The 144179-nt window shown below is 35.7% G+C and overlaps 4 protein-coding genes across 7 annotated transcripts in view; 2 read left to right on the top strand and 2 right to left on the bottom strand.

Moving 5' to 3' along the window:
• Positions 1 to 16866, top strand: part of LOC121415737 (snurportin-1-like) — a 21064-nt gene extending 4198 nt beyond the window's left edge. The window contains exons 2-7 of the mRNA XM_041609065.1: positions 1264 to 1441; positions 5055 to 5159; positions 6073 to 6169; positions 11625 to 11800; positions 12717 to 12797; positions 14287 to 16866. Of these exons, the coding sequence (XP_041464999.1) occupies positions 1264 to 1441; positions 5055 to 5159; positions 6073 to 6169; positions 11625 to 11800; positions 12717 to 12797; positions 14287 to 14562 (913 nt within the window). The 3' untranslated portion in view covers positions 14563 to 16866. The remainder of the gene's footprint in view (positions 1 to 1263; positions 1442 to 5054; positions 5160 to 6072; positions 6170 to 11624; positions 11801 to 12716; positions 12798 to 14286) is intronic.
• A 10168-nt stretch (positions 16867 to 27034) lies between these two features.
• LOC121414948 (regulator of G-protein signaling 7-binding protein-like) lies at positions 27035 to 72441 on the bottom strand. The gene is made up of 6 exons (XM_041607994.1): positions 72394 to 72441; positions 51586 to 51752; positions 50390 to 50514; positions 35524 to 35713; positions 34768 to 34841; positions 27035 to 27855 (listed from the first exon to the last, which is right to left on the bottom strand). The coding sequence occupies exons 1-6, from the start codon at positions 72439 to 72441 to the stop codon at positions 27761 to 27763; spliced, it is 699 nt and encodes a 232-aa protein (XP_041463928.1). The 3' UTR covers positions 27035 to 27760.
• Positions 72442 to 94956: 22515 nt separating this feature from the next.
• Positions 94957 to 127124, top strand: LOC121415736 (putative uncharacterized protein DDB_G0271606). Of its 4 annotated transcripts, XR_005970041.1 has the most exons (14): positions 94957 to 95226; positions 101014 to 101202; positions 104988 to 105042; positions 105560 to 105789; positions 107116 to 107268; positions 108177 to 108361; positions 110716 to 110747; positions 111239 to 111447; positions 112295 to 112406; positions 117107 to 117292; positions 120571 to 121233; positions 125537 to 125574; positions 126485 to 126509; positions 127093 to 127124. XR_005970041.1 is itself a non-coding variant. In XM_041609063.1 (13 exons), the coding sequence occupies exons 1-11, from the start codon at positions 95044 to 95046 to the stop codon at positions 121224 to 121226; spliced, it is 2160 nt and encodes a 719-aa protein (XP_041464997.1). In that variant the 5' UTR covers positions 94957 to 95043; the 3' UTR covers positions 121227 to 121233; positions 125537 to 125574; positions 126485 to 126510. The 4 variants fall into 4 exon arrangements, 3 of the variants coding, with proteins under 3 accessions (XP_041464997.1, XP_041464995.1, XP_041464998.1); XM_041609063.1 differs by lacking the exon at positions 127093 to 127124 and having other exon boundaries at positions 105560 to 105759; positions 126485 to 126510; XM_041609061.1 differs by lacking the exon at positions 127093 to 127124 and having other exon boundaries at positions 126485 to 126510.
• A 5399-nt stretch (positions 127125 to 132523) lies between these two features.
• Positions 132524 to 144179, bottom strand: part of LOC121414947 (28S ribosomal protein S29, mitochondrial-like) — a 16438-nt gene continuing 4782 nt past the window's right edge. Inside the window, exons 2-12 of the mRNA XM_041607992.1 lie at positions 143674 to 143729; positions 142765 to 142908; positions 141636 to 141737; positions 140495 to 140714; positions 138989 to 139122; positions 138252 to 138332; positions 137578 to 137739; positions 136465 to 136524; positions 135559 to 135651; positions 134279 to 134393; positions 132524 to 133688 (exon numbers count right to left, since the gene is read on the bottom strand). Of these exons, the coding sequence (XP_041463926.1) occupies positions 133603 to 133688; positions 134279 to 134393; positions 135559 to 135651; positions 136465 to 136524; positions 137578 to 137739; positions 138252 to 138332; positions 138989 to 139122; positions 140495 to 140714; positions 141636 to 141737; positions 142765 to 142908; positions 143674 to 143715 (1239 nt within the window). The 5' untranslated portion in view covers positions 143716 to 143729 and the 3' untranslated portion in view covers positions 132524 to 133602. The remainder of the gene's footprint in view (positions 133689 to 134278; positions 134394 to 135558; positions 135652 to 136464; positions 136525 to 137577; positions 137740 to 138251; positions 138333 to 138988; positions 139123 to 140494; positions 140715 to 141635; positions 141738 to 142764; positions 142909 to 143673; positions 143730 to 144179) is intronic.

Raw genomic sequence — 144179 nt, 5'->3', positions numbered from 1 at the left:
TTGATTCAGCAGTGAATTATTAATACATGTAGGGAACTTGATTCAAATCACCAATTTTGAGACTTTTACAGCTACAAGAAAGGGCATGGAGTGAGTCTGTGTCCGATAGAAAGTTAAGTTACTGTAGAGTATGCTTAATGTCTTTTTTACATGTGTTGCCTTCCTGACCAAAAAGTGACACAGTTTGTCACTGGTGTTTGGGAGCGAGTATTTGTCCCCCGAGGGTTCGGGTAGGTGCAGCGGAGGGTAGCGGTAGTGAAGTGTAGTGGAACCTACAGGTATCATCGCCTGAGGTTCATGTAGACAGAGTAACTGTTCCAGTACCATGAGTGTGCAGATGCTTAATTTTGTTTTTTGTAAATATCTTGCATAGACCATTTTGGAAAGACTTGTGGTGGTCACAAACACAATACACTTCTGTACTAAACAAGCTACTGACAGTAGTCTTATAATTAGGGACAATTATCCTCCGCGATCGCGGAAAACGGACGGAATTCACGGAAATGGCCTTTTGAAACAGAAAATGGCATTTCAAACGGTAAATCATGGAAAACATTTTTCCCCAAAATACACAGAACAGCAACATAAATTACTCCAAAATCTCAACAAAATATGAATATTAAATGGCCACAAAACCTCACAAAACATGATCTCACTTCACCACAATCACAACAAAATCAACACATCGTGACTGCTCTTCACTCCTTCACACCCGATCGTACCCCTCGCCCCGGTCCTTCCCGGCCGCTCTGGCAGGGTACGGTCGATCGGCCGTATCGGAATCATTCACATGCAGGTCGTGTTTTGCTGCCCTATACATTTGAAAATGTACAGCACGATCTTGAAATACAAAATGGCGGATAGAATGAAATCGTTGACTACTCGAAACGATGTCCAAAACCCCCCAAAATTATCTGTGAAAGATCATTCAACAGTGAAATAATGCTAGAAATGTGAAAGGTGAGGATGTATTCACATTAGATATATGTGTCAAAATATTTTTTGTGCCCGCATAGAACCGATTAGAGCGGATTCTACTGCGTTGTTGGTACAGTGGAAAATCACTGTCCCTATATAATTTGAGAACTTGCTTGTTAGTACAGAAATGTATTATCCTTCTAAGGCCCATACTGTAGTGTATGGTTTATTTATTATTTCTCATAGTCGTACTACTCATACTTGGCCTACGTTAAATTTCATAGAGAGTGGTGCCAAATTTGCTTAACACCGTCAAAAAATGTCGGTTTCTTTCTTTTTTTACAGGAAACGTAGAGACTACGCTGATGTAGCCAGGAAGCTTGCTGAAGAAGATTATGCAAACATTACATTCAGTGATGACGAGGAAGAGGAAACCATGGATCACACCTCACCAACTTCGGGGAAAAATAAGAGTAACAAGGGAAAGAGAAAAGGAAAGAAGGAGCGATATTACAGCAATCAGGTACAATATTTGCATTTTGCTGTAAATTTTCTCTTTCTAATATTATGCAATTTTAATTTATTATTAAAGAACCAGACAAGACTAAAAGTGAAATTGAGAAATCATATCAAAATCTAAAGCTTATGACTTTGTAAACACAAAATTGCAAGCTTTCTGTACTTTAAGTGCTACCAGCTAAGGATTTTGATTAAGAATAGCTCCCATTATGGGGCTTGGAAAAAAGGCTTTCCTGTACTTCTCACCAGGCTTGAGACTGTGACTTTCTGTTGACTTGGAAGCGTTGTGATGACATAGGTTTGTACACAGAAAAACTGGGTAAGTTTTCTTCTTTTCAAATTATGCATTTTATTTTCTTCATTTCTATCACATAGTGATATCACGGAATAATTTTCCTGGTATCGTATTGCAACTTGCTCCACAGACTGCTATGTATAAAGTCTTTTGTATAGCAAATTTTCACATAGGACTACTTTGAGAATTCTTATGACCAAAAATGCTATTCAAATTTATATCAAATCAAAATTATTCCCTGTATCATGTACATATAATTTCCTACAAGCTTGAATTTAAACAATCTACAGCTTTGGACTCGTTTGCCACATATAATTTCACCCTTATTTGGTGCAGCTTTCCAATTATATCTGCATTCAGATTATGTGTAACAACCTTTCCTGACAGCAATTTACATGTAGGCCTAATAAGAGCCAAGGAAATAAATTTTCAAAAAATCCTACTGAAGGGTTGTGGATTTCCTTCCATTTGAGCACTGAATATTGTAATAATCACTTTCCCATACAAAATGGGGAAAAATCTAATTGATAATCTGGAAATCCTTCTTTTCTACATACAAACCTATGGAATCACAACCTTCATGACACAATGTGATTACACCTATTCAGACCATTGAGAAGCTTGATAAAGCCTATTGTTTAAACCCATTAATTTTAGTTGTTTTTTAAGCAAACTACTCAGCTTTGGTTAATATGCATAAAACTTACATTTTTTTGTATTATGTAGCTTTTTCCCTTATCAATGTAATTTTTAGCTCTGATCTGGGTCTTTAACAGCTCATCTGATCAATTTCCATACAGTTGATGTCATCTGAATGATTTGGTGGCATACATTGTAGCAGTTGATGTCATCTGAATGATTTGGTGGCATAGCAGTTGATGTTATCTGAATGGATTGTTGCCGTTCCATATCTGATCTATTTTCTTACAGTTGATTTTATATATGAATAGTGTGATGACATTCCATATCTGAACTATTTTCTTATAGTTGATTTTATATCTGAATAGTGTGACGATATTCCATATCTAGACTATGTCCATACAGTTGTTATTTGAATAGTTTGATGACATTCTATTTCCAATCTATTTCCGTACAGTTGATCTTATCTGAATAGTGTGATGATATTCCATATCTGAACTATTTCCATACAGTTGTTATCTGAATAGTGTGATGACATTCTATTTCTAATCTATTTCCATACAGTTGATGTTATCTAAATAGTGTGATGATATTCCATATCTGAACTATTTCAATACAGTTACATGTATCTGAATAGTTTGATGACATTCAATTTCCAATCTATTTCCATACAGTTGATGTTATCTAAATAGTGTGATGATATTCCATATCTGAACTATTTCAATACAGTTATCTGAATAGTTTGATGACATTCAATTTCTAATCTATTTCCATACAGTTGATGTTATCTAAATAGTGTGATGATATTCCATATCTGAACTATTTCAATACAGTTACATGTATCTGAATAGTTTGATGACATTCTATTTCTAATCTATTTCCATACAGTTGATGTTATCTAAATAGTGTGATGATATTCCATATCTGAACTATTTCAATACAGTTATCTGAATAGTTTGATGACATTCAATTTCCAATCTATTTCCATACAGTTGATCTTATCTGAATAGTGTGATGATATTCCATATCTGAACTATTTCCATACAGTTGTTATCTGAATAGTTTGATGACATTCTATTTCTAATCTATTTCCATACAGTTGATCTTATCTGAATAGTGTGATGATATTCCATATCTGAACTATTTCCATACAGTTGTTATCTGAATAGTTTGATGACATTCTATTTCTAATCTATTTCCATACAGTTGATCTTATCTAAATAGTGTGATGATATTCCATATCTGAACTATTTCCATACAGTTGTTATCTGAATAGTTTGATGACATTCTATTTCTAATCTATTTCCATACAGTTGATGTTATCTAAATAGTGTGATGATATTCCATATCTGAACTATTTCAATACAGTTATCTGAATAGTTTGATGACATTCTATTTCTAATCTATTTCCATACAGTTGATGTTATCTAAATAGTGTGATGATATTCCATATCTGAACTATTTCAATACAGTTATCTGAATAGTTTGATGACATTCTATTTCTAATCTATTTCCATACAGTTGATGTTATCTAAATAGTGTGATGATATTCCATATCTGAACTATTTCAATACAGTTATCTGAATAGTTTGATGACATTCTATTTCTAATCTATTTCCATACAGTTGATGTTATCTAAATAGTGTGATGATATTCCATATCTGAACTATTTCAATACAGTTATCTGAATAGTTTGATGACATTCAATTTCCAATCTATTTTCTTACAGTTGATTTTATATCTAAATAGTGTGATGATATTCCATATCTGAACTATTTCAATACAGTTATCTGAATAGTTTGATGACATTCAATTTCCAATCTATTTTCTTACAGTTGATTTTATATCTAAATAGTGTGATGATATTCCATATCTGAACTATTTCAATACAGTTATCTGAATAGTTTGATGACATTCTATTTCTAATCTATTTCCATACAGTTGATGTTATCTAAATAGTGTGATGATATTCCATATCTGAACTATTTCAATACAGTTATCTGAATAGTTTGATGACATTCAATTTCCAATCTATTTTCTTACAGTTGATTTTATATCTAAATAGTGTGATGATATTCCATATCTGAACTATTTCAATACAGTTATCTGAATAGTTTGATGACATTCAATTTCCAATCTATTTTCTTACAGTTGATTTTATATCTAAATAGTGTGATGATATTCCATATCTGAACTATTTCAATACAGTTATCTGAATAGTTTGATGACATTCTATTTCTAATCTATTTCCATACAGTTGATGTTATCTAAATAGTGTGATGATATTCCATATCTGAACTATTTCAATACAGTTATCTGAATAGTTTGATGACATTCAATTTCCAATCTATTTTCTTACAGTTGATTTTATATCTAAATAGTGTGATGATATTCCATATCTGAACTATTTCAATACAGTTATCTGAATAGTTTGATGACATTCAATTTCCAATCTATTTCCATACAGTTGATGTTATCTAAATAGTGTGATGATATTCCATATCTGAACTATTTCCATACAGATGATGTTATCTGAATAGTGTGATATTCAATTTCCAATCTATTTTCTTACAGTTGATTTTATATCTGAATAGTGTGATGATATTCCATATCTAGACTATGTCCATACAGTTGTTATTTGAATAGTTTGATGACATTCTATTTCTAATCTATTTCCATACAGTTGATGTTATCTGAATGGTTAGATGATGTTCCATCAGACTTGGCAGAGAATTGGTTGATGGTTCCATGTCCTAAGGGAAGAAGAACATTCATCATAACAAGCAAGGTCAGTCCAAAATCCAAATCAATTTAAATCATTATTTTCACTATAAAAGATTGCATCTTACTGCATTTTTCAATTTTTATGGCTACATTGTATATCCACCCCTAAAGCAAGTTGATTTGAATGATCATGGACAAATTAATTGAGCATGTACTTATTGTCATCAAAATCAGGCTAAGATTGAAATTTATCGCCTTCTTTTTTTCAAATTCTGGAAAATATATTTCTAAGTTTTACAATTAGATCATCGCAGCTTCCCAATGTCAGCTATTGTTATACTGACTGTAGGCTCAAACATGATAGATGGCGCCATCTGTACTGAGGCCTAGCATTAGCTACGGTTAGCTAGCGAGACATGCATTGTTTTTCCCAGGAAACAAAAAGAGAACGTGGAGAAATATTTGTGCTGCGCCCTGATTTACTCAGAAAATTATCTTGCCTACGTTCTTTCAGTGATTTGGGTGAAAATTTTTCATGAAAAATGCTGTTGTAGGTACATGCAGACTATATTGGAAGATATATGTAATCAAAGAGAGTTTGCAAATAGGATTGATTTTAGATTGAAATCTCATCTTCTCATGTGATAGATTGAATCAAAAAAATAAAAAATAAATAAAAATTTCGGCAAGTGTGCGTCCGGATAATAGAGAGATCCGGATAAGGGGAGGCCGGATAAGAGAGTTTGGACTGTATAACTGTGTGTGTGATTGAGTTTTTTTTTGTAGGGACAGAACCATAACCTTTTTAAAAAGAGGTGACCAAGACTCAAACCTCTGCATCAATTCATGACTCACTGTGTAGCTTGGATGACTGTTGCACACCGCAATTACCAAGATGTCAGTATAGCAGGTACATTTGTAGGGTAATGTAACTCTGGTATTTAACAGTGCTTTGTCCAAATCAATTTGTATTCTAGGGCAGGACCTGCCACTACACAAAGAGTGGTCATTGTATGAACATGTTCCAGAGTTCTCTACCAGGTGGATCAAGTGGACAGAGTAAGAGTAGATCAAGTAAGTAGAACTCTGCTTCACGCTGCATATGAAAAATTGTTTTCATGGCATTTACTACGGCGACAATTAGCCAGTTCGTAGTTCCGTTTTGCGCATGATCAAAAGATTCTATGCATGATCAGAGGAAGGTCATTTGTACTAAAGTGACATGGTGGTTTAAAATCTAATGAGATAAGCACCAACTTTATGTATTGATTATTCATATATTCTTTTGAATTGTGGTTTTCATTTACATCCACAAAACAGTCCACGAACGTCTGGTATTTCACAGTTTGCCAAGTACATTGTGCAACATGCTATGATATGCATTCAAAGTAGCAACAAATACCTTGATAAAGTGTTCATTGGTGTGCTATTCTAGTCACCTGGTCTATTAAATTTTTTCATCATGCTATGTAAGGCAAGCTTGCGTGATATCTTGCTTTGAAATCTGCCTATCTCAATCAAAGAAATGAAAGGTCATTTGACCAAAAATTGTCCATGAGTTCTATGAACTGGTCTATTGCTCTGCTGTAAAATCCATGCACTAATGGAAAATTACCAACTTTAACCCTTGCTTGAACACTATAACCCTATCCTTAACCTAACCTTGAAATAAAACCCTATTGCATCCCTAACCCTACATTTTAGATGAAATAAAGCCTGGAGCAGTTGTCACTTGAGCAAATGTCACGTCATGCTACATGTAAATGTAGGTACATGTAATGCGCTAAAAAATATGTTTTTCTGTACATGTGTGTATGGTATACCTCAATCCCAATGCCGTGCGATCTGTTACAATTTGCCTTTAGTTCCTGATCGCGAAAAAACTTTTGTGCCATCCAAATGTTCTACTACTCAAGATCTGATAAGATTTCGTGTAATAACGTAAGAAAAAGGAAAGTGGGGATGTGACATCATCAGCCACCTAATGAATATTCATGATGATGTGCATGTACCTATTTTCACAAAATAATGCTAAACTTTAAAATTCATTAACTTCACTATTATCAGATTTTGATGAAATTTTCAGCATTTTGCTCTGTGAATTTTATTCCATTTATTCAGATATAAATATTTTCAGCCAGGAGTGCCCCTTTCACATCCCAAAATGTCAGTTGGATCCTAAAACTGCTAAAAATTTACATTATGATGATATAGGAATTCCTTACTGTATTGTTCTAAATCTTGGTGCAAATTTTATAGTTTATGGTTATCTACATGTAGTTTATAGTCAAAATGTTTTTGTGTCTGTTTTTTTTTTATTACAGAGATCAAATTTTACATGTAGAACTATGTTGATCATAATCAGACACATTTTGTAGAACTATAAAATGTAATTTGTTATATATCAATATATTTATGCTACTACTTTAAAAGTAACTGAATTGAATTTAATGTTAAATTAACTGAATCAAATTGAATGTGCTTGCTTGATTGGTCAGAACTTTGGTACTCAACGTTGAGTATCAAAGTTCTGACCAATCAAGCACATTCAATTCAATTCAGTTAATTTTTAGGGCAATTCCATGGTAACAGAATTACAAATCAGAGAAATTTGGCCGTTATTTTTGCTCACAGCATCCAAATATCTCAATATTTTCCAATTTTCTGAACCTAATATGTGAATATGTAAGATGTGAATGATGGATATGTGCTATGGTAACGGAATTACCAGAGAAATGAGTCATTTTGCAAACCAAAGTTTAGGAAAAGTTTCTCTGAAATCTACAACACACCAGCTCTAAGTTAATGTCTGATTTAATTCATGATAATGTCAACTTTAATTTGAAAGTAATTTATTCACAAATATCATCAACAAATTTTCATGATTGGTCTTTCTTTAGGGGAAGTACATGGTAACGGAATTACACATAATGGTAACGGAATTACGCCTCTGACATTTGGGAAGGAAAATGATATTTTTAGGCATTTAGGACTGGTGAAATGCCTCAATAAAGCTTGTTTATATATTCTTCTCTAATACTTAACACAAACTAAGTACTTCACGTCTCTAATATTAAATAAAATATAAGTATATAGTACGTAATAGGTGTCTCTACCATGAATAAACATAATTTTACAAAATATTAGGGATCAGTGGTAATTAAATTTTAGTTCATTTTCAATTTTAGGGGTATTAGGACTTACAAGCCACTTTTTGCCCCCTGTACTGATGGGAAGAATTATGTAAAGGCCAAAAATCATCACTAATACTCATGGTAACGGAATTACATGGACTATAGCCAATACTTATACACACCAGGAATTTTACAAAAACTGAGGATGGCATGTAATTAGATCTGCACATTTAGTCAAAAATCGGTGTAGATGATAGTTCAAGATATTCTAAAGTCTTTGAATACTAAAAAGAACATAGAGTAGCATTTTAAAACAAAAAAAAAACTTTCTATTTGGTTGTTCAATGAATGTTCTGAAAACAAGAAACAATGCTGAAACCTCATGAAAATAGTGTTGACATTTACATTTTGAAAGAATGTTGTGGACAACTAAGCAATAAATTGGTTCTTAATTAGTGCACCAAGTAATCTAATTCTCTTTAAAGGTATATATTCATTTTCTGTCTATATGTAGCTCACTGAGGACTGCAATTATAGCAGATCTGAGTATAAAGTCAATATCGGACATCTTCCTGACAGATGTACATGTATTTCCCAAATGTGACCCTAAGAAACTGCAGTGATTTGATGATCATATGTCATATTCATGAAATTAGTTGGTTTTCTTGGGCCATGATTTTTTTATTTTATTTCTTTAAAAAATCTTTATCTTTCATATAAAATATGAAAATTTATCCAAGATGAATTTTTAACTTCTGTATCTAAAGATATGTGACAAAGCAGTGCCTAGGATATTGACAAGTTTATCGCGTATCTAACCATTGCATCACAGATGATGTGCCTGCACCAATATTCCTTTGAAGGAAAAAAATGAACTTCAAATTAGGTGGGGGCTATTTTCTATACATTTTCAATTTCAGCAATATTTCTAGGTCAATTCACTCAAGACTTTTAAATAAGAATAAAGGAAAAATGATAATCATTTAGTCATTAGAGTACTACTCTTACATTATTCTTGTAGATTAAAGAAATATTTCAAATAATTTTATTGACTAATGTTGGTTATGAAATAAAATGAGGTAGGAAGTGATTTGATATTGACTTTATATTTTTGTTCATTTTTCTTTCAATTAAATCCCTTTAGGCACATAATTTGATTTGATGCAATCTCACTCATTTGCCAAAACTCATGGCAGAAAGGCTTTTAATTGGTTAAATGAGATGAGTGCTATAAAAAACAGCCTTTCTCATTGCAAATTGCTTCAAAAATAGGTTCGTGTCACAGAGATAAAACAGACAAAATGGTTATTGGAATACCATTTCGGAACGAATTTTAGGTGATTAGAGATAAAATATTTTATTTTATATCAGAATGTATCTCAGAATACGACATGTACCACTGTCTCTCTTTGTATTTCTCTCACAGCAGAATGCTGTATATTTCTATCCATTTCCAACTGAGTTATATGGCTGTTTGCAGATGTTTGGTTATTGATGACTTTGTCGGTCTCAATATTATCACCATCCTCTCCTTAGAGAAGTGTTCATTCTGTGTATCATCCTTACTGGAAGGGTCATCGTTGTTACTCACTTTATCCATGAAGTAGTGATTATTGGATGATGCTGACTTTGCATGTTTCTGAGCATCCGTTGCATATGTGTAGGGGTGTTGAACATTATTGGTTTGGTGCTAATTAAGACATCGTGAATATCTTTGTCAAATTCACCATACTTTTGGAAATGTCAATTGTCATTTGTAAAAGACTTATGATTTTTTGGCGTGTGATTCTTGTAACATCTGTAAATTTTGGATCTTACTTCAATCTTTTCCACTCATTACTTTTTACTGCTCGCTACAATGTTCGCAAATCAATGCTAGAGTCTGGTCCCTCACCATGGCTTATTGCAAAGAATATACAATCTTCCGTTGCAAGGGGAGTTACACAAAAGATATCGCTTAAATTATTAGGCAGTACCTTCTGAAAAATATAACCACTTCTTTGAAGCATAGAACTACTCCTAGCCATCCCAGAATTTCTTTTACTGAAAAGTTCACTGCAGTCTGTTGAGAGTGAGTTGATCAGAGGCAATTACAAAAAAAGGAATGCCATTCTTTTCCAAGGCACACACAGTGAACATGGTCACTTCGTGATTGTGTGTCTAGTATTTTGTATCTCATTAGAATTGGTACTTGGCAATGACATTTTTCGCAAAATCAATCTGAATGAAAATTTTGTTAAGATCATCCATTCATCCTGCATACTAATTTTTTTACTCCTCAAGAATTGATTGCCCATTAATCTTTTGTAAGGCATTCGCCTACATTGTATGCTCCATCAATATACTTTAATAATGCTACATAATGTACATTATCTTGCCCTTTTTCTGAATGTTATACTCAAGCCATATTGAATGGGAGTTGCTGTCAAGTAATTGTATAATTTCATCCTGATTTAGAGTAATTACTAATCAGAAGGCTTTTAATGTTTATAACTGTCATCTACAGCTAAGATATCAACATGCCAATGGAACAAAATGGGCTAACGCACACCCCTTTAAGGATATGATAATGGTAATTCCGTTACCATGTAATTCCGTTACCACAGTTACAGCAGAATTAGAAATGATATTTCAAAAAAAATTTAAGCAAGTATTTAGTTCATAGGAAAAAAATTTCAGTTTCATGGTTACAGAATTACATCCGTTTTTGTAGTAGATTGCAAAATTTTCTCGAAGAAATTTGAAAATACCCATGATAAAGACATTTGCTACTGGTAATTATTACACCTTCGCACACAACATTAGATGATTTTGAACCAAAATTGTAAAATATTTTTTTAGTTATCAAATTTATCCAAAATAATGTAAAATACATGTTCTCTAATTGAAAATGGTCATCAAATTCAAAAGATTGCTCAGCAAAAACCGTAACAGATATTTGAAAAAGGTTTTCAGTTCCTTAAAATATAAGGTTTTGTGTAAAAAGGACATTCACATTCAGATGCATATCATTAATTTTGAATTTTACTGTTTTTACCCTCTCCCATGTGGAATTGCCCTGTAGCATAAATATATTGTATTTTTGATAAATTGCCTACAATATAAATACATAAATGTATACAGAACATTCAGAATTGATAAAAAATGTGTATATGAAAAGTATATAAAAAAGAATGCAAATACAACCAACAATTGTAGGAGTACTGAAGTAGTAAAAATAATAATTTATCAAGAAACTACACAAACACAAACATGTATTCACAATTGAATTCAATAATTTAGCTAACCATTGTTAATCCGCAGATTGAGGAAATAGATTATTTTAAACCAGATTTTAGAATATGTGCTCATGTGCTGAAATTTTCAATTTCATTCATATTTTTTAATGATTTCAGATTACACTATCCTTGACTGTATCTACAGTGAGATCCACAGAACCTATTGGGTGTTAGATTGTATGTGCTGGCATGGCCATCCTGTGTACGACAGTGAGACTGAGTTCAGGTTCTACTGGCTTCATTCTAAGCTAGCAGAGGAACCGCATCTGGCTACTGGATTCAAGAAACATCCCGTAAGCTATTGATCTTGTGGTTGTTTTAAATCTTTGAATTTTTTTCATTTGACTTTATATCCTTTGAAGCTAATACGCACATTCTTAAATACCATGTTTTAATAGATTGCCAAATGTAGCATATCATGTAAATTCTATACCCCCCCCCCCCCCCTACCTTCTATTATGACAGAAGGTAGGGGGCCACATCTAAACTTTACATTTTCATCATTTCAGATTGTGATGTTTTACTAAGCATGTTTTATGCATTGATATATATATATATATAATTTACCAGTTTGTAAGATGGAAATGGGCACATCTACACTTGCACTGTGAAAAGGGTTATACGAACTTAAATAACTTCTGGGTTCATGTGTTGAATAGGCATGCCCATTAAATGCATTGTAAAAACTGCTTTTATGAATAAGAATAATAATAATTGGCATTTATATAGCACTTTATAAATCTACAACTGTTCAAAGCACTTCACAATTATTATTACTCAGTCACTGGATTTATAGCATTCCAAGCAGCCTGTTAGGCGCAAACTTGCTAAACCAACCACAATGACGGTTTTTTCCTACGGGTACCCACTTAGCACCTGGGTGAGAGTGTCAAAGTGTGGATTGACGCCTTGCCAAGGGCACTGTAGGCTATGGTAGGATTCGAACACACGACCCTCTGATTACAAGGCGAGAGTCAGAATGCGCTACACCACGGCGCTTCCAAACATTTTTTTATTAAAGACAACAGTTAATGGAAAAACAGAATCGTAAGTGATCATTAATTGATCACAATTTCTTTCTAATCAACGATAACCTTCTAGAATTTTTAATTATGATAAAACTGTTCCACTTTGTTTTAATCATTCTTTTCATAAGTTTAATTTTTGTGTTGTTTTTTCATTCTATGTTCTCATATTTTAATATTTCAGATGAAATTTTTTGGCCTTCCCTCCTTCAAGTGTGATAGACAGACATTACAAGATGCTATGGCCCAGCCTATGCCATTCAAGGTAGGGGTTTTGGGTCATGTTTGAATGAGGAGGGGTGGCAAATGGTCTTAGAATCTGCTTAATCTGATGGTTGTAAGAAATATCATAGACATGAATTGAGAAACTTGTGGAATGATCAACAACCGCTGTGCTTTGCATCTTTATATACAGTTTATTTCATGAACATACTATTTCCTGATTTTACGGCAAGTTCAATAAAGAAATTCACCAGAATTTGCCTTTGATATTTTATTGCATTTTGGACTTATACATGTATGTATATAGCAATTGGAAAATTTTGCAGTTGTGGAGATTATAATGTCACAAAAAACACAAATGTGTAAATATTGTTGTTGTCCAATTTTTTAGAGGAAAAGAATATAAAGTTTTGTTGAGATCAAAGTTGCTTGAATGTCCCCTTTGATAGCAATTTTGTTCCGTCTTTCATTCTGCTTATGTGTAAATTTATTTGTTGTTAAAGAGATGCGATTGGGATGCCAATGTCTTTACTTAAAAAGACATTGTAGGATTTTGAATTTTAGCAAGCATGTGTCCTAATTTTGGATTTTAGAAATTTCTATCATAATGCAGGATATTCAGGAATGCTCCTTTTCCATATTGTTTTACTGATTTGTCCATGTTTTTAATGTTTAGGTTCAGGGTATCGTTATATGAATGGACATATCAGATATATTGGGTGATTTCAAATAAGGTGTTCGACACCAGCCACAACACCGTACTTGAAATCAGGCTGGTGTTGGGATTGACCTCTGAAAATATGACGTATTTCCTGCAGTTTGTGTTAAAGGATGGTGTAGAATGTCATCTGCTGAACCCAGCACTGAGTCTGGTGTTGACGATCTACGTGCCATTTCCCCATTCTCCAACGCCCAGGGATTGGGAAAATAATGATTACAAGTACGGTGTTGGTGATGGTTTTGATGAAGTGTAGCTCACGGACAGGCAGCAAACGTGATGAAACATCCCCTTAAAATTATCTTTTACAGCTAAGATGAGCGCAAATGACTAAGAGTTTTATACATTTTAATGTAAAATGATATTCACGCTTTTTATTCTTGCAGTGATTTTAATCTTTGCATTCAGTACAATAAGATTTTCTTGCCATTTATCCCTGATTTCACATTCGTCAAGAATTTCTCGCATAAAGTGAGATGATCAGCAGCGCAGAGGTGGGACGTCATAGGCTATCAATAACACAACCGGTATCGTTCCTCTAAACCCAGCTCGGTGTTGGAGCTTGGTTCAGATGCTTTCTCACGCTCTCAACACCAACACTGAACACCATACTTGAAATCACCCAGTGTGTTTTATCTAACAGTAAGTAACAGTCAGACACTTGTGCTTCTCAGCCAATCAAAGAAACTTGCCCTATCTGGCAACTTGTCCGATGACAAGAGTTTATGAGATGCTCTCATGGAACACAAAATCTGTTTCATATCACAATTCATCTAACCCAAGCCCCATCTGAATTCATTATCATCTTGCTTAGGATGAGTTGGATGGGCTACTCTTCTACCACAAGGCGCTTCACTACACCCCCGGTGTTACCCCACTGGTCGGTTGGCTAAAACCCTGGATGCTACCGGAGATCCTGGGCGTGCCCATACCAGACGCCCTGATGGCTAAGAGACCGCCTGGGGCGCAACTGAGACCCCCTTCAACCACTCCGTCACCTGCTAAACCTGAACAGACAGTGGAGAGTCCAAAGGATGGGAAAGGAGATGCAAAGATAGAGGCAATGGATGAGTCTCCAGCAAAGAGCTGAGGTATGCGAGATGTTGTTCCTCGATGCCAGAGAAGTAGCAGGATACTCTCTGGACATTAATTTGCCATGTTGATGGCTGTCGTTAAAGAAGACCCTGTCTTTTATTTTCTGATTCACTTGTATCCAGGTAGACATCAAGGGTGACACTGAGGCACCCTCTTTCAGGCAATTCTGCAATATTTAGTGGTGCCAACTATTGTGATATTTACCAAGAATGATACAGGTGTCGGATATAGGAAACACTCCCCCTCCCCCCTATCATATTTCAACACATGTATCTACTGCTGGAAAGGGAAAATGACTGACTCCCAACATTATTTTTGCCACCAGGGAAATAGTTTCTGTAAGGAGCTGTTTTCCTGCTTCTGTTTTTTCTGAATTTCAATTTTTATTGAATGCAATGGTAGTTTGCACTGACTATTTTTTACAACATTTTTAGGGCTAAATTAAACCCTCACAATATTGAAATAGTACATAAAAGTTTGGCATCCCTGAAAATTGGACGAAATAGGCAAGATGTAGGAAGATTAGAAATAAGGTATTGAAGACAGGGCCCGTTTCCATAAAACTTTGTTCTGATTGGCTGATAGTACATTTGTTATTATAACAAGTCTTTGATGAAACAGGACCTGGGACTTGGATTCAGTTCATGAAGCACAGAATACACGGTGCCAAAAGGAAACCTTCTTGATGATAGGTGACTTGTTTTGTTTTTATTTTTAATGGCATTTTGTCTTTTAATCGATATTATTATACTGCCGAGAGAACAAGCATTCTTTGGGGGTATTTTTTAGTATTTCTGCAGCTGAAGATTTGAAATAGTTCCACTTCAGTTGCTTTCGCAAAATCCAAGATAGTTCTTGTGAAAGAGTACAAGTGCTTTGTGATTTTTCAAGAGTATCATTTAAAGACTATTTACACCCCTCCCCTTATTTTTGTCAATCTTTCATCTGAAACGTCTGTTGATTCAGAGGAAAGATCGATACGAAAAAAAATTTCCTTACAGTTTCAACTATTTTTGCTTCATGTGAATCATAATTCATTTGCCATACTGGAAATCGTTAAAGCTGCATACAATATGTGTTTTCAAAATTTTAGTCTTTACAGAGACGACTCAAATAAAAAAATCCATCCAGAATTAACCTTATTTCAAAACTCACAGGTGCAATAAGCCTGTTCACGGTTGCAAACTGCACATGAGCAGTAATAGGTTGGGATAAACCAGAAAGGTGGTTTTCAAATTCACTGACCTAGGCATTTTTGTTGTGATGGTTATTCATGTATTCCTTTTAAAATATTCTTTTCATCACATCAAAACTGAAGATTAACAAAGTCTCCATAATCCCTCATTTGACACTAGCCCAAACAATATAGTCAAATGTGCCTAAAGCAGACAATAAAACAAACAGATTTCCAAGCTTTTCTCCTGATGTATTATTCTAGTCACCTGGGGTGGTATTGTGGAACACTGACATAAATTTTGTCATTTCTCTCAGAGATGTGACACCGCTATGATTGTCACAAATCGATATTCTGAACATTGTCGTTTAGCCAGTCATATCTCTCTAAGATCCCGCCCATCTTTTCGGGGTCAAACCTTAAAAATCACTTGTAAGTCTCAGTGGGAACCATTCTAACCAATGGGAATGCATGATGGCATGTGGGGCGTATCCTCAATACAGTAGCTGGCATCCCGCAACTGTGTGTACACTGATGGGCTTAATTACAAAGAGAGACAAGGAGCTGTGAATGAGTTTTAGAAGAGAGATAGAAAAAAGGGAAAACAGTGGAAGAAGAGCGGAATTAATATGTAGGGTCTAACTAATTTTAGCATGAAAAAAGTCATGAATGAGGAGTGAAACTAGTACCACAATCTAAATAATATCATTGTATTCTTGACATATAGTCGGCAGGGTGTTGCGATATAAGGTGCTAAAAGATATGACAACATTTATGACTGCTAGACCCTGTCATAAGTTTTGTCATATCGTGCTTGTATATTGGGATTAAGTGCATTTAAAGCTGCATATTTTTGGTGCGTGCTAAGGAGAAGAGACAAAATTTAAGACAATTTTTGTGACAAAATTTATGACATCTAACAGAATACAGATTTCGTCATACATGTATCTCTGAAAAAAAGATAAAAAAGTTTTTTAAAGTTGATCGTGAACTGGCTTTTCGTGAAGTCACCATGGTATCTTGATCAGTTGCTGATTGTAAACAGGAAATTTTGTGTACTTCTTGCAGTGATTACATTCATTAACCCTATCTAGGCCGGGGGGGGGCCTCAGAGGCCCCCCCCCTCAACGAGTCGCACAATATTTTCGCCACGCAAATTTTTTTGACCGCGCCGCTTGTTGGCTTTTTACTTTCAAGTCTTGCGCAACTTTTGAGACCAATTTTGCATCACCCAGGTACGTGGTTCCGAAGTTACGCAACGTTATGTAAGTGCATGTCAGACCAAAAATTGCTCCAAAATGTGATTTTGTGTACAAAGTCAATGTAAATTGTGTTTTCAACCAAAATCATAAATGTTTGATAATTTTTAGTTCTGCTGGCCTATATGTATGTATTTTATGCTGTTTATGATCTTAGAAGAGTCCCCAACGAATTTCATTTTTAAAAAAGTGAAAAACAAAAGGTCCAAAAAACAAAGAAATACATAAGAATTTGCGAAAACAATGTAATACATAAGAAATTGATCTGATATCACAATTTTTTCATGTAACCTTGCTAAGAATATCACAAAGTGTTTCTATGCCAAAAATTAGAACATTTGGAGCTTTATTTATGGAGTTAGAGGAAAAAGTATGATTTCGCATACTAATTTACGTAATAACGATTCACATGAAATAAATTACTATACCATTTTGTAGATTATATCCCAGACAACCTGTGTGCCAATTTTCGGCGTGATCGCGCGGTCAACGGCCGAGATCTCAAGGGGGAGGCCCCCCCCCCCCCCCCCCCGGCCATATGAACTCCCAAAATACCCCGGCCTAGATAGGGTAAACATCTTTTGGTAAATTGTTGTAATAACTATATTTGCTCATATAGCATTTAATACTTACTGTATCAGAATTCTCTAAAAAGTGCACTACAGCATATTTACCCTGGCTGAATCAGAGCAGCTGGTATGCACACTGTTTCAAGGAATAAATTCCTACCAGGTACCCATTCTCCTCACTGAGGTTGAGTGCAGCACAATGTGGGTAAATTTCTTGATGAAGGTAAACACGCCGGTGCTAGGAATGGAACCCACGTCCCTCAGATTGAAAGACAAGAGTCATAACCACTAGACCCCCCCCCCCCCCTCACAACCATTATAATATCACTTAGGAAGAGATATATAAAAATATAAAGCCATTATCAATAGTACTATTACAATCTAAAATTTGATCTGTCTTTGAATTACATACCCTGAAAGCATATAATTAAAAGGACCAATTTTATATTGATTGTGTTTTAAACCCTAAATTAAATGGAGACAGTGATAATACATTTGATTTTCGATTGCATCTATGTAGACTATTGAAATCCCCATGAACAAATGCTAGACATGGCTTAATATTCATGTGGATTTTTTTAAAGATGAACAGCAGCTCAAAGAAATAGACCTGATGGATGTTTCATAAAGCTGTTAAAGTTTAAAGTGACTTTAAGAACAGCTGATAATCCTTTCTTGTGGTAAATGATATTCACCATTAAATGTTCATTGGCGATTATTTAGTGTGTAAAAAAGGATCACCAGTCGTTCTTAACATTCACTCTCACCTTACGAACAGCTTTATGAAATTGCCCCAAGGGGTCTGTTGCACATCATTTATTGAAAGTAGGGAACTATTTCATAGTGTTCTATTTGTGGGACTATTGTAGTATTTTGCCTACATTTATATAGTCTTGTAATCTTGCAACAACATGTATTGCCATTTTAACAGAAAAACAATTTCTGATGCTGGTGAGGCTCAAGAACTGTCAAATGCAATAGACAAATTGCTTACCATTGTAAAGTTTTGAATAACTTTCTCCTGCTCAGAATTTATGATTCCTCATTCATGTTTCTTTAAAGCAAACCCTAAATTCCAACAGTTTTATTTTTATTTTCTAATATGAAGACATTTTGCAGGCTTGCTGTCGGACTTACTCAACACTCTGTTTGGTCGGAGATCAGCTGTGCATAAAGTTTAGCAATAGCTAAATAATAATAAAAATAGCTGGATTTATAAAGTGCTTTTTGCCTGGGGATACAAAGCGCTGCTATTATTACCCCGGCTTTAGCTCGAGCTACCATCACCGGCGCTCAGTGCATGCAAGGAATTACTCCTGTCGGGTACCCATTCACCCCACCTGGGTCGAGTGCAGCACAATGTGGACAAATTTCTTGCTGAAGGAAAACACGCAATGGCTAGAATTCGAACCCACGACCCTCTGTAAAGGTGACAGTCAGAACCACTAGACCACGATGCACCCACTGATAAATAAACTGCAAGGAATCTGAAAACACAGAAGTTTTAGAAGTACATGAATGGTTGCTAAGAAATATTTTTTTACCATTATCTTTTATTGGTGTATATATTGAACTTTTTTTTAGACATTTTATTTTTGAAATGCAGATACTGTCAGCCAACTGACTTTCTGGTTTCCTGTTTTTAATTTTTTTTTGCTCAATCATGCATGAATGTATAATCACTTGTGTATCAGATAAAAGAGGAGACTCTGAACTTAACAATGCTGGGTCATTTGCATTTTGTGATAAAGTTATGAAAAATCAACAATAATTCTTGGTTTTGTTTATTCTGGGACAGACATACTACCATTGTTGCAACTGATTTTGAGCTTAATAAATTAAACAAAGCACAAAGTGATTGTTTTTCTTGTTTGTAGTGTAGTTGTGTGAAACTGATGACAAGGAAGAAGACTAGAGGTTTTGATGCAGATGTTGGGTTGGAAGAGAGAGTGGATCAGATGGCAATGGATAATGTGGTAATGTTGGTATGGCCATGTGTTGAGGAGCGAAATTGATTGTGTTTTTAGAAGGGCGCTTTCGTTCCAGGTGGCTGGTCAGAGAGGAAGGGAGCTACCAAATAATACATGGAAGAAGCAAGTGGTGGAGGAGAGGAGGGTTGAGTTGAGGGAGGATGAAGCCCCGAATAAAGTAAAGTGGAGAGAGAGAGGAGGGGGTGTCTCTGTGAGTGCATGGTGAATCTGGCCATCCCCAGAGTCGGGGACTAAACCGATTTAAAACTTGGATGACAGACTGACTAGTGTTCCTATTCTTTTATGAAAATGCTTTGAACATTTGTTGCACCTATTTTGGTGTCTTGATGAGTATATCATGTTTTTTATCATATAATTGATAACCATTTGTATACAATTTTTTCTCACATGAATGATTATGTCTCACTCATATCAAATACCCGAGTCCTGTTGCTTCAGAGTTGCAGTCATAACTTTACCATACAATGGTATTCATGGTAACAATGTTCAACAACCATTTAAAATCCAAGGATTATTATTGAATGACAAAGTTACCAATTTAATAACTTTGATGCAACAGGGCCCTTAAATAACACTACCTTAGTGTATTAAAATGTGGAAAAGAACAGTCAGTAATAATACAGCTTTAATATACAGGTTTTGTTTCATTCCCATTTATTTTATTACTTTAATCATTCTGTGCATCATACCTATGAATGATAACAATTCTACATTCTTCATGTAACAGAAGAAAACTGGTTCTGTTATCTAAACCATGTCATTTTTGATGTTTGCAATATATTGATATACAAAATGAAGAAAAATACCATATATTATTTCTTGCATCATCCATACACTTTCTGACTTTCATCATTATTGAACTGGGTTAAAGATTATGTCCGGACTGAACATTTTCAACCTTCGCAGTATGAAGCTTAATATCACTTCTTTGGATTTTATGGCATCACAATAACTGGCCAAAGTCAGTGACTGTATTCAGCCTTTAATTATTCATACAATGCATGTAGGATCACTCAGTCTCAAAATTATACCATGTACAATCATTCTCTCTTAGTATAGTATAAATCATTTGATTGGTCTATTGGCAATGAATTTAATGTCTCAGCTGGTCCTTGGTTTATTTTGGTACTCATAAAAAAGAGCTTGCCATAGCAGTAGATTTACAAGACGCCATTATTATCCCCGTCACCAAGTTGATTAGGAAAAGTGATATTTTACTGAATAAGTTTCTCTTGGCCAATCAGATTCAAGGATTTCAGTAGATTATCACAGTTGTAATTAAGAGAGAATAACTGACATATTGTATTTTTTTAACTTAAAGGTATTGTTTAACTTTGTGACGAGCCGATTTAAAAAATTCTCAAACCAAGATGAAACATGTGTACAAGTGCATGTACCTGTATTAGAACTAATAAACCCTGAAAACAACCATTATTGAGAATGAAAAGCTTAAACTACAAGGCAAACCCCGATTTTGACGCCTAAATAGTACACATAAGTGTATGGGATGAAATTAAGATGGTGTTTCCGGTCACTTTATATTTCAATTTTTGAAGCACTAAATAATCATTTTTGAACGCAATTTTTTCCGGGCTTCACTTTTGTAACATATCACAGACACAGGTGACAAGTGTGACCTTCTAGCTCAGATTTTTTAAAAGTCAAACCAATGTTAACCAATCACTTTAACTCAGATCTGTATCCATCCGACACTCGATTGTGTTCGAATAACCTTAGTGACCACCAGGGCCCCATCTGACAAAGAGTCACGATTGATCCGATCAACCACAACTATGGAAAGCCAGCAACGTCATCATCTAAAACATGGTTGTTCAAAATATTTCATATATATGATGTATATTCATACGTTCATAGTTTTCTTAAAAATTTAGTGTTTCTTTCTGTTTACAATGGACATTGTGCAAATTTCCTGAGGAAAAAATTATGACGTTGATGGATTTCTATATACTTGAGGTTGACTTGATCGATCACAACTCTTTGTAAGACGGGGCCCATTTCCCTGTCTTACAAAGAGTTGCAATCGATTCTAACGGAGCAGAGAAAAAGCCTTAGTCAAAGAAATCAAAATCTTCTGTAGAAGCGCATTTTCTTTTATGATAAACAAGAAAGGCAGGGCCCGAAAATCATTTGCAGGTCCTCGAGTGATCTCTCAGAATACACATTTTTCAGTACAAACAACACTTACTACCTTTTATAATTTACTCCTTCATTAATGGCCATTTATGCTACCAATTTTAACGAGTAAACAGAAGGGATGCAGGGCCCTCACTGGAAATGATTTTTTTTACATGGAGTGCTGTTTGAAATTTGACAAGCAAAAAAAAGGTTTTCACTACAAAATGAACGTCATTTTAGAGAAAATTGACAAGCAAAAAACAGGAGGGGGGGGCGATACAAATCGAAGGTGATGCTATTTAGCATACGTGCCATAAATTATAATCACAAATGAACAATTAATGCGAATATCATTTACCACAAGAGAGTATCACCAGTCGTTCCTGAAGTCACTCTTAACTTAGGAACAGCTTTATGAAATGGGCCCCCGGATTTCCAGGGGTGCCGTCCATGGTGAATATTACACGCAGTACCCCCACTTCCCAGGGCCATAAAGGGATACATTGATTGCTGATTGGTCAAGACCCGCTTGATTTACATTCTGTTTGGTCTTATCCCACATCATGTAATAGTATTCCATATACAACCAGGGTGTCAGTAACAACTGGGTCTTATTGTCATTTAGCCCGGCATTTAGCCCATTTACATTTTCGTCTGATTCACGGTTCGCTTTACTCATTTCAACTAATATACAGTTTTGCAAAGACCACTTGGTCTAGTTGACCTTATTTCTACTTCATCTACAATATGCTATAGATCTATAGCATAAGTAGAAATAAGGCCTGAAATAAGGTCAACTGGCCTGGGCTCCGTAACAAAAAGCTTTGCGATGAGTTGCAAATATGAAATAATCGCACTGATTGGTCCCTGGTCAGTATTTTAAACCAAATGCGTGTGTAACATTGATATTGATTGGTCAGTTCATTTAGCGATTGATTGCTAATCTTTGTGTTACGGAGCCCAGGGCATTATCCTTGATTAGAATTACGCTAAATGGACATTAGAATAGATGTTGTGTAGACCAAATGGCAATGAGGCAAATTTGATAGTAGACCAAACTGGTTTAGCCCATGTGGTATCACACTGAAAAGTAGACCAACTGCTTTCTAGACCTAAAGAATAAAAGATCATGGTTTTTGTCTAAAAATATATCACCAATCTTGATCATTCCCACAATCCTGCACTTATATCTGAGAAACACTTAAAGGTAAAGTCCACCCCCAGAAAAATATTGATTCCAATAAATAGAGAAAAATCAAACTAGCATAAGGCTGAAAATTTCATCAAAATTGGATGTAAAAGAAGAAAGTTATGACATTTTAAAGTTTCGCTTATTTTTCACAAAACAGTGATATGAACTAGTCAATGACATGCAAATTAGACGACGATGTCACTCGCTCAATATTTCTTTTTTTTATTGTTTGAATTATACAAGATTTCATTTTTTTACAGGTTTGACATTAAGGACCTACTTGACTGAACCATATATTAAACAATGCTAATTCGACATGTTCAGCCGGGAGGATTTAATTGTTTTACTTGACAATTAGGAGATAATTAGAATAATTCATATTTCATATAATAAAATACAAAGAAATAGTGAGTTGATGATGATGTCATCAGTCTCCTCATTTGCATACCGACCAGGATGTGAATATAACTGTTTAGTGAAATCAAGCGAAACTTTAAAATGTCACAACTTTCTTATTTCACATCCGATTTTGATGAAATTTTCAGTGTTATGCTTGTTGGATTTTTCTCTTTTTATTCAAATCAATTTTTTGTTGGGGTGGACTAATTGTCATTTAAAAGGTCTCAGCTGTCCATTCTATCATGTAAAAAGAGTCGTTTCACTCGTGCTAATTCAGTAAACTTTTGTAACAGTCTTCATCTAATTTGTATAAAAGGCACACGTCCAAACCGCTATTTTTAGGAAACTCTACTTTAAAATATGTTACAATGTTAGCTTCCCATTTTTGGTAGTAGTAGTAGTAGTAGTTGTTGTTGTTGCTGTTGTTGTTGTTTCTTACAACAAGCGGAATGCCTCTGGCGGTCTCACCTGCATCACGCGATTCAATATAGCAGCAGTGCTGATTTTGAAACCTACTATAACTCGCACAAGATGTTCAGTGATACTTGGTTACTCTTATTTAAACGTTTTATGAACTAGACCAATACACTTACAGAGATATGATGGTAATTCAACAAATACCCCCAACGTGGCCGAAGTTCATTGACCTTACATGACCTTTGACCTTGATCATGTGACCTGAAACTCGCACAGGATGTTCAGTGATACTTGATTACTCTTATGTCCAAGTTTCACGAGTCAGATCTATAAACTATTAAAGTTATGATGGTAATTCAACAGATACCCCCATTATAGCCAACTTTCATTGACCTTTGACCTTGGTCATGTGACCTAAAATGTTCACAGGATGTTCAGTGATACTTGATTACTCTTATGTCCAAGTTTCATGAATCAGATCCATAAAATTTCAAAGTTATGATGGTAATTCAACAGATACCCCCAATCCGGCCAAAGTTCATTGACCCTAAATGACCTTTGACCTTGGTCATGTGACGTGAAACTCATGCAGGATGTTCAGTGATACTTGATTAACCTTATGTATAAGTTTCATGAACTAGGTCCTTATATTTTCTAAGTTATGATGACATTTCAAAAACTTAACCTTAGGTTAAGATTTGGTGTTGACGCCGCCGCCGCCGTCGGAAAAGCGGCGCCTATAGTCTCACTCTGCTATGTAGGTGAGACAAAAACATAAAGCTATAAGCAGAGGGTCTCATGAAGCATCCCGACTGATTTGTTCGCCATCGGCCAATGAGATGCAGAGATTTCAGTAGCTTATAACAGCTTTCAATGAAAATCAGTAACAAAATGCTCCGTGAAACACCATGAATTATTTTTTAATTTAACCTGGATCAGCGTGTGACTTATAGGGGCTACCCTTTATTTTGATTGTTGTTTGCATTAACTTGAGAATATTATTTTAAAAAAAAACGTGACAAAATGAATCTCGCCAAATTTTGAATGTTGTCATTGTAGTAACATTCAATATACACAAAACAATATTTATTCTCTGACAATATCATGAAAATACCTATGCTCTATTATTTGACTTTTACAATTTGGTCCTCAACTTTATCTGACCGTGATAAATTATATTCACATTTATTATTGAAAATATTATATACAATGATGTGAAGTTTGATAAAAAGGAACCTGCTATTTGAATACTGTGCAGCGATTAATATGTCCCTCTGTAAATATAATAGTGTCTATCAGACCAGCTGAACCATGAATATTTTCAGTGAACTATGTACATTGTGTGCATGTATATAGATATCTATATATCCCATTTGCATCGATATGCCACACACAAGAGTTTTCGCCCAAATTAATATCAGACCCGCAGAAACACTGGTTATTTTTATTAGATGTACATGAACATATTCTACATTGATTCACTTTATCAATGGTGAGTTTAAATCAAATAATTAAAGAAAGCGTATTAACCTCCCAGAAACAGACCAACTGAGAGAAGTTGTTGAACCTTGTTAATTTACTATTTGTATTCGATAAATTTTAATTGGTTATTTATTGCAGGGGACTTACATAAACCAGCAATGCTTTCCAGTGAGTTCCTCTTTTTTTATTCTGTTATACATATCTTGCTTTGCACTTACTTTGTCAATCTACATGAAATGAAGAAGAAGAATAAATTCAATCAAGTTAAGTGTAACTTGATATATTCTTTGGAATATCCACTTAGTTGAAAATAAACAGAAGAAGAACAGGTCAATTATCTAATGAGTATGTAAAATGAATAGGATTATGTGTTTGGTGCTATATTGTCATCATTCTCCAAAGATTTTTATTCTGTAATTTGTTTATGTTTTTTGTAAAATACTGTATTGATTATTCTATGATGATGCAAAAGAGAAAAAGGCGTAATGTCATTCCCGTTGAGTAACTTTCATTTACTTTGACCGATATATGGCTTTAGGCAGTAATGAGAAATGAAAATACTACCAAAAAAATCACAAAAATATCTAAATCATTATACTAATATTACTAGCTACATCATATGAAGAAGACATACATAAAGTGGAGTGACGCACAGAGCGTAAAAAACGCGTTATTGCTGAAATATTTACATCTTGCCATGATATTTATATACAATTCATAACAAAATCAATCGCTTCAATTGACTGTAAAAGAAATAAAACCATGAAACAAACATCATCCTTCACTAGTCTTATGCAATTACGGAGTTACCTAATGTTGCATCATAATAAATCATCTTTTTTTCATAATCAAATAGAGAAGGTACAATAAACCCAAGCGGGTGTTTCCTAAAGCTGTTCGTAAGTTAAGAACGACTGGTGATCCTTTCTTGTGTTAAATGGTATATTCATTGGCGATGGTTAAGCGCGTAAGAAAAGTTCACCAGTCTTCTTAAAGTCGCTCTTAACTTTACGAACAGCTTTATGAAACGGCCAGGTCCTCTGCCAGTGATGATGGGACAAACTCCCCTTCACTGGCAATAGGCAGGGTGATAATACACGATATAGATTGAACAGGTACAATTGAAATATTCAAACAAACACTTAGAGTGCAACCGGTTGATGTGCTATGCTTGTATGACTATTTAATTATTGTTATAATTTGTTATTCAGGATTCGGCAACTTTCTATAACTTACCTAGAAACTTCATGAAGTAACAATGCTCGTAAATCCAGAACGCCATGATGTGATATTAATTATATTCGTCATCCCAACAATGAACTTCTTATAATTTTGGTTGGTGACTATCATTTCTGTAATAGGCCTATATAGCGGTTGTTTTAGGGTCACTTTGGACTTATCTTCTTATATATCATCTTTGCCATAAAGACCAAGAAAAGTAGGCCTATAACTAGCGTACATTTTCCAGTGTTTACTGATAGCATGTTTACGCAAATTGGTTGACGCATAAGACATGACAGCCCACGGGGTAAGTTTGCTTTCACGACCCCAAGAAAAAAATATTATTGGACCCTTTGGTTTAAAACTTGGTAATGAACTCAACTTACAAAAATCAAACGCAAATTGACTTGTAACATACCACAACTAACTATTCAGGAATTGAATTTCACTTTTGTTAGTAAGGTTCGTTGATACGCAAGTTTTATGACGCTGGCCCGTAATGTTGAACCACAACCACAAAAAAGGCCTAAGACATTAGGTACCTTAAATCTGTTGTAGGTCCTACATAGGTATTTCATGCTGACCATCTCATTTCACACTTCGGAGTCTATATTTTCTATCATTAAATCGTCGAAAGCCACCGCTCCTGCAATCTGTCCATCCCCTTTGACTTTTTGGTTTCTATATTATCAGTTTTACTAATGTTCCGAATATCACGTCCCGGATACTTCCCAATATTTCCCTACAAGGTGTGAGAGTCGTACCGAAGGTCCTGTCAGATCCTGACGCCTAATCATTAGCGGATCTAGCTTTTTGCTGAAAGGGGGTTGACCAGTTTTTATTTCCCCAAAAATTGACAAGGAAAAGGGGGCATTTGAGGTTCATCTCTTTCCTGTGCTGCGACGTACTGCGTCTTGAACCCTCCCTTCCGTAGATCCACCTCCCCCTTTCTTTCACGGATCCCATAGGGTGGTTTAAACCCCACCCCCATATCGAAAACCATTTAAAAATGCGTAAGTTTAAACCTCATTCTTCAGCAGCATCCATTTCTGACTATCTTAATGTTGGCAGACTGCATTGGCATCTGCACTCTCTTGGTATTTGAACATGTTCATGGACTTTTTGTCATTTTACCCCGTTCTACAAAAGTATCGAGATGGATGCTGACGTTATTGTTGGAAAATTGTAATAAGCGACTGGGTCCTGAAGATTGCACTCTATTTCGCAAAGAATTTCCTAGACCGTCCAATCAAAGAAGAATAATATGTGCCACATTATGATCGGGTGCTCCTTGTAGGGTCGTACTTCATCACCCATGACTTCTGAGTGATGATTGGATCAGCTGACGGAACTTTATAGAGGTTTAGAACAGCAACACCATATAAGCCTCCGCCTCATCTTACCAACACCGCTCACGGGAAGAACTTCGGAGATGAATGCACTACCATCTGTAAAAGTGGAAAAAGGGGAGAGAAAAAGATGGAAAATTGTGAGAGGGCGTTTTGGCACTAGGTTGATATCCTCAAAATTACCCATTATATACGTCACTCCAGGCTAAAATGATATGATTTTAGAACAGAAAAGGTAAAATCAGACAAACGATATACTGAAAATTTCATCAAAATCGGATGAGGAATAAGATCCACATTGTGCTGCACTCGACCCGGGTGAGGTGAATGGGTACCCGGTAGGAAGAAATTCCTCGAATGCTCGAGCGCCCGATCAAGGTATAGCCGTGCTAAAGCCGGGGTAATGATAGCAGGGCCCGATGGGAGAACAATTATTTTCGGAACTGAAGTGGCTACCCTGGGTAAATATGCCGCTATAGTATTGTTATTATTATTGTTATTATAGATATGACATTTTCAATCTTTGCATTATTTCTCTCTAATTGTATTGCAGTGTAACAATGTCGACTTCATAATGTGTTGTATATAACATAGGCGGATCCAGGGGGCCCGAGGGCCCGGCCCCCCCCCCCCCCCCCCCCTATTGGCGGAGCAAAAAAAAAGAAAAAAAGGGGAAAAGAAAGGAAAAAAGAAAAGGGAAAAGAGAGGAGAAAAGAAGGAAGGCAAGCATAAGAGGAGGAAGATGAGTGAATAAAATACGATGAGGGGAAGACTTGGAAAATATTTTTTTTTTTAATCTTTCATGTTGGGAAATAAAATTTTCGCTCGCGCTTCGCGCTCGCACTGCCTTTTAGGTGATATCTTGCTCAATATGGACCTTAAAATATCAAATTTTTAAGTCAATATACAAAACATATTTCAGCTGGGAAATTGAACTTTCATTATTTTGTTATATTTACAAATTGATTTTTTAAAAGTGTAAAAATTTCTGCTTTATGGTCTGAATATTAACAATTTCTGCTTGCGCTGTGCGCTCGCAAAATTTGATTTGTCAGGATATTATTTTCCTGTATTTCATAAAGTTCTCAAAATATCCCTATTTAGGTCAGATCGTCAAAACTTATCAGCTAGCGCTGCACGCTCGCATTTTGATGAGTGAGTTATGTATATCTCAATATTAATTCTAAACTTGACAAACTACTTAAAATCACCATTTGATGACAATTAGTCATAAATTTCTGCTCGCGATTTGCGCTCGCATTAATAGATATTAAACTCATGCATCTTATGCATAATTACAAAAGTGCTTTAAATGTCCAGTTTTCAGGCCATAATATTAATAGATTTCGCGCTCTCATGCTTAGGAAGATATTCATCATTTCCTTATGATGACATAATGTCCTTATAGAATATCCCGGTCCTATGTCAAAACTCAAAGTAACAATAATGAAAAATATCAGCTCTGTTTTAACTGTGATCCTTTTTCACCTCACAATTTTTCCACAAAGTGTTTGCAATACAGAGCTTAAAGTGACCCCTTTTCAGATCGGAATATTAAATATTTTTAGCTCGCGCTTTGCGCTCGCTTTATTAATTTTCATGATAAAAAAAGGGTATTTAGAATACCCAAATTCTAGGTCGAAATCTGAAACACACGTTTATTCAGATACGCAGCTTGTTCTCCATTTAAATAATTATCCAGTTTCAGATCACAATATAAAAAAATTGTCTGCTCGCGCTTTGTGCTCGCATTATTAATGTATGAAAATTTCCAATAACTTAACCTTTTCATAATTTACAAAACATACATGTAAATAGAGTGTCCAGAATTTTTCCGCTCTCGCTTCACGCTCGCATCAGTAATGTTAAGTTTTGTCGTATCATTTCCACGATTACAAAAAGTGCTTAAAATTTCCATTATTCAGGTAGAAATGTCAAAAATTTTCAGCTCGCGCAACGCGCTCGCAATATTTGAATGTTGAAATATGTAACGTCTTCATGGCTAAGTTCAAGCAGTCCATAATAGGTACGTTTTCGATCAGCTCAAAACGTATATAAAAATTTTCCGCTCGCGCTCTGCGCTCGCAATAATAATGTAAAGAAGATCCCCACTTCCTCCTCCTTTTCATGATTTACAAAACTTGAATAGAGCGTCTCGTTCAGTAGGTCTAAATCTCGAAATTTTTTGCTCACGCTTCGCGCTCACACCAATCGTTTATTTATATACCTATTCTGTTAAGTTACAAAAAGTGCTTAGAATTTCCTTTCCTTAGGTAAAAATGTCGAAAAAAATCAGATCGCGCTTCGCGCTCGCATTATTTGATTTTTTTTTAAATATGTAGCGTCTTCATGGCTAACTGCAAGCAAGTACTTAACAGTACCTTTTCCATCAGTTCATTTCTGCTCGCGCTTCACGTCCGTAATAATTATTCACTTGCATACTCATCTTTTTTCAGGATAACAAACATTGCCCAGAATGTTAAAAACTTTAGGAAAAAGTACATAAGATTTTCCCCAAAAAAATAGCTCGCGCTTCGCGCTCGCATTATATAAATAAGGATTATGGTAATATATATTTATGTTTATTCATAAGAATAAGGCTAAGAAGTGACTAATAGGACTACCCCTTTAAAGAAACCAAAAATCCCGGCAAATATCATATTCGAGTGGCCGATCGGGGAAAATATGGCTGAAAAAAATTTCCGGCCCCCCCCCCTATTGGCGAAGGCTGGATCCGCCCCTGTATAATGTGTTCTTTTGATTGTTTTATGTATATACATGTATTGTGCAGGGCCCTGGTTGACAGCAGTGAACAGGCTACCCTGGGTAAAGAAGACAAATCATTTTTTTTTTAAATCGGTGAAACTGTTCTATGTAAGTCTTGATGAATACCGGTATGAAGGGAACATATAGATTCACCGTTGCAACATAATATACGTAACTTTGGGGAGGGGTTGCAAATTCTTTGGGTTTTTCATTTCGCCTACATTAGTTCATATCAGGTAAATATATCTAAGTCATTAAGTTGTAATTGGGAATATGTTTCCCGAGAAAGAAACATATATGGTTCAACGAGAGTTCATGTCGACAGGCGAGGTTGATAACATTCTTTCATTTGCAATCCCTCGCATCAGTATTATTCATACAGGGCAACGGGACGAAAATGCACCTTCAATGTGACAGTCACATTCGGTCAGTTACTTCATTTTAGAATACACACCACAGAAGTTTTGATTGTAATGTGCGGTTTCCTCAAACATCCTTCACCTATTGACCCCCTTCTTTTTCTCTCTTTATCTTTCTATCTATCTCACTCTCTTTCCTTCTCTTTATATGCAGCATTATACAGGCGCGGATCCAATTGTTAAAATTATATCAACCCATCAACCTATTCAATAATTACAAAAGTGTTTAAATGTCCAGCTTTCAGGCCTTAATATCAATAAAATTCGTCTCATAAGGCTTAACAGATTAATAAATAAGATAACATTTTCATGAATTCCTAATAACTAAATTGTCCCCCTTTTCAGAACGGAATATCGAAAAGTTTCATCTCGTGCTCAGAAAAGGAGAATAGGAAGATAGTCCTCATTTTCATTTGATGGCAAAATGTCATTTGAATGTCCCGCGGTCGTAGGTAAAAATTATAATGAAAGATATCTGCTCGCGCTCGCATCATTTTTTTTCAGTTCTTTCCACATCCACTTCACAGTTTCTCTAAATAATGCTTGAAATAGTGCTTAATTTGATCCTTTTTCAGATCGGAACATCAAATATTTTCAGCTCGCGCTTCGCACTCGTTATTGAATTTCATGATAAAAAAATGTATTCAGAATGCCGAGATTCTAGGTCTAAATCTAAAACGCACGCATGCATGTTGATTGAGAGTTGGTTCATTATTGAAAACGTGTTTAAGTTATCTAGTTTCAAATCAGAGTATCATTTTTTCTGCTAGCGCTTCGCGCTCGCATTATTATTGTAGGAAGACCAATTGTCCCTCCATTTTATGATTTACAAAATATGAATAGAGTGTTCTTGTTTTTAGGTCTGAATCTCAATTTTTCCGCTCGCACATCGTACTCTTATCAAATGTTTAGTTATGTATCCAGGTGCGTGTTTAATAAAGCTGTTCGTAAGATACGAACGACTTCACGCACGACTGGTGACCTTTTCTTGTACAATGTAATTATTGATATATGATCTAAGAACATGTTACATTTGTGCTTTAAGTTGTACGTAACTTTACGAACAGCTTTATGAAACACCTACCCGTTCCAAATTACAAAAAGTACTAAGCATGCCAAATTTTTAGGTCGGAATGTACAAAATTATCATCTCGCGCTTCGCGCTCGCATTATTTAATTGTTGAAATATGTATCGTCTCTATGGCCTACTGCAGAGAGTCCTTAACAGGCCCCCTTTTCGATTAGGCCAGAACGTATATTCAAAAAGTTCTGCTCGTGCTTCTCGCTCGTGGTTATTATCTTATTATGCGTCTTGTTTAAGATTACAAACATTGCACAGAATGTTCAATTTTCAGCACAAAATACATAAAATTTCAGATTTTTTTTTTTTGCTCGCACATCGCGCTCGCAGTATTTGAATAGGGCTTATAAGAACATTACATAAGAATAAAGCTAAGAAGTGACTGTTAGGACTACCCCCTTCAAAGAAACAAACATAAAACATCTCTGAGTGGCCGATCAGGGAAAATGTAGGTACAATTTTTTTCGGCCCCCCCCTATTAGTAGGTTTTCATGCAAAAGTTTAGGTCATTTAAGGCCACGAAAACAAAAATGACAAGAAAAAAAGGTTCCTCGCTTTCAAGGGGGAGGGGCATAATAGGCCTTTGAATATATAGATATATATATCATATATATCTTTCTCTCTTTCACAAAGGTTATCATAAAAACTTTATTAAAAAGCTTAAGATTGTATTTACAGTTTAAGTCGGAAATTAAGCACCTTCGATATCTTCTTTTCAAGGAAAGATCAATATCCTGACAGGTAAAAATGCAAAAATAACACCAAGCTTACTGTTTAGTTTTACGAAGTGATATTTGCACATGACTACAAAAACTCTCCAAATTATATAATGTATTTTGCCTCCATATTCAATTTATTCGAAATTGAAATGAATACAATCGAAACTGCAATTCCATTAAGGGAAAATAGTGGAAAATGGACGGGAATAATGAATTGAATGGACAATTTAACATTTTCGTAGGCCACACGTGGATCAATTTGAAATTGTTATATTGCCTATTTAAAGAACATATTGTAACGAGTTCATATCAGGATTTCGTATCGCATATTATTTAGAGGCCACTTTTGTTGGAAAGCGCAAGCCTATAAACGCTTGATCGAAATTTTAGCGATATGGATATGAGTGCTATTTTGTTTAAACAAAATATATTTCAGCCACATTCTTGTCAAGCGATTTCTGAGCTTTTATGAAAATCAACGTCAAATTTCTATTGCATTTGCCTTTATCCTTCTTTATTATTTTCAACCATTTGTTCATATATGAATTTAGTTAAGTTTTTGAGTTAGTTAAGTTTTGAGTTAGAACGCAGAATCGAATGATAGAAAGGAATGAAAGAGAGGTTTAGAGTGAGACGAGAATGAAATAAAGAGAAGGTACAAGAGGGGGTGAGGGAGGGGGATAGAGAGAGACAAAAATATAGAATGTGAGAGAGATGGATATATTAAGAGACAATCTAAAAAGAAGAGAGGAGAGAGAGATATTAAGAGCGGGATATGAAAGATGGATAAAGTGTCGGTGGAATATTATGCCTATGTGCGGGTGTGTGTTGGGGGAGAGAGGGGATAGAGTGTATGTTTGTGTGTGGGAGAGAGAGAGAAAGAGGAAGATGAAAGGACACCAGTCTGCCATTAATAATATTAATCCCCGGTGACATACATTTCTATTTGCTCATCGCTTCCTACAGTTTTATTTTGTGTACAAACAGAAAATATTCCATTAACGACCCACGAGATAAAACGCTATTGGGGCATTCGCATTGAGCATCGATGCGCATTCTTACAAACCCTAGAAATCGCTTTTACATCTTTCGTATTAATAATAGGCAAACCTCGTTGGAAAGGTATTTTCACCTCGTTGGAAAGGTCTTTTCATTTTTGTTATTGTTCTTTTTTATCTAGTTCGGTTTTATTTTCAAATATAACATAAATCGTCAATAGATCATTGTCATTGTAAATGTTGCAAGAGTGAAAGGTATGTTCATATTCTGTTCTTTCGTTTTCTTTGTGTTTCCCATGTTATCCTTTTTTTATAAGAAAGATGGCGATGAAATTTGATTAGTGTCATTTAGGGGATAACTTCATTAACGTGAAATCAAATTATGTATTTTCGTAGTCTTATTCATATTTCTTCCAATGCATGGTGTTAAATGCATTTTTACTTCCCACATCTCTCTCTCCCACTCTCTCTCTCCCTCTCTCTCTCTCACTTATAACACCCAGTTAATGTTCTGTTTTGTCTGGTTTTCCAGATTTTCGTAGACATACTCGCTCTTGAACATGTTGGCAAGCATCTACTTTACCACATAATTCATTTCGTAGTTAACGAGCTCGAAATTACTTCAAACATTTTTTGCGCTCAAACACTTCAGATTTTTTTTTTACATCTTATAAAGTAATTTGTCTGCTGATTATAATTTTTAATGCAAAAACACTTTAGGTGAGGTTGCTGCTAGCATGTGACGTCACACTTTTATGTTGTTTTCGGATGGATTTGTGCCAAACCTTGATGAATAACGCTTACGCGTTGCCTGTAATTAGCATACCCAACTCCAAGATACCCACGAAATTCATTATAATTATAACAAGATTCCACTTGAATGCAGCGACTAGGGTGACATCTTTATTGGGATATCTTTGTAGATATCATTACTCCGGTCATCGGGTTCTGGCTATCCGATGGTATGTCTTTCTCCACTCCCCGGGGAGCAATTCAGCGAGAGACCCACAGAGAACACGTTCACCTACCTGGAGTTCGTTGTCTTGGTAGTAACTCGTTATGATCGACCTCCCTCAGCATAGCCTGAACATGCCTTATATCTCTGTAGTAAATAAGATAGGAATATATTAAGCTTCAAATGAGTTTTATTGAGTATTATTCTGTTTGCTTTCTGTCATCATTCACATCTCAAATCGTCTTCCCCATCATCATGATCATTATCATTATAATTATCTCCTGCTTCTCTTGATGCTGCTATCCACTCCTGTATCTCATCTTCAGCACCAAAAGCGTTGATATTCTCTCCTATTCCCCCCTCCTTTTCTCATCCTCCTTCTCCAAGTCTTCCTTCTCCGCATCAACAACAACAAGCCGCTGTCATTGTCCTCCGACTTCTCACCATCGTTCTTTTTTTTCACTTTCTAATCATCATCACCATCATCATTATCGTTATTATATCCATCATTATCATCAACGTCACTATCACCACCATCATTTTCATCATCATCATCATCGCCATCACCATTATCATCATTGTTATTATTAATATCAATACCACCATCATCATCATCACATCACCATCATTATCATCACCATCACCATTATCATCAATATAATCATCATCACCATCATCATTAGCAGCAACCTCATTGTCGTCGTCGTTGTCATTGACAACATTTTGTTATCAACGCAAAAAATAGACCCATGGTCATCGTGATGAACAGCCACACCAATAGCGTCACAGGCATGACCATCGTCTCACCCGACAACCTAATACTACTTACACACATATTTGTTCGAGGTCGTCTTTGATGGTGATGGGGGCGTCGATGACCATGGAGTCTTCCATGTGCTCCGAGATCGTCCTCTCCCCTTTTAGTCTGTCTGATCCCTGGACGGCGTTGGAAAGGGGCTTCCCCGTGGTCGGCCAGGTCCCCTTGTTAGGCACATCAGAACTTTCTACTACACCAGGCACTGGAAATGGAAATGCAAAACGAAATATAATTGTTTGTTTATTTGTTTTATTTCCAAAATCAAATAAAACAATAACTTACAAAACAACAACAATAATAATGATAATGAAATTATGATACGGTTGAACAGCCCATTTCAGAGGTGTTTAGCGTGACAGCTCCGTTCTTCCATGTGATCCAATGATCATTGTGTCTGAAGGATCAACATACTGTAATTATTTACAAAACATTTAAAAGGAAATTTAGAAGATAAGTATTATGTGGACAATACAAAATATAATTTGGCACGTAATTAGGATTAGTGATAAAGAGGAAACGTTTCACTTGTATAAAGGGATGATATTTCAAATAATACAATATTCAATTTATTATTATGATAATCATAACCAAAGTAGGAAGAAACAATGTTATTGTTTCGACTAAGAAGGTCCTTCAATGCTGTTGCGAGTATTTGCATAAATTATATACTATACGAGGGCAAGTAATGGTGTATGCATGGGGGAGTTCACGTGTGCAATTTATTGGTATATAAATGGGTTAGTGTGAGTGGGGGAAATGTCAGGGTGTCGTGCAACCCCCCCCCCCTCATCTATACAACCCATGGCCCCGTCTTACAAAGAGTTACAATTGATCCAATCAATCGTATATGGAAATCCATCAGAGCCACATTATTTTATACAAGAAATTTGCAAAATGTCCTTTGTAACAAAAGCAAACGCACGAAATTGTCAAGAAAACGATGAATTTATGAATATATATCAGAAACATTTTTAACAAACTTGCATATTAGATGTGGGCGTTGCTGGCCTTCCATAGTTGCAATTGCAATTCTTAGTAAGACGAGCCCCATATTTACCTCTATCTTTCTGATCACAATTCATCATTCTTTAAACCAATAATGTCCGACCACTAATCGATTCAATCAATATTACGTTTCCTGTTGTCCTAAATCTCTAAATGACATCTCACGAAATTCACATTTCTTTGCATCATATCGCGGCTGGTGTTTCTTAAAATCATGTTCACGCTTTCCCTCTTTATATTACACCGCTTCCTATGTCTTTTTTTTCTCTTTAAGTTTTCCTTCGATTACATGAACTTCACTCTTTTGCTTTATGTGAAAGGAATGCACTCTCTCTTGCGAGCACTTTTTAACACATATTTTGCATCAGTAGAGACCTGTACACTCCATCATCATCCCTATCATCATCAGTAATTCAGTATCGCCTTTGTCGCATTCGTTATCATCGTCATCATCATGTTTGCACCATTTCAACTGATCACTGTTAACACAATACATACAGAATTCAGTCACATGGTCACATGCTCTATTTAACATGTTTAGTTTGACTCTTCGTCAATATAGAGTCATAGTATTCATAATACTTTGGTCACATTTGCTCTACGGTGGCCGTACGGCGAGTTGATAACAGCCGTTCTATTCATTTTTATTCAAACCACCTATGTATAGATAGTAGAAACAATGTTAAAACGGCTGTTTTCGACTCGCCGTACGGCCACCTCAGAGTAAATGTGACCGAGGTTTAAGGGAAGGAAATCTTCTACACCCTCTATGAAAACATCTTAAAACATTTTGCCATAGGTTTTCATTTTCTGATCCCCAACTTTCTCTCTCTCTCCCTCTCTCTCACTCATTTATACACTATCTCTCCATTTTTCGTCACACTCTTCCCCTCTCTCCTTCTATATACCTGTACAAGTTTTAGGAAAAGACATGTATATGCTTAGAGATAATTATGATAAAGAATGAAATTCGTCGCCACCCCCTCACATCATCCACGCGACCGCTTCCGAATCAAATCGCTTCCATTATAGCCGCACCTGCTCATGTTTTCGATCAAATTCTCATAATGTGGTCATAATGTCAACAGAACCATGATAGCAATGAGACTTACACCTGTGTTTTCTTTGCGAGGCCATGAGCTGTCGCCATGGCAACACATCCTAATTTTGCCATTGTCTTCTGCGTTGACTTGGTCTGAATTATTGTGGTTATTACGATATGTCTGTATATTTTTTTTTCTCTCTCTCTTTTCTCAGCACATTTCATTTGTCCTCAATATTGTACTATACATGTAAGTATGCACCTGTTATCTTCATAAGATATTAACTTATTTTAGCCACAATTACCAGTATACGAAGTGGGGTTTCTTTCATATCAAAATATTCGATTTTAAAATCATTTCATAGCAAAATCTAATTCACATTAAGCAAAAGTCATTACACCTGATAAGTAATAAGCTATTATAGGCCTAATTCAGAAATACCGGTCGGTGACGGATAGCAATGTAATGTAGGGAACGAGTTTTACAAACCGCTGAAACCGGCAGACAACGCATGCTAGTTCTTCAAGGCCGATATCAACTCACATGAACAAAATAAAGGAATGATATACCGTGTATTACATTAATAGACACGTGACATCTTCGTTAGATATTAAGCTATTTAGTCATAATCTGTTTTCACTGGAAACATGTATGTGAATTTTTATCTGCACTTTCGCAAACTGATTTCTTATCTACTCTTTTTTGTGGTACAAGTTTCATGGTAGTATTACAAGTCATTGAGTGTGCGAATTGTGTTGTTTTATATTATTATTTCCGTTTGTTTAAAAGTGGTTGTCTAAACTTGTAATATCACTATCGATAATGTTAGTAACATGTTCTATTGTTCGCCCTCTAAGAAGAACAGTTGTGAATATTATTGATGAGACTTATGAGACTTATCTATAGTCATTATAAATAGAAAAGTTGATAAATGAATAAATGAACAAATCAATATAAAATGTGCTTCGTCTTCCTACCTCTGTATCAGTAATATTTTTATTCAATTCTTATCTTATTTTTTTTCGAAGAGCTGTAGGGAGGGATGTTGAAACTGCAGCTCTACTCTAATCTCGTCAACCCCCAAGTTCCGTACCATGTTAAAAATATTTACTTTTTTTTAATTCTCTATGTTAGCTTTCAGTGACTGAAATGCAACATAGTTTTGAAGTCCTGTGGTATGTCGGTTAAAAATGCAGCTGGGCACGAAACATGAATCGTCTAATGCCATCTAAATCTAGAGTAAAGAGTCTACGTGTATTGCAAAGCATACCCTGTCCCCGTCACACCCCCTGGGTATGTATCGAACTCTAACATAGAGAATAGTCTATTGAAGTACACTGTTAAAACTGTGGTGTTAAAACTGACACCAATTGGTGTTAATAGAGGACCACACCCTGAGGTGCTAAAATTACACCCTAAAGATTGAACATAACACCAAAGAGTGTAAATGTAACAACCAAAGCCTTCGGTGTTGTAATAACACCTACAGGTGTAAAACTAACACCACCAATTTAACACCGGTGTAAAATAACTGGTGTGGTCCTCTATGTACACCGGTTAACACCACAGTTTTTGCTGTGTAGAGATGTAAGATAGAGTTACATTCATGGGGATCAGCAGGAGGGGTGATATCCCCCCCCCCCGGAAATTGTAAATTTTGTAAATCAACAAAGTTTATACTGTTCAGGAGGGGGAAGGGGGGGTCAGATCGCCTCTGGGAAATCATTGAGACATGTCTGAAGAATTGAACTGTATGGATGAAAATATATGTGTATGTCTCCAAAATACCATTATTGAGATCCGAGAAAAGCCTGAAAAGGCTTTGCATTGTCGACATGCAGCACGATGCATACATGCATGTGTGGTGTATAGCCATGTCGCAGCATGTTAGATCATTCCTATCAAAACCAACTGTAAAAAGTGTAATGCGATCGTACACTGCACATTACCAATGTCGTACCCAATGGTACCTGTATACATTACAGAATGACGATGTCTTACATCGATCGTGAATGTCTTCTAAGCAGAATAGGGTCTCGAGAACAATTTAGGATAACAAAACTATGGAAGCTTAAAAGTGCCACCGAGATGTTGAGATAATTATCTCGGGAAGTCGACATCTTGATAGCAAAAGATAAGATGACGAGATCCTGGATCTCATCATGTCAACATCTTTTAGAAGAGATGTTGAGATGACGAGATCCTGGATCTCATCATGTCAACATCTTTTAGAAGAGATGTTGAGATGACGAGATCCTGGATCTCATCATGTCGACATCTTTTAGAAGAGATGATGAGATGACAAGATCCTGGATCTCATCATGTCAACATCTTTTAGAACAGATGATGAGATGACAAGATCCCGGATCTCATCATGTCAACATCTTTTAGAAGAGATGTTGAGATGACAAGATCCCGGATCTCATCATGTTGACATCTTGTAGAAAAGATGATGAGATGATGAGATGATCTTGTCATCTCAACATCTCTTCTTAAGATGTTGACATGATGAGATCCAGGATCTTGTCATCTCATCATCTCTTCTACAAGATGTCAACATGATGAGATCCAGGATCTTGTCATCTCATCATCTCTTCTACAAGATGTCAACATGATGAGATCCGGGATCTTGTCATCTCATCATCTCTTCCAAAAGATGTCAACATGATGAGATCCAGGATCTTGTCATCTCATCATCTCTTCTAAAAGATGTCAACATGATGAGATCCGGGATCTTGTCATCTCAACATCTCTTCTAAAAGATGTTGACATGATGAGATCCGGGATCTTGTCATCTCATCATCTCTTCTAAAAGATGTCGACATGATGAGATCCAGGATCTCGTCATCTTATCTTTTGCTATCAAGATGTCGACTTCCCGAGATAATTATCTCAACATCTCGGTGGCACTTTTAAGCTTCCATACAAAACATTTACATATTATTTACAATACAATCAGTCTACGTTTGACACTAGACATACTAGAGCAAATCATATTTAGTTTTTCTTTTTAACTATTTATAATACAAACAATGTGACAAGTCTGCAGTCATGGCAGTTTCCATTTTCTTATTTAATACAGAATGGGGCTGTAATTGGCTATCCTTATCCACGGCATGCACCCACAAACACACGCGCACACACCTTCTTTTACAAAAATAATAAAATGTATCAAATAAAATTAAGGAAATCATCCCGATGTGTACGCCCACATCAGGCAAATAAAAACGACAGTAAGTTGTAAGACAAAAATTGGTCATGTTACTATTGATTGGTTGAGACAGACAAAACAGTGTTTCAACGTATAGTCAAGTATTTATCAATTCAACTAAATCGATGAAGCATGTGGGAAGGGGTGGTGGTGAGTGAGGGGTGGGGTCTCGTATTATCATGGAATGGGGGTCAGAAGGGGGTAGTGCAACGGAAGAGTATTTTTTATACAAATAAAGTTTGCTTATGATTTATATATTCTATATTTTTTCAGGTACAACGGGATCCCCTGTTTCTTCGAATTGTGTGGGGGGGTATCCGATCTTGTAGACTGAGACGAACGATATAAGTGGGTGATAAAACGTTTGTTGGTTGGTTGTTTTTTTTTTTCAATGAAAGCTACTATGAATTGCCATTATTTCATCGTCGTCGAAGAAAGTGTTTGTTGAATGTGCTATGTATTTCGGTTTAATGTATCCATGTATGAAAGAAAAATAGAATTAATTGAGAAATACAAATCAATTAATTACATTTTTCCCAGTGAGTAAATCATGAAAATTAAAGCAATACGGGGAATGGTTAGATAAATATTTTCAATGTTTCATCCTAGATTAACTTTTAATCTGGTAATTTGATAGATCCAAACCAAAATCTAGACTCCATACTGCTTAAAATAGATGTTTCTAATACCGGTAAAGTGTGCATAACTTTACTTCTTAAGAGCTGCCACTACATGCCTTTGATGGAGATAGATGCATCGTTTTACCTTTTTTCCCTCGTCTGGTAACCGAGCCATCGTCAACCATACTCGAACATCTTACATGGACTGAGGGAAGTCCAGTCTTCAGTTTCACTTTAAAAGCCGTGTTTAGAGAGGACTCGGGCGGTAAGACTGCTAGAGTTACATTTTCTACCTTCATTCCTTCTCCAGCGTATTTTCTTTCTCATAAATTATCATCTAGAAAGGGTTTGTCCCTTGTGCGCATTCCGGGATGCATGCACGACATGCACGAGAAGACTTGCGTCGTGTGCAAGATCATTATGAAGATATCCTTGTCGGATGTTTTTAAGACGCTTGTTTTAAAGATAAAGTTGACGCTTTTGTACTCTACGTGAAACAAGATATCCAAAAATATTTTCTTCCATTGATTGACTTAAATGCGTAGATCTGTATTCATTTAAATGGTGGATAAGAGGTTAACTTGTTTTATTTGACCCAAACTGAATGTACCACGATGTGTTCAGTGATTTGTAAACATCATCGGCAACGGAAGGGTGCGCCAGAGCAAATAGTTATCTTCTGGATTCGATACTAGTTTATTTGGATTAGGTTTAACTATATCTTGGCAATCTAAACATTAGATATATTACAAATTTATTCAATCGAATTATCAATCGTGGATTAACAATAACTGACAAGAATCCTAACACAAATTAACACGGATCACATACATACATTATACGAGGGTTATTCTCGAAAAGAGCATTTATTTGCGTTTATGGGGATAGGGCATTTTGTTTACAGAAAAGGGCGGTTTGCTTGTCATCCGTCGATTATTAAGTTATCATAAATATTCTTGGGACAGTTACCAAACGTCTGATTTGCTCTTTTGGGAGTCATTGTATATCGATGAGAGTTACGCCCTTCATATTTGCACAGAAGCCATCCAAAAATGGGTTTGTCAACTTTGTGGGGCAAGGATCATTGGGGATTCAATAACTTACAAGAATAATTCTAAATGCGTAGACCTGTATTCATTTAAATGATGGATAAGAGGTTAACTTTTGTTTTATTTCATATCTTCCTCATACCCTCTATCACTGTTTTGTTCCAGATCCTGTTTGATGTTGCCTGCCTCATTATCTTAATCCCTCTTGGCTTGAGGTCTTTCTTTGGCCTTACTCACACTAACTTCCCTTTGTGTCTGCCTACTCCTTTTCTTTCATCCCCTTCATTAACCTGATTGGTCATCTCTTCTCACCAATTCCCATTTTTGTCTCCTTGTTCCAGTGTTGCTGTTGAATGTCTGTGGTCTATATTATGGTTGTTCCACCTTATATGTTTGTCATTTTGCCTCCGAAGAAGATTCTGCTAGGATCGAAAGCTTAGGCCCCTTTTGACTCTCTTAAGAATAATTCTACAATATAATAACAAAATTAATTTACGACGATGTTGGCAATTTAAACAGTTGATAAATATTTAACACGTTTATTTGACCGAAGTTTCAGTGTCAATCGTGGAAATAGTTAAAGTTTATTCATTGTATATCGATGAGAGTTACGCCCTTCATATTTGCACAGAAGCCATCCAAAAATGGGTTTGTCAACTTTGTGGGGCAAGGATCACTGGGGATTCAATAACTTACAAGAATAATTCTACAGTATAATAACAAAATTAATTTTCGACGATCTTGGCAATCTAAACAGTTGATATTTAACACGTTTATTTGACCGAAGTTTCAGTGTCAATCGTGGAAATAGTTAAAGTTTATAACGTACAAGAATCCATAACACAAATAAACACGGATTTAAAAACATGTTGTGGGAAAAGCCTTTCTTATCATTATTACCTCACAATAATGATCATGCCCACTTCAAAATTGGAAATCATTTATGTGTGTTTATGGGGAAAGGGCTTTATGTTAACGGGAAAAGGGCGTTTTCCTTTTGTTCCATCGATTTTTAATACTAAAGTACGTTCCAGGGACAGTTACCATGCGTAGACCTATAATGTGCTCTTTTCAGGATGATTGTATATCGATGAAGACATCAATCTCTTAAAGAGTTACGCCCTTCATATTTGTTTGTCAGCTTTAGGGGGGAAGGATCTCTGGAGATAAGTTACAAGATTAATTTTACAATTACACATGTATAAAGCAAGGTTTTGATATCATCCTTGCTATCAAGGAATTCCGGGAAAAATGAACAGTAATGATAGTGCTTCATCATAAAGGGTGAACATTTTATCAATGTTTAATATTTCATATTTCTTGTGTTTTCTCTTTTTTCTTCTACATTTATTCATGTCCCTGAAATAAGAAATCCACGTTGACGCCAAGTTGCTTTTTGTCAAACATCTTAATGACTTTTCGATAATTAAGATCAATTGAAGGATTAAAAAAAAATCAGGACGAACTTTATAAGAATCAATTATAAAAGTCGTTGTCGACAAGGACCTATATCCTGGTTGGGTGCATCTCATTGAAAGGAGACATATTTCATCTTTAAAGAATTCTTGTTAGATCTCTGTTTTATCGGCTTTAAAATGTTGTAAGGGCGGACTCCCCATTTAAATCATGTTTGAAAAGAAGTGATATGGATTTCCAACGAATAACCTAATGTCCGGGCCCTTTAAGAACTGAATGTATTCAAGTTCTGATGGTTTCTTGATATATACCGATAAACGTTTGGGGAGTGGGGTATTCTTGTATTGAAACACCGATCATGAGAGGATAGATAGCCGATGCGTGGGCAGCCCAATCGGCGAGATGAACTTTCAATTGGTACACATGACATCAGCTGGAAAAACAAAACCAGCGGTCGCATTTACAGCATGAGATTCAAATTAGGTTTGAATTTAGGAGCGACGATAGTAAAATAGGTAGCCTATGTCAAGGAAGGGTTAAAGAATTGAAGGAAAGAAAATTGAAGGGGATGGGCGGAGTGGGGCGTATATCTGGGTTGAATTTCATTCTTTAAAATGTTTAATGAGAAGAGAAAAGTATTGGATAAGAGACCACCCTAAAGTGGAAAGGGGTCACTAGAATATACTTCACAAGCACAGTAGAACTACACACGCATGATCATTAATTTCAAAACGATGTCGACTAGATATTAGCAAATCGTGTTTTTTTAATAGAAATGTATGAATATTAAATGAATTAATTAATTTGTCAAGGAATGAGTAATGAACTCAAAACAGTCATGTATTCCTTTGTCACACAAAACACCAGAAATGATCATTTATTTATTCATGTATTAATAATGTTTCACGTTTTGTTTATACTTTGATCATTTGCATGACTTTTTTTCAGGTAGACATAATATTTACGACGTTAAGTGCAGTGTCTGCATAGAGTTTTACATCTTACATACTTCCAGACCTGTATAATATGTTTGGAGTTCTTGATGCTATGTCGGGCCTATTCAGTCTCCTGTTATGAAGAAGGAATGTTCTGAACATCGTCTTTTCTCCCCGTGCTCTGTGTTATATAAGTATATTCACCGGGTATAAACTGTTGTGTCGACTTTGAGCATGCAAGGCAAACATAAAGCATGTTCAGGTTTGATTGATTGGTTTGCCATGGCGTGGGGGATATATATCGGGATAAACACAGTCGATCATGCCGAGCAAAGTGATGCAGAAAGCGAGTGTTTGTCCAGACAAGCCGTATGGGAGTTTATCCAGCTCAGTCGCTCACACGCAATCTCCCCCCCCCCCCCCCCCTCTCTCTCTCTCTCTTTCTTGGTCGTTCGCGTTGCATGCATACATTCCATGAATGAATCAGCACCCTCAATTTGTCAGTATACATTCTAGGCCTTAGGCTTAGATCTATATCTAGATCCAATTCTTAAAATCTTAACAAATTGCCATTAACATGATTAATGACAAGAAAAAATGCTCTGCTTGGGCTATATGGCTAGACAGGTCCAGATCTGAGATAACGTTATAGCTTACAGGTAAGCCATAGCCTTACCTAGAATTTTGTCTTTGTCATCAATGGGTATTTGATAATAGTGTAAAAATTGAATCTAGATATAAATCTGCCTAAGGCCTAGAAGCTACGTACCGGCAATTTGTGCTGATTCATTCCCAGATTCATTCATGGCATGCATGCAACGCGAACGACAACAATTTTTCTAAAGATTAAGTCCACGCGCATGCATATACTCTTATTCCGAAGTCGAAAGTCATGAATCTTCATATTTGGGTCTGATGGAACTATTGTGGGGAAAAATAATTTCGCCCCCGGTTCCCTCCTTTTAAACAATCTCTTCCTTGCTCCTCCATTTCTCCACTATGACTGAACATATAAATACACTGGATAATGCTAGGCTCCCTCTCCGCTTTGTAGGTATATCCTGATACACTGCCGAGCTTGTATACACTGCAAAAACTCCGGTGTTGATTTAACACCAGCCCGGAATCTATATCAGTCCACACCAGAGAAGTGTAAGACAACACCAGTTTGGTTTTGGTCTAACACCAGCAATGTGTTTATACAACACCAATTAGCATTAAAACAGCATCGGTTTGATTCCAAACTGGTGTTATATTTCAATTCTTCTCTGGTGTGGACAGATATAGATTCCGGGCTGGTGTTAAATCAACACCAGATTTTTTGCAGTGTGTGAGCCTGGAATTTTTAAAATGAACAGATCTCTTCTTTTTTTTACATTTAGCCTTTTTCTAGACAAAAAAAATATCAGAGACACGGTATATTTCTTTTGCAATAAGACGCCATAGGATATCAAGGAATTCTATGCAGCCCGATAATGTATAGGGTTTCCAAGAAAAAGACGAATTCTGGGCAATTATCTAACTACATGTATTGCAAAATGGCTTCACAATCTTAACCCCTCACGTTTTAGGGTTTTTTCCGGTTTTTTCTCCCCCACCCCCCCCCCCCCCCTCTCTCTCTCTATATATATATACCCTATATATAGATCATTACATAGCTCATTTCACCGTTTACCAAGTCACAATTACGAATTTTTTTCATTTTATTTTTCAAATTACCGATGATTTTATATTATCACAGTTCTATACCAATTATCCTGTTTAGGTTAAACCTTGAAGATTCATATAATGCATTTTTGTCAAACCTTCTCGAGAACTGTAGAACCAGCAGCCAATGGACGGCATATACCGTTCCAAATCATATCAATATTCACTTTTTAAAAAACACTCTCTCAAGCATGGGACTCGCAATTCATTGTAGCTGATCAATAGACTTTTTATGAACAATGTACTATCCCGCAAATGCAAGTTGTACATATTCTCAACATAATTATTGTCCCTTCATTCGAATCATCGTTGGTTTACACAGTAACGTGAATTATTGCCCACCATATTAGTATACTATTTTGTGTTGTCTTCAACTTTCAAACACGACAGATACATGTACATGTATATACGCACAGACACAAAAATGCTTTTTGATACTTCGGAGAGATTTTTTTTTTGAAATAATCTTTTGTCAAAAAAATGAACATGGTTTTAATCCTCTTAATTCAATCGTGGCACTATGGGCATATGGATTAAGATGAAATACGCCGTTCGTCAGATTGTCAATAATTTAAAACTATGCCGGTTATCTATTCAATGAAGTATTACACGAATTGTATATAAAATTAATCACAGACACAATATCGCCGTTGAAATGCCCAAACGCCACGCTTGGCTTTCTGAATAAACAAGTTGTGCAAGCAAAACGCGCACTGCAAAAATTCTGGTGTTGATTTAACACCAGCCCGGAATCTATATATGTCCACACCAGAGAAGTGTTAAACAACACCAGTTTCATGTTGGTCTACACCAGATAGGTGTCTGTACAACACCAATTAGTATTAAAACATCATCGGTTTCATTCCAAACTGATGTTGTTTCAATATACTTCTCTGGTGTGGATTATAGATTCCGGGCTGGTGTTAAATCAACACCGGAGTTTTTGCAGTGTGCATTTACTAAATTAATACGATAAATACGATATATTTTCAACAAGTTCTTAACATAATGTGGATAGAAATTTTCCGAAAATTTGGATGATAAATTGCACATTTTGATGAGCAAAATTAGTAGACCTGATGGTGAGGATGTTCTTATGGATAGTTTGCTTGAGCAGATCTATATGCTCTACCAGCAACTGTGTAATCACTCTTACTTGCTTTGGCTATATTAAAGTGTGTGTGTTTTTTTATTGTGCTCAAATAATGATTTACGATAGTCAATTGTGTCTGATCAGTTTTTATATAGTTTATCCATTTTTATTTCAGTGGTCATAAAACAATCATTTACGGAGTATATTCATGAAGAAAAAAAATATTGTTCTTCAATAGCTATAATATTGATAGCTTCTCATAAATCAAAATAATAAAATGAAGGTCATTTGACTATTTTTCGTGAAGATGTACAATATATGAAAATAATTTAAATGAATGCCGTCTGCTTGTATTGCATTAAGATTCAATTCACATTCAAAGAAATTTGAATGTATCAGTTTCTTTTATCGTTGCATTTCCAAATCTCTTTCCCCATAATAGACCGAATAGTTTTATTCCTATTATCCTCTTGACCCTGAATGATATACAGTAATGCTTTTATAAATCTGCTATACAGTATAAGCTTCTAACATCACACTGTGTAACAAAATCATTTCAAACATGATCTAGAAAGTAGTTAAGATCTCTTTGCTGACTTCGTTTACATTTACATTTGTTGTTATTTATATCCAAAGGAACTGTTGCTGCGCTAGCGCCATGAGCGTCTCTGAACGATTTGTGCGCTCAATATCACAACAATTATTATTAGAAGGTTTGGCTTTATCCAAAAAAATAAGAAACTATGCCGAAGATACTCGTTAAAACTGAAGTATTAGCGGTAGTGCTATAGAGAAACAAGAACTGCTAATTACAGAATCAAAGTGTATTATGATGTTTTTTTAGAGACTCGGCTCAATGCCCTTTTGGCAAAATGCAATGAAGGACATTGCTGTGTTGCTTTTATATAGCCTTTGATAATTATGAAAGCGGATTATGAGGTCTGATAAAAGGAGAGGAAAGCAAATGCCTTCGACAATAAATTTGAGAAAACAAAAAAGTATATATATTTTTGTAGGCTACCAAGAAGACTATTTCACTACATTTTCATTCATCTGATATAACATTATGTCATTATGATCCCTATAGAGGATACTGCCTTGATTTGTATGTTTCGTATGTCTGAATTTTATTTTGTTTCATCAATAAATCCTCGATATGAGGGCAATACAAAATATATACATTTTTTTTTTGTCTCTTTTGAGAAATCAGTGGCTTATGGAAATTGAGTATAGAGTAACACATTTTTACCTTTCGCATGATATTGTGTGTTTTTTATGCACAACTCGCAATAAAACTGAAATCCTTATTGAAAGGTTGGAGGAGTGACTGCCTTATAACAAGCCGCCCTTTCACCCGCCCTTTCGGTGAAAAAAAAAATCGTAATTTGAATGATGATTCCAGTGAAAAATAAGGCCAATGACGAATATTTAGCACGTGTGAAACCGAACCAGAACATGATTAGAATCACGACGGTTTACAATAGCAATCATCATTACAATGATGATTCAAGATTTACGTGTGAAAAGGACCCAATTCAAATGGTTCAAGCTTTTTGATAGGTTGGATATCCTCTGACCCTTATATAGCTATTTTAACATGTTAGATTTTAGCGTTTATCAAGTATTAATATTTCTCGTAAATATATATGAATATCTTTTTTATTATTCTGATTAATTCCATTAAAGGAAAATGAAACCTTTGGAACAAGTTGGCTTGTGTCGAAGCAGAAATATCAAAGAATAAGAACAAAGAAAATTTGAAAAAATCGGACAAATAATGAAAAAGTTATGAGCATTTGAATATTGTGATCACTATGGAGATCCTCCCAATGGCAATGCGACAAGGATGTGTGCTGTCACATGTGAACAACTTTCCCTTTGATCGACTATAAAATGCCCCCAAAATGTCTCTTTTACTTTTTCTTATGGTAATACAAACTCTTCATCCATGATGTATTCTTTATAAATCTGTATTAAATGCTCTCCTATAGAAAGAACACATGATCTACTGATAGATGTGTTAAAAGAGGCAGTTTAAGTGAAATATATACTTAAGTAATGGGGTGAGTTGTTCACAAGTGACATTACACATCTTTGTCGCATTGCCAATGGAAGGATCTCCATAGCATTAGTGATCGCAATATTCAAATGCTCATAACTTTCTCATTATTTGTCTTATTTTTTTCAAAATTCTGTTTCTTTATTTTTTCTGTTTTCACAAAAGCTATCTTGTTCCAAAGGAATATGAAATTCGTCATAAATTGTTTTCCGAATCCATGAGCAAGAACGACTTACCTGCACGATAAACAGTCCTTTCGGAAAAGTTGTCAAGCTCTTTTATATTTTTATTGATAATAATGAGGCTGATGATGAAAGGAACAATAATAGGGATTTCAACGTGAATAGATACATAGCAAAAACTGTGGTGTTAACCGGTGTACATGGAGGACCACACCAGTTGTTTTACACCGGTGTTAAATTTGTGGTGTTAGTTTTACACCTATAGATGTTATTACACCTTTTGTTGTTACATTTACACTCTTTGGTGTTATATTTAATCTCTAGGGTGTGGTCCTCTATTAACACCAATTGGTGTCAGTTTTAACACCGCAGAAATTATCAAGTACTAAATTGATGTAACAGTAACCTTTGAACAACAGGTGAACAGTTATATATATTGAAAATAGACAATAATCATCCTAAGTGTTTAAATCAAAATATCATTAAAGGCCTAACTCTTTAATTGACTTAGTGTTTTTAAAGAAAAATGTAAAAAGGGTAAAAATAAATTTTCCATACCTCTGAGGGCATCTACGGGTAATATCTGAAGAAGAATGAGTGATTTAATCATCTCATTAACATACATCTCCATACATCCAGTCAGCTGTATGAACAACCTCTCGAACTCCGGTCTCGTTCGACACCTACGTGCATAGAATAGTGCGACAAAATACGAGAAATTTATGATTTTGGGGGGCTGTGTCTCCGATTCATGATTATAATAGCCATAATAAATTTAAAATGAATATAAAGCACATGAGTGTAACAAATGCGGGTCGTTTTATGATTTTCCGGACAGAATTTTTTTTTCATATTTTTCATTTTTTCACGAATTCTCTTTTAAAAAGAATAGGGAATGAGAAAGTATGTTTTGCAGAATCACAATATCCTTATTCTAGTGGCATATACATGCAGGTCTTCTTACCTGAGGGAGGATTCCATCTCGGCCAACTGCATAAACATATGTGTGTGTGTGAAAGGATGTGAGATGTAGTGGGTGGGTGTTGAGGTTGTGTAGACATGTTTGTTTGTATATGATTATGTATAATGAATTGTAGTGACGTAACGAGTGTTAGTAAATCTCATCAGATTGTGATAGATTTTGACATTGTATTCAGAAAGAAATATGTTTCACCGTTTTTGCTGTCTTTTTCTTTTTTTATCTTGGTTTTGGAACTTTGGGGGAGTGCCATTTAAGCCCCCCCCCCCATCTATGCGTCAAAGTCAGTGTGTGCGTGAGGGTGGGTGAATATGTGTGTGTGTTTGTATACAACGTGTAATCATTGTGAACCTTCTTACCTCCCTAATTTTATGTAAAAGAATATTAGGAGCTAGTGAAGTGACCTTTTTTCTTGCTTGATTTCATCGTTAACGCCTAATGCTAATGTTCATATAATAACAATTATAATACTAATGAGAATAATGAAAATAACCATTGGTAACTTCGTATCATACAAACAATATCACTAGAAATTGTATATTTTTCTTCATCTCAACCTGGTAGATGATTTTACACAGCATCCCCCACGCTGAAAGTTGGGTGATACATGATAACCCCTCTATTACTGCGCCAGAATTATACACACGAAAATTGGCGCTTTACAAATTTGATATTACTTACAATCATTATCAATAAAATAAAATGGGCCTTTGTTAATTTTCATAAAGACCACTGCAATGTACCCATGGACAGTAGGATCCATGACATAACTCACCCTCGCATGTGTGGATAGAGTTTGGTCTTGGCGGTCTTTGCAGCCTCTAAGCATTTCCGTCGGTAGCGTCGGACTTCGTGTCGGAAGTGCGAGCAGTCCCCGAAGTCGGCAATGCTGATGAGCTTCTCGCGGTAGATAGCCACCTTGACGTTGAAATCACGAACGAGCTGAGAGGTTGAGAGAAAGAGAGGGAAATAGAAAGAAAGTAGAGGCAGGGAAAAGGAGAGAAAGAGACAGGGAGAAATAGAAGGGACGGGGACCGGGAATGAAAAGGGGAGGGATGATAAGGGGTCGGAGAGAAAGGGAAACATATTTTTCATATAATAAAAGTCGCAACGAGGATAGATAGATAGAGAGCGGGAAAGTGGACAAAGTCAACTCGAAAATTTCGGAGAAGAGTTTGATATGGGGAACCAACCGAGAGAGGGGGTTGTAGGAAAGAAAAGAAGGGAAAGAAACAAAGAAGAAAAATGGAAGAAAGGAGGGATGAAAATGATTTGAGAAAATATGAGGAAATGCTTTAATAATGTATAATAGTTTCACTCATCTCTGGGAAAACTGTCCCCAGTAAGACTGACTAGGCATTTTAGTTGCCTTTTATAGAAAAGTTAACATACATGATGACTTTTTTTTTAGTTACGACGAAAGATTAAAATCCTCATGTCAAAAAGTACAGAATAGAAAATCGAAAACCCTGCAGACACATATCAAATCATACTTTGCGATGAAAAGAAATTACTATTGATTCTGTGTAGCGATGAAGTCACGTAGAACAAAATCAGTAGCGCACCTGTAAAATTCTCGCATTGGAAATGTTCAAGGGAAAAGGATATGAGAGTAGGCTCTGTTTAGAAAAAAATCAAACTAGACGATTGTAGCTGTTTGCCTTAACCCAACCCGTGGTTGTACTCGAGACAGAGAGTCAGATGAGACTTTATTCTTAAGTAATTTTTACTTTTTATTATTTTTTTTGCTTTTTGAGTTAAACGTGGAATAAATTAATTGCTTCACAAATCATAAATAATATTAGGTTGGAGTTATTCAGCCCATGCAGTTTCAAGGGAAATTAATATCTTTAGAAGGAATGCAGTTGGGAAAAGAGAGAACATTATTTCCTTTAATTTTTTGTTTTTTGTCAAAATGTGCTCAATCTATAGTATGTTCTGTTCTTTTGACCAATGAGATTGGTAGAGGGTTTTTTCCAATTCGTCTGAGCCAAGTCGTCGAATTGCCAACTCGTCTTCTATCATTTGGTCTACCATCAGTGCGTCCACTATATATATTCACATGTTCTAACTGCCATTCCGTCCACTCACCGTTTCGTCTATAATAGCCAGTTAGTCTAATAGCCATCTAGTCCATCTACCATTTGGTCTAATTGGACTAAGTGTTGATTAAGCAAAATGAATGAAAAATGAAATGGACATTAGACCAACTGGTTATGAGACGAAATTGTCATAGACGAAGTGATGATAGGATCAAATGGTTTTCAGCCGAAATGTTGATGGACGTAAGGGCATTAGACTAAATGAAAGTAGACCATGTAGTGAGTGGACGAGTTGGGAGTAAACGAATTGGCAGTTTACCACTCAAAGGTACAAAGTCTATAAATTTCAAAGCTTGATTCGTTCGGCAAGGCATAAGACAGTAAGTCTTTCGGTCTTATTTGTTATTATCTGGAAATTGTTTTTATCAAACACTTGATTTTCATAGTCAAACGGGCTATTTTTTAAGATAATATGACCCAACTCAGCATCAAAGTGTATTTTTAATGGGCTTGGATTTGTATCATGCATTACTGTAGGAGGTTCTCACCATTGATTCTCTGGTTTGTTGTCATGGTTACCATCACATTTCATTAAACCCTACGAGCTAATAGCCTTCAGCATTCTACGGTGAGAGAGAGAAAACAATGTTCATTCCGGTGGTGGTACATGAATCCATTTTTTTTTGTAAGTGGGATTGTGTGGAAGATATAAGTTCAGTAATATGGGTCGTTGGATGTAACATTAGAATGTTATCATTGAGAACTGGTCTTCTGTAAACTTCAGGGTAGAATAGTGACTCATATTGCTTGAAAGATTATGTTCAACTTTGCACCTTTACTGGGCGCACCATTAAGGTGCAACTTTGTACCTTTTCGGAAAGGTGCAACTTTGCACCTCTCTGAAAGGTGTTAATTAGGGAAGAGTTCAATATGTACCTCCCCCACCAAAAATAACAAAAATTGTCGAGACTTCCGGTTTGTTCACTTCAGATTTTTCTAAAGATGTTCAGGTGTTGATTACCTTGCTTGGGACTGGAACTCACCTCGTTGTAACTGCAGTTTCCAACTGGGATACAACATTCTGTGGAATTGCAGTTATTTTGAGAGAGGAATTCTCAGTTCTCATCGAGATCATCAACCTATTTCACTGAACGTTTTTAAACCCATTGATTACTGAAAACCTGACTGTTTATCATCATCAACGTCGTCTTCACGGACATTTCAACTCGTTGCAGTGTTTCGGGTTTCAACATCAATTTCATCATCGCCAGCATTGTGGACTTTAATGAAAGGAACCTTTGCTAGCCAACTTGGATATATATATATCATTTTTAATAACTCATAACTGAATCTTAAAGATATGTCAGATGTATTATTTAGTTTTGTTTATTCTTTGTAAATAATTAAAAGGCAAAAATAATCTTATCAAAATTTTCTGTTATTTGTTCGGTATTCAATATCGTAACACAAGTCAGTAGCCTGTGAATAATTTCTAACTTAGGAGGAGGTGCTGATTTGTAGAGAAAATAAAAAATGACACCCCCCCCCCCCCACCTCAAATTTAGCGATGCCTGGAAAAAAAGGTTGACGAGCCGAAAAAATCACTTCCAACTCTATTTTAGTGGTGCTATTTTACCATTTTTCAGAACATTTATCACGAGTTATAAAATCGAGTGGACACGTGCACCAATTTCACGTTTACCAAAATAGTGGCAAACGCCAAGCCAGTCGTTAAAATCAGAGATTTTGAAAAGTTGGTTCATTATAAGTTTATCAATCCACATAACAGTATTGTATAAACATTCTGATATACAATAATATTTTTTCTGATTACACTTGAACGAGTCCGGAGGAATGAGTAATTAGAAGACGCGTGTTATGGATATTAAAACCCAAACCACATTCTCTCATTGCGCGGTTATTCGCAGTTTTCCATTGTCCTCTCTCCATTGGGGGATTTGTTATTCTTTTCTCTATGCAGTTTAAGAGTGGCTTGTTGTATAAGGTGTATGCTACCTTTTCTTCAAAGTGGTGTGTGTTAGTCATGTGCTGCAACTATTTCTTTCTCAGCTCGCAAATGTTGAAAATAGTTCGTAAAATATTCAAAAGGTAAAATTTTGCCACTTTAACATATCGAGTCCAGAATAAAACATTATATAATTATTATGTATCATTATGTAATTATACCTGCCAGCGTGCCTGGAGTATTGCTAATATACCAATCTTTCAATGCATGATCTTGACCGGTATTCAATTGTAAGTATTTAACTTAAGCTAAATACGGAGTAAAATATTACAATTATAGCTTAATTATCGAATCGAATACCGGCCTTTTGTGTACAACTAGAACATGATTGTAGAATATGAAGTGTCAAAATAAGAGATCAAGATTTCCCCGATTTTCCAACAAAGCAAAACTTCAAACTTCATTATCACACCTAATGCGTCAAACATTTCATTTCAGCCATGCCTTTTAAATTGAGCAACCAACTTGGCATGTCATATTCTACTCATTCTTAGAGGTTGATAAATATATGTCGCACACCTAATAATGTCCCCAAAATACATATTGTATTCAGAAAGAAGTTTGCAGGTATAATGTGTTTTTTTTCTAAATACATCAAAAGACCAGTTGAATCTTTCTATTTTGGTATTCCATGAATACCTAGCGAGATCGGGGGGAGGGGTTGTTGATAGGGGCTACAATCAAGATTATTTCCTTAAAATGTATGAAGTGATTAAACGATTAGCTGGTTATACGGTTTCTTGGGCGGTGGGCCACTCATAAATTCACCATAAAAATCCAAATAATGGTTTAGGTATATACATGTACGTATGAAGTAAAGTATAATGTTAAAGGGCTTAGTTTTTAGCATTTGAATTTTAGCCTGCTTTCTAAGATTATTAATATAATATGCAAACTTGCATGAAAGGAGTTATCTTGAGCCACACTTTCAAGGAAGTACTGTCCATATGGAACTACTATGCAATAAGTAATATTTTAAGTAGGCCTTTGTTCATTGTATAATGCTGAAAAGTACATTGAAGTGAAGTGGGTTTACCAGTGCATGCATGACCTTTAAATATCGCATGAATTATGTGCGTAGGATCTGCAAATAACAAACATCTTGATCGAGTTAAACATTAGTTAATGATATTATGGTGAATTGATATTTGTGGCTTGGGTGCCATTTGAAACAAAGTTTGTAGTATCGTTACTTCGTAACAATGTATACATGCAATACTGGCAATTAATATAATCTGGTGTGATGATCATTATGCCGCACATGCATCGTCACCAGTCCCTCACTCAACTGCCCCCCCCCCCCGTATCCCCCCCCCCTCTCTCTCTCTCTCTCTGTTTCTCCCTCCCTCCTTCATCTTCTTCTATTTACCCTTCTCTAGCTCGTGCATCTTTCACTCTGACTTACCCCCTCTTATCCCCTCTCTCTAATGCTCTCCCGTACAATCCTATTATCCATCTATTTCGATTGACGAGTGACAGTTAATCACACGCTCCAAAACACAAAAGACGAAAATTATGAAAATTTGTGAAATAGGGCCACTAAGTTTCCCACCCTTATCAAAAAAGCTGTTACTCCTTTTCACTCTTTTATTCATTTAGAACGTATGATTTTGTGAATACAGAAATATTTGTTAAGTATTCATTGTTATATCCATCTACATACTAAGTCCTTATTGATTTATAGAAAAAGATATAATCATCATCATCACCTACCCCAATCAATTGCCACTGTCCATTGGAATTAAAAGATGGGAAAGACGTGTAAGATGTAAGTATGGCAAAAATAAATCGTTCATTATTTCAATTTTCCAAGCATTGATTCTGTTTATTAATCACTCATAACAAGCTCTTGTGCCATGCTTTATTCATAACTTCCATGCCACTTTAATGTCTATTCACTATGTTTTAAGCATACACTCGCGGGAACAGAATGCGTGCCTGTTCTGTGGGTTGGAGTGAATGAACTCTGCTCTAATGTTCTTCAATTTCCTGTCATCATTCAGTACCCCGTCACCTCGTCTAAGTGGCCGGACCAACTCGATCAATAAAAGGGGTTCCTGTTGCACCCCTGATATTAAACTGAAATAGCACAGTGCCATTGGTTACATTACATGGCATCATCGATTCTACAAAGACCTGTTCCGAATGGGATAAAACCAGTGACGAATGGGGGGGGGGACGCCCGGGGTACTTGTAATTAATGTTGACGCACAGTTGCTTCTTTGGTCATTTTAGTTGTTCGTGAAGACTTTAAAGAGTTTTAATTGCATTGTTTTAATTATTTTCATTTTATATATTATTTATTGCTTTTTCACTTGTGCCCATTTTCGCTTCCAGAAAATGACGAACTGGGTGCGCAACTGGTCTCACTTTTCTCGGATTAACGCGACGCCGGGAAAATCATTCATGTACAATTCATGAAGAAAGTCCCAAATCAAAAGGCAACAAGACAGGATGCTCTTTTCCCATGGTTTGATTGTGAAGAAAGCTATTTTCGTTATTACTGGCAGGTGAGCGTCATCTAATCTGACAAATTGAACTTTTACTGCATGTTAGAGAAATTATGTCACAATATTGGCCAATTGAATTTTGATTAGGGGTGAGACGTCATATATAGAGGAGACATAAAGTGTTCTCTTAATGACAAAATGGGGCATTTTCTATATAGCTTTCAATCTTGTTTCTTCATAACCCATCCCCACCCCTCAGAATCCCAATTATTAGTTTTTTTTCTGTTCTTCTTTTTATTTTGATTTTACCATCCCCCGCCCTCCCCTCTCCCTGTTATGGAACCGCCATTGAGGAGTTTTCACTCATCGACGTACGGGTGATTCAAGAACAGAGACAATATATTGTCAAATGCCTGGCATGAAAATGAAGAGTAAATAAGTCTTTGACAATTATAGTGAATCAATCAGTTTAATAATGATAATAATAATAATAACGTTTTATTTACCCAGGGTGGCCACTTCAGTTAGGAAACTGCTCTACCAGCGGGCCCTGCATAACATGGCATTATTACCCTTCTCCAATCTAAATGCTGAGCGCCTAGCAAGAAGGCAGAAGGTCCCATTTTTATAAGTCTTTGGTATGACTCGGCCGAGTTTAGTCCTCGATTCTTGACAAACGGATCAATATTTTTTCGTCAGCTCCAAAACTAAGGACGGAACTGCTATTACGGTTCACCAATTTTCAACAAAGACCCCCCCCCCCCTCGCCAAGCGATTCTCTCCGCCCTTTCATATGGTACCAAAGCCCGGGGGGCCACTTACATTGACGAGTGGATACCATGCGCGACCAAAAAAACACGTAAAAAGGATGTCTTTTTCACGATAGGGCACGTTACGTACGTAACGTGATAAGGGTGTCAAAAACACAAAAATAATGAAAAAAGGTATCTATTTCGCTAGGAAAATTACGTGTTTAGGGTCGAATCTGCGGGGATGATAAAATAAAATTAAAATGTTTTATAAAGGATGTCCTTTTTGCCCCAAAACTTCGTGTTTAGAGTCCGATTTGCGCGAGGTGTAGAAGGTGGGGTCGTACTAAACCAAATAAGGTAAAGCCGACGACCGAAGGACCCGTAACAATAAAACATTCCTGTATTTGTTTAGGGTTCATTTCAGGGAATATTTGCCAAGAGTATCGTTTTGTTTCCAATACTTGTTAAGGGTAGGGTTTCACACGCCAACACTTGTTAAGGGGTGCATTTTCAGAATATGGAAATTACGTGTTTAGGGTGCTTTTCGAGACCCCGTGGTCGCGCATGGTATCCACTCGTGAATGGAAGTGCCCCCCCCCCCCCCCCCCGGTACCAAAGTCGTAATTTGAATGATGATTCCCGTGAGAAATAGTTCTAATTACTATTTTTTCAGCATGTGTGAAACCAAACTCACGAACGCTAATCACAAATTCAAATTCGACTCCGAGTGTGAGGTCCAGCTAAGTTTTACTCAAATTACGGTACGAAACTTTCGTATGAAAGGGTTGAACTTCAAGACATCTTTTTTGGGGCGGAGCTTACGTGACCTTTCAAGCACTTCCGTGGATAATACAATGGTCATGCTGCACTCAGTTTGTATTTGCGGTGCAGTGCTTTGATTGACGGACACAATTAATACCGCCTTCGCTCAGGAATTTGAATTCAAATCACAGTTTTCGAGTGAGAGTGAACGTGTGAATTGTACGATGATTCTAAAGAGGAATTGCAATCATATTACAATATGATTCAAGATTCTCGCGTAAAATACGGGCCTTTTCACACGTGAATCTTGAATCATCATAGTATAATGATAATTGCTATTGTAATCGTGACTGTGTTTAGCGTTCGTGATTCTAATCATGTTTTAGTTTGGTTTCACACGTGCTAAGTATCAATCATTAGCCTTATTTTTCACTGGAAACATCATTCAAATTACGATTTTTTTTACCGTGTGAAACTGAAAGGGTGGTAAGTCTTTTGACGGGCATTTTCAATACATTTAATTTTCTTCTTGATTCCTCTGTAAGCGGCTGAGCGAAAACTCGGTATTGTCTTTGTATTTGAAGGGGGGTTCCTGACATGCCTGATGGGATTCCAAGTCGTGCATGAGTATCGTGTGCTCCCTATGCTTACTTCACAAACATGCACATGAAATGCACACAAAACCGAATCACTGTCAAAATCATTTCCAAAGTGAACGTGAGAAGTAATATTCTAAGTTTGGAGTAACAATATACATGTACATGAAAGCCCCTTTATGCCATCTTGTCGCCAAAGGATGTTAACTATGCTTAAGTTCACACACATCTTTCCTTTCAGATGAATGCACGATTTACTTCACTTCTCGTGAAAGCGCTACAAAATTTTCATAAAGAGCCAGGGATGTATAAAAATACAGCCATTAATGTCATGTAAAATTCATGATAGACTATTTCACCGTGAAATGAAGAAGTTGCAAAATAAGCTGGTAAGATATAGTTTTTATTCAGAGATTTTGCTACGATGGAAAGGTTGTTCACCTGTTATTATTATCGGAGCGTCGTGGCCCAGTGGATTAGTCTCCGGACTTTGAAACAGAGGGTCGTGCATGGGTTCAAATTCCAGCCATGACGTAATTTCCTTCAGCAAGGAATTCATCCAGTGTGCTGCACTCGACCCAGGTGAGGTAAATGGGTACCGGCAGGAAGTAATTCCTCAAAAAGCTGTGTGCACCTGAATAGGTAGCCTAGCTTCGCCGGGTAATGATAATAGCAGGGCCCGCTTGGAGAACAGTTTTCGGAACTGAAGTGGCTACCCTGTGTAAATATACCGTTACTATTATAAGAATCTTATTAGGTGGTCTGTCTTTGACAGATCACCTCTTAATTTCGTCAAAATTTTCTTTTTATTTCTTTCTTTATTACTTTATTTATTTTTACGGATTTTCTTGTCGCCAAGTTATCTCAAAATGGACTTAGTCAATTTCATTGAATTTCATTGAATTTCATGTCATTTATAGGATCTGTCATGGACACGTCAAAATAAGCTTTTCAAGGTCATCAGGTCATGATGACGTCATCTAGGCGCCATTTTGTAAAATCACATTATCAATCATATCTTCATAATCAATTATCAAAAATTATTAATATTTACATCATATCAACTTCAGGTCAAGGGTCATCAGGTCATGTCATCAAAGGTCACCTGTAGGTCACGACGCGCGCGTACGCGCGCGTCAAAATTTCAAAATGCTAAAAATCACCTTTTGACCAGACGAGAGTACGTTTCAGGTCATTTTAAGCATTTCAAAATTTTGTGCGCGCGCGTTTCCGCGCGTAACGCCTATACGCAACGCAGAAACACCGTTTTTTTTTACATCATTGCATTGATAATAAAATTCTGAACAATTTGATACCTTGATCAACCTTCTACGACCATTAATAACGAAATTAACACCCGTTAAAGTTTGCAGCACGTGTGCGCGCGAGCTCTCACTATAGGCCATATATGGGCAAAAACATGCCTATTGTAAATTCACTGTAGCTCTTTAAATAGTCCATTGACCCCCAATTTTTTTTCATATATCGATAGAGTATGAGTTGTAGATTTGATTTCATGTCACCATTGTCCCTAAATTATATCGTGACGTCATCAAAATAGAGCCTAAACTAAAAATTTCATTTTTTCAAAAATGACGTCATCAAATTTATGCAAATTTGGTTGTAACTTCTCGAATATAGATCGTTTTTCGCCCAGATTTCGATATGTTGTGGTTTAGAATGTACTCTTTCTCCTCAGTCAACATGAATATTCGTTTTGAGAAACGCATCATTGCGTAAAACAGCGATGAAAAGAGGCATGTCATTTTTCCTCATTTTGCGTGTAATCTCTATGGGACATGACTTTTTCTCAAAACCAGATTCGACATTCCTCTATTTCGTGAGCCATATCTCCATTTTTTCTTGTCAGTTTTCTTTAAGCTTTTAGTATGTTGTAGCTGAGATTCTAAGCTTTCGCGAGTGTGCCCTTCATTTTTTTATCAGATGCCGAGATCATGCCCGTATTTCACTTGCAAAATTGGACTTGTAATTCTCAAAATTGCTTACGTGTATTCTCTATGGGGAATATCGTGGCTTTGACTGCTTCTTAAAGGGCGCGGGTTCGAGTCCTGGGGTGGACAAGATGAATTTTTTTTCACTTTTTTTTTCTTTTTGCCACTTCTTACATGATCCTTTATGATAATCTAAAGGTATAAAAGTTTAAATTTAGCAAGATAAAACAGATTATAATTACTTTTTTTCATATCACATGTATTTTGCGTGTAATCTCTATGGGACATGACCTTTTCTCAAAACTAGATTCGACATTCCTCTATTTCGTGAGCCATATCTCCATTTTTTCTTGTCAGTTTTCTTTAAGCTTTTAGTATGTTGTAGCTGAGATTCTAAGCTTTCGCAAGTGTGCCCACCATTTTTTGATCAGATGCCAGGATCATGCCTGTATTTCGCTTGCAAAATTGGACTTGTAATTCTCAAAATTGCTTACGTGTATTCTCTATGGGGAATATCGTGGCTTTGACTGCTTTCTAAAGGGCGCGGGTTCGAGTCCTGGGGTGAACAAGATGAATTTTTTTCACTTTTTTTTCTTTTTGCCGCTTCTTACATGATCCTTTATGATAATTTAAAGGTATAAAAGTTTAAATTTAGCAAGATAAAACAGATTATAATTACTTTTTTCATATCACATGTATTTTGCGTGTAATCTCTATGGGACATGACCTTTTCTCAAAACTAGATTCGACATTCCTCTATTTCGTGAGCCATATCTCCATTGTTTCTTGTCAGTTTTCCCTGAGCTTTTAGTATGTTGTAGCTGAGATTCTAAGCTTTCGGAACTTTGCACTTTATTTTTTGATCAGATGCCGGGATCATGCCAGTATTTCGCTTGCAAAATTTGAATTGTAATTCTCAAACTTGCTTACGTGTAATCTCTATGGGGAATATGCTAGCTCAATGGATAACGCATTTGACGTGTTCGTCCGTATTGCTGACGTGTAGGTCCGTGTTGCTGACGTGGTGGTCCGTGTAGCTGACGTGTAGGTCTGTGTTGCTGACGTATTGGTCCGTGTTGACGACGTGCTCTGCCGGCATGATCCGTGTAGATCCGTGTGAAGCTGCCGTGTTGATGCCGTGTTCACAGTCATCTGGGGCAAAACTATCCCGGACCTCCCCGGATCATGCCGGCATTGCCGTGTTGATCCGTGAGGTATAATCATCTATCTTGTATGTATCTGTTTGAAGATCTGACGATTGTCATCACCACATCAATAATCACATTTAGTAATGGTAAAACTTATTCTTAGGATGTCTACGATCAAGATTATCAATGATATCTAAATGATTTATTTCATACATCAGCCGACACTGTATGACAATTCATGACAGACCACCTAATTCGTCCGCATGACGAATTAAATTCTAGTTATTATTATTATTATTGTTATTATTATGACGCAAAATGCCTGTTCTATTTTCTTTTACAAAAATTGGCTCGATTCCAATCAAACTCAATTTAAGATAAATCTTAAATGTTATTTCTTATATAGTACACAACTGCGATTAACCCAAAGTTGATATTGATTTAATTAAGGGCCTTTTAACACGTGAATCTTGAATCATCATTGTAATAATGATTGCAATTCGTCTTTAGAATCATCGGACCTTTCACACGCTCACTCGAAAACTGATATGAATGGAATGGAACTGTAGTTCATCTCCGGAGTAGAATTTGAATTCGTGATTGTGATTAGCGTTCGTGATTCTAATCATGTTCTAGTTTGATTTCACACGTGCTAACAATTCGTCATTAGCCTTATTTTTCACTGGAATCATCATTCAAATTTCCACTTTTTTAACCGTGTGAAAGGGCGGTAAGTCTGAACTATTGATAAGAATTAGCCCTGTGTGTATTTTACCACACCGGGGGGCATTCGGATGACGACGAAAGAAATTTAAAAAGCCAATTCAACTCATTTTCACCACATACTTAATTATATGAAAAGGTGTAACTTTAAATGGATTAAAGATCTCTTTAAAATTGTTTCATGAAATTGCATCATTAAGAACAAAATTACGTCTGATTGGTTCAAAATCATAGCGAACTTTATTATGCTTATCAAACTATTTAGTTTAGAAAGTCAGTATAGATAATAAAACAAATACGCCATATACATGATATAGGCCTACCCCGAAATCCCGCCCTGCGCCTGCACAAAAACTAAACCGACGCCCGATCCCCATCCATATGGCTTCAAAAGTTGATTATAATCTGTGACTTTGAGCAAACATCGAATCATCAGAGATGATATATACAAAAAAAGGCAGAATTATGTTTGAGCGCCAAACACCTGTCTAAATCTTGGCACATGTTACTAAAATTAAATTTTGATGTATTGATTGTATTAATGTAAACAAACGCAACCAGTTAATGCTGCCAGTCACACCAAGAAAGCCTTCTCCAAACCGACCAATGACATTCCATTCAAAATAGCATGAGAGCTTTGATCAGTCTGGAGTCGTTTCGTTGGTTTAACTGTAACATAACAGGGACCGCGGAACTGGGAGATGACGGGACTTCAGCCCCCAACCCCCTTTTTTTCAAAAACCGTGTACACAAAAACATAAATGTTGCCATCTGATTGTGATTTTGCCAATGTCACCCCCCCCTCCCCCCCCCCCCAGTTTTAAAACCGTTCCGCGCCCTGCAAAACCGAGCCATATGCTTAACTTGGATGTCTTGCACTTCACATGAAAGGTCACATTATGCTGTGGAGTTCTTGGGACAGATATAAATACATCCATGTTATATTCATGACGGGGAAGTCTACGGCGATCATGATAGTGGTAGCGTGACTGAGGACAGAGATCTCACCTCTGTGACCATGGTGACGTGTATTTTAAGCTCGCCTTTTTTTTCACTCTCTGTAAAACTATTGCCATAATTTATATAATATATATATATATCAGGAATGCGAAACAAATTCACGAGTAATGCAGTTTTTGTAATGCCAACAATTAAGTTCTTTATTCACTCTCCAAATTTTCGGTAGACCTCTACCTTCTTCAGGAAGATTCGTGAATATTGACAATACGTGGAACACCAAGATGCTTATATATATATATATATATATATATATATATATATATATATAATTTATATATGAGATATCTACCCTTTGGGGAAATTGGTGATGTTCTCTTCATCCATTTCTTTCACAAAATATTTAAATAAAGAGTTGCCAAAGCTTTTGTACATATAAAAATTCACACACACACACACACACACACATATATATATATATATATATATATATATATATATATATTATATATATTTTGTCCCATTTACAAGGATCTTTCTGTGTTGTTGCGGCGTTTTTTTCTGCGTCATGTGTTAATGGTATGTACCTGAAGAAAATATCTCAAATAATAATAATAATTGGCATTTATATATAGCGCTTTATCAATCTACGACTTCTCAAAGCGCTTCACAATTATTATTACCCGGTCACTGGATTCATAGCATTTCAAGCAGCCTGTTAGGCGCACACTTGATAAACCAATCACAATGAGGGTTGTTTCCTATCGGTACCCAATTTATAGCACCTGGGTGAGAGTGGCAAAGTGTGGATTGACACCTTGCCAAGGGCACTATAGGCCATGGTAGGATTCGAACACACGACCTTCTGATTACAAGGGGAGATTCAGAATACACCACGGCGCTTCCACACAAATCATGTACCTTAGTCAATAATAAATCAGTTTTCTTACATAATGTATGTCATAAGCTGTGCACTGTGTAATCTAGTTGTAAATTGAGAAACAGTACATAAGAGAGCAAATATGGTTCGGCTGCTTTACTTATACTGTGAAAAATTATTGTTTTGATATTGTAAACATGCCCCATAATGTAATTATGTACGATTAATTTCATGTGACAACGATTTTTCTCCCTTATATCTAAACTGATTTATTTGGAAATGGGGTAACTGAGATGTACTCATTGGGTATACTTTTGAAGACAGTTTTTTTCTTTACACCCGACATCATAGCCAAGCTATATAGCTCTGTTAGAAATATCCGCGATATTTGCATACGAGATTCAAGTAACCCTGTTAATCTGGAAATTTAAGAAAAATTAAACATGGTCAGACTGGCAGCAATGTTTAATAATGATAACATTTAAAAACAATTCTCTCCTTCTTTTTCTTCATTGCCTTGATCTAATATTTGTGGTGGTAGTTGGTGGTGTTTTTTTTCTTCTTTTAGTTATATTCCTCCTCCTCCTCACTGTTCTTCCCCTCCTTCATCTTCTTTTCGTATACATCCACAGTATCCAGACTATCCTAAGGTGATGCTTTCATTCAAGATAAGTCCTGTAAAATGTAAATAGTAATATACATACGTGTATGTTATTTCTAAGAAACTGCAGAAAAATCATATTTACCTCGCGATAGATTTCGCATATTATTCCATTTAATAATGGAATTCTGGATGGCACGATCTGTTTCTGAATTGCACTTAAAAAGGTCATCGCCATCTCGTTGTGTTGTGTTCGAGGATAAAGGCAGCTCATTAATATTTCAAGTTGGTTACAATTTTTACTGCTCTTACGGTTCTTTACATTCTTAATTGGAGTGAATCTTGTAGAATATCAACTGATCATTCCAAAGCGTCTTGAAGACGCTTTGGAATGATGTAACCTAAGTGTATAATATCATTTTTTCCAAACTATTGTCATATATAGCCAAATTTACGACATACCAAGTCGACAATGCCAAGCATCATCAGTCAGTATTATGCTCTGCCTATGAATTAAGATAATTGAAAGGGATATAGTGATGACAAGTTTTTATTACAACAAAAGTCGCCAATGAACGACCTGTGAGGACAAATATATTGAATGTATAGCAGGAAGTCGCGAATCAATGACAGCCCCATCCCCTCCGGCTGGCGGCGGACCAACCAAGTAGGAACTCTCTCAGTCATAATCCTCTTGTAATATATCACTCTCATATAGCGACACGCATCGTGTAGATAATTCCCAAGGATCATCGGGCCTGGGTTCCCATCTAACAACAATGTGATAAATGCTAATTAAGTCTATCTTCTAGCTCCACTCACCTGCATGAGCAACAAAGGGTTGTCCTTCACGGGGGATGATGCCCAGTCGAGGTTATATTTGATCATATGCACAAGGTGTCAACATCATTCTTTTTCACATCTTCGTACAAGCCATGGTAAAGCATAATAATAATAGGGAGTACCAAACGTGTATGTATTGAAATGTTCGTTGAATTATAGTTTTTATACATTTGTTTTTTCTATTGATGATAGCCAGAAACACAGAGAGTGATATAAAGACGATAAGACGTTACATGACTTGACGTGAAAATATTAATTCTTACATTCTGATGCCCTTTACAATAAGCATTATAACATATTTACTTTCGATATTCGTCTTTAGATGGTTTTTCTATCTTTCGAATGACGTTTTACTTAAATTGCTGAATCCTAACCAAACACTCTGACCCGTTTTCTAAACTTTGGTTTACCCGGGGGTTTACCGTTATTCAAACTCTGGTCAAAACATAGCGATATATATCTCTATGGCCCGTAAACTGAAGTCGGGTTAAATTCAAACTCTTATCTTAAGTTGTAGTTTAAATATGGAAAGCCAGTTGTTACATAAATCTGTAACAATACGGTTTCAATGTATCAGCTCATTTGACTCCCAAAACATTATTAACTGCCTTTGAAGAATAAGTATGACAGTTGTCTTCACCATAAAAGAATTACTAAAGAGCACAGTAAACTTGAGAAGCATTCACTGTAAACAAAATTTTGAAACGTTTTGGCTTCCCATAATTTCAGCACTGAGTTAGACCATGGACTAAGTTAAACCCGACTTCAGAATACAGGCCTATGGGTCTAAAGTTGTGGTTTAACTATGGACAGCCAACTGTGAAACAAATCTCTCATAGTAAAGGTTCAGTTTAGCAACTCTGTGAACACTCAAATCATTCATAACTGTCTGGGAATTATAAATAAGACAGTTGACTTCACCGATAAAGAATGATACAGACCATAGTAAACTATAAAAAAAATACAATGTAAACAATAACATTTAAACATATCAAACACTTACTATATCAAGGACAATGTGTTTACAAAGGAGAAAAAAAATCCATCATAATCGAGTCGTCATCAGCGACCATTAAAAAAATGCATTATCTGATTTTTTTGTTGTTTCTGTGTTATAACTAACTAAAGAGTTGCAATATTTATAGTGATGACACTTTCTTGTCCTTTTACTTATTAATTTTTATCTCAGCACGGTAAAGATGATTTGACTATTGCAAGCATGCTTGTTTACATCTCGTGTGTTTTCGTGCCCGGGACTTAATCGATGATCCTTTTAAAGTTCTTCATGGTGTAAAGAACCCTAAAGGTTGTATAAAATACCCTATAGGCCTACACACTTAAAATGTTTGGCAATATACTGTCCACTGTGTTGGGTAATGTATGTTGGTTAAAAACGTATATATTCTGGGCAATCATTATCAAATTGAAAAAAAAAATTATTACACAATTATTTGTTTTTGTTTCCAAATTCGGACAGATTTCAGCCAATAGTTGTTTGGACAGTATGTTGCACAGTGATGATAAAAAATTGGGCCTATTTTGCCCAAACTTTCTGTTTAAGAGTGTACAAAATTGAGAGGGTTCTTCATAGCATCAAGAATCTCATATAGAAGAACTTTAAAGTGTTTCTTGTATAACTCGTTGCTTAATAACTATCAAGAACCATTTTCTGCTTGTTTGAAGAACTTTAAATGGTTCCAAATACGGGGCTTAGAAAAGATTTCGATTAGTGTATCATTCCTCCTCGCCCCCCACCCCCTCCTCTCTCCCTCTCTTTATAAGGGGCCGTGGAATGGTTTTCAAAGTGGGGGGCTGACCATGCAAAAAGAATAACAATCAGATGGTAATTTTTGCGTTTTTGTACACGGTTTGGGAAAAGTGGGGGCTGAAGCCAACCTAGACCCCTCCTCCACGGCCACTGTTCATTATCTTTCAATCTCCCCCCCCCCCCCCCCCCCGCTCTCTCTCTCTCTTTCATCTATTCTTTCATCTCATTGGTATAAATGTCGCTATACCTTTCTATTTCGTAAAACATTTTTTAAGAAACCAGGACAACAGGCACATAACCTTTCATCGCATTAAATTCAAAACACTCAAAAGAGTGTTCTTTCTCCTTTTGAGACGCAGAAACATCTGCTCTCCTTTCCTGATTGTAACATTTCTGTCCGAGGACACACCATGACTTTTACAAAAGATAAAGAGCACAAGAAATTACGTTTATTACATTTTCCGCTCTATTCGCATCATGGCGATCACAATGATTCCAGCGTATCTGCAACATATTGCAGTGGATGCCCCCAACATAATACGTCACAGCTACTCATAAAAGACGTCATGCTATGCCGATATTGTTATTACACCGCAGGCCTTCATTGGCAGCGCAAGCGAGTCTAGACGATTATGTTCTTCTCATCATCCAAAAATCAAGCAACGCTGTCTGGAGCGGGAGGAACGAACATAAATATTTCTCGGGTCGAGGGGGCAAAGCGCTGAAATAAAGAAAACTCAAATACTGACTTATGCAGCGAGGATATCGAAAACACCTTTAACTGATTGCATATGCAACATAAAAAGACACACATCCACCTTCATGCACACACACATCAACACAAGGACAGGAAAGCGATATGTTTTAAATGTTACTAGTAAGTGGAATCATAAGAATTCACAATTAAATTGTATCAATATAGGTATTTTACATCCCTTTTATGGAGATTCAGTAAATCCGAGATGCATGTAAATCTAAAAAATAGTTACTACCATTCGACTTCCTCCCGATGGACTAAGAAATCTTAGGCGTAAATCATATCCGAGTACCCAACATAATATCACTAATAACGATTACACCTATATACCTCAACCCATTAAGAGTGGTTTGCCTTTTTTACTGCATATTTTCTTGTCTTCAAGTGCGGTTGGAATTCATTTCAAGGCGGTAATCTTGTTATCATTCACTGTCGGATTATGGAAGCCATACCCAGGTATTAAAAGATTACTCCCCACCGATCAAATGCTATGAAATTCTGCCAAGATCGTCGGGGAATTGAGGCAGAGAATGCGAGGGAGAGAGGGTGAGAGGCTAATACAGACAAAGGCAGGAGGAGAAAGGGGTTGACAATAAAGAGAGGCATAGAAATATGAAAATATAAAAAAAGGTACAAGAGTCAGTGGAGATACAGAAAAGGGGATAAAAAGGAAAGGGGATGTTAGAAATGAAAATAAATTAGGAGGGAGACGGTAGGATATTTTAAGAAAGACAAGTAAATGGGGGAGGTTAAGGGTTGAGAGGCTGGGAAGAATGAATGTACGAGAGAGGAAAATGTCTTGATCATTCGAAAGAAATAAAGTGAAAAAAAAATAGACGAACAGACAGACGGATAAGAATTGGAAAGGGAAAAAGTGAAAACGATATTCAGAGCATTGTCTGTCAGGAAATGTGGATGGAGGAGTGCAGGAGAAACGGACATTCCGACGGAGAAAATAAATGGAGCAAATGTAATAGTGTTGGAGGCGTTCATTGCGGAATGCGCAGACAAAATCGATGAGACAATGGAACTCTTGTAGGCATATAGATTGGTGGCGAGTGAAAAGGAGAGAATAGATAATGACCTGATAGTAAATGTGATTAGATTTTGTACTCTTCTTAACCAATTCGTAATCTACAGTAGATGTGAAAAGATAATGAAAAATCAAATATCGCCAATTTCCGTCGAATTTCAAAATGGACATTCCTATAATTACCTAGCAGAAACAAAGGGCACCGTTATAGATTGAATCAATAACATTTAATGACAGGTTTATTCGAAAACGATTATTCAAATAGTATTTGTGCTATCAGATGACTATTCTTATCGTTTTTTATGTGAGGGCGGGGAATACGAAAACGAAGAATGTGATATTGGTGGTGGTATCGTAATAGAGGTAGCACGTAGTAGTAGCAGCAGTTTTAAGTAGTAGTAGTAGTATAGTAGTGGCAGTAGTAGTAGTAGTAGTAGTAGTAGTAGTAGTAGTAGTAGTAGTAGTAGTAATGGTATCATAGTAGTAGTAGTAGTAGTAGTAGTAGTAGAAGTAGTAGTGGTAGTAATAGTTATATTGGTAGAAGTAGAAGTAGTAGTAGTAGTAGTAGTAGTAGTAATAGTAATGGTAGTATTATAATAGGAGTAGTAGTAATGGTAGTATTATAATAGGAGTAATAGTAGTTGTAGTAGTGGTGGTAGAAGTATTAATAGTAGTAGTATTGGTAGCAGTAGAAGTATAGTAGCAACAGCACTACTAGTAGTAGTAGTAGTAGTAGTAGTAGTAGTAGTAGTAGTAGTAGTAGTAGTAGTAGTATAGTAGTGGTAGTAGTACAAGCAGTAGTAGTAGTAGTAGTAGTAATGGTATTATAGTAGTAGTAGTATAGTAGTAGTAGTAGTAGTAGTAGTAGTAGTAGTAGTAGTGGTAGAAGTAGAAGTAGTAGTAGAAGTAGTAGTAGTAGTAGTAGTAGTAGTAGTAGCAGTAGTAGTAATGGTAGTATGATAATAGGAGTCGTAGTAGTAGTAGTAGTAGTAAAAGTAGTAGTAGAACCTCTGCATCAATTTGTAACCCCCCCCCCCCCCTCACGTAGCTTGGAATACAAGGCAAACAACACAACACACATTAAGTGAGCATTTGTAGGGACATTACCATGTCCACTCGTTTTGCTGGATACGCCATTTCCCAAGTCATCATTTTTTAAGCTGAGTCGGCGAGAATCTGGAGGGATTGACATAGATTAAGGGCGGAAGCAGGAAGGATTAACATTTCAGATGAGCGACCACCGATAAAAGAAAATGATGAAGGAAGGCGATAGAGGAAAAAACAACAAGATGGCTATCTAAGTTAGATGTTAAAATGGTGATCGTAATCTGAAAATAATCATACGACGATACATCATTACCATATGGAAGTAATAATGAGTAGGATGTAGGTGGAGTTTGATACCATGACTAATGTACACTGATTACGGTGTTTAGGTGTGTGTGTATTTGAGTTTTGTCAGACGTGTATCAATCAGATATGATTATTTACGTCTGGGACCGACCTTTAACGTCACCATCCGAAAGACGTGACCAGGGCTCGAACCTCGACCCTCTGCAATCAATTTGTAACTTCCCCCACAGCTTGGATTACAGGCGCACGCCACAACGCCCAGTTGTGGCTGCTTTTGAGGGAAGGACACTGACATACTGGGTTTTCACCAAATATTGTTATTTGTTTTAACAGATAACACCTTTCGGCGATGTTTAGCAAACATCCTGAAATGACACTGACACATTGGGTCTTCACCAAATAATGTTCTTCATTTTTGTTAATAACATAATTATAATCGTGGTGTTCAGCAAATTCCTTGAATGCATTATTATCTTACATTTTCACTGTCAAATGTATGTAAGAATTTACTTTCGTTCAAAAGTATATTTGTGGTGCGTTTGCCTTACTTTCTCAAGATGTCAAATTTCTAATGCAGTGTCTCTAAAACACATGCCCGTATATCTGTTTCTGTTTGTGTTAACTCCCGCATAGGAACTAGGTAGGACAGCATTTTTTGCTGGTAAACGCCAAGCTGGTATATAACCAATTACCTTGGAAACATTTTACGTCTAGGTTAATCAGTCATAGTGGCTGACGTAATAGACGACAGATATCACTCTTGGGCCTTTTTATCAAAGTGGAGACAGTGGCAGAGTTGGGATTCGAACTCACAACCTTGTGATTATGAGTTCAATGCTCTAACCACTGGACCACACCACTGGACCACTATCATTTGGATCTCATTGGTCCACTGACTGCATTTATTAATGGAGTTTATTGCATAAACATGTTCACTAACCTCAGTACTGGTAGTGGTATTACTGAGGAAGTGAAGATCAAGATACATGCTATTGGAAAAACCAATTGACTAATAATTTTGTACATGGATAATTTTCCATATTCATGATAACTGATTTTCATTGAGGACACCAATGATACATTTATATTTGACATGCCCCTCCCTTCCCTCAAAAGCAGCAACAAATAAAAAAAAACCTGGCAAAAGCCTCCCGCAATCTCCAAATGCCTTGATACCTAAGCCAACAATATCAGCTGTAATGAATATAAAACGGGAGTCAATCTCGTATCAGTCACTGCAGCATATCTTGATTGCCAAGTTCGTATTAATGACACTTGGGGGGCTTTCATAGGTCACGTGTAAAAGAAATTCTACTCCGGTCTGACTTCCCGCCTAAATTTGCTCTCTGTGAAACATGACACAATGACTCCCACCGCCAAGCACGCTACAAATATCGGAAGGAGCTAGCGTGTGACAATTATCATGATGAAAACTATTTGATATATACCCAGCTTACCCCCTCATTTGATATTTGATGATGATGATGATGATGATGATAAAAATGGTGAAGATGTTGCTTATGATGACAAATAAGGGCAGTGGCAATTAAGATGATTATTATTGCTATGCTGCATGGTGACGCTGATGTAAATGGGAATGCTTATACAATTATACATGGCGATGAAGATGATGGTGATGATGATGATGACGATGACGATGGTGGTGATTATAATGATCACGATGATGATAATGGCGATGATGGTGGTGATTCAATGATAATGAGGCTATAATGGTGATAATCGTGAAGAGTTTTTTTATGTTGCTGCTATAGGCCCTACTGTAATCATGGGCAGATCCAGGATTTTCCAAAAGGGGTAGCACACAAAAAAGGTTTTTTAACCAAAAATTAATTATATTTGGTCCCCGAAAATTTTTGACAAGCAAAAAAAAAGGTCTTCACTTCTCTTTTGATACCACTTTTTACATTACAAATGTTAATTCTGCTTCTCAAAAGGGCACGGGCCGGCATGTCCCCCCCCCCCCCCCCGATCCGCCAAAGCTGTAAGTTAACACGATACAAAGCATATTTTAGTGTTCGATGACATACATTAAACCGAAGGCACCGTATGATAGTAAGCTTACTTATATACCGATGCTATATACACCCCACCCCCCTTCATTACCCTTCTCAAGTCATGTGATTTATTTAAAAGTAAGAATTTCCATGTCCCCATCTATCTCACCTTATGAATGAAAAAGATAGAGTTTTAAATGCCCGATCCCCTGCGTTGTATTATGTCATTCGACACATTTCCCAACCAGACATTTTGTACTATCAACTGGCGGAATCGTTTGTTTGCCTTATGTACATGTAGACATGGTAGAGATAATTATAGACAAAGGTGTACAAGCATATATCAAATGAATACTATCTTCACGTAGATTTTTCTTTAAAACATTATTCGGGACACATATTTCATTGCATGTTAAGCACGATTGTTCCGTTGATCCCCCGACCATCCTATTTGAAATGCTTCTTCGCCACCAGTTGTCACTTTTCATCAAGGTCCTTGACAGAAAAATTCCCATGTAGCCCCAATGCGAACCGACAGCTGGCGATTCTAGTACACATGCAGAGGTGAATGCATAATCTAATGTGCAGTATATGAATTTAAAAAATCCTCCTTTATACGATCACGTTATAGAGGGGAGTAAATTCACCTAAAAAGCAGGTCATTGGTTGATGTCTTTAATCTTGCTCCACGCAACGAACAATATTATACTGACTCTCTTTGCCACGAATATTTGTGAAGCACGTTGATTTTTTTGTTGTTGTTTTACGTCTTCATAATATTGGTAAGCATGGTAAGTGTGTTTTATGTAGAAAATATTAAGTTAACATGTTCCATATAAAAAAGAGGAAAGCAAGTAGTGAAAGTACAGTTCCATAATCGGCTAAAGTAAGTATTAGTATTTCGTGTGTGTATTAGTTAGACAAATCACAATTAGATCTACTAGTCTTATCTACAATTATATAGGAAAGTGATACATAGTAATTTCAAACAAAGAAAGTATAAATGCTATAGCAAATGACATCTATAAAGTAAATTCTTCAAGCGGAAGTTTCTTTGAGGCCCTGATAACTTCCAGAACCACCACATAAATTATAACCACACAACGGAAAATCTCGTCGACACCAATTTCAACTAGTTTTTCATGTTTTTTTGTTTGATGTATCTTATTTAGTTTGAAATTTAATCCTAGCGTATCGGACAGACCAAAAAAGTAGATTATTTGCACATTGCGCCCCCATTCCCTCACTTTCTAACAATATCACAGACACATTGCAACATAATGTGAATGCGTAGCCCCTTCGTAAAAATTGCCGAAAATGGACATAGAGCTGTGACTGTGTTAAATGCAATCATTTTCCAGTCGTCATACAATTGTCCGTATTCCAGTTTAAATAATAGCGTGCTTTCGATCTGCGACGGGAGAAATCTAGGACGGTAATTTGAGCCGAAAATTGATCTGCGCGTGCGCAACCTCCTAAAATTTATCCGGGGTAGTTGTCCGGGGATGATTGTACGGGGGATAATTATCCTAGAACCCTCTGACGTAACGTAAGGCACCGTACCTATCGATGGCGTGAACGAAAATGGTTCAGAACAGGACGGAAATGTAGCTCGAGTATACGGCCAGGGTCTGTTGACTTCCCCGTACCGAGTGCTCCCCGCCCGTCGCAGAACGAAAGTACGCCGACCATAGACGAACTCGGTGATAACATTACGTGAAGCTCAAGGTGTCCACATTTTTGTTTAGATTCTATTTTTTTATGGCTACTATACATGCTTAGATGGAGAAGAAAAATATTATAGTTATTATTCCCAGACATGAATGGAGCACTATATAAATATCCTACGGTTGGAGAGTTGTGTCACAGTTGGCAATCTATAGTTAAACCACAATTCTAAACATGGGTTTAAATTCAACCCAAGTTCAAAATACGGGCCTATATGTGTTCACATTGTTTTCTTCCAGCGATATGTCAAACCCTCAATAATCTTTCACCTTGACAGCCCCCCCCCCCCCCCCCCCCCCTTCCCCTACCATCGGGAGACTTCGTTGACAGTATTAGCACCAGTGTGAGCAAGCGAAACGGGTGATACCATTAATCTAATTACCGCTTGCAGTACGAGTCCACGCTGGGTGATCTTTCCTATACCGGCTGTGTATGCTATATATACGCTTGTGTTGAATTAATATACAGAAACACATATTTCCAGGAGCTATACCGCAAATTCAACCCTAATTGTGCCAAATATCGATATAAAACATATTAAAGAGGAAAGGATTGAAGTTAGTTTCTTTTTAATGGCTGATCACCCCTGAAAGCAGAAAGGGTATTACTGGACTGAACTAGAAAGATTAACCATGTTAACAGGGCCTAAAATGTTTTACATTTTAAAAATGAATATTCTGTAATAATGAACCCAATATTCTGTCGTGAGGCTACTCACATATATTCAGTAATCGTCAGTCTATTTTTTTTTTGAAAAAAACAAATGTTGGTGAAAATTATATTAAATGTTGGAACTTGAATGCACTTTTCCCTTTTCCCATCATCATTAATATCTTAATTGATATTCCTGCATTCCTGCACTGTGCAAACAGCGGGATAATATATCAAATATTGCAAAAGTTTTTCTGTTCCCTCGCACTAAAGCAATGCCCGGGTACAGAATCGATAAAAAGCACGTGGTTGATTAATCGCTCTGGTTTATGTGTTTACATTTACCATATCTCACTTTTAGGAGGCTGCAGTGAAATGATATAGCACTCGGTAGGTTGACAAAGTGAACTCGTTTTCAGCGACCCATGTTGACCAGTCAGGGCCTCTTACACAAAGTAATTTTTTGAAATATGTTTGTTCTTATTATAGTAAAATTCATGACATTTATGGCCTACATTTATGAGCTACATATTTGGCAAACCAAATGCTATTTAAGATACATAAGCCTGTTATTACTTTGTGGGATGACAAAATATGGACATGCATTTTCTTTCTTATCTGATGAAAAAAAAATAACCCGACATTCCAAATGTAATTTTGTTATATATGCAACTGCATTGTATGTTTTCAATAAGTCGCATTCATCTAGAAATTAAGAGAGCTCATTAAGCAGACAAGCACGCAAGCATCAACAATAAACACAGTAGTTTCGCTTGTATAGCTAATTTTGCTGTAATTAATTTTTAAAAAAAATTAAAGAAAAAATCCACAATATTCGGGTTTATTTACAATTAATTGCAAAATGTGCAAGCATGAAATAAAGTTTTGCTCGTTAATTAGGCACTAAATGTTTTATCATAAAAACACATAGGCCCGTATTCTGAAATCTTAACTTAAACTCTGTGGTAAAATTATGGGGAGCCAATTTATTTTTTTAAGTTTATATTGTATATTTCTGATGTTTACTATTTTGTTTCCTTTTGTTTTCACTGTAAAGAAAAATGCTTAAGTATTCCCAGACAATTATGAACAATTTGGATGTCATATGAGTTAAAGAATTGAATGTGTACTGTAATGGATTTGTGCCCCAATTGGCTCTCCATAGTTAAACCAAAACTTTAAACCAGGGTTTTATTTAAACCCGACTTCGGAATACGGGCCATACACTCTGGCATGCTTAAAATGAAATATTTTCCCCTCCCACTCACCCACCCACCCACAAACCCTCTCTCTCGGCCCTGTTAACCTATAAATATCTATTTTCATCTCTGGTTACGTCTGGCGTGAAATTTGCGGTGGGGAAATTTTGTTCGGCGCCATTTATCTAAGCGGCGTAATTCCAGATCTTTATAAGACTTAGCTCAATTACGAGTCGTGACTGAAACCGGGGTAGTTCCGCAATTTGTAATAACCCTAGCTTAATAGTATGTAAAATAAACTTGAAGTTCTCCTATTACAAAGCGCCCCCCCCCCCCCCCCTCGAAAAAAAACCCACACCCACAAACATGCTCTTTGTCTCATTGGTCACCATTCCATTTTTCCCCTTAAATCCCCCCACCCCCCTCCCTGTCCTCTATCACATTACTCAACTTTCTCCAAATTCATTTTTTAGGGCATATGCCCTACATTAATTCAGTTAATATTGAATCCATGTAACACAGAGATGATAATTGCTAGCACATTTTTGCTCCCTTCACTTAAAATAATACGATAGCTGCTTAGACTATAAATAATTCGAAATGTATAATTCAGACTTTGGGTTCTTATGGGCCTGCATTATGGAAAACAAACATGAAGATAATAAACATGTGGTTGTGTAAAATTTATATTTTCACATTTGAGTATCTTGGCATCCCCTTCCCGGCAACCTTCGATTCCTGGAGCTACCCTTATCACATCCTACGTTAATACATTTCGAACAATTCCAGTGACTTCTCACTGCTAACCTTAATGGGAGAAAATAACGCTTCTCGGAACAGTAAGCAATTTCTTTCCACGGCAGACTAGACAAATTATCACTCTCAAATCTGCAGTAGAGCTACAAAAGGGCGATAATTCTCCAGGACAGCATGGTTTAGCTCCTTTCTGTCTCTCAACGCGTTGTTCGTCCAGGGAGAGAACTGCAAAAGACACTGAAGAGTATACAGCGGAATGAAAAATGGAATGAAACATGGGTTCCAAGAAGTGGACACCAATTGAGCGGTTTGAAATCATCGTCCATTTTTCATGCGTGGGTTACCAATTTGTACCTATATAAGGAAACATCAAGCCATCTACAGGCTCCAATTCAAAGACAGAAATTCAATTTATATTTTTGCTTTAAATCAAATCATGCCTTACAAAGGTGTAAGATTGACATATCATAGAAACGTATGACAAGATTTATTTTATGCAGTAGAAAATATATAGATTGTCTCATAATTTAAATTCTAATGAATGGTACATAGCATGCATGCTCTCTTTACGTATAGTAAAAATAATTATACATTCTGTTTTACTAAAGTGTTCACTTAGATTCTTACAAATATATATAATTTAAACAGCACAGTTCAATTTCTAAAATGGTATTAAGATTTCTTAATAAATGTTAAACTCTCTTTACGTTATAAAGAAACGATGAAATATCACATAGCAGGCCAGGGCCCGGGGGTTGGTTAATTTTTTTTTGATTATGTATAAACAGTATATTTCCCTCTTTCTGTATCCATTTGTTAATTTCTAGATCCATATACGTCTCGGTATGCATATTATGCCTATGATTACTCTGTTGAACTAAATGTTACCAACATTAGAGCTTTGAGCAGTCGTAGAAAAGCGCTAGATATAAATGCCAATTATTTTCATTATTAATGACATTGATGATTTAAATGATAAATTACTTATTAAGTTTATTTTAAAAAGAGATAAGAGTGTAATTTTGTCAATTGCAAAATGCAAAAAAAAATATTGTTATCGCGTTTGTAGTCGAGAGTTTTGTATGATTTATACCTTCCATCGATTCCTAAACTCGTCTACTGACTTTAATGAGATCCACTTGAACACTTCCTTCTCTTTGTATGCAAAGCTCGTATTCAAGAGCGATATGCTCGTCGAATCTAAATGAAACCCTTATACAGAATTATCGCGCTTCCACGACGCGTGGCGGACTCAAAACCACAGTAAATGTATTTAAGCTGCCCGTTAAATGACAATAAACAGCTGGGAGGTCTTTGTCGAAAATTGCTGAATCGGAACAGCGTGGAAATAATTGTTTATACACTCTTAAAACAAATCAGTCAAATTGACTAGACCAGTAGTCAGCAGGGAGCAACTGATATGGCAATCACTGATATTCACATTTCTGACATATATTCTAGTCAGAAATAACTCTTTTCTAGTACAATATGACTAGAATAACAGTTGCACCCAGCTGACCCTATTAACTAGTCATTTTTGACTGATTTGTTTTAGAGTGTATGTTACACGCATTATTTTGTGTACAGTATGTGATATCAATGGTAAAGCTGCAAAAAAAAGAACCACATCCCTTTCTTGCCCTTGCCCGCAATATTTAAGCAATATATCAATTTCAAATAGAAAGAAGGGGAGCTGGTTTTCTCGTCGTGTCCGACCTTAAAACAGTACACAATATTACACTCTAAAATATATCGGGTAAAAGTGCTCCATGGGGTAATTATATGTGTCCAACCAAAATTAGGCATTTTTATGTATTTGCCCATTCTAAAGTAAATGCTGCTTATTTGTTAACCTTGCTGGACGATATGATTCCTATTTTCGGTAAACTACTGCCCCAAATTGGTTGACACATAATTACCCTCGTGTTGGTAAACATTTTACCCATTATTTTTTACAGTGTATCATACATTGGCGGCGGAAGCAAAAATTTTAGGAGGGGACAACCAACAATTTTTTGACAAGCAAAAAAAAAAAAAAAAAAAAAAAAATATCTCAACCCAAAAATTTTAGGGGGACGTAGGAAAATAAATTGACAAGCAAAAAAAAAAAAGGTCATCAACAACAAATTTAGGGGGGACCGTCCCCCCCCCTCCTCAAATTTAGGGGGGACACGTCCCCCCCGCTTCCGCCGCCTATGGTATCATATCGATAAATATCAAATCGTATGAGAACTGGGATCATTGTCAAAATACTACATAAAATCAAGAGCAAAAGGGTGGGTTGAAAATTCATTCAAATTAATGGTAAATTGACAAGAGAAAGAATAATAAAAGCTTACCCCCTCAACAAAAAAAATAAATAATAATAATAAATAAACAAATTAAATAAATAAATACAATTTAAAAAATCGCGACCAAGAAAAGGAAAGATAGGAGGATGAAATATGAAGTTATTTTCTTAATATTGTGCCAAAATCTTTCACAAAATTGGATTTTTGTAATAGGAATGTCGAAACTTTTGCTTGCTCGGTCACTTGGTCAAAACTTTTTATTTATTTTTTGCCCGATACGCCATATCTGGCCCCCTCAAAATGTTTGGATCATTACGCCTCTGGATTGGCCTTTCGTGTATGAATACGTAGCTTCCCTTTCCAAATTTCACCTCTGATTTATGACATTCCTACCTTTATATCGACACGTACAACACCTTATACATACTACACGCACTCAGGCCGTCATTCCTATTTATATTTTCATAAATTATAATTATACACCCAGCACAAGCCCTAAGCGTTTGACGACAGCAGCGAATATTATATACATATTTCAACCCGACGTGCACAATATTCGTGTAATTAATCTTACATCCCCCTCTCTCTCCCTCTTTCTCTCCCCCTCTCTCTTATTCACTCTCGCTTTTCATTTTAATTAGGAGCTGCTATTTTAGTGCACCTCGAAACAATTCTAGCCGAGGAGGGATAATTGTCCGCTATGGAAATAATAAACCCCCAATAAACTGCATGCGTTAATAAAAAGGCGAAGACAGAAATAGATGTGTGGTGGTGTGGAGAGGACATGCTTACCCACAAATCTCTTCGCGGAACCTGAGACGAAACTGACGGTTTCACCCGGGGTATTTGGAGGATCGCAGGGGTGCAATGTCCTGATTGCTTTCGTTACGAAATCGGTAAATTAGGGAGTTGAGATCTCCGTTTGACGATACGGGGAATAGAGTGAATATTCTGATGGACGCAAAGTGGAAGGGAAGATGAAGGATTAGGGGTCTTCTGGCAAGTGGAATAAGGAGGAGGTTAGAGGGAGATGAGAATCACGATGAAGTTGTGATGAGGAGGAAGGGAATTGATTACATGGTTTGTCAAGGGATATCCATGTAATATTTTAATATCAATAATAATAGCAGGGCCCGCTGGGAGAACAGTTTCCGGAACTGAAGTGGCTACCCTGGGTAAACATACGGTTGTTATTATTATTATACTATTATCATTATTATTGTTATTATTTACATGGTCCACAACTTGAAGTTCTGTTGGTATATTAAACAGCAATCGGACTTCTTCCAGAAATCTAGGGTTATTGTTCTATATCATATCAAATAATAATAATAATTATTATTATTATTATAATCATTATTATTATCATGATTATTATTATTGTTGTTATATTTTGATCAATAGTAAGAACAGTATTTTTCATTGTAAAATTCCTATTATCATCACTTCTCACTATCGAACTTCCAAACTTATGACAGTAACGTTACATAGCAAGGTGAGTCTGTATTGATACAATCATTGTTAGATATGAAGTTCGCAACTGAATGAAAAAATATATATTCATTATTTTTATCACTAAAATCTTCCATTCTATTATCATCAATACTTGGTATTCTCACCACCCCCTCTGCTTCCCTCCGTCTCTCCCTCCCTGTCTCCCCCCCCCCCCTCCTCTCCCTCTCTCTGTTTAACCTTCACTAAAATGTATCTATAGGCACTGAACCATGCTCAAAATGTAGTAGGCCTATGCCGAAAATAAACTGCATTAATTGTAACTAATTAAAAGTAGAGGGTACTAATTGAAATGAGGTATATATCTGGTGGTGGTATGGGCATGCGCTCCAGAAGCCATTTCGGGGGCGAAATTGCCAAACGTGATAAATGTTGTACTTTTTGTAAATAAGACACAGAATCAAAATATGAACAGCAAAAACTGTGGTGTTAACCAGTGTACAAAGAGGACCAAACCTGTTATTTTACACCGATGTTTAATTTAAAGTGTTAGTTTAACACCTTTAGTTGTTATTACAACACATTTGGTTGTTACATTTACACTCTTTGGTGTTATGTTCAATTCTTATGTTAACATCTCCGGGTGTGGTCTTCTATTAACACCAACTGGTGTCAGTTTTAACACCACAGTTTATACAGTGTGTAAGGGGCAGATTTTTAGCGCAAGTCCTATCGTTGTAATTTAGAAGGAATCGCGATGTCAACGCTTAACTCGAGAATACATTTTTTGGTTTACAAAGATACGCCTATGACAAAAAAATTATGCTATGAGGTGTAAAATATTTATATTTCATAACTTACCTTTTCACACTCGTCTCTGAGTATCCTCGCCGATTCCTCGTCGAGATCATCAGGAGATCTCACGAGATCGTAGAGCGACGCTCTCGATCGTTGATCGTCATCGATATCATCATCGGGATGAAGGTGGCGATGGTGATGGGAATGAGGGTTGTTGTAATTCGAAGGGGGGTTGAGATTGGACGGCTGGATTTCGACGTCTAGTTGCTCACCCGAAGAAGAAAGGGGAGTACTGGCCCGGCGGCCTGGGCTTGCCAGACGCCGCGATGGGGTGCCGTTGTTCATGCACCCGCTTTCATCCGCTCCAACGCGGACAGTGAAGAGAAAACAACCTGGGCGTCAAATCTAGTTCGTCTACAGCGGAGGGATCGATATCTAATCTCCAATCGTTTTAGACAAGGAAAAACATTAGAAGTTAACCAAAGATTATTCCATTACAGTACCTGCGAAGAAGGTGTCCTTTCGATAAGATAATCCATGGTGACTTGTTAAAATCCTGCAATGTTCGGACAGAAAAAAAGGGAGAAAATTACATTTAGAATTGCTTTTGAATAAGGTCTGCCTTAAAAAATTATTGTTCACTAAACGATAAGCCTACCATCTTTGTCCACATTACTTAATGACAACCAATATCATGCAAATATCAAACAGACCATTTACATTGTAGTAAAAAGTGTTTCCTTTAATTGCCTTTCAAAATTTCCCTGTAACTGAAGGATTTTAAGTCGTTATCTGAATCTCGTCAACCTTGTTATTTTTCCGAAAATGTTCCTGTCCATTATGTTGGACCCTCCTTGTTGTTATTGTCAACCTCCATTTCTCCGAGATTCCTTTTCTAGAACAAGTATTCCCTCTAAATGGGATTTCTGGGAAGCAACCATGAGGGGAACATGCCAATCCAACCCCCCCCCCCCCCCCCCCGCCTTAGAAAATGCTGGAAACGAGCCACAGCGGCACTGATTCTCAATTCATTTCATTAAGTAGTCACATTTCTTTAGGTCTAGTTCAATTCCATTTTCAATTTCATGCACCATCATGATGTATTTTACTTAAACATAGACAACAGATAAAGTGGTCACGTGTAATAACAAAGTATAGTCTACGCTTGCCAGTGGCGGCACCAAGGGGGGGCATGGGGGGGCATTTGCCCCCCCACTCAGAAGCTTTGCCCCCCCAGTTGCCCCCCCAGAAATTTTGAGGACTTAAAAGAAAATTATACAGTAATTTGTAAATAAGTAGATGCTGTCGTACTACATATTCAAGCTCAGCTGTGAAGTGCTCTAAAATACCATTTTCTGCTCTTCAAAACTTGAAAATTTTCTCACTTAGTCGCTGTTGGCTTCCTCGCACACTATTAGTTTGTAATAAGTTTATATCGCTTGTTATATCTTGCATTAAGGCAGACATTTCAATGTGTGATACACAAGCTAATGTAAGTGTTAAACTACAGTACATGGCGTGTATTCTGTCGTCAGCAATGTTTATTCTTTGGGGGGGGGGGCGTGGAGGACAAATACTCAAAGTCTGCCCCCTTCCTTGAAATAAATATGCATCTACTCATGTAAAATTTGGATTAAACTCATCGATTTGCTTCATTAACAAATAAGAATGCTTGAACTCTTCGTTCATAATTTGTCACCGTCATGGTTTTTAGTGAAAAAGTAAATAGGCTATGTAAAGATGTGCAATCTGCGATGGGTGTTCTGTCCCCTCCCTCTTAAATTTTCGACCTTTCCACGAGGGGAATGTCTGTATCTATTAGGCTATATTCTCATAACAAGACACCCAACTATAGTATATTTGAAAATAAACTTTACCCTGTGTATTAAAAACTTTCCTGTCTTCGGAAGAAAATTATTAGGCCTATGTATGAAAAAAATAAGATATGAAAAAGAGAACAGAAATTAAATATTGAAGTCTTTTACAATGCGATCATGCATTTTTTCTGATGTGATACAAAAATGTAAAAGTAGAATAGGTCTACGCCTTAAGATTACATATATGTAAATGTTCAGTTCATGATCTAGTTTTGATCAATAACTTTGCTCCATTAAGCATTACCTGATTTTACAAAAATTTCTGTTTATATCAAGTGTAACAAAAAAATGTTTATTGGGGCCACTAAAACTCGCGCTTCGCGCTCGATTTTTCCACACATGCAAAAAATTTTTTTGACTGCCCTTGCCCCCCCAATATTTTCTTTTGCCCCCCATTTGCCCCCCCACTTTGAAAATCCTGGTGCCGCCACTGACGCTTGCAGACCTTTATCAGATATCACCAAGGGTCATTTTCATGTCAACATTAAAGTTTACATGCAAGACTCTCTTATGACACCTAACTCCGCAAACGTAAGTCACTTTTCAACCAAACTTGGATGGTAGACAGATTTGGGGGACTTGCATGTTATGCTTTAGTCGGAGATACATGGTAAGGTCAAAGGTTATTTTCAGGTCAATGTTAAAGTCGACATGCAAGACTCTCTTATGACACCTAACTCCGCAACCGTTAGTCACTTTTCAACCAAACTCGGATGGTAGATATACTGAGGGAATCTGCATGTAATTATGCTGCAGTCGGAGGTCACATGGTAAGGTCAAAGGTCATTTTCAGGTCAACGTTACAATTTACATGCTAGACTCTCTTATGGCACCTAACTCCGCAACCGTTAGTCACTTTTCAACCAAACTCGGATGGTAGATATACTGAGGGAATCTGCATGTAATTATGCTGCAGTCGGAGGTCACATGGTAAGGTCAAAGGTCATTTTCAGGTCAACGTTACAATTTACATGCTAGACTCTCTTATGGCACCTAACTCCGCAGCCGCAAGTCACTTTTCATCCAAACTTGGATGGTAGATGTACTTAGGGGACCTGCATGCTATTGCGTTGGGAGGTCACATGGTATGGTCAAAGTTCATTTTGAGGTCAACAATAAAATTTACGTGCAAGACTCTTATGACAAGTGTTATTCCATCCCAGTCCTTTCACAATGAAGTACAAATCGATACAAATCTGTTGCGCGCCCTCGCAAATCACGATATTTCTGGTTATTTTCATAAGTGGGCGAGACGCAAAGTCGCTTTTGCCTTTTTTATAATTCTTTCAACAATACCAACCAAAAAAAAACATCCATGTATGAAAGAGCTTGAATATACCTTGGTGGTTTATAGCAGTATTGATTTTGACGTCGTAGTTGGAGGAAAGTAAGAATATTATAAAAGCCTATTACAGTCTTCCTTGTCGTTTGAATTGCAGGAGAAAAAAACAAGAAGGAAGAAAGATTGGTAAAGAAGAGAACTAATCCATTACCTCGCTTCCTGGACATAATTTCTGACCACAATGTCTAAAATGACAAAGACAAAAATAAACAAAAGACAAGGCCGTGGGTATTATACGAAATTATAAAATGAACGTAAAAGGCTGCAAATTGTAATTTTCCTAATTGCGTTTCATTCGGGTGAAGAAAGCAAGGCTACAATAAAGCGTATATAATTATAATAGCCAGGTAAACGCAGGATTCCAATGTAAAGATTCCATATTCATATTTGTGGTTAAAAATGCATGATAATAGTAACGCATATATTAATGATAAGATAAAGATGAAAATAATAGTGATAATAATCATGAAATGATAATGATAATACCAAAAACAAATCTATTTCCATCTCTTTTTTATTTAAATATTTACGATTTTCAACTGCTTTCATTTACCCAGAGAAATTCGAGCTATGTCTTTAAATGGGTAATTTATACACTAAAGATAAGTTGGGGTTTTTAAAGACGAAAACATTCGAGAAACATAAATTTCCATTTTGATTGGTTCCTAATTAATAAAGTAAATATCCTTTTCATATGGGGCCTATAACGATACGAAATGCCTTGTGATACATTGAACGCATGATAACAATTTCTTAAGAAAAAGTAATTTTATGGAATTCATATTCATATGACACGTGGAAGAGCTGTTCGTTTGTGACGTCACAAAGTAAAATCTTTACAAAAATATATCATAACCCCGTATTCCTTTTTACGACTTTCGTCAAACCCTCTTCGATGCATTTACTTTCTCTTGTTTGTTGTTTCTGCGATTATCAAAACAAACTCTGCACATTAAATGTGTTGCTTACTTTATGAACATTATAAAGTAGTTGTTTAAACAGCTTAAGCAGGTGTTTGAGATCTTAAACAACAAAGTTTAATTTATAATATTTAATTCTCAATAGGCATGGTTGTTTGAACTGTATTACAACTACTGTAAGGTTCATTATAATGGTAAACGGCGTTGTATAAAATTTCAAATAGTCAGGGTGAATTTCTCCTTTAACTAAATGATCTCGCCAGTCCAAGGTGGAAGATAAATAAATTCCTAAGGATTGTGATCTATATAGGATGGGATTGTGGCGGCAAGGTTCGTACCGTCAATTCAATTATCAAAGCAAATAAGATTCCTAATCTATCAATGAGATTGAGCTAAGGCATTTGCTTTTGAATAACGATGATTTTAGCTGAGGTGCATTGACGCCTTCGTGGTAACCCGGCCGACATAATTATATAGCATTATTGGATTTTCCTTCGTTAGCAGATTTCTTTAATTTATTCACATATTATGTAGCCCCCCCCCCCCCTCTCTCTCTCTCTCTCTCTCTCTCTAATTGCAACAATGCCTAAACGAATACATTTTAATCAAGTCAGAGTTGAATGGAAATTGAAAAACTTATATAAGTAAATGAGGCGAAATGATTGTTGATTTAAACATCTATTTAGATTTTCAAAAATAAAAATCAACCCTTATTGATTCGTTTAGAAAGCACGATAGTAGAAGAGCGCGCTTCTAATATTGATGGCGATGTCGATAATTTTTATGAACACCGCCAAATGAGATTAGGTTATGGCGAATTACACACAAGAGGTTGGATCACCCGGAAAGTGCAGAACCAACACACTTTGATGACGAAAAAAAAGTCATCATGAATATCCAAGACTTTGCAAGATTTACAACCTAATTATTTGCAGACTTATCAACGTTAGATATGAAGTTCGTGACTGAATGAAAAAAATGTACCTGTCGTACCCTTTATTCCCATTTTCATTCACCACTTTCATTCTAATTCCATTAAATTACAATATCCCCCCTCCTCTCCCTCCCTCTCTCTCCCTCTCTCTCTCTATCCCTTTCTGTCGCATCACTTTCATACTTTCTATTTTTTTAATCTCGTCATCATCCTCTCTATATATTTAAACCTGCTTGCGCCCACGGAAGTTCCAAAGTACGAGGTTCAAGAGGATTATATAGATTCGTTTTTGATCTCATATTCTTATAAATATTTATATCTTTCAAATTCAATGAAATTAAAATTTGTGGTTTGGATATCTGATCGAAATTCAAGATTTTACTACATTATTGCAGGTATGAATGGCTTTTCAAATCATTATCATGACTACCGTACGGATATACCTGAATGTACTACGATCAGTATTGTATGACCCCAAAAAACCCATTAAATTGAGCACAGAATATAAGATTTCGGGTAGAAATAAGCAAGAAAATGATAGTGATTTATTTACAAAATACAATTGCCAAATTCCATTTCTCTATCTCTTTCTATTTGTGAATTTTATTATCTATCCATTTATATATTTATACCTACCCGAACATTTGTTTATGTGTTTATTTTGTTTATATCCATTCATCGTTTATCTACCTGTCTGATCCTCTATCGATAAACTATCCATCTGTAAATTTATCTATCTACATATCTAAATATTTATCAATCTATCTGTCAGTCTATCTTGCCTATTATTTTATTCTTTTTTATTTCATTCCTCTTCTCTCCTGTCCTATTCTCCTTGTTTTCTTCAATTTCATCTTTCTCTCCTCTCAGCCTTGCTTTTTTATATCCCCTCCCGTACAGTGCGATTATTACTCGGCGCCAACTTCCTATTCTCTTAACTGGTATAGTTAGCTTGAAGAGGATACGTCTGACAAATCAATTATATTCCACAATGGTTGTTCCTATTTCAATTCCAACATCCAACTCCGTACCTTAATTGATAAAACACCATCACAATGACACTCCCATGTTCTTCATTCCACCTCCATTTTGGCATTCCTTTTGCTTACTGCAGTCACTGGTATAGATCCAATAAAGCAATTACCTCCAAACGAATAAAAAAAAAAATAATGCACTTTCCGCTGATAATATCTTGGTTGAAGGGCATCCGAAGTAGGAAGTTACACTAATGTGATATACTGTACATCAGTGTGAAATGAGATAAGCTGTAAACTTAAATGGTGAACGGTGGCGACCGTGCCTGGCTTTCAAGTGCGTCCGCGGTTTTTGCCCATCGCTAGTTCAACTGTTAGATATTCTATGGTTTGATGTATGCTTACTTGCAAGAGGTCTACACTTATCCTCGCTCACCACTGCAATACTTCTTCTACATCTGAAGCCCGCGCTTTTACCGTATGCATTTCACTATACCGAGTGTGTTTCCCGCCTTTTTGTGCTTCTCCGGGGGTACATGCATTAGCGCCTGTCCACGGGATGGTAAAATAGGGCACGTCGATTCGGTGATCAATTGTGATTGCTCTGTGAGGGCGCAATAACGGTGAGCTCAGGGTGAGCTTTGACGAGCCTATTACATGAGGAAGGCAAAATATGACTTGGTTCAAGTCATATTTATTACATAGGAAACAATTTACTGTCTATAATAATACCCATTCGTCTTTCATGGAAATAAAAACAGGTGTGCCCCAAGGTTCTATTCTTGGGCCTTTATTATTTTTGATATATATTAATGACATTGTCAATTCTTGCCATGAACCACATTTTATACTGTATGCCGATGATACGTCACTTCTTGCCTCCCATGATAATATCACTACTTTATTTGAGATTTTAAATAGAAATTTTGCCCAAATTTCTGCCAATAGACTTTCCTTAAATACAAATAAAACTCATTGTGTATTATTTAATAAAAAAGGGGTGTGCAATATAATCAAACTGACATATATATGGATACAACTCAATTTGCAATTTTATTATTCAGTTAAGTTTTTAGGAGTGATTTTAAGCAATAATTTATGTTGGAATGATCATATAAGTTCTATCTCTGTCAAAATAGCACGTTTTATTGGAATCTTAAATCGTTTAAAATGTAATGTACCTAGTTATATATTATTTACTCTTTACAATGCTTATATTCTGTCTCGTCTTTCACATTGCAATTCAATTTGGGGTAATACTTATTCTAGCTATATACAAAAAAATAATTATTCTACACCAAAAAGCAATACGTATATATATTATGTAAGAAGACAGATTATAATGCCCCGACTTCTTTGTTATTTAAATCATTACGTACAGCTAAACTTCCAGATATTACCAAGATTCAAATTGCTTCAATTATGCAACGATACCACACAAAGTCTTTCACCCTATTTAATGAATATGTTCTCAATTAATGCAAACATTCACAATTATTTTACTAGAGCATTTAACGAAGTCCACAGATGGACCGTTATAAATAATAGATCTGAATATTCAATACGACATGCATACTGGCCCCACATTATGGAATAGTTTAGACCTGAACACATATAATATACAATTTAATAATACTTTTAAAAGACAATATAGAAATAAATTAGTGAGCAATTATTGATATCTCTTAACGTGGTTTCGTACTATTTGCTTATTTGATTGCTTATCCGTTTGTTTATTTTTGTTGTTTTGTTTTCTTTTTATCTTTTGTTCTGTTTTTGTTTTATATTGAAGTTTGTTTAATTTACTTTTTTTTGTTTTAATGAAATGATTACTCTTAACCCTATTTATTCTTTGGTACTTGCCGCATCCATACCATATACTGAATTTTATTTTAACTATTTATTTCTTGGGTATGTGCGTTTCAACAAGCCTTTTTATGGCTTTTTGTGCATGCCCGATTTCCATTGATTATTTTGTTCATCGATATTTTTATAATTATGTGCCAACCATAATTTTATCATCACCACTATTTGTTTCAGTTGTGTTTTGTTGATACCTTTGCTTTGTTTTATGTTATATATTTTTTTTCTTTGTGTGTATATATATATATATATATATATAAATATATATATATATATATATACTTTTGTTCTCATTTTGTTCTTTTTAATGAATTTGGAAATAAATGCTAAATTGAATTGAATTCGACCCAACCCATTCGAAATATTTTAAGTTGATATTGCTGATTGTCAAAAAAATAGGATTGACCATTTAAATTAAACACTGATTATAGGGAGGGCAACTACTGCACTTCCTTTGCCCATATTATTGATAACTTTGGAGCGATTTTTTCAGATTTTGGGCTGCACATCCCTTCCCTCTCCCAGTCCCAGTGCCTCACCCCCCCCCCCTTAGGAATAGGCCTATACTATTTTGGCAAAAACCACGCCTCAAGCAGTAGCCAATCAAAATAAAGATTTCCATGATAGTTTCCATCAAGACAAAGTTACCATAGTTATACCTCTCAAATTAACCCCGACATAAGGCCACTAAACTTTAAACATAGCCCTAGACGTTGCATTACTTCAAATTCAAATTGAAATTCAACTTTATCAGAGTCCATTATTCCCATACTGACAAAAATCATATTGATACATGTAAATATAACAGTATAATCATGACATAATTACGAATGAATCCAAAAACAGATCACTCTGAACCAGTAAAACTCAATATATTACATATATATAGCCCTTGATCTTCTGACAAAAAACATTTTGAATATTGTGTCACTCACAATTCGAAACCAGTATTTAACATTTTGCCGCTTTTTTTCTTTCTTCCGTTGTTTGTTTTGGGTAATAAACTGATCCAAAAGTTGTGTTCTGAAAGATTAGATTATGCCACGCAGGGGCATGCCGTGCCAGATTATGCTGAAATATATATGCACCTATGGACGTATAATATAAATACTTCTCTTTTCATGCTTTTTCTCTCCTCGTTTATTTCCTCATTTTCTTCTTTTTTCCTTTTCCCCCATGGTCTGGATGTGTAATTTCATTCAAATGCAAAGCGCACACGCATTATTCAAATGTAATTATGATTACAAATACTTATCTATAACAATCACTCAGAATGCAAGAAGTTTGTACCGCGCAATGGGCGGTAGATTTGTCCTTTCATAGGCCTATCAAAAAGCAATGGGATGAATAATGAAAATCTCTTGTGAGGGTCGAAATATGGATAGGATGAGTGCATAACTTTCCAAACTTCAGGGAAAGAATATTCATACCTTGACACAGTTACCCGTAGCCTTATCCCGCTCCCCCCCCCCCCCCCCGCTCCCGAAATTTCGAAAACTTACATCTTGTTACTGAAAATTTTCACAAATTTCAGTAAAAGGGTGCAAAAAAAATCATTCAAATGTACTCTAGAAAATGCAAAAGCATCCCCACGACAAGCTCGGTCACTTCGCTCCCTCGTTTATGAGTTTAATATTTTCGGTCTTGAAAATAAACCGATCGAAGCCTCCACTCCAATAAAAATGAAGGAAGACCAAGAGAAAAATAAAAGGGTTAGGAAAATAAAACAATGCGGAGATTGGTGTTCACCGTTCGTGATTCGTGCTAGCATTGCCTGGGGGGGGGATAAAATACTAATCATATTCATGAGGATTATATTATGGTGCACAAGATTTTATGATAATTTCAGTAGCACTTATATAGCACTTTCATTATGTAAGAATGATTCGCCTCATGCATCTATTAAATCAAAATGTCCCTCCTTTTAAGGTTCGAATTATCAATAAAATTGTTAGCTCACGCTTCACGTTTGCAGTTAAGTGGCCTTCGTATTGCATCCATGCTGAAGTTTGAGCTGTAAACCGAATTATTCGTTTAATGAGATATATTTATTGTGCATGCATGCCTGGACTTTCTTGAACTGTCCTGTTCCTTTCGAGGTCGCGTTGATATTGTTTATATATATACATAGGCGCCGGAAGCGGGGGGGCAGGGGGGCACTTGCCCCCCAAATAAAATTTTTGGGGGGCAAAACGAGATTTTGCCCCCCAAAGTGCCCCCTAAAGTAGAAAAATTATAAATTATTTAAGGACAAAAGTAAACGATGGAAGCACTTTTCTGCCTAAAAAGTGTCATTTCCATTATCAGAAATGAAAAAATTTCGCCCCTGACGGGGCAATTACATATCATAATCATAGTAAGCCTCGCGTCTTTTGACGAACATGTCCCTCTGTGAAACATACCTTTGATAAGCCCCTTTACCATCTTATTACAGTGTTATAACGTTTAACCTTTTAATGAATACATTTCAGACTAAAACTGAATGGCAAATTGAAAGTGTACCACATCCGCTTTTGGAATGTAATTGTTTTCTTCTAAATAATGTTACATAATGTACGTTATGAACTGCGGTAGTTTGTCAATCAGTTCATGATTATTTACAAATGAAATTTCCTAATTTGATATTCATCATTTTCTGGTTATGGTCACATTTTCCCCAGAAAATATGTAAAGAAAAAAAGAAGATTTTGAAGTCATCCAAAAGTGCTTCCGAGCCATACAAAACATGCAAAAGGAAACACATAAATCGAGTAATGTATTAAACTTTAATGATTTTCAGAAAAGTTTTAAATTGTTAGATTTCTTTTTCCTCGATCCAGTTACAAAATATGAAACGTATTGCCCACGCATGAATAATCAGGGAGTATCTCCAATGCTGATGTCAGAAATGATTTGTAAGAATGGGTATTTAAGTGCTTATCGACGTCTGCCGCGTCAGAACAGTATAACATTTTAAATTTGAAAATACATTCATTAGAATTTCTTTTGTTTCTGTTTAATACACTCCTTGTTCTGACAGGAATTTCTTGAAACTTATGATTGTGCTCTCTCGCGTCGTCGGTGTGTATGTAAATGTACATGAATAAATGTTTCTGGAAGGATATTGCATGAAAATTTTAATTTCTGGTATTTTGAGGCAATATAAGCGTGATACGTAATTTAAAGGGATGGTCCGGACTGAAAATATTTATATCTTAATACATAGAGTAGAATTCACTGAGCAAAATGCTGAAAATCTCATCAAATCGGATAACAAATAACAAAGTTGGTGAATTTCAAAGTTTAGCAATATTTTGTGAAAACAGTCGTCATGAATATTCATTAGCTGGGCTGATGATGTCACATTTCCACTTGTTCTTTTGTATTTTATAATATGTAATTAGGTTTATTCAAATTTTTTCCTCCAAGAACTAGAAAAATTGGATTGACAACTGATTTAGTGCATTAGATATTTATTGCTGCAACTTTTTCATTATAAGGGGGACATATTCACACAAGTATGAAATAATGAAAAAAATATGATTTTACGTAATAACATAAGAAAACGGGAAGTGGAGATGTGACATCATCAGCCCACCTAATGAATAATCATGACGACTGTTTTTACAAAATATTGCTAAACTTTAAACTTCAATAACTTTATTATTTGTTGTCCAATCTTGATGAAATTTTCTTCATTTTGCTCAGTGGATTATACTCTATGTATTAAGATATTAATATTTTCAGCCCGGAACATCCCTTTAATTGATCAGACATGAAAACCACATACCGGTTCGACCGTTTTGCGCATAGATTTCATATAGGTTCTCATAAATTATGAGTATAGTTTTCGTATTGAATTCTATGTTCAATTCGCAAGAAATTTATTTTTGAATGCTCTTAAAAACGCAACTTTTATACTCAATTTTTACACAGTCCTTAGCGTGGGGGCGCCACACCCTCTCCAGCTCGATCGCTTCGGTCACTCACGCTGTCAAAAATATTGTGCCCCCTTCGGGATTTTGCCCCCCCCCAAAAAAAAAAAAAAAAAAAAACTGAAAGTGTTCCGGCGCGCCTGTATATATATCACTTGTTTGTTAAAATAATGCTTAAAATACAATTATCAGTGATACCCTTCTCAGTTAAGCATGCAGTTAAGAATTAGCTTTTCATTAGTAGAAGCGGTGAGGGTGTGCATTATCCCTTATCCTCCCTAATGGACAATGCTTGGTCAGCCCTGTACCTCTGTATAAGTGTGCCGTGTGTGTGATTGATTATTCTACAAAGCCAGTGGCGGATTCAGGGGGTCCACATCCGGCTCGTGCCCCCCCCCCCCCCTCCTTGAGAGTCACAGCAAATAACTATGTTTAATTGAAATATGCCTTTCATTAAGTGAGGAACTTTTTTCCCCTAGGAAAAATGTTCCCACCCCCCCCCCCCCCACTCCCTTTGGAAAATCCTGGATTCGGCCGCCCTTGGTATGATCGTAGTTTCAGTGATTATGTATGTCTGTGGAATAGGACCATAGAGATATATTTATTAATAAAATAAATATTAATAAATGGATAACGCCCCTTTAAAATAATTATGCCCATATGGTGCCACCGAAAAGTTGTATGAGCCCCTCCCCAATCAATCCAGAAAATATACAGTCAGGCTACCATACTTTTTCTCAATACTATACTACACATGCAGTCTATGATCTAGTCCGATACGTTCAACGCGTACGCGTATTCCACGTAGTGTGAAAGCCGGTTTCGCTGTAATTGGACGGCATCGAAGGAAACTTCTAAAGAGGTTAAAACATTAAAATGGTGGCAAACGGAGTCTCTAGAGGTCGGCCAGGCCGGACACCACAATTCCTAACGTTAGGCCTCCTGGTTGTTATCTGTATTTTAGCTTTTAATTACTGGAATGTGTCATCACGAAGCCGACTTCTGCAGCGACAAGTGCAAGAAATGACGGCGACACTCGAAGAATTGGCAATGAAAAAGGTGGGTGTGATGCACACAGTATGACATTTCCATTACCGACGCACGTAATTCTTGTGCACGCATGTTCTTACGAGGGTAATCACAAATCTGTGACACAGTCATTGGCGCTAATGCAGTTTTGCTCCGGCAGGCTTTCTTTGAGATTTTTTTTTTTTAGTACGAAGGTAGACCAAAAGCTTTGGTCTCTGTTATATTGGTTGTTCAGCTGAACTCCGTTGGCTTCACCCACCAAATACAGAGACCGAAGTTCTAATTGTAATTGATTTTATTTCTATTCTAGGCCTAGCGCGATGATGGGGTGTCCAAACTTCGCGCACTTTTCAAGAATATTCATCAGGCCTAATCTTGTTCAAAAATTTTTCATAATTTATAAATAATTTAGAAATAGTTACCACATTTACGGCAAGATTTTAAACTATAAAATCATGGACGAAAATGTAAAGTAGGTCAAGGGATTTCGCCGGTATCGCAATCGCAAAATTCTATTCCGATCGGCGATTGCGGGCTGTGCTGGAAAACCGTTCAGAAAAAGTGTGACCTAACTTCGCGCACCAAAGCTCTTGTGGAGATTTTAAAAAAGACTCAAGCTCAAAAAGTGAAATATTTATATCAGATTGATGGCAAAATGCTATGGAATCGGTTAGTACCACATTCAACTCACATTTTTGATGATTTCTGCTTGTAAAATGGTGATATTGTGATGCTTGTTGCTTTCTTCAAAATGGGCGCCAACGGTGACGAATTTGCAGATCTTTTGCCAATAATAATATTTTCATGAATACCAGGCCTCTACAAAAATTTTTTTTGTCACTTGCCCTGTTGGGCAAGTGATGAAAAAAATTGCTTGCCCGATAGAAAAAACTGCTTGCCCAATTTTTTAAATAATTTTTTCATTATGACGGCACTACTCTTATTTTTATTAAGGTATACAAAATAACAATTGAGAATCATGTCCAGTATAAAAGAACACACATTGAAAAGGATATTTTCAGCAACGTAGGCCTGAGTCTTTACATTTATTTTGGAGAAAAAAAATCAATATTTTATGGCTATTTAAGGTTTTAAAAAACCCTTCAACAAAAGTTGCTAAAATTTCATATTTTGCATCTTTAAATCCATGAATGGCTACCTGCGTAACATATTTCCTTAGAATTGCTTTCATTTACCGTAGTTGGAAACTATAAAGAAAGCCAGTGAAAAATGTTCAGCTCTATGCTTAGAATCTTGGGTGTGTGTGTGTGTTTGTGTGGGTGTGACTGTGACTGTGAGTTGAACTTTGATATAAATGAATTCAATATCTAATTTCTACTTCGCCTATTCCAGTACAACCTGTACTCGGCCATGTAATAAAGGCCCACATACCCTAACTTTTCCTGAAGTTCTTTGAAAACGCAGACTTCTACGAAAATTGCATTTCTCTATGGGGGAGTCTAAATTTGGTGAGAATGTATTCATTAATAACTTAAATATACATGACAATGAAGAAATCATCAAACTTTATTGGAAGTTTTGAATAATATACCCGAAATGTAAACTCTGTCTGAAACAGAAAATAATCATCATAGAGGCCTTTACTGAGCGAATTGTCCCCCAGAGCTCTAGCAGAGAGACAGAGCTCAGACTGGCTAGCTAGTATGCGCACGTGTGTGAGCCTCCCGCCGGCCTTGTAAAATAGATGGAGCTTTGTTTGATGATTTATTGTCTGATATTTACCTCATCCCCTCAAAAAGGGAAACAAATGAATTTTAAGTTATAATTAACAAATACGGCAAGTTATTTTGGATGTTAATAGGCCGTTTTGAAAAGCAAAGCCGAATGACATGACAACTCACCAATGCGAGGTTACTAGACTCTGTGATTTATTTCCTGTGTAATTCTAATTATTTTATCACAGAATTGTGATATGGGAAGGGGGAAAATGTGCATTAGAAATTGCACATGGTGGTAGTCATAATGGACCCATATACTACATTCAACTGTTTCCCGGCGCCATTGCGTTGATTTTTTTCATACCTGGTACCATGTATGGAAATACGTGGTACAGAAAAAATAACGCAATTTCGGAATTTGAAACTGCGCTGCTCGCTATTTTTTAAGGCTGATTCATGATTTTGAGTGTGGATTTTGGATGATTTATGGAAAAACGAGGTACGGAACAGGAAAAAAAGAGGCAACAAGGCCACTTGCCCGATCGGGCAATTGACTTTGAGAGGTGCTTGCCCGCACGTCATTTTCACTTGCCCCGGGCAAGCGGGTTTGTCGCGCCCTGTGAATACTGGACTAATCCTAAAGAAACTTTCACCAAAGGGTAATTTTAGGTCGCTTTTCACGTTGATGATGTCAGATTTTAAGGATATTGGCTAGTTTTGGAGATAATGACCGTCTGCAAAGTTTGGACTCACTGCCATACAGTCTACAGGGCCAGGGCACAGCACTCATTCAATGAACAAGGCTATGATATAACCTTGTTCTCAGTTATATCTCCATGTGTGGCAAAATAAGGGTGGCAATGTTTGGCTTATTTTCTCTTTTTGTTTGGGGCAAATGCCTGATTTTTTTACACTGATAGTTTCCATTACACCTATTATTCATATAACTTGGCTCTTATTTAAATTTGACACTTTAAATAATTTTTTTATTAATTCAAAATAAAGATCAAAAAGTGAAAAATTTCTTGCCATATTACTTTCCACCAATAGAGGGCGTACACAAAAATATGCCCAAAATTCAAGTTTTTGAGCACTCTGGTGAATACAAAAATTATTCCAAAGTTACTAATGTAAAATAAATTGCAACTGTATGGAAATTAGTAATTTTGCTCACAAAAGTGATATCTTAATGATTTTTTAAAGTTTGTGTTCTGTACAACATTGGCATACCATAGTCCTACCTGAAGATTCCCCACAGGCAGGGTGGTAGCAGTGAAGAAGTGGGGCACAGGGGACTCAATCGTGATGAAAATGGCCATATGTTTATGTATGGTAGTGGATCGTATTACCGAACACTTCATGAATTCAATCATCTCAAACACATAATTCTCATAAAATTCACCAAACTTTCACCATAACTATACAATTACCTACAAAATATGTAAAAAATTTGCCAAAATCATTTTTCTTTTTTATGGTACCGTATTAGCTTTCAATCTGACCCCACTTCGCATGTGAAATATTTTTGTCACTTGAAAAAGCGAGCCGTCTGTGTACGAGGAGAAAAAAAAAATAGAAACTCCTGGAAACAGACAGCTGCCATCTGTCTAGTATGAAGGGGGCCCCATGTCTAGCCAGGCGGCTTCTTGAGAGTAAAAATCATTTTCTGACGTAGGCTTACTCTCAATCAGCGTTCTCGCCAGTGTATAATACGCATGGTGCAAACACCATGCGTGCGGAAATGGAGACCAAGTGGAACCATGCGTAAAATTTCAGCGACATGCGTGGCGACATGCGTGGAAAAATTAAATGGAAATATTCATTAAAAAAAATACACTCCCTGAACTCATCTTAGTGATATCAACTTAATTTATCGGGTTGCGCCGAAGTCCCACCAACTTAAGACCACTTACAGGCCTCCTACGCCACGGCTAGGAAAGTGGCAAGGCGCCCAGCTAGCTCGCGGCTGCTCGCTACGGTTCTCCTCCCGACTCCCTGGTCCTTTCATTCTCTCCCAGTCATCCATGACCCAACTCACTGCAGACATAAAAACCACCCCCCCAAATCTCTCCCCATCATCACAAGATCAACTCACTGCAAACATTATACACACACAGGACACAACGCAAGCACATGTTTGACCGTGGTTTGACCCTGGCAATTGTTTCTTCGAAGTGATTGTTTATAATTTTTAGTGCTGTGATGATAGAGTGATTTCCGTGCTTGACTGATATCTGATTTGATTTAATCCAAGTTTGAATGTGTGGTACTTGGTTTACTTGAGGTCTGTATGTTTACTGTTTAGTATTTTTAGCCCATTATTTGTCAAGAAAGATCTGCATTCGTGTCCAAATACAATGTAAAAAGATAAAGTTTTTGTAGAACTTTCGTACAATTCTGAGAAAAATAATTTTATCATACAATATACCTGCAAGCCTGCAAATGTGAAGTTGAAATTATTTAAATGATGCATTTAAAAAAAAGACTATCCATCATGAATGCCGTCCAAAGCCTCTCTTTGCAATTAAATTTACCCTGACCTAATTTCTCAACACAGGCCATGTAGCAGCCAAACCCAACACAGAATGAAAAGGGCGGCAATCTTGTAACCCCCCCACCACCGCAAGAATATCAGATTTCCAAACATGTGCTTCTCAAGATTGTGCAATACTAGCGGAGACAAAGAAAGTTATGTAAACAACTCGCGGAGGGTTGGGACTAGTCTTTGTTTTCAGTCACTTAAGAAAATGGCAAACTGGATAAAGGTGAAATACATCATTAAAAAATGATTGTTTGGAATGAAAAGACTAAGATTAAAGGAAATATGACTGAAAAATATCCATAGTTCAATCGCTAATTTCATTACTGACAGAACAATAATATGTGTTTTATTAACTTCTGGTCAATATTCCAATATGACAAGACTCCCATTTAAGACTAGCGAGCAAATGATGGTGGGGGGGGGGGGGGGTTCTGGAATGAAAACCCCCCAAAAAAACTTCTCACACAAGTCACACACAAATCCCTATGTACTTTGATGATACAATCACAAGTGTTGCTTAACGCAACGCACGTGCTCTGTACTGGCTTTGCACAGTCACAGAAATACACACAACACACACGATGCATCACGGCATACACTGCAGGCTCCAAGCAGAGAAAGTTTGTCCTCTGCTCGAAGTAAATCATTCTGTCAGCTCCAAATTCCATGTTTTTTCTATCTCAGTGCTTGGATTCGGCGCTGGCTCCCAAGCCTACTGAACGGCAAGTATCTGTGCATTTATGTGCATTTGTGTGGGCTTAAAAATACGCCACAATGGGGCTTCCTTAGCGTCTCTATTTGATGAAAAGGCCGTCGCTTCCGCGCTCCGCGCGGAAGGGGTGAACCCCCCGCACCCACCCCTCAGGAGTGGCAGCACAAGTCCCCGACATGCGTGATTTTTTTTCTGGCGAGAACGCTGCTCTCAATGAAGTAAGGTATTCCTATCCATTCATGTGCGTGTAGGCCGCCAAAACCTGAAACTTTTGCCCCCGAGATTTATACTTTCCTTCTAAAAGATCAAGCCCTAAATCATGTACATGGGGTGCAACTTCATTTCCGACATTTCTGCACCATAGATTTTATTTTTAAAACAAGAATTCATCAAAAAAATGAGAAAAATATCATGACAAGACGGAAGAGACTTGCCCGATGTTTATGCCGCCATCTTCATTCCTATTGTTCTTTGCCAACGTTACAGACGCATGCGTCGTGTAATGTTGACGAAGAACAATAGAAAACAAATCGATTAACAAAGTTTTGGATTTTGGTTGCACAAAATGGGCAATTGTGTTTGAGTGTGTGTGCAAGATCCAAATGCTCAACATGAGATGTTTAAACTTTGGCCAGTAATGAAAACTTGTACCTACATGTACATGACCTATACCTGTCTTGTCATATTCTAATAATTGGCAAAACAAAAATGTGTGTAAATAGTGTAATAATTTAATGATCAACTTCATGCTTCATGAAATAACCCCCTTCAGACCTGATACATGTACATATACATACAAGTTTCATTATTAAATAGAAAATGATAATGAATATCCTTTGTTCAGAATGTATAGACAGTACAGTTATTTTTTTATTTTTTTGTAGGTTCATCTGGAGAAAAGAAGCGAAGCACTCCAAAGCCAGATAGGAGATGCCAACAAAGTGAACACTGTTTTAAAAACTGAAAAAGAATCCTGTATTAAAGAGAAAGAAGATATTCAGGCTTTAAAAGAAGAAGTTGGGTCGCAAGCGGAATCTTTACGGAAAGAGAAAGACCTTGCAGTAACCTCATTGGTAAGTGGTCTTTATTTTCATTTCATTAAAAACTTTATTTTATTTTGATTGGTGCAAAATGATTTGGTGTAAAAGTGATTTGTAAAAGAAACTGAAGGCGCTATGATAACACCTTTTAGAACTTCTTATTCCCCTAAATGTTTTATGTGTTCGCATGAATGGTGTCAAAAATCTATAGCCTCTTGGCAATGGCATAGCATGTACTTGCTCAAACTATATTTTGATTTGGATGTGCCTCACATAACCCTGAAATGGGGGTCTAAGGAATTGACCACAAGAGTAAAATGCAGGGTCTTGGGACTTACATACGGTACTGTGCGGTGTGAAAAACGGTCTACGGAACGTGATCGCAGTATAGTATACGGTGCATGCTAGCGCTGTGCATGTATATGTGGGGGCTAGCAGTACATGGAGTCAGAGTGGCAAGAAGCTGCTAGCTGAGGGAGTTTTGAAGCTGTGCGTGCAGCTCTCGCACTCGTGCTGGATAATTTTGGCAGGGCTAGAGAACTGAGATGTTTGTTAGCGGGGGTCTTTAGAGCGGGGCGAGGTGATTTCTGAACGGAACTTTTGTCATTTTGAGTATTTGGAGAACTGAAAATTAGGTCTATAGGTTTATTCATATATTAGGTTATTATTATTATATTATTATATATTTATATATATATTAGGTTTTTATTTTCTTGAAGTGAATTATTTAAGTGGGCATCGTAACAGAGGGGATGGTTCGTGGTGAAATCGCGAGGCGCGATAGCGCACTGTATCTATTCCACGAACCGTCCTCTCTATTATGATGCCCACTGTGGCGTAAATAATTAACTTCAAGAAAATATAAAGATACGGGATGAAACTTTGGAGCCTGAACTTTTGAACGAGGACACCGATAAACAATTTGCTCTCCTTGTAGATGCACTTATTGCTGCTTTCAAAAAAGCTTTTCTTCAAATGCGTTTTCTGCAAAACTAACTTTCGCATCGAAGTGCGCAGAGAGGACGGTTCGTGGTGCGTGCGATGATATAAGCAGATCATGATGCACACAAATGCATACAGTGGAATGTCTTACTGTACCATTATAGAAAAAGATCATAGCAAAATTTTATATCAATAAGAAATACCAAACTACTATTGTAGAAAGTACCAGTGTTGTATACATTTGTATTGTATACTGAACAGAACATGGATTACATTTGTGTGGCCATTGGTATTGACATACATGTAAAACTGCAATTACACCTCATTCATACATGATACATACATCACAGTGACAGTTTTTATTGCTTGGCATGAGTCCAGGAAAGTAAGGGAATATATACAAAAATAAGTTTGCTCAGGCTCTCTAGAACACCTGCTTCTGAAAACTTATTGCTGTAGAATTGAAATCAAATATTGAAAATGTACAGGTGTAATATATTTTCATCAGTTGCACCCCCACCTGTTTATACTGTATGTGTGCATAAGAACAACCCAAATGACAAGTCTATGTAAGTTCATTTTAGTATTTAAAAAAAAAATTAATGTACATTGTACATGTACATGTAATAGTATGTGTTTGTTTGTCCAATGATAATACTTTCTCATCCATTTTCATCCATTTGCGGACTTTATGGTAGGAATTCAAGGATATGAAAATTAAAATCCACACAAGATTAATGTACATTTGTATATAAAAGCAAACATTTTATTTTTTTGTCAATTTTCTGATATTTCAACTTCTTCCCAGCAGTGTAAAGAGAAGTAATGTTTGAAGGCTGTTATCTATTGCTTAAAATTTTCTTTGAACTCTGAGCCTAATTAGATATGAAGCTTTTTTGTTCTTGCTACAACAATGTATTTATTTATATGCTCTTTTTGAAGTAATACAGTTAAGTGATGAAGACAGCCAACTGTGTGTTTTCCAGTTTACATAGCTAGGCCGATATCTTCAATGAGAATACATGTACATGTATGCCAATCTGATCATTGGAAGAGATGCAATGCAAATTGAAATATGGTATTAGAAAGAAAAGAAAAACCATGTGAGGTTCAAATGGCATTCAATTGCTGCAAGAACTGTTGTGTACATCATGCAGTACGCACAGTGTACAGTACACAGGAAGTGAACTCTTACCTCCCCAAGAAGGGAAATAAAGTGCATATAGGATTAGTTTCTGTGTTGGATTAAAAAAGGAAGAATAGTATTATGGTACATACTGACAGAACGAAAATATTACAGTTTACAATACCGGCTGCATTTCGGCTGTGGTACAATGTAGTGAGGGTACCAGCAATTTCAGTATTTTCAATACATATATACACCTGTACACAGTTTGAAAGAACAAAAGCTACAGTACATGTACATGTAACTTTCTCCAAGATACAGTCAATTCTTTAATGCTCCTTTATTTTTTATACCAGGCCAAGAGATACATATTTTTTATTTTCAGGGGCTACTCTTTACAACTTTTTATACACTGTAATCCCTCGTACCATGAGACAAAACATAGCGATCAATCATACTAGGATGGACACTGGTCAATTCAATAAATCTAAAAAAAAATGACCCAAATATCAGTCATTATAAAGGCATTGTTTTACCAGCAGAGAGATCTTGTATTAACACTTCTAGTTTTACAGAGCCTACAAAGAATGATACATGTAGTGCAGATTGACACAGTAATTTAACAGTTGAGCTAGACTTCTGTCACGACCTATATAATTTGTTCAATTAGTGTCTGTGCAGACTAGAAGGTACCAGCAAAATACCTGGGCCCCATTGCATAAAAGTTACTACATGTGTGTATTGATATGGTAACTTTGCCATCCAATGGTACCTTGCATGGAATCCCTGATTATGATTGGCTGTTGATCTTTGTTACCATGGTAGTTACCATTGGATGGCAAAATTACCATAATATTTAGTAATTTTTATGTAACAGGGGCTACAGGGCCCTGTACATGTACACATGGAAAAGCTAGTAAGCTACAGGTCTGCTCAAGTGTACCAGCTTATTCATATTCTTCCTATTTTTTTTTATTATTATTACGTTGTAGAGTGACATTTTAAAATGATTTGATATTGAAAAAATTCAGCAACTAGAGGTTATTGTTTTTTTATTGATTGAAAAAAAAAAACAATTGAATGCATAAATGACAATGTGTACATGTGTTAAAATTGCAAAGAATAGGGAAATTATTTGCAAGATATGATTTCGAACTATTCATATTAATGTATTGGAACATGTTCTCAAGTCAGACATGCTAGCTGTTCCCTTTTTGCAGTAGTTTGCACTGTTTTTGTTTGTTTGTTTTAACATGTAGTTTTCTTTTTTTTTGTAATATCTTTGGTTTTATGCATTAGAAGATTTGATACATTGCAAGAAGGTGAAAATAATGATTGCTTTAATACCCCAAATCCCCCAAAAAGTACTTTTTTTCCAAAAATTAATTAATGCATTTCTGTCTATCAAAATCCAGATTCACTTCAGGTAGGGACACCACTTTTAAGACCAAAGTCGGAATTCATACGTTAATATTAAAAATATTTTTAGCCATAGTAAACACCTTTTTCATGTATATGTGTAGTACATAATCTACACTGTACATGTAGACTTTTTTTTATCAAGCCTTTATAGTGGCCTCCCTGTTCAGGGTATTCAATACTTCCGTATCAACACTGCATATACTGCAATTAAATTCATATATATTGACATCAATATTGTGTCATTTGAATATCTTTTGTATACTGGATGTTGGAATATTATATTTTTGTGATCGTATAATTTGTGTTATGTTTTCATTCTCATCAACAGGCACAATTTAGGATAAATGCCTCCAAGACTGTTGAATTGCTCATGGATATGAAAAGTAAGTCATGTATTTCTTTGTGTTTTACAAATGCATTTTCAGGTATTTGGAAAAATGACATACTCTGTAGGGATTTCATAATGATCTTGGTTGTTGTTTTTTTTTAACCTTCAAATTGCCTGTATGTAATAATATTATCCCATATTATGATTATCATATATGTACTTTATTGTAATCCTGGGCATGTTACAGGTTTCTCAAGAATGACACATTTTGTAGGAGGTTTTCAGGATGTCAAGATTAATTGAAACCATCATTTGAGGGAATATAAATGTGCAACCACATTTGATTGAAACACAATGGTACATGTACACAGGCATAATTTAATTGACAACTTTGGCAGACAAAAAAAATAGAACAAAGCACTCTTCTTATTATCAATAGAACTTCAAAGAAATCTCTCTCTCTCTCTCTCTCTATATATATATATATATATATATGTATATCTGTGCTTCCTCCCTACTATAAATCCAACAGCAAATATCAATTGCAAAGAATATTTATTTTTGTTTTCCAGCTAAATATGAAACATTAAGAACAGAACATGAGCAGATCCAGGAAGCATCGCGGCGGGAAGGACAAGAAAAAGAACAGGCCATCCAAGCCATCCAACAAAATGCCAATAATCAGTTGGATTTATGTAATTCCCAGAAGCAAGAGCTCAACCGGATCATAAGCAACCTTCAGAAGGAGTTCTCTGTCATGCAACAACAGAGGGTGAGTGAGGGCAACGTGTCGAAAGATGGGGTAAGTGCATGCCAGATTGCAAAACTGGTGACTTCTACGATGGCTGTTCTATCTTGGCACGCTTTTGTAGGGTACATGTGGTTCTAGCAACTCTCTCTTCAGTGGCTCTATTACCAAGGCTCCTCTGGCAATTCTAGAGGTTTCTAAATATGAAGGGCTTTTGAGCTTCATGGTGGCAGTTCTATCTTCACACACTTTTCTAGGGGGTTCTCTTGCAATTGTACTTTGTGGGTGAGGTTTTCAACATTCAAGGACCATTGCGGTCTCAGGTGGCGGTTCTATCTTTGCAAGCTTCTGTACGGTAATTCTATCTTCATTCACTTTGATGGTACAATGTGCAAGGCTTCTCTGACAATTGTACTTGAAGTTCCTGAACATGAAGGACTAATGTAGCTCTGTGGTGGCAGTTCTATCTTCACACACTTCTGTAGGGCAGTTCTATCATCACTCTCTTCAAAGGTACAATCTGCAAGGCTTCCCTGACATTTGTACTGTAAAAGCAGTTTTTATTTATGGTCTGGGCTATTTACCCCTCTCATGGTGGTTCTATCTTCGCACACTTCTATATGGTACATGTACATGTAGCTCTATCATCATGCTTTTCATTGATTAAATCTGAATATCTTATCTGGCTTTTGTACTTGAGGTTTCTGAACATTTTAAGTTATTGAACTCTATGGTGGCAGTGCTATCTTCACACATTTCTCTATTAAAGGAAATTCTATCTTATCTTTCTTCAATGGTACAATCTACAAGGCTTCCCTTGCATATTTTCAGCATTATCTATTTAATGAAAGGCTATTGAGCTCTCTCAAGATGTCCATGAATTTTCTATTCTTTGTTACCATGATACGTGTAAATCTGGCAGTCCTATCTTTCTCACTGCTATATGTTGTGTCTTGTTAGATTCAATTCGCGAAATCTGCGAAAAATAAAACCCCTGTGAAAATAGCAGCTTTTACAGTAGCTATTTCTATACCTGAAGTTCTTCCTTGGTGTTTCAATCATTTCGATGGTTTCCAGACATTTGTTATGCTAAGTTACTGTGGATGCCAGACTGAAAATATCTACAGTGGCAGATTTATCTTGGATACTTCTCTAAAGGCTCTCCCAATTACGGTACTCTGGGTTACTGCATGTATAGCTATTGGGATGCCATTAATAGTGGATATAGACTGTAGTTTTGTTTGGTTGCGATTTGTGTTCACATTATTTTTTGCCATCATATAGTGATGCAAGACAGGTATGAAATGTCCCATAGGATAGTATGAATGCCCACCATGACATGCAGTAGGATTAATGTATCAGTGGTTGTATTCACCACAGGGTGGACAGCAAGTAGTTGCAGGGAATGATCAAGCAGCATACATTCAACAACAGCAGCTTCTACAACAGCAACAACAACAACAGCAGCAACAAGAACAGCAACAGCAAGAACAGCAGCAGCAATTACAGAATCAACAAGGACTTCAACAGCAGGTTAGGATGGAACCGTATTTCTCAGTATCAATCTCGTCTTTGTATTCATCATTCAAAACATAGTCTTAGGACTTGTCTCTTTGATCGACTGTGCGAATATCAGGGCCCTGTCTTAAAAAGAGTTGTAATTGTTCTGATCAATCACATCTATGGACGGTCAAGAACATTAACATGTAAAATGCAAATCTGTTCAAAATATTTTTTAGATGTGATGTACATGTATGTTCATACCATTCATCGTTCTCTTTGAGATTCAGTCTGATTCTCTATGTTTACTATTATAGGAGACTGTTCAAATTTACTATAGAAAAATCAGGATATGGATGGATATCTATACAGTTTAGATTGACTGGATCAATCGTAACTCTTTGTAAGACGGGCCCAGGTGACACGTTTGAGCAATGCTTGCATAAAGCTAGGGTGACCAAGGCTATGGCCTCAAATGCCCATATTGACTGCCTCACTGCTTTCAAAATTACCCTAGTACGGACAGCGATTCTAGGGTAATTTTCCGGAAATATTGTCTTTGAAAGGGCTGTGTTTAAGGATAAAAATAAGGTGTATTTCAATATTCTTGAGATAAATTTGCCCAAACTACCATGATAAAAATTCATCATCAGGATAACCATGATAAATATAAATCAATCAAGTAGTAGTTTGTTGAAGCAATATGTTTTCAGCCTCTTTTCGCATGATGAATCATAAAACATGTATGATGGTTCTGTGGTTGCACTTGTATCATTGACAATACGACCATGTGTACATGTATGGGTGACATTAAATCATCTGGAGAATTTGACCTTTTTTTTCTTTTTCTTTTTTTTTTGCATATAAAGCCTTGGGTTATTTCAATAACTATCTTAAACTCCTGATGAAGTGTTAATAATGATATTGGTTTTCAAACACAGAACGGTCTTAATGCTCAACAACTTGCTTGGATGCAGAGGGAACAATATCGTCAGCAGCATCAAAACCAGCAACAACAGCAGCAACCGGAAGAACAAGACAAACAGCAGCAACATATGTTGTATAATCAACAGTATCAGCAACAACAACAGGAACAGATTGAACAGCAAGCACAAGAAGAACAAAGGTAGAGGATATATTCAAGAGATGTTTTTCTTTCTCTCTTCTTTTTTAATATGACGAGGAGCTTAACGCCAGTATGCAATAAAGTGCAAGTTATGGAAAATAGTGGTGTTAATGGTGGTGGTTGGTGGTGGTGCTGGTGGTGGTGGAGGTGGTGGTGCTGGTGGTGGTGGTTGGTGATGATGGTGGTGCTGGTGGTGGTGGTTGGTGATGGTGGTTGCTCTTGTAGATGTAGGAGTAGTAGTAGCAGCAGCAACGTAGAAGTATTAAAGGTCAAGTCCACCTCAGAAAAATGTTGATATGAATCAATAGAGAAAAATCAGACAAGCACAATGCTGAAAATTTCATCAAAATCGGATGTAAAATAAGAAAGTTATGACATTTCAAAGTTTCGCTATTTTCAACAAAATAGTTATATGAACGAGCCAGTTACATCCAAATGAGAGAGTCGATGATGTCACTCACTCACTATTTCTTTTGTTTTTTATTGTTTGAATTATACAATATTTCAATTTTTACGAATTTGACGATTAGGACCTCCTTGCCTGAAGCACAAAATGTTAAAATAATGGAATTCAACGTGTTCAGGGAGGAATGAAACTTCATTTCCCATGACAATGACGAGAAAATAAAAATATTTCATATTTCATATAATAAAATACAAAAGAAATAGTGAGTGAGTGATGTCATCAACTCTCTCATTTGGATGTAACTGGCTCGTTCATATAACTATTTTGTTGAAAATAAGCGAAAATTTAAAATGCCATAACTTTCTTATTTTACATCCGATTTTGATGAAATTTTCAGTGTTATGCTTGTTAAAATTTTCTCTTTTTATTCAAATCAAGTTTTTGTTGGGGTGGACTTGTCCTTTAACCCTAAAAAGACTGGGGGGGCCTTTTAGGCCCCCCCTGTACATAAATCGCGATAACTTTTTTGCGCATGAAGCGTTCGCGCCGCCATTTCATGACTTTTTTCTCTTGAGTTTTGCGCAACTTTTGATACCAAATTTGTATACCCCCATGCCGCGGTTGCGGAGTTACGTAACATTTTCGTATCACATGTCACGTAAGAAATTGAAATTTGTATTCGTTTGTGTGTAAAGTGTATGGTATTTGAATGAATGTTATACACATTGTTTTCTAACTACATTTTTATTTGTTTCTTTCTATATTATGTCACTTGTGAATTCAAGTAGCAGTTCTAGGATATGAAAATAATGAAAAACATTGCATAAAAAATAAAGAAATACATAAGAAATGCAAAATAAAGAAATACATAAGAAATTAAAATCAAAGAAAAACATAAGAAAAGTAGTGCAAAATACCAGAATCGCTTGCAATAAAACATGCCAATTATTGTATTTCTCTACATAACGCATGCGGAGTACTTATTTGCATATTTAGTAATTACTAATTTGCATAAGCATATCTAATAATTCAAGCATGAAACAACACAATTCCATGATAAACAACCTCTTGTTACAGCTGAAAACCTTGAAACAGGAATTTATGGACCACAATAAGTACCAAAATATGAAAAATTCAATTTTTTGATAAAAATTTGCATATTCACATAATTAATTATGAATATAATTTGTATAAATTATGTGATATCTCTTATGCTTTGTTTTCACCAGCTAGTGTACATGTAACACATCACTTGTTTATTTTCCAAGATTGCTTTGGCTCATTGCAAGAGAGTGTAATGCAATAAAACATGCCAAATGTTGTATTTCTCTACATAACGCGTGCAGAGTACTTATTTGCATATTTAGTAATTACTAATTTACATAAGCATATCTAATAATTCAAGCACGAAATAACACAATTCCATGATAAACAACCTCTTCTTACAGCTGAAAACCTTGAAACGGGAATTTATGGACCGCAATAGGTACCAAAGTATGAAAAATTCAATTTTTTGATAAAAATTTGCATATTCGCATAATTAATTATGCATATATTAAAAAATACAATGAATATCAGTATTTTGACTATGTTTTCTTTTAGAGGACATGACAAAGGATGTGTGTGCCAAATTTGGTTGCGATCGGACGACCAACGGCCGAGATCTTAGGGGGGCCCAAAAGGCCCCCCCCCCCCCCAGTTTTTCTAGCCTCCAAAATAGCCCAGTCTTTTTAGGGTTAATAGAAGTAAAGTTATGGTGTAGTGGTAGTGTAGTGGTGATGATAAGGGCTGTAGGATAATCATTCTTTGTTGTGTTACTAGTAGAGGTTATGGTAGATGTAATAGTATTATCAACGGTAAAAGAATATAAGTAGTTGTAGTGTAACTAATACCAGCACCATCATCAAGCAATTTTTACATTTATTTCTGTATTTTTATCTTCTTACAGGCAAGAAGGTGAACAACAAATGGAAAGGCCAGGTAAGTAATTTGTCTTATAATTGCCTGTGTTTTGCCTATTGCTTAAAGTTTTATAATACTTTTCATTTTATCTAACAATGAATATAAGCTTTTAAAAAAAATCTCTGGAATTGTCAAAACTTAATTTTTTTTTGCTCTATGCACTTTAAAATTTAGGGTTGTGGGGTTATTTTCTATGGTAATGTGACCAACCGTAAAAGAATAATTTAATACTAAATGATAAAATGTAAATAGTGATACAAAGTCAATGAAACATAACCTGAGTGAATTACCAATTATGAGAGTAGATCATGTGTATGGTCAGTACAATAGAATATTCACTACAGTTCTTCTGATCATGCAGAGTTTTGACCAGAGTCAATATGAGAAAAGCCATCACTGGTGATAGTTTTTACCTGTAGTAAGGAAACAGTTTAAATATCTATTCATTATTAATAGGCAAGCTAAGAAAAGCAATGCACGGTTTCCATATTTGTTCCATCCAACCACAGGTCAGGCAGATCCAGGCCCAGTCCAGATGGAGGCCAACCAAGAGACCCAGAATGAAGAGGACAAACAACCCCAGATGTTCCCAGACCGAGAACAGCAGCTGGAGGATCAGCAGCAGGTCCAGGGACCGGTTCCAGACCAGGGTCAGGTAGATAGAGAAGCCAATGTTATAGACAATGATGTACAAGACCCAGGCCAAGCAAAGCAAGAAGTGAGTCAATCCTTATGTTTGTCTTTAATGATATATTTTATTTCTTAGATAATTTATCAATGTGTAAGTTATGAATATTCATGTATATTATCATGATTGTTATAGCAAAACCCATAATTTGTAACAGATCTTGGACATGGCAGTAAAATTTTGGAAAATAGACCCAATATGTTCCAGGTGACATATTGCCATTTTGGCAACATGTACATCTAATCATGTTTGCCCCAAATTATCAGAATTTTAATAACACCTGTAAACCTGAATTTGTAGTATATGACAATATGTACAGGTGCAGATCAACCCCCCCCCCCCTATAAAGATTTAAACACAGATTATAATAGACCATAGAATACTCTCCTAGTGAGGTATGATAAGCTTTTTCCCAAAATGCCCCCCTCCCCACCTTCCCTAGTAAATCCTGGCTCCTCCCCTGCATGTGTATATTGCGTGTGATACATTATACAAATAATGCATTTAAGTGCGTGCATGCAGGGCCAAATAATAATGACGAGCGAGAAGAGCAGAGTTCATTATTTACATGTAGGTCCTCTATGCACAGGAATGCGTGCATTGTATGTTTTATACAACCCCCTCCTCCATGTTACTGAGTTGCCCCGAATTCTATATTTGATCTAGATTCTAGATAATTCCATACCTCGCACTATCCTGCACTCTGATGTCAGAGTGCAGGATAGTGCTTTTGGTATGACGTCGGAGTGCAGGATAGTACATTTTGGATGCAATAGTGCAATTCGCTGAATATCATGTGATCCGATTTGGACCAATCAGATAACAGAACATTCTTGGGAGTTGTATAATGAATCTCATTCAATTTAATGTTTTACAGACCAATGAACAGGAAGTTCAACAACAGGATGAAGAAGATAGTCAATTGAGTGATGTGGACGAAGAAGGAGAACAGCAGATTGACCAAGGACAAGTACAAGCTCCTCAACCTGGTAAGAACACACCTCATTTTTACAATTCAATGCAGACCGCGTAACAAGGCCCCTGTTCACTCATGCTGCAGATAAATCGCTTTGTGAAAACATCTTTGTCTCAGTTTATATCGAGTCTTGTTTGAGAAGAAAAATATTCACTTTGACCAATGCATAACCCAAGGCTTTAACATTTGTAAAATATGCGCTTCTACAGCCAACTACAGGCTTGAAAAGCCTTCTTTGCATTGATTTATCTGTAAAACTTAATGCAATTTTGCTGATTTTAGGCATTATATCATTTCAGATAATATATCAGTTTAACCTTAGATAAATACCTATTATTTTTATGTTGTTTACTCTTTTAATTTGCATAGAAATTTGGACTTGCCTGCAGATATTAGGCCTTGTGCTCATTTCTGAAATGTAATACTAGACAAAAAAAACTAAATTGTGCTGGGAATATTAATGTTTTGTGGCATGATCATTTAAACTAAATATGACTATTATGCATATTAAAGGGGAAAATTGGTCCCACATTTATTTTGGTTTTATATGGAGTTTGATGAAAATCAAGTTGATGTTTTCTACAAAATAATGTGGAATTAGTCATGCAATTGTGGGTAACCACATCCGCCAATTAGTATTGATTTTCAGTATTTAGTATTGAAAAGTAAAAAAGCCACTGATGTTTTCAGTTTTATGTGTTGTCCTGTGCTCTTTATTTGAAAATACTGATTATTTCTTCACCAAAATACTGATTTCACTTTATAACATATTGATTCAATCAAGAAGACAGTGCTTGCTTTAAGTACGAAGGGTGACCCTGATATTTTTCATTTCTATTAAAGAGTCATTCACAGTTGAACTCAAGATTTAATGTAATCTTCGCAGTCTAAATATCGAAAACCTTCTTTAATGCTGTCCAGGGAACATGGAATTAGTTTGATTTTATGAAGTGTTTTCACTATTATATACATGTATTTTACTGCATATTTATTATTTACATAAATGTGGCATGTTTGTCATTATTTCTTTCTTTGCCTTTAATAGGAGATATTTAAGATGTGATTTTCAAAAAAGAAAAAAATCTGCAAATTATTCATGAGCACTCTGGGAATAAAGGCTTTCTGTCGCATGTTTAGTCATGTCATTTCATTTTTATTGTTGACAAAATATTTTGACATTTTTTTTGGCAAATTGCCCTAATAGCTCTTTTACATTCATTACATGTATGTATGCTACATGTACAGTCACAACAATAATGACTCCAAACTAGCCAGTTGTATGTCATGGGAAATAATGTATTGAGATTTAGTCGGTCTGGAATTGCCTTCTTCGGTGCGACTCTGGCACTATGCTTAAAGGGGAAGTTCACCCTGACAAAAAGTTTGTTGTAAAAATAGCAGAAAAAATAATAAAAAATATTGCCGAAGGTTTGAGAAAAATTCATCAAATAATTAAAAAGTTATTAGAATTTCAATTATTTGATTTGTGACGTCATATGCGAGCAGCATTCCTACATACATGTAGCAAATGGTAAAAAATCAATGAAATGTCATTTTCTCAGAAAATTGAAAATGGTTTTTACTGTAGCTTTTGCATATCAATAGACAAATCATTTCACACCCGATCATGAATAGAAAACAAAATTAAGTTATCAGGAACCATACAAAATTTGAAATTCATGCATTTTATATTACGTAACACATGGGGCAGCTGCTCGTTTATGACGTCACAAATCCAAAACTTTGAACTCTAATAACTTTCTTACTCTTTAACGGATTTTCCTCAAACCTTCACCAATATTTTTTACTATTTTTTCTGCTATTTTTACAACAGAGTTTTCTTTAGGGTGAACTTCCCCTTTAATAATGACTTCAGTGTACATGTAAGATCTTGATGTACACTGTACATGTATTGCCAGTGTCAAAAATTAGTATGGTCTACAAGTTGGTAGGCAGTGTTGACAATCCCTGAGAAATTTTATAGGTACATGTATTTTCTACCTTTCAGGGAAAAACTTGTAGACACTAGGAAGTACTTTAAAGGTCAAGTCCACCCCAGAAAAATATTGAATCGAATTGTTAGAGAAAAATAAAACAACCAAAATGCTGAAAATTTCATCAAAGTCAGATTTAAAAAATATTAAAGAAAGTTATGACATTTCAAAATTTTTGTTATTTTTCACAAAACAGTTTTATGCAAAATTCAGTGACATGCAAATGAGAGAGTTGATGATGTCCCTCACTCACTATTTCTTTGTTTTTTAGTGTTTGAATTGTACAGTATTTCATTTAAATACAAAATAAATAGTGAGTGAGGGATGTCATCAGTCCCCTCATTTGCATACAGACCAGGATGTGCAGATTTTTTTTGTGAACATAAGCGAAACTTTAAAATATTATAAATTTCTTATTTTACATACAATTTTGATGAAACTTTCAGCGTTATGCTTGTTGGATTTTTCTCTATTTATTCAAATCAGTTTTCTGTTGGGGTGGACTTGTCCTTTAAAGATGTACAGGAAGGTTCAAGGAAATGTTAGAAGATGCTTGAGGTTATGAATGTTTTTAATATGTTGAATAAGATGATAAATTTAACATAACTACTGTTAGAGATTTTGGCCATACTTTGGCTATCCATAAGTAAACCACAACCTTAAACTAGAGTTGCGTTTTAAAACCAAATTCAGAATAGCGGCTAAGGTCTTTATTCATACAGTAAATTGCATTAGAGACGGATTCCTTTTTTGATTTGAAGTATTTGAATATCGAGACTATCCATGAGTAGTGAACCGGGGGGGGCCACTTACATTGGCGAGTGGATACCATGCGCGACCAAAAAAACACGTAAAAAGGATGTCTTTTTCACAATAGGGCACGTTACGTACGTAACGTGATAAGGGTGTCAAAAACACAAAAATAATGAAAAAAGGGTATCTATTTCGCTAGGAAAATTACGTGTTTAGGGTCGAATATGCAGGGATGATAAAACAAAATTAAAATGTTTTATAAAGGATGTCCTTTTTGCCCCAAAACTTTGTGTTTAGAGTCCGATTTGCACGAGGTGTAGAAGGTGGGGTCGTACTAAACCAAATAAGGTAAAGCAGACGACCGAAGGACCTGTAACAATAAAACATTCCTGTACTTGTTTAGGGGTTCATTTCAGGGAATATTACCAATAAGAGTATCGTTTTGTTTCCAATACTTGTTAAGGGTAGGGTTTCACACGCCAATACTTGTTAAGGGGTGCATTTTCAGAAAATGGAAATTACGTGTTTAGGGTGCTTTTCGAGACCCCATGGTCGCGCATGGTATCCACTCGTGAATGGAAGTGGCCCCCCCCCGGGATAGTGAACTGCATAATTGTACATGTGCACAACACTACATGTACATGTGTAAGCATCCTGAATTGTGCAGTACAGGGGTATTTACATTCTTTGTTTACTATCCAACGATTGCCAAACAAGCTCTCTATTCATTCAATGAGTGCATATTTTGGAATCTGTCGATAATCTCTGTGCAAATGTGAATGAATACATGCGTGTACTGTATTTTATAATCTTGGTATCTGATGTGGGAAATGCAAGCTTTTGCTCAGCAATATACATGTATGGGACTATCAGCAACGCAGTTGTATTGTGGAACCTTTGATAATCAAAGAGTGCAATTCTTGGTGTCAAGAATTCTGTTTCTTGATATCGATAATTGTTGATATCTTTAAGTACAATTCTTGATGTCGGGAGTTGTGTTTCTTGATATATGGACAGGTCGGAATGAGTGTTAAAATGGCTTGTCATACGAACATACGCTGAGCAAAAACTCACTTATCATGTCTTGAATAGACATTGAATTTTCAGATGAATGCCAGTGGTAAAGTGAAATTTTCCTCACAAAAGTTTTAAATTCTACCAGTGCATTACATTGTACTCTTAACGACAATTGATGATTGGGTCATCCCATCTGGTTGGTGCCATTTTGTGACATACCAGAATTAAGAAACTGTGCCTCACTTGAACTTCCATTATTATCTGCCACCAATAACTACATGTACAGCAAAAATTGATTTTTTTTTCCCTATGAAAGGTTTACATGTATTTAAATCAAACATCATGATGTATTGCAATTTCAGACCTGCTTATAGTTTAATGCCAATAAAAATGCAATGTCCATGCTACTTTTGGTTTAAAAAAAATCATTTTAACTGCAACAAATTCGTTAAAGATTTCATATTCAAACATGGATAACTACTGATTACACATCAACACTTTATAGCCACAGCTAAATTGGTCTTCACTGTGAGAACTTAATTTTTGTTTCATGTTGGCAATGGTTCCATATTTTGTCATTTGTGGCCCAAACCAGATAGAATCAATACCCAATCATGAATTCGGGTACAGATAGCACTGGCTTTTTTGTTCATTTACTCATAGAATATTCGTTCTAGTTGGAATAATTGAGGGACTGCTTGTAAATGATCAAAGTTTTGCATTGTAGGGAGAATTGTAGTTGAAAACACAGGGTGATGCCATAAAATTTGGCTGTGGAGAACTCCTTCTAAGACCTTAAGTTTTTATTGGCTACATGTATGTATGCCATGATCCCCTCAATGTCGTTGCTGATGCACATGCATACCTGCTAGTTATAATATCTGTCCAAATCCTTCCTCACCATTACCCCCACCCTCCCCCTATCCCCACCCCGCTCTAAAAACAACAGTAGGTAATGATAAAGAAGGAGATGAAGATCGAACCGGAGAGAGTAGTTTATCAGAGGTTGGAAAGGTAGAAGAAGGAGAGAATGTGAAAGGAGAGATAGTTCTCCAGGAAGAAGACGATGTGGTGGAAGACGACGTGGTGGACGAAGAAAGGTTGGAGGTCGGGAACATTGACCCTGGACAGCAAGGTACTATTACCCATCATTCTTGATTTCATCCAGCTTGCTACATGTAGCTACCTATATTTTTTGCTATAGTATTTTTTTTCTTACAAGCTCTGTAGAGGGGACCAATCACAAAAACATACATACCCCCTTGTTGGTACTTTTACAAAGTTGAAATTACCATTTTATCCTCTTAAAGTCAGTGATAGAACATATTGAGTAGTTTTAGGCTCTCTCCAAGATACGCTAAACTAGTGCTCATTTCATTTTTCTTCAGTGATTTGGGGAAAACTTAGTTTCAAATGCCTAACTGTCAAACAGGCAATCATTTTCCCTTGTCTACTTCCTTAAATAAAAAATGCCCCCATGCAGCGGTGAATGCAGGATTGACCGATATTCGGTGAACCCATTTTTTTTCTTAGAAAATTGTTGACAAGCAACAAAATTAAGGTCGTCACTCCAGTCACACCTTTACTTTTTTTTAATTGTTTTCATTGCCTTTGAAAAAGATAATTTTTTCCTGGCCCAGAAGGGGGTACAGTACCCCATCTTCAGATCTGCCACTGACCCTATAATTGTTTCCTATTATTCAGTCGTAGATATTTTGTTCTTTACAATTTTTTTTTTGGGGGGGGGTCATACTAAAGCATTTCTTGATTATATCATGAGATTTCAGATCATATCTTTACATGCAGTTTTGGTACAGTAATCATGCAGCTGAAGTTGTAAATTAATATTCAAAATATTCATTGTATTAGTCTTTATAAAATTACTGACTTACCGGTACTTCAAATCATTACAGTGTGATAGCTTAGGAGATATGTGGCCTGTTTCATGAACTTTGGGATAAGTTAAAAGCTACTGAAATCATTCAATTTGATTGGCTGATAATTAACTTGTTGTTGATATTGCGGTATAACAAGTCTTATGAAACAAGACCCTGATTGTATTTGTAATACAATCAGTTATAACTTTGGGATAAAATATAAACTGTCAACTTGATAATTTTGGTATTTTTCATAAGTTGTGTTAAAATTAACTGTACAAATTAGAGAGCAGCCAAATTTGTTGTGGTTGGTCCCCTTTTTTTTTAATTTTCATGCATTTTCATATTTTACCCTGTCATGAAAATATTCATAGTTTAGTTATAGTTTACTTTTAGTATTTGAATTGTTATACTAACAAGCTATCAGTTGTTATAAATCACATGATACTGGTTTCCTACATGTAAGTGTGCAGTGTTAGAAAGTACATTTTAATGATTTGTACAATCAGATCAGGCAAATGTTGTTGCAGACCTCTGGTTTATTTCTTATTTTATTTGTTTGTTTATTTTCAATCTCTTGTCTCTTTCTTCCTTAACAGTGTACAATATAGTTGATGTATAATGTACCAGATTAATATTATTAAGTTAATGATAGAGGCAAACTATTTTGTATGTATGATAAAGTATATCTTCAGGTGTTTATACCTGGGTCCCGTCTTACAAAGAGTTGGGATTGATCCAATCGACCACACCTGTCTGGAAATCCATGAATGACTTAATTTTGCCTGTACAGGAAATCTGCACAAATATGTCTTTGTAAACAAAGAGGAGCACACTTAAAGTTGTTAAGACAAAAATTAATGTCTTACATGTACATCTAGAAAACATTTTGAAAAAGCATGCATTTTAGATGTTGGCTTTCCATAGTTTTGTTTGATCGGATCAATCACAGCTATTTATAAGATGGGATCCTACATGTAGGTTTATGAACATTGAGATGTACATTTAACCCCCTCAACCTCTTCACATGTATCAAGATACTTTTTTTCAGGTTGTAGGAAACTGCCACCATTGTTGTATATTTTGAATAGGCCTACAGCCTTTTCCAAGCTGCCCTCAAAATTTTAGATTTTGAGATATGAGGTTTTATCAACCCAGCCTTGATAAGCAGTGTTGGTCTGTATTGTGAACTCAAGTTTACAATAAACTGTTCTAAGTTTGGGGTTAACTATCGGTAGCCAAACAAGACACAATAGAGGCTGATGATATCATCAACACATGCGGCAATAACAAACCATTGATAATGATTTGAGAGTGAAAGCTGATCTTCTTTATCATAAAAACATGAGATAAGAGAGAATAGTTAACCTACAATATGAACCTGCTTCCCATAGTTTTACATACATGTATAAGAGGGGTTTCACATGCTCTCATTTTGCGTCATTCGAATGCTTGATTGCAATGCCGAATTGTAATGACGCTAAAATCAGCTTTCGTTCACACGGCTCAGGAGGATTCGGGAATTCTGCGGCTTTACGTTTCGCTCCGATAAGAAGGGGTGTGGCTTCTTTTTGGTACCCCGTCAATCACTTGTGCATCACAAGAATTTACCAACAGATCAGAAAATATGTAACCATAAGCTCTGCCCCCAGAATTACGTTTTGGACGTCAATGCATTCACACGGCTCTTTCATCAGTCTTGAATATCATCAGTGGAAAACCCCTACTGTAGATACTATCTTTTGAATAGTGCATTACCGGTACGCTATTTTGCATTCATTTGCTCAAACTGCGTCATTCGAATGACGCAAAATTTGAGCGTGTGAATCCCCTTTAAGACCCTTGCTTATAAAGTTAAACCAGAGTTCAGGTTATTTGCAATTGTTACATTGAATGTGGATACATGTACAGTATGTACATGTACAAAGATGTTCTCTATATGTGTGAATTACAAATGTAAAAACTTTGATGAAAGAAACCTGTATTTTCTCTACTTTAATGAGAATGTATTGCTACCTTCAATTGTTGATATACATGTATTTGGGTAATGCGTAGAACTGGCGAGTTGCATTGTGTGTATTCTACGATTTGAAATTGAAACCTAAAAAGTTTTTTAGTTATGTGTGTTGTTTGTCTTTAATGATGCAATTGATTTTTAATATTTGTGATACTTGATGCACTTAGTATTTTTATTGCATTGCTGTTGTAACCTGTGCATTACATCCTATGATTTGCTTGCTTTGCTTTTAATTATTTTTGTGCTTGCATCTTATTTTTTTTCTCCCGTGTTTCTCCATGCTTCATGCTGCTTCTCTCTCACCAATTGCCCCTTTTGCACAAACTGGTGGATGAAATATGAACATCATTATGCATTTTCCTGGACATGCCTTCTGAATCTGAACAAACCCAATGATATGATACTTACAAAATGCAATACAAATGATTTGCGAATCCATTTGATTTCATGATAAAATCTTGTGAACACTGTAAACCCTTGACGATTCGACATAATTTGACGTACCATTCTTCTGAGAAGGTGATGAAGAGAAACAAGTAAGTGATCCATCTTATGACTATTCTGATGATGAGGATTCTTCCGCAAATGATAATGGTGGTGGGGAAGACAGCCCAGAGGATGACGGGCCTAACGATGGCAATCAAGACTATGAGTTGGCAGATGAAGACCAAGGAGCGATTCCTGTAGACGACAATGGAAATGAGATCCAGGAAGATGACCCTAATGGCAATATTAAAGATGACCAAATTGATCAAGAAATGGAAGAGGACTATCAACTGGCTGACCAAGGAGGGGATGGTGATTTAGATGACGATGAAGGAAGGGGTGCGAACCACGCTCAAGGGGATCAAGGAATGGTACCAGATTACCCTGAGGATGACCAAGGAAGAGTCGGGGAGTATGATGAGAATGACCAAGAAAGGGGGCCAGACTACGCAGAAGGTGACCAAGAAATAGAGGATGACAAAGGAAGGGAGCCTGACTACCCAGAGGAAGAACAAGGAATAGATTCTGACTATGTCAGTGATGATGAGGCGGATGGTGAACAGGAGCTTGAAGACAGAGGCAAAAGTCAAGGAGAGAGCGATATGGGCAACCCTGAGGCGCTAAGCAATGAAAATGATGGTCAAGTGCTTGAGGATATCAGACAGGAAGAAGTCAGAAACTACGCCTAAACCAAAGGTGAACTCTATCTTGTGTGACTGATCTTAACCCACACTTTCCAACGATACTGTCATCACACCTTCTACTGACTCTGTGTGTATACTGTATTTCAGTTTGTCAAGTCTGTCTCTTTGGATAAACTAAACTATCACGTCTCTTTTGTTTGAAGTAACCTTTTCAGAGATCTCTACATGACCTCTAGCATCTCATCTGTGCTCTCAGTATCGGTAATCAAGTTTTGGATGTTCCTCTAGACTTCAGTACTTCCTTTGCACTCTTCAGAATTCTTGATCCACTTTATAACAAACCTAGAAGACAAAGCACCTACTTTAATACCTCTATGTATTTTTATAATCTCTAAAATACTTCATACCTTCTCTCATCTTTAACTTTTCCTGTATATTTTATATCTATATTACAAGGTTCTTGGGATGTATTAGGTATCTCATTAATCAGGGATTTGTTGGATATATTCTGATAGCTTTCACCAAAGAGTAAATTATGTATTGACCTAATGTGGTTATTAGGATCCGTAGCCAATCAATGTCAGGGTTTCCTATGGTAGATACCATAATGGCACGATTACCAAAATCACACATATCATATTCATAATACAGACGCTGAACTGGGGAACGTTTCATGAAAGGACTTGTCGGACATTTCATGAAAGGACTTGTCAGACGTTTTATCCGACAAGTCCCATTTTATCCGACAGTTACTATAGTAACAGTGCCTCTCAGCCAATCAGAATCAAGGAAAAATGTGTCAGATCTGACATCTTGTCAGACAAAAATGTTGATGAAACGGTCCCCAGGTCCATTTTAAAAGGTACAATGTAGTGAGTCATTGTGAAACCCAAGATCAAGACTACATTTATATGGGAAGTGGGCCATACAGTACATGTAGCTCTGGAGAGTATTTCATTAATATTCGCGGTCTGACACGTCATATCTGACAACTTTCCTTGGTTTTGATTGACTGACAAGTACAGGTGGGTGTTTCATAAAGCTGTTCATAAGTTAAGAGCGACTTTAAGAATGACTGGTGATCATTTCTTGTGATAAATGGTATATACCAAAATGTTCATTGGCGATGGTTTAGCGTGTAAGAAAGGATCACCAGTCGTTCTTAACTTACGAATAGCTTTATGATACGGCCCCCTGGTGTGAAACATATTTTGTCAGATAAAATACCAGGCAAATCCCTCCATACAATGCTCCACTGAACTTCCAAACACAAACCAACCAGATGGGTGTTTCATAAAGCTGTTCAAACATCTTTATGCGCGACTGAAACATGTTCTCAGGTCCTAAGTCGGCTATAGAGACATATCTTGGAGCAAAGAAAGGGTCACCAATTGTGCATTAAGTCATTCTCAACTTCAGAACAAGTTTATGAAACACCAGGTGAGAGTTACCAATGTGCATGCAAAACTGTATATGCTCCTGGCAGGCCCACTTGTGTCCTTTAATAGCTATCATGATGACACTCTACCTGAAGACAATATGGATATGGATTACATAGTATGGACTTTTTATCAGTATTTTTGTACCATGTTTTCTTTCTCATCAAATGCATCAGAATAGAGTACACTGTTGTCTTAAAAAAAAGGAAGATATTTTCTTCATTTTAAAATTGAGTGAGAAAACTTCCATAGATAATAGAAATATGGACCTGCTTTGAATGAGATATGACATAGGTCTATTGAAATAATTGTAACAATATGTTAGCATTATTTAGGCAATTTTTATTAGATGTAATAAGTAATCTCTTATTTAGGCAGGCCAACAGTTTAAAAGGTAGACACCTGTGCTTCACAGCCAATCAAACTCATGGCTTTTGAAGGATCTTAGACTTTGTCAGACAAATTTTGATGAAACACCTCCCCCCCCCCTGAATTCTTGACCCCTTTCTGGTCAGAGGAAGCAAAAAAAAAATTATAATAATAATTTAAAACTAAAATTGAAATATAGGCTTTGTTTCTGTATCAAGGGTTTTGGAAACAGGAAATCTACTTAATAAAAGTTGCCTTTACTCATCTTAAAATATATATATTTGTTCTTTGATGGGTATTAATGCACCTAAAATATGGTGCAGTGAAATGGACATGAATGTTTTCTTCATATTATTATATGACATTATGTACATGATTTTACACTGCAGGCGCTATATATACTGCATCAATGTTTTTATATTAAATATGAATCTTTTCTATCTTAAATGTCAATCTTTTTTCTCTTTACTTTTTGAAAAATATTGAAGTAATCTGCAAAGTACTTCAAAGGGGGGGGGGGTCTTGATGATATTCGAACAATAAAATTAGTTATATTTTATATAAACTTTCTTTGCCTAACATTTACATGTAGCATTTATCTTGTTTACGAGAGTGCTGTGTTACAATGTATGTATTTACGATGTATCCATATATTCAACATATCACTTCCATACTTAATCATCTTTATAATTCATTAACTTTTCTTAATTTGTCAATTGATTATTATTTTTTTTGTAAAGTTCTATATACATGTGCAGGTGGAAACATTTTGATTCAATGAATGGATGTGTTAAAAGAACCGTCCATTTGTCCCAATATCCTATAAAAAGTGAATTACAGTTCTGGAAGTATACAATTATGTTTAGGCAACAGAATCATGAGTTCACTTGTACATTCAATACTATTTGTAAAATCAATAGCTTTCTCTAAACTGTTTGATAGGTCATGTACAGTGCATGTATACTACTCCTTCACTTTGTTGTGAATACAAATTATACTTGAAATCATTTGACAGGTTTTTCGCTGCTTACAGTGCACATCATTTACAACTGTACCCAAATGAGACCATGAACCAAATAAGAGGATAACTTGTTATTACTGTGGATTCCATAACACACAGCTGCTCTCTCCTGCATTCCCCCATCAGTACTAAACCAACAGCCAGCTCTAGACTAGAATCAATATTTTTTCAACATCTCATTGTGTGCACCACAAATATTGTTCTAAGGTTCTGTGCTCTGTAGACCATTCTGAAATGTAAACATGAACACTAATCCCAAACAATCTGTGTTTATGTGTCTGTATAATAAATGCCTATAGATGCAAGGACATATAATATACATTTGCTGTATTTAACTCATTGCTGCCATAATTTCCTCAGAATTTATTTGCATACTACTTAAGAGACTCTTAACCCTTGTACTCTTTCTTTTAGCTTCCCACATCTAAGTTTTCATCACTGAATGATTTTTTTTCAATGCTTCATCGTATCCATTCCTTGTCAATTATTTTTTATGCTATTTCTGATTTCATTGCTGTACAATTTGTTGGCTTTTTTTTTATTGGGAGTAGAAATAAAATGTGTCATCAAATTCATACTTTATACTCATCAGGGAAAATTTACTCCCAGGTTTTTTAATCATTCATACATTTGTAGGTGTTTTATGACTAACCAATCATTCTTTGCTTTAAGAGCCTATACATGTACCATATCATTTCTGTACAATATACATGACATTTTTTGTATCTTTTTTCCACATACATGTATAAAGCTCTTATTCATCTCCTTTTTAAAGAAAGTCTTGTAAAATTCTAATCATGATTATGCCGTATTGTTGAATTTTTATAAAGTATCCTCATCACCACAGTTTTCATTACATTCATCAATATTGAGAGAATTAACATATTCATGGATGCTGTTAATAGATAGCTGGCAGCCGTCTGTTTCGAGGAGTTTTTTTATTTATTTATTTTTTCTCCTCGTACACAGACAGCTCGCTATTGTGCAGCCACCATTAGGGGACTTACAATGCAATATCCCCACGTCGGGGCTCTTCAATTTTTGTCTTTTTGAATCAAATTTTTGAAAATTAATGAGACCGAAATGCAAATTAATATTCCCTCTTGGCATTAATTGCAAAAAACGGGGAAAAATCAAGTTTAATAAAAGGAACAAAAACAGTGACTTACCTCGGCTGTCGCGCAACTTCACTTCTCTGTTTTATCAGAACTTACAATATAGTACATAAACATATGGCCATTGAGTCCCCTGTACAGATCGCGCTAGAACTTTGGTCTCTGTATTTGGTGAGTGAAGCCAACGGAGTTCAGCTGAACAACCAAAATAACAGAGACCGAAGATTTTGGTCTAGGATGCTGTATACTTTCATTTCATTAGCCAATCTCCAGTAAAAATAATGTAAAAAATGCCATTTTTCCAGCTTTCACATTGAAAATTAGATTTTTCTTTGAGGAATGAAAATTAATTTATGTTGGAAGTTTTGTGTAAAATTTGATCATTATATTATTATATTCTTTTGAATACAGGAATCCAATTGGATCATAATCCCCCAATACAGGATATGGTGAGCTAATGAATTGTTTTAATGGAAGTGATATTATATTTTGTTTTTATTCTTTTCAATTCATATTGTTGATATTCCCATGTTGACAAGCATTGATCACTTTATAGGGAGATTCCAGTTTAACAATTTCATCTGCCATACTTTTTTTTTAAGAAGGCAAATTGATGACCAAACAATGGGAGATTGTATGCCATTTCAGTTTTCAAATATGTTGAGAAGAAGTGAGTGAAACAGTGGCAGTCAGTGGACATGTTATAATTGAAGTGGCAAATATTTTGCAATCTTCTCGTAGAATGTAAAATAACATTGCTCATGGAATATGTACACAAGATCAAAATTAATGTTGCAATGGGGGAACCAATCCTGTATAAACATTTTCTTTTTCGGAATGAAATAAAGGGATGTTATTGTAGAATAAAATAAAAAAGTAAGATGATAATTATGGTTGGCTCTGTGATTTGCCTAGAGCCTGTGTTGCATGTTGCTGTTTCATGACTCAAATTTTCTGCAAGTTTCTCAGTTCAAATCAATTACGTGTATACCGTAATGCATTTTTTTATGATTCCTTGTTTCATTTGAACCCTCTCCCTTCTCCTCTCTTCCCAATCACCTTGATGTAATATTGCCGGTTGAATTTCTCCCTTTGAAATGTTTGAATTTTGCATTACTAGCAGGGCAATATCATTGGAAAATATGTTTTTCCTCGGAACATTATACTGAGCAAGCTACCTAGGATTAATTTCATCATTTACATGTACAGTGGTGATAAACTGCATGAGTATAACAATTATTATTCATTCTTAATTCATAATCAATCACGATTTTGATTGAATTGGTCAAGGGTTGAAGGGATCTGATGATGTAATGGTCACTATAATTTTTGACACAATCTTTATTTTTCCATCTTCAGGGAGCTGTCAGAGTAGTTGATGATGGTGAGTTCATATTTTAGATGATTTTTTTTTCAATTATTGTTTTAGTTCAATCAACATGCAGAATAGGCTATGGCAATGTATTTACAATAATAAATGAATGGTCTGATTTCATATTCTTACTATCATTGATATATATTTCTTTCATATATGATTCCCAAATTGCTTTTTTTTTTTAATTAGATGTATCAGCTGTCTGATTTTATAGTAGGCTGAGAAATATTAGTAAGGACTAATTACATCCTGCATTTGCAAGTGCACCCTACATTTACATTAATGATATTTTTAAGAATTGGTATTTTATTTCAATAATCGAGAAATGAAAAGCACACAAATACATAAATTTGGTATATTTTACATACATACATTAGTTTTGGCAGCTGTATGAATGAAAAGAAAATGATATAAATTGAGAATAATTACGGTAATATTGATATGTTTATACTAATTCTGCTTTTCTCTTTCCCCACATGAATATTCTCTCTGTGTATCTGTCTGTCGTCCTACCTTCTCCCCCCCCCCCCATCTTCTCTCTCTATCTTCATCTCTTGTTCTCAACTGTCGATCCCCTTATTTCACCATTCAGGAAAGGAATTAGATGAAGAAGAAAGAATACAAGAAGAAATCGACAATAGGATACAAGAAGAGGAAGACCAATACTAAAGATTTTTCAAATTATATCATTAATATATTAGGTTATTATTAAATTGATCAGGATTATAATTTTGTTCAGCTACTGGCTCATTCCTAAATTTTTCATCAAAATGTGGTGTTTTCAGAATCCATTAAAATGGCTTCACTAGGTTGCCTTTAGAGACAACATTTTGAGCCGGTTATTCAATGAGTGTCAACGAGTGCAACATCAGTACCATAACCATTGGTAAAATTGAATATTCAGACAGTATTATACACCGCTCACTATGGCTGGGCCGGTATTCAATTCTAGGTATTGATTTTGTAAGTGTTTTACTTAGTATTTTCTCTTGGCTAAGCAAAATACTTACTATTAATCATTGTGACGTCATAAAGTTTGAGCAAAGTAACGTGTAGTGTACCGTATGTATCCATCAGTATGCAGAATCTATAACTGGACGTGTAAACTGCATGCAAGCCAAAAGCAAAATATAAGCAAAATACTTAGCCGATAACTACAATCCGAATACCAAAGATGGTTAAATATTTTATTTAAGCAAAATACTGAGTAAAATACCCATTATTCTGGCATACATGTAAGTATGGAATTGAATACCGGCCCTGGTATATTTTCAAATGATTGCAAACTATAGGCCTACTGTGGATATATTAATCATATCTCACCTGTGAAAAAACACCAACGATTTTATTCTGTAGTTATTTCTGGGGTTTTTTTTTTTACATACCTGTATTTTTGAAATTTCTCCATTAAGACACAACTAAAAACTGATGTTGCCAGATGATCATGATACTTCTGAAAATTCACCATATTTTATATAAAAATGGAAAAGGGTGATAGTATTTGGAATGAGATAATAATATTACGTCCAGGTTTTTTTCCAAGAACATATTTGAATTAATGTGGATAAACTGAACATTTTATTTTGATAGATCCCATTATAATTTCTATTCTTGGTTTTTTTTTAATATATTCATAAATGTGATTTTGCAGCAAAGGGGACGAATAGAGTGAAAATCAATCTCAGCACATTTAAAAAGGGTACTTATCATTTTTAGAAGTAGAAGGAAATTATACAAATATGTTTATGTTGATTTTTCTTTCACTTATATTGATATGATTATATATTTATCTTGTATTGCAATAATATGTACAATGTTGGTGATTTGCTTCTGTCTTGCTGCTGCATATGAGAGACCTGGTGGGTGTGTGGTGAGAAAGTTTTTGGTAAGGGAAAGTTGTCATACTCTGACAGTTACCATAGTAACTAACAGTCGTATGCTTTGTGTTTCTCAGTCAAGAAAAAACAAGGATTTCACTGAAATTGTGAAAGCTGAGCAAATTAATAGTCAATGCCAACAATTATCATGAACTTGATACCTATCATGCTATTCATTCTGAAAAAGGAATGACTGGTTTAGATGTCTAGAAACCTCTTTGTCATATCATTATCGTCTACTTCAAGGAATTGTCAACCTTTTAGAGATCTTAATTGACACATAAATGTACCAAGTTTGTAGAAGTATTAACAATGACTTATATGGATGTTGTAAAGTTTAAGCTAAAAATGCAGAATATTAATGATGATTGTCAGAGTTTATGAGCCTGCTTAATTTTTTTTCACATCTCATTTTTTATAGTTTTTTTTTTCAATCTTATGTAATTTTCATTTTTCTCATGTTTCCATTCCTTTTTCCCTGTACTCTCTCCTCTTCTACTCAATTTTCCAGTATTCATATTGCTCTTATATTCTCTAATTCCTTCTCTTTTTCCCACTACTCTTCTTTTTAACATGTCTTAATTATTCTATTCCTTCCTTTCATATTCTGCACTTATTGCATTTTTGCCTGCACATGATGTACATATGAATGGATTTATTGCATCTAGGTTATGATTCTATACATGAATCTGTAAAGGAGGGCACATCTCTCTTGTTTGATGTTCAGACTGGCCAATCACGAGATTGTAAATATAAATGATTTTTCAAATCTGATTGTAACGTGGTTAGAAATTTGGTGAAGCCTCTTTGTAATGTGTGTGCAATTTGATACATAATATTAGATCAAAATACATCTAATGCTCTGTATATACTTGATAATCAACTTTTTGCAGGTAGACATGTTACTAAACATCCTTTTAAAACCGACGGTTTTGTGTGACTTTATTCATTTTTTTAACCAATTTGGTTTTGTTTATTTTATTACTATTTCATTATTAATTTTGATGATAACTTTTATTGTTTATTATTATTATAGTTACAGATTGTGTAATCAATGAAAAATTTGAGAAAATGGATCATGATTTGGGGTTAAATATGGAGATTAATTGGAAGTGTGCAACATATTTTAAGTCAATGAAGTACACAATTTGAGAAATGATATTCCTTGATCTTTTTGATATTATTTCCTTGCAGAGCATAGTCTTTCAATGCATGTTATAACTTGAATTCTTAGTTTGTCAACTTAGTTAAGGCTTGTCATATATCACATTGAATTTTTTTAATGCCCATAGAATAGTTGGTAGAGCATTATATCATTCCATTCATAATTTGGCCAACGTTATATTCAGCAGATAGGACAGTATGTTCATCCCTTCATGAGTTTGTGGGCCAACATGTAGAAAGTGTTCATTTTAATTATCGTTTAACACAGGAATTTGATTTAAATCCATGCAACTCGGAGTTGGCTACTTGTGTAACAGATTGAATGAATAATGCATGAACATATACATGTATATATCTTCAGTGTGTCACCTATTACAGACGGTTTATGTAATGTATTCATGCATAAATGATTCATGTAATTCCTTAGTGGTTTATACATTGATGAGGTGTAGAAATTAAAGCAGTGTCATTCACAGAGAGAACACTTTAAAACAATTTTAACAGTCATTGTATTCATGGGCATGCTTTAAAACATATCTTCAAGACAATAAACTTCAACCTAGATTTATGCTTTTGCTTTTTTTTTGCTACTAGTGACCCAAGAATACATGGTAATGTAAAATAGGAACATTCTATGTCGGTAATGAACATTTGAAAATAGAATTTTAAGTATAAAGATGTAGTTCTTATGTTTTGTTGCAGTTTTAATGCAATATAAATGTATAATAGGGAATTTATAATATATGAATGTAGTATATGTATGTTTCCATAGTTGAAATTGTCAAGTCAGAGCTTTTTTTATTTGCACTGGAAGTTACAAAAAAAAAATTCTCTGTGATCATTTAGAGAATTTTCCAGCTTTTGGCTCCCCATTCTCATGTTCTGTGCTAAAATAATGCTAAAACACTGGAAATTGTTCCTTCTTCATTTTTATTTACATGTATTTGATTATTTAAACATTTAGACTTGTAGATTATATCCATAGCTGATTACAAACCAAAATATGTACAAAGCAAACCTCAAATTGATAATTGTGCATTTTTGTTATTTTTTATACATTTATACATGTTAAATGTGTCAAAGTGAAAGTACGCCTGGTGGGTGTTTCATAAAGCTGTTCGCGAGTTACGCACAACTTTACGCATGACTGGAACATGTTCTTAGTCATAAATTAATTATATAGAATATCACATAGCACAAGAAATGATCACCAGTTGTGCATAAAGTCATTCGTATCTTACAAACAGCTTTATGAAACACCCACCTGTTCTCCATGTATCGCAGCTTGAAATTTAAATTGGGACCTTTTTATCGTTTATTGTGCCTTAGTTAAGTCTTGTTCGGGTACGACTCGGCAAACCACCGCAAAATTCCAGAAGAGTCCATTTGCTTATATAGATTACTGCCAACCCAGTAGCATTATAATCTGAGTTTATAGTTGTAATAGCACTTTAAAGCATATATGACAGAAGTGATGATGATTAGTGGATGTGGGCTTTTGACTTTTGTTGTTAGCCATTAAATTATAGACAATTTGCCTTCTTGAGAATTGTTTAGAACCAGTAATCATGGTGATGAATGGCTGTGACATCACTCTTCTGTACTAAATTTCATTTGGAATCATAAACAGTGTAGCGTTTTCCTGCCGGGTCCAAAATGAAATGAGGTATTTCAGTTCGTTGTGATATACTAAAAAAAAAAACTCTTTTGAGGCTAGAATGTGTGGACTGAAATATTTTTTTTGTTCAATCAGTTCTCACCTGTATTTTATTTATGTAAAATTAGGTTTTTCCCTATGGCATTGTTTTTCATGCATTTATGAGTTGACAATATAAAATGGCATATTATCCAAGACCATTTCTGAATTTTTTTTATTCCAATTTCATGTATAGTTTTTATTCTTAGCTTTAAGTGAAAAGTGAATAAATGTAGCCTTTATTAGTAAGTTAAAATGCTCAATTGCATATATCTTACCAGCCTTTGCAGTTATTTAAAATGTAGGATATACTTCTTAAATTTGAAACCTGCACCATTTATATGTGGAAATTCAGGAGCATAAAGCAATGAAAATTGGGTACGTTGATATTCCAAGTTTCTTTTGTTTTTATTTCACTTGTTATTAAAGTCTGTTTACAGCAAATTATTGTAGTAAAAGCAAATATTGAGTATTGATATTATTTTGTTGTTATTAGTGTCATAGCATGAATATTCTTCTGTAAAGTTACATCACTGGGTCATATTTTATTGCATATGTAATTTGTCCCAATGTTATTTAATAAATTCCTGTCTTTTACAAAGAAAATCGTTTTCATTTGAATTTTTATTTTGTTTTGCGTATAAAATGTAACTCTAGTAAGAAATACATTTTTTTTATTTCACTCTTTGTGTTCTCTCCATTTTATATCAACCTCAAAAAGTCAAATTCTTGAATAGCAAATGCTTGAAAAATTGTCAAATTTTATGAAAATCTGTCTTGAAGGCATTTATATTTCAAGAACGTGTGCTGGAGGACTTGTCATATGTACATTAAAAAAAAATAAGTCCTGTAATTTATGGCATGTTAACAATTAATATTCGGTTTCTTGCCACTCAAATTACAGCTTTCCAAATGGATTGGAAATCAAAACACTATGGAAGGACCCAAATGTAGCGGGTGGGACATACATGTGCATATTTCATAAAACTTTCCCAAAGTTTACTATTTGTCAAAATATACTTTGTATATACATACAGGAAATTCACTGACAATATGTTTCAAGCAGGGAGAGATTTGGTATATCATTTATCACAAGAAAACCTCGCCAGACCTAAGCAAAGTAAGAATAGCCTTATGATGCGACTTCCTGGTTTGTATGCATGTTCAAGTCACTGGACAAAAAAGAAGTTCTTCAGGGGGAGGGGGTGAGGGATTTTCAACAATATACAGGCAAAACATGTAATGCAAACATATTAAGGCCAGATCATTTTTTTTTCCAAATTTAATTGTTTCATCATATGACACTGATGATATTCCCAAGCAGGAATGAGTAAAGCATTAAATATCAATCGTAAAAACCTTGGTTTATGATCAGAGTGACCAGATTTTGGAAGAGTAATTCCAAAATAATCATAAATACCATCATATAAGACATCTATTAGAATGAATCAATTAAGCTCAATATAGAAAAAGGTGTCCAACTATTACAAAATGAATTCAATAAAACATAATAAAGGGAATTCAAACTTGGTCAAAATCCCTAAGTCTAAAGAAATCAGATTTGAAGGAAATATGATTGATGGCAAATAAATGTAATAAAATGTGCCTTGCATGATCGGGTCTCCGTCACCCAAATACTGCAATCAATCACTAAAGGGAAATGGCCAATCGTGATCATAGTTGCTCGCAAACAATGGCAATGCAACAAATAGTAACCAGTGTAATTCTCGTAGATATCATGCACGATCTGTCTAAATTTTGAGCATCTTCTTTCTGTTCTTTCCATGAAATATTTTTTTTATTTCCAGATATAATTTTCTTTCTCAAACCAGAATTAATCATGATCTTCCTCCACTTTAAAAAAGTATTTATCATAGACCTATAGTGCTAATACCACTTAGCTAAAGTTGGCCATGGGGGGGAATTTCAAAAGAAGGGCATACTATTTAAAAAAAAAACATTAATTCAAAGTGTTTGTACAAAGATTCATATGTGTTGCTATGTCAGAATGCAAGAGCATTGACCAACCGAAAATAGGCATAATCAAGACACCAATTTAAGCCATTGGAGACTAAGCTCACATATATGCTTGCTGGAATCTATGGAAAACGTGTGTTATAGAGGAATCATGCAGGCTCCAACAGGTTAATGTATGGTTGAAAAACACCAATACATCAACAGCAGCAAAACCCAATAGCAAAAGAGTTTGAAGACGACCAAGTATTGTTTCTGTACTCTGGATCTGAAGTGAAACTTTGCAAGGCTCTTAAAGATCTTTGGCTTACACCATAGCCATCCATTGTCTTCCATGTCTAATCTGTGCTCAGGTCGAGTTTGTCGAATTTTCAAGTTAGTTTTTTAATGTTCATATAGAAGCACACATTCTTTCTAATGAGCCAGGGCTGCTTTCAGATAACAGCTTCAGATGGAGTTTGCCTTCTTCTGTCTTGGCTGGGGTTGAGATTTAAAGAAAGAACACAGAAAATTATATTAATAATCAGCTCTTTTATGGCAAATAAAGCATGGCCATTTTCAATTGTATGACACAAGAGAATTAATAGAACAGCAATAGAGTTAATCCCAAGTCATGTGATGAAGACATGAAAGGTACTATACATTCTGTCTTGTTCATACAATGCATTTATCAATAAAAAATATGAGTGAAAATTTAAGATGCACTGTTTTAAAAGGATACCATAATCAGTTTCATTGTAACGTATGTGTAATATATGGCATTGAAAAGTTTTAGCTGTTATTTCCAAAGTGAATTTGGATTGATTAACAATCAATTCAAGCAATTCCATAAAAAAATCAACTTTTTTGTAAGTCCAACCTGCACTTTCTAATTTTGTTCTGCACTTCATGAACTGCCAAAACTGAGAATTTGACAGGATTTCATTATTCATGTGCGCAGAAAACTGAGGCAATTTATTTCAGGACGGGAAAGCATAAAAACCTATCAAGTAGTTTTAAGTAAAGACAGTATCAGTATGCACAATTTGAGAAGAATGCTGTAAAGGAGTCTAAAACAAGCAACCTACCTTGTTCTGTTTGGACCCATCTTTTGCTAATGTAATACTGCATACAACTCTCAAACTCCTTATCACTGTAGTTCTCAACGTAAATAGGTACAAAGGGATCTAGCCACTCAAAGCCCTGACAGAACCAAATTTAGAAAATGCAAAATATTAGTTATAAGCCCTTGTGTAGTGAAAAACAATCATTAATAAAGAAAACGTAGTTTCATACTATTTAAATTGTTAAGCAGTACCAATATATATCAAGTAAACGAAGGAATGGTGATGAATTTACAATCAAGCAAGTTGGCTGGAAAACCTGTTTGTTTTCAGGAAATTTCTAAAGCTGTGGGGGTGTTGCCTTTCACAAACTTATAAATCAAATTATACTTTAAATAAGTGACATAGTTTTTCCAGGATATCGCTACCAGTACCTAACTCATTAAAATTGTCGACAAATTTTAAAAGCCATTTTAAAGGACAAGTCCACCCCAACAAAAACTTGATTTGAATAAAAAGAGAAAAATTCAACAAGCATAACACTGAAAATTTCATCAAAATCGGATGTAAAATAAGAAAGTTATGGCATTTTAAAGTTTCGCTTCATTTCACAAAACAGTTATATGCACATCTCGGTCGGTATGCAAATGAGGAACTGCTGACATCACTCACTCACTATTTCTTTTGTATTTTATTATATGAAATATGAAATATTTTTTATTTTCTCGTCATTGTCATGTGAAATGAAGTTTCATTCCTCCCTGAACACGTGGAATTCCATTATTTTAACATTTTGTGCTTCAGGCAAGGAGGTCCTAATTGTCAAATTCGTAAAAATTGAAATATTGTATAATTCAAACAATAAAAAACAAAAGAAATAGTGAGTGAGTGACATCATCGACTCTCATTTGGATGTAACTGGCTCGTTCATATAACTATTTTGTTAAAAATAAGCGAAACTTTGAAATGTCATAACTTTCTTATTTTACATCCGATTTTGATGAAATTTTCAGCATTGTGCTTGTCTGATTTTTCTCTATTGATTCAAATCAACATTTTTCTCAGGTGGACTTTACCTTTAACAGGAATGTGGCTGCTAGCTTTTAGGTGTTTACCACAAATCTGGAGATTGCATATTGCGCAGATAACAGTAATGTGCAACATGCGCCAGCACATTTCAAGCAACTACGCACAGACTCCACACAGAGTTTGATAAATGGTGACATTCTGGCGATTCAAAATTTACCATGAGCCCATCTGATACCTAGGACACATGCTTTAGATTTTTGAGGATTTTTTTTTACCTGTTTTTGTAGCAAATGAAGGGGTTTGAAGTCATACTTAGGAGCTTGATGGCAGTTATGTTGGTCAACTGTCATGATGATAGCACCATTGGTCTGTCATGCATAAAAAGTAATGAAAATAAACATGTAACCTAAATAGGCATTAAACACCATTAGAAACATTAAATCTCAGAAATCTGAACAATGAAGATTATCTTTCAGATAGTTTACTTATAATATATAAACAGTATGGGTACGTGCAGCCCCTGAGACCCTCTTTTCATGCCTTGCCAGCTGTTCTCATGCATATCAATTTCACCCACTCTCATTTGACCAACCCCAATCCCCCATTCCTAAGCCCATAATTTCAGGTGTCAGTTCTCAAACACCCCCATTTTATGTTAAATTCCAGTTCCCCTGCAACTTCAGTTCAGGGTAGGGTTTCAGATTTTGGGGCCGCACATCCCTACCCTTTTCAAATCAGAGAGCCACCAGCTCCAGCCCCCCCCCCCCCCCCCCTCCTCCTCTCCCCCGGCAATATCAATAGTATAAACACAATTTATCACTGCTCAAGACTGAATTAAGGTCAATGAAATCATGCTTTCCAAAATACATGTATGCTGTCCATTACATCACAGTAACAAAATTGTATACTGATTATTCTGAACACATTTGTGTTTCTTGTTTGTAGGGATCCCCCCCTTAATCCTCCTTCTTTGATGTTACAAAACTTAAGTGATCTGTTTCACAAAGGACTTGTTATTTTGGTAGCATTCAAAATCAAAGTTACCATAGGCAAATTAAAGTCAATGAAATGGGGCCCTGGAAACAATACAACCTTGATTATTCAGATTATGTTATGGATATGTTTTTATAGTCAGGATCCTGTTTACCAATGGTTCATTTACTCCCAGCATCAACACTCACCCAATGTCCTTTCAGCATCTTCTTGAAGTGATATGCCATCCTTAGCTCATTCACAGGAATCTACAATCACAAACATGACAAGAACCTATTTAATTCAAACCAGGGAGAAAAAATTACACTGGGGCTCTGGCGATTTTACCAAAAAAAAATTGCTTGAAAGACCCCCAGAAGATAAAAAGAACTGGAAAATTCCCATTCACTGCAACGTTAAAGAGAAATTCCAGTAGTTGCAGTAAACACTGATTTCATGAGAAAGTATGTAAAACCAGGCTTAATTGTCAGTATATCATCGAGGATCTAGATCTGGTAAAGTTACATAAACTGAAATTTGTGAAATCTTGAAATCTACGCTGAAAAATGTTCACACTGAAGATCACCAACACAGATAGGCACACGTGGGACAGTGTATTATTATTGCTTGAATAGAGACCCGACGGAAGTGACCGAATCCGCGCTTATTTTGCTTATTTCTCAGCAATTACACAATTTCTTCCAGAATCCTTTGGCACATATTTTTTATTCATACAGACACTTGGGTGGTCATTTTACAAAATGTATCAGATTCTGTAAAAAGTCATTTTGAGATTGTTACCAATACTGGAATTTATCTTTAAAGTTATTAGTCCAATGTTGCAGATTTTGGCAGTAGGATGTGAAATCAGCCACTGAAAATAAAAAATAGCTTTTTGCCAAATACAATCAGATCCTGGATTGGCTTCACTGTGTTCATGCAATAATGAGCATGTAAAAATGTTATGCTATCTCACAAATTATCTCCCCCCCCCCCTTTTACTGCTTAAGAGGCAGTTAAAAATGTTGGTTCTCTGATTTCACATACATTCACATATTTCCATTAAGGAAATCGCTATGTCCAATACCCATCTGCAATTTATTCATTTCTCATTCTATCAGATATTGTTAATACATGCATGGAGCTGAAAATTTTTATTTGATTATACTTGAGTTATAAAACAGTGAATACTAAATGCATCAGGACAAGTTGGATAGAACATACTCCCATGACGACCCACCCACCCCCTCCAAAAAAGTAACAACAAATTTAAAATTCAAGCAAACAAAGGAGCGCATGGTGAGTAAAATGCTGGAACATACTATATATCCTCCAGGTTTCCTAATGTTGGTCATCTCAGCAAAGAGACCATTAACAGCCTTGACTGCTAGGATCAGACGATACTGTCCTGAGGAACTCTGCTCCTGAAGTTCTTTCAACACAACACCAATCACATCCGTTGCATTCTTAGGACGATTCAAACCCTGTAAATAAAGTAAATGAATCCACCATTTCTACAACACTGCTTGACCTTGTCTTCTCCGAATAAACCAAACATTAACTGTTATCTTCAAGACACCATTATTGGCCGTTTCAAAATCATCTGGGGTCGATTGCAAGAAAGGGTCTTGAATGAATCGTCTTTCGTGTCACCAATTTATGATGATGCACCATGTGAAATGCATTTTAGATAAGAATCAGAATGAAGTGAATGGAGTTTAAGCATATCTAACAAATCAGAGACATCAAAATAATGAATACTATTTTTTTTTATCTTTGTCTTCTCTCTTGGAAGCACATCACCCCCCATTCCCCCCCAAAAAAAAAATTAAAGCTGAAACCAAATTATAATTTATACACTAGCAATGAATGTGTAAGAAACATATCAACTACTACTTTATAAAACAATACATATATATTGGGTGGCCAATTGAATTACTAGGCAAAGCATTACATCTGTATGAAATTATATTTTGTATGTTTTTTTGTTCTTTACCTGATCAATTACTGAAAGGAGAGGCTGTCCTGCCTCCGTTTGTTCTCTTTTACTCCACTCGTAGCATTTACTTGTCAGGATCTAAAGTGATGAAATCAACATTCCAATATACACTTGATAAGATTAAATCAATAAATTAGTAAATCAATATCAAAATACCAAAAGGGTGTCTCACATTGCATCTTCAAAGAGAGGTCCATCTATAATTTCATTTTTTTTTCTTCAAATCTAATTGAAAGTTTGTTTAAAATCACAAACAAAACTGCTGGCAATAAATCTGCATAAATAACTCTATGTGTAAAATAAAAGGCAAATATTACTTAAGGTCTAGGAAGTATTCAAGCTATAGAGACTTATCGTCATAAAAATATGATGTGAGATATTGTGAGTGCTCTCATTAACAAAAATAGTGAGTGATGCGAAGAGAGAATTTAGAATTCTGGAAGTGAAATTTTGAATTTGCATTTTAGAACAAAAATTTATTAAACCCATTTGAAATATAAATGATGCATAAGCAGAGCTGCCAACCTGAATAAGAACATTCAAGTTCTCAAAAGTTGAAAATCTGTATTTTCAAAGAAATACAATAAGATAACACATAAAACTGAAATTTTAAAAATCAGTATTTTGCATGAAACCAGCAGCATTCTCATCTTTCAGTACTAATTACTGAAAATCAATACTAGCTGCAGCTCTGCAAAAGGAGGGTTTCTTAGACTAAAACATGTTGTTCCAACCTCTTTGAGAAAGTGTTCATTCCTGGACCTGAAGTGCTTCAGCCATTCCGAAGACAAAGCTGGCTGGTCGTACATCCCTTCATGAGAAACAGAATCCAAGAAATCCCACTTGTTGTTCACGTTCCAGGAATTTGCTGTCATGGACAAGAAATGGTTTGCATTATCAGTGATATCTTCTTAATTTCAACCTTTGACACCTAGAGATGATTTGTAAATACTTTGTCAAATACTACTTGGTCTAATATAATAATCCATCAGCTTGCCTGCTTGGTCTCATTTTCTATGGCCTGCCATCAGTGGGTTTTACACCCTTTGCCTTAATGCAATTTTATGTATTCACCAATTGATCTCATTAATAACTAGTTTCTCTTTTCTCCATTGTATCATATGACATTTGGTTTGTACAGCTTTTACCAGATCAGAAAGAGTAGTTAGCCTACCCGAAAATTAAATGAAATGGTAGATGAAATATAATACTAGTAATTAGACCAAACCGGAATATAAGAAGAACTGGTTGTAGACAGAATGAGACTTAATAAAAATATATTTCATCAAACAAACAAGTAGGATTAGACTGGGAGCCACTGCTGTAGTAAAGAGATCATGACTTAATCTGGAACTGATGATTTAGGATAGCCTGGTCAACTTTATTGCCTTTTTTCCTGAAGTGTTATTACCTGCCCCATCAGGACTCCATCTTTATACAAAGAGTTGCAATTGATCCAATCAACCACAACTATGGAAAGCCAGCAATGCCAATATCTCAAATGCATGTATGTTCAAAAAAATTTCTTGGTATGATGTATATTCATGCATTCATCGTTTTCTTAAAGTGTGCTTCTCTTTGATTACAAAGGACATTGAGCAAATATCCTTCAGACAAAAATTTTGACAGTTTAGATTACCATAGAGTTGAGGTTGATCGGATTTGTAGGAGAGTGAAACTCAGGCCAGCTGTTTTAAACAGGATGGTTACTTAAAGAGGGGACATGGTTATATCAAAGCAAGTGACTATAAATGGCATATTCATTTGCATATTAAAATACTTTCTGGTGTTTATTATATTGAAAATTGTAAAGGCTAATCATCAATTCATCTGGGTTCCATTTCATAAAACACTATTATTAAAAAAAAATAAACAGTATCTATATCAAATTTGCTATCAGCCAATAAAATGGCTACAGTAGCTTTAAACTGGTACACTTGTTTCCCTCAAATTAATTGTTGCCAGTTTCAATTTATATGTTTCTTTTTTTATAATCTTAACTGACCTGGATTGAGGTGAAGGGGTGTGGGAAGGAAGGCCTGTGGGTCATGGTAATTCAGTTTACCTTTTCCAAACCTAGGCAGCCCCTTCACCTCTATTCCAGGTCCTTTGTACTATGTCACCTATGTCCTATTGTTTATGTGATTTGTATTGTATTATAATTTATGTATTTTTAATTGCCGAATAAAATAATAATAATAAAACTGCTAATTCTGCCACGATAACTTATTATTATGAAAAAAGTCTCTGGTACTTACCACAGGGTATGTGAACTATGAGGCAGTTTTGATTGTGACAGAAGTGTAGCACATGATTGAGACAGGTTGTCTTGCCGCTCCCTTTCCTACCATACATCAGATACTTGATCGGAGGATTGGTGTAGTCGGCCTGCCGCATTAAGTCCATGATTTCAACAGCTGGTTTACGAACCATGATCGCAGCCTCTTGAAATGGTCTAAGCTGAAGAGATCATGAAAACAGAAAATTTAAAGAACATTAAGGGTGATTTTTTTTAATTACCGACATATTTAGATGTCTCACCCCATTTTTCTAGATTCTTAATTCATTCCTTGTACTGCACAAACCATGATTATTTTGGAGCAGTGCAACTTTTCATATTAACTAGAAAACAGGGATAAATCACTGCCCTTTAAAATAGAGATCCGTGCAATGGATACTATGGAAATTGCGTTTACCTAGAGAGGTAATGTTCATGATCTCCTGAAAGACACTTAAATGGTTCAGGAAACTACCTTGGCTCTAAACACACAAAGAAAAAAAGTATTCCAAAAAAAGAGCCAGTAACCATACAAGGCCCTGTTACGTACAACTTGCTTAAATAACTACATAGTATTAGGATGCAAGAGACAATCAAAATAAAGTCTTCCAAGTTCCAAGTCTTATTGATAGTAGGTTGGACCTGTTACCAACTTTGGAATCACCTCCTCCCTCTGTAACTACCCAGTTTTCCAATTACTTGCTGTGTAATTCTGTTTATTTTAAGGGAAATCCCATAGGTTCTGTACATTCAAGCCCCTATATATGAGTCCCCCCCCCCTTAAATAATTTGTCTGTTATTTACTTCAAATTACAAATTAGTTAATACTCTTGGGACAACAAATAAAGAGAAATAGACAAACTAAAGTTGGAACAAGTCATTTAAACCAATCATTCAAGTCAATAATTAATTGAATTAATTATCAATATAGTTTTCAAATTAAATTAAATTATTAATCATTTATCCATTCATGACTTAACTTTAATTAATCATTTAACTGCTCTGACACAATCTACACTGCATTTATTTATAGGCTGCTTTGGGTATTTGGGGGTAAAATCAAAATGAACCCACATGGAATGCTCTTGTCATCTTGAACTTACCAGTTTATGCCATCTGGCTGAGTATCCAATGGGGAATACCTTGGGAACATCTTTTAGAGGGATGGTGTAATACTGGCCGATATGTCTGGATGTGTGGTTGAGCTGATGAAAAAAAACCATATAATTCACACACAAAAATTTGCAATGGAAAATGAATGGAAATGAAGGAAAAGATTCAGTGCAAAGAATAGGCCCAGCTACTGTGATGTCTAAACATTTACTTAAAGGTCAAGTCCACCCCAGAAAATTGTTGATTGGAATAAATAGAGAAAAATCAAACAAGCATAATGCTGAAAATTTCATCAAAATTGGATGTAAAATAAGAAAGTTATGACATTTTGAAATTTTGCTTAATTTTCACAAAACAGTGATAAGCACAACTTAATGAGACAGCGGATGATGTCCCTCACTCACTATTTCTTTTGTTTTTAAATTGTTTGAATTGTACAATACTTTATTTTTTATAGATTTGACAATAAGGACCAACTAGACTGAATCGTATAGTATTAAACAATGCTCATTCCACGTGTTCAGGGATGAATCAATCGTTGTTTAACTTGACAATGAGGAGAAAAATAGAATATTCCCCATTTCATATAATACAAAAGAAATAGTGAGTGGATGACGTCATCAGTCTCCTCATTTGCATACCCACCTGGATGCGCATATAACTGTTTTGTGAAATTTAGCGAAAATTTTATAACTTTTTTTATTTTACATGTACATCCGAATTTGATGAAATTTTCAGTGTTATGCTTGTTGGATTTTTCTCTTTTCATTCAAATCAACTATGTTGGGGTGGACTTGTCCTTTAACAAGGGTAAACTAAGCATTAAAACATGAAAGAATGCTTGCAGAAATAAGCAATGTTACATGTATATTCAAAGTTATTACTCTGTTACATACTACATGTAAAATTGATTGAAAGCAAGAAAATATTCAACAATCAAATTGAATGTTATTTTCTTATGTTGCCTGTTAAATGCTAAGCCATTGAACATTTTGGTCATATTGCTCGTATGGGAAAAAAAGAAACGGAGAAACTTAGAAATTTACATGCTGCTATCTTCATCTTTCAAGTTGTTCGTCAATGAACATTACCAAGGAAACTCAAATATTATGAACTTACTGGATCACTTTCACTGGTTCTAAAGTCTTCTCTATGTTGTTGGGACTGGGATGACTGGGTGCGAGTAGGTGTTGATACAGTGTCGGATGAAAAACCTTGAATTTGTGGTGGTGTTTGACCTGATAAGCACCTCATACACCTCCACTGAAATAAGAAAAAAAAGGAAAGAAAAAAGGGAGAAGGGAATTCAGTGAATGACTTCCGGCAGGAAGTATTTCCTCAAAAAGCTGTGCACACCGGAATCGGTAGACTAGCTCCGCCGGGGTAATAAAGGAGCGCCTTGAGCACCTAGCAAGGTGGATTCGTGCACTATACAAATCCTATACTATTATTATTTTAACACTTTATGATATATGTGGAGGTGCCGTGGCAGAGTGGTGTAAAGTGCCTGGCTATACATAGAACGTCCGGGGTTCGATCCCAGACCGCGGCACCTATGCCTGTGAGCAAAGCATTTAATGTTCAATGCTCTTTTTATCTTGCTTTCAAATAAATGGAAATGATATATGCATTATTGGTAACTTGGTGTGCACTTGTTAAATAAAAATGAAGATATATATATATATATATATATATATATATATATATAAAACATTTCTTATAAAAGGTGTAGTAATTGTGTATACCTTTTGAGAAGCGCCTTACACACCTCTACTGGAAAATACTGAAGGGAGAAATATGGGATTATGTGCAAAGACATTGCAATAAGCACCTGCTACTTTAATGGGAAAGGTGATAGACGATGTCAGGGTAGTAGGGTAGTGTTAATTATCTTAACTTGAATATTATATTACATAAATCTTATGACAACAAACACACAGGAAGATGATTTAAACTTTACAATTACCATATACATATTATAGCAAACTGTGATTAGAAATCTGTGAAATATCTATATGAAATACTCACTGAATGTGACCTACTGGTGTTCCTAACAGCAGCTGCCAACATTGTGAAAATGATATCTACATGTTGGAGAAATCAGAAATGAAAATACAGTGTGAACAAAATGTATAAAATATAGAGGAATTTACAATCTAATAAAGTTCTGACTTATCATTTGGACTAAAGTAAACCAATGGCTAATTTTTTTTAGAGTTACGGAAAAATAAATTTCTTACTTTGTGGGGCTACTCTCTACAACCTACTGAATCTGCTAAGTTGGAGAAGCATTAACATTTCAGTGAAAGAGGATTTTCCAGGGCTCTTTTGAGCATTTTCAGGGGCTAAATCCCCTGAGGCCCGAGCTCCCATGCAGTTTTTTGTCGCCTGCCCACGTTGCGAGAAAGGATGTCCAACACGAAAAAAATTAGTTTAACAAAAATCGTTATACATTTTAGTAGAAATTTCTAAAACAAATCCTGTTTTTTCAATTGACAAATAATGTATCTCTGGGCTAGATGACCATCAAATTT

This window comes from Lytechinus variegatus, chromosome 5, assembly GCF_018143015.1.
Source record: "Lytechinus variegatus isolate NC3 chromosome 5, Lvar_3.0, whole genome shotgun sequence".
Classification (NCBI taxonomy): Eukaryota; Metazoa; Echinodermata; class Echinoidea; order Temnopleuroida; family Toxopneustidae; genus Lytechinus; species Lytechinus variegatus.
This window is presented reverse-complemented; position numbering and strand designations above follow the sequence as displayed.

Coding starts and splice junctions, on each gene's coding strand:
- LOC121414948 (XM_041607994.1), bottom strand. CDS start 72,441: ATGTATCTTGATCTTCACTTCCTCAGTAATACCACTACCAGTACTGAG. Junction 50,515..51,585: donor CTCTATCCACACATGCGAGG/GTGAGTTATGTC, acceptor CTATGCACGTAG/GTGTCGAACGAGACCGGAGT. Junction 27,856..34,767: donor ACCAAGACAACGAACTCCAG/GTAGGTGAACGT, acceptor CCACTTTTACAG/ATGGTAGTGCATTCATCTCC.
- LOC121415736 (XM_041609061.1), top strand. CDS start 95,044: ATGGTGGCAAACGGAGTCTCTAGAGGTCGGCCAGGCCGGACACCACAA. Junction 95,227..101,013: donor AAGAATTGGCAATGAAAAAG/GTGGGTGTGATG, acceptor ATTTTTTTGTAG/GTTCATCTGGAGAAAAGAAG. Junction 112,407..117,106: donor AGTACAAGCTCCTCAACCTG/GTAAGAACACAC, acceptor TAAAAACAACAG/TAGGTAATGATAAAGAAGGA.